This window comes from Scyliorhinus canicula, chromosome 8 (assembly GCF_902713615.1).
Source record: "Scyliorhinus canicula chromosome 8, sScyCan1.1, whole genome shotgun sequence".
Classification (NCBI taxonomy): Eukaryota; Metazoa; Chordata; class Chondrichthyes; order Carcharhiniformes; family Scyliorhinidae; genus Scyliorhinus; species Scyliorhinus canicula.
The window spans coordinates 5,441,698-5,573,057 of NC_052153.1; the positions used below are offsets into that span (position 1 = coordinate 5,441,698).

Consider the following 131,360-nt stretch of genomic DNA (forward strand, 5'->3'; position numbering starts at 1 on the left):
CAGTGACAGTGAAGGACGACAGTGAATGGACCAAAGCACGTCCATTAGCATTTTCCCCGATTTTTATTCAATGCTGATTTTTTGCCAAAATTTTTATAAGTATAACTGGTAATTATCAGACACATAAATTACAAACTGAACCGCATAATAATAATCTTTATCAATGTCACAAGTAGGCTTACATTAACACCGCAATGAAGTTACTGTGAAAAGCCCCTCGTCGCCACATTCCGGCGCCTGTTCAGGTACACAGAGGGAGAATTCAGAATGTCCAATTCACCTGCTCCCCAGGCCGGGTGGGAGAATCACAGGAGGGCCGCTCTGGCCCCCCCCCCCGGCGATTCTCCCCCCCCCCCCCCCCAAATGGTGTGTCGCGTTTTGCGACACGCCGCTCGGAGAATCGCGGGTTGCCGTTTTTCACGAAGACCTGTGATTCTCCGGCCCGGATGGGCCGAGCAGCCTGCCGTTCCCGACCTGTTTACGCCGGCGTCAACCACACCTGGTCGCTGCTGGCATGAACATAGCGCGAAAGGTAAGTTTGGGGCCTGTGGGGGGCGGAGAGGGGATCGAGCACCACGGCCGTGCTCGGGAGGGGACTGGCCCGCAATCGGTGCCCACCGATCATCGGGCCGGCGTCTCCAAGAGACTCACTCTTTCCCCTCCGCCGCTCAGCAAAATCAAGCCGCCACGTCTTGCGGGGCAGCGGAGGGGAAGACAGCAACCGCGCATGCGTGGGTTGGCGCCGGCCAAACTGCGCATGCGCGGTTGACGTCATTTTGCGCCGCCGGCCGCGTCATTATCAACGCGCTGCCTTGACGCCAGCGTCAAGGCCCGCCGGCTGCGTTTCTCTGTAACCTCCTCCAGCCCCGACCACCCTCCCTATCTCTGTAACCTCCTCCAGCCCCTACAACCCTCCCTTTCTCTGTAACCTCCTCCAGCCCCGACCACCCTCCCTTTCTCTGTAACCTCCTCCAGCCCCTACAACCCTCCCTATCTCTGTAACCTCCTCCAGCCCCGACCACCCTCCCTTTCTCTGTAACCTCCTCCAGCCCCTACAATCCTCCCTATCTCTGTAACCTCCAGCCCCTACAGCCCTCCCTATCGCTGTAACCTCCTCCAGCCCCTACTACCCTCCCTTTCTCTGTAACCTCCTCCAGCCCCGACCACCCTCCCTATCTCTGTAACCTCCTCCAGCCCCTACAACCCACCCTATCTCTGTAACCTCCTCCAGCCCCTACACCCCCTCCCTATCTCTGTAACCTCCTCCAGTCCCTACAACCCTCCCTATCTCTGTAACCTCCTCCAGCCCCTACACCCCCTCCCTATCTCTGTAACCTCCTCCAGTCCCTACAACCCTCCATATCTCTGTAACCTCCTCCAGCCCCTACACCCCCTCCCTATCGCTGTAACCTCCTCCAGCCCCTACTACCCTCCCTTTCTCTGTAACCTCCTCCAGCCCCGACCACCCTCCCTATCTCTGTAACCTCCTCCAGCCCCTACAACCCTCCCTATCTCTGTAACCTCCTCCAGCCCCTACACCCCCTCCCTATCTCTGTAACCTCCTCCAGTCCCTACAACCCTCCCTATCTCTGTAACCTCCTCCAGCCCCTACACCCCCTCCCTATCTCTGTAACCTCCTCCAGTCCCTACAACCCTCCATATCTCTGTAACCTCCTCCAGCCCCTACACCCCCTCCCTATCTCTGTAACCTCCTCCAGTCCCTACAACCCTCCCTATCTCTGTAACCTCCTCCAGCCCCGACCACCCTCCCTTTCTCTGTAACCTCCTCCAGCCCCTACAACCCTCCCTATCTCTGTAACCTCCTCCAGCCCCTACAACCCTCCCTATCTCTGTAACCTCCTCCAGCCCCTACAACCCTCCCTATCTCTGTAACCTCCTCCAGCCCCTACACCCCCTCCCTATCTCTGTAACCTCCTCCAGCCCCAACAGCCCTCCCTATCTCTGTAACCTCCTCCAGCCCCTACACCCCCCTCCCTATCTCTGTAACCTCCTCCAGCCCCTACAACCCTCCCTATCTCTGTAACCTCCTCCAGCCCCGACCACCCTCCCTATCTCTGTAACCTACTCCAGCCCCTACAACCCTCCCTATCTCTGTAACCTCCTCCAGCCCCTACAACCCTCCCTATCTCTGTAACCTCCTCCAGCCCCTACCATCCACCCTATCTCTGTAACCTCCTCCAGCCCCTACACCCCCCTCCCTATCTCTGTAACTTCCTCCAGCCCCTACAACCCTCCCTATCTCTGTAACTTCCTCCAGCCCCTACACCCCCTCCCTATCTCTGTAACCTCCTCCAGCCCCTACAACCCCTCTCTATCTCTGTAACCTCCTCCAGTCCCTACAACCCTCCCTATCTCTGTCACCTCCTCCAGTCCCTACAACCCTTCCTATCTCTGTAACCCCCTCCAGCCCCTACAACACTCCCTATCTCTGTAACCTCCTCCCACCCCCCGACAACCCTCCGTATCTCTGTAACCTCCTCCAGCCCCTACCACCTTCCCCATCTCTGTAACCTCCTCCAGTCCCAACAACCCTCCCTATCTCTGTAACCTCCTCCAGCCCCTACACCCCTCCCTATCTCTGTAAGATCCTCCAGCCCCTACCATCCTCCCTATCTCTGTAACCTCTTCCAGGCCAAACAACCCTCCCTATCTCTGTAACCTCCTCCAGCCCCTACACCCCTCCCTACCTCTGTAACCTCCTCCAGCCCCTACAACGCTCCCTATCTCTGTAACCTCCTCCAGCCCCTACCACCCTCCCTATCTCTGTAACCTCCTCCAGCCCCTACAACCCTCCCTATCTCTGAAACCTCCTCCAGCCCCTACCACCCTCCCTATCTCTGTAACCTCCTCCAGCCCCTAAACTCTCCCTATCTCTGAAACCTCCTCCAGCCCCTACACCCCTCCCTATCTCTGTAACCTCCTCCAGCCCCTACACCCCTCCCTATCTCTGTAACCTCCTCCAGCCCCTACAACGCTCCCTATCTCTGAAACCTCCTCCAGCCCCACCACCCTCCCTATCTCTGTAACCTCCTCCTGCCCCTACCATCCACCCTATCTCTGTAACCTCCTCCAGCCCCTACCATCCTCCCTATCTCTGTAACCACCTCCAGCCCCTAAGATTTTTTCAAATAAATTTAGAGTACCCAATTATTTTTTCCAATTAAGGGCCAATTTAGCATGGCCAATCCACCTACCCTGCACATCGTTGGATTGTGGGGGTGAGACCCACACTGACACGGGGAGAACGTGCGAACTCCAGGATCGAACCGGGGTTGGCGGCGTGAGGCAGCAGTGCCATTGTGCTGTCCAGGGATGTGGGTTAAGATAACAGCAAAGCACCACCAACGTTACCCCCCCCCCCCCCCCCTCCCCTGCCCCACCCCAACCCTGCCTACTCACCAAGGCAGTTCCCCTTAAAGATAAGGGCAATAAAACAGTCTCAGCTCCCAAGAATGTTCCTTGTGGTGGAGGACGACAACTGTTCAGGTCTCAGTGCCAGGAAATTTGTAAGCGAGGAGCAGTTTGGCTTCCTGGCCAAGATCTCTGCTTCACCCTCAGCGATGATAAATGCTGTGCCAGCACGGTGCCGAATCAGCTCGTCTCTGCATTCCTGGACATGTCGGGTTCGGAGAATCTGCAATCAGCTCACTGTCCAGCTTTGCGGTAATCACACTCAGTAATACCGGAACCCAAAGCGAGGATTGGGGGACTGGAATCACGTGCGGAATTCTGGCTCCCCTGGATGTCAGTAATCAGAGGACACGGATTTAAGATATTTAGCAAATGAATCAGGGGAGACAAGGCGAACGGGTTGTTATTTACGCAACGAGTTGTTGTGAGTTGGAATGCGCTGCCTGAACTGGCGGTGCAAGCAGATGTGGTAACTTCAAAGGGGTATTGGATAAATACTTAGCCAGGGGCTGGTTTAGCACAGTGGGCTAAATAGCTGGCCTGTAAAGCAGACCAAGGCAGGCCAGCAGCGCGGGTTCAATTCCCGTTACGGCCTCCCCGAGCGGGCGCCGGAATGTGGCGACTAGGGGCTTTTCACAGTAACTTCATTTGAAGCCTACTTGTGACAGTAAGCGATTTTCATGTCATAATAAAGGAATAAATTCAGGGCTGTGAGGAAAGAACAGGGAGAGAGAGTGGGGACTAACTGGATCGCTCTTTCAAAGAGCCGGCATAGGTGAAATGGAATGGGCCAAATGGCCTCCCTCGCTGCTGTGACATTCTACAACTCCAAGATGCTTGCTTTGCCACCAAAGAAAATGTCTTGAAAGAGTTAAGTAACAAACAATTCAGATCACAAGGGGGAGAGGTGAGCAGAGAAGGATCGGCCTGGAGTTTCCATTGTAAAAGGTTACGGGCCGCTGCTTCACTCAAACGCCAGACTGCAGGGTGCAAATCCTGGCAAATTGGTGGCAATTCAATAACTGCGGCTCCGACACACGTACAGAGTTAGTTACCAGTTTGGGCCGTGAGGTGAAGGAAATTTCCTCACAGGTGAGAAGGGAAAATCAGAGGCCTATCCAGCATTCCTGAAGCCTGCTCGCATACTTGCTGAGGCCCAAGAACCTCTTCCCGCTGTCTACCTAACAACAAGCCGCACTTACACCACACCTTTAACCGAGTAAGCATCCTCAGCTTTTTAACGGGAGGGATTACCAAACAAAACTTAGAGTTGGCGGCGAACTGCTCGGTCAAAAAAACGGCAGGTTTAAGGAGTTTCTTAAAGGAGGAGAGAGGGGAGTAGCCAGGTAGGGTGGTCGAGGGATGGAATCCCAGAGCTCGGGCCCGGGAAGCTGAGGGCCTGGCTACGAAAGGTTGAGCAATGGAAATGGGAGGCGGGATTCTCCGTTGCCCGTCGCCGATATCGTAATCAGTGATCGGGCAGAGAATCCATTCCGATGCCACAATCGGGGCTGGCACCAGTTTGGCGCCGGTTTGCGAGTGTCCGCCCCCTCCAAACCGGCATCACTGTGACCTGCACCAAGCGCAGTCGCAATTCCAGTGACATGCATCACTGTAAATGCACAAGGGGTTAATGTAAATACACTACAACTAAGTAAACACTAGAGGGAGCACCAGAGACATTATGACATGCAGACATACAGCTAATGAACACATAGAATAGGACACGACCAACAGGCAGTCAAGACACCCAGAGGTGACACTACCACAAGGGGGCTACCCATATAAAAGGATAGGGCACACATGCTCTTTCTCTTTCCACAAACGGCACTCAGAGAGAAGGACAGGGGCAGATCAGAAGCATCACACCCACCACGTGGCTTAGAGCAGACTGGTTAGTTAGACTGAGTTACTATAGTTAGATTAGCAGGAGAGTTGAACTCAAGTAGGAGAATTGTTAAATGTTCAATAAATGTGTTAAACCTATCTCCAAGTCTGAACCTTCCTTTGTCAGTGCGTACATCAAGGAAGCAGCTTATGCTCCATAAAGAAGCATAACACAACAGCAATGTCGTTGGCACCACATGGTCCGGCCCACTTGCGATGCTCCGCCCCTGATGTACTGAGTTCCCAACAGAGTCTCAGCATCAGGATGGGGTCCAGCTGGGATCTGGAATCCTGCAAACCTCCGATTGTCGTTATCGCCTGGGCGTTTTCTGACTCCATCTGATGGTCTCATGGGAGGCAGATGAGGGGGCCACCCGGATGGGCCGGCTCCGTCAGCTGGAGAACCTGTGGGAGAGTGGTCAGCGGGAGGGATGGGTCAGGCTATATGGCAATAACAACTCACGTGCGACAGTCTAGCCGGCCGGAGCTCGGTGGATGCACACCTCTGCGGTGTGCCGCCCCCCCCCCCCACCCCCCAACCGCTCCCCCCATTGATGGCCGCTCTGTCTTCAGCCACCCCCGTAGCCTCCAGAGCCCGTTCCTCGAAGTCAGTGAGGATTCCTGGGTCCGGCACCCCTCCGCCAGTCTGGGCCCTGTGCCGAAGATTATGGGAGAGCTTCTCCTGAGGAGACACAGAGAGGACGTCGTTAGCCACACGTATGGTTCACGGTGGTGGAGGGGGCGGGGGGGGTGTGGCTGGTGGTGAAGGGAGGGTTGGGGTGAAGGGTGGGCTGGGGTACAGACAGAGGGTTGTGGGGGGGCTGGTTGCGTTGGGGGCGGTGAGGGGTTTCGGGATGGGGGGGAAGTGGTTGTCAACTCACCCATGCTGCCTGGTGCATGTGGTTGACCTACTTGTGGCACTGGAAGCCAATCCTCCTGGTCACGCTGCCCGAGCGTCCCTGTGACTCACCCCCGGGACCCTCGGGAGTGGGGGGGGGGGGGGAGACAGGACATCCCTCCAGGCCTCTACCACATCTAGGAGCCTCCCCGGGTCCGCGTCTCCAAACCTTGGGGCTGGTCGTCTCGGCACCATGGCTTCGGGTCGAGTGGGGTTGGCTGAGCAAGTGCTGCGTAAGTGCTGCTCGACCTTGTTAGCGGGGAGCTGACGAGCGCGGGCTTGATGAATCCGCTGGCGAGCTTTGCAGCATGAAGCCCGTGGGGCCTCGTTAAGTGGCACAATTGACGTTGAATAGCGTTGCTGGCCTCGCTGGGCCGAAATCCTTGCAGAGAATCGTGCCCCCAAGCTCCTTACCTGACACAAATCTCCATTTTGAAATTTTGAATAGACCCCCAGCCGGGGGAGAGAGTTCCAGGTATTGATTACCCTTTACGTTTTTTCAAACATTACCCCTGAATTGCCACAATCTGATTTTAAGGTTATTATTTACTAATTTCTAGCGAACAGAACTCTTGTTAATCAAGCTCTTGTTAATTTGGTGTAGTTAATTTTGTGCAACATTTGCAACTAACCTTTGACTCCCTCTTAAGGATGGGGGGGGGGGGGAGAGGTCATCCAAGGATGCTCCCTCTAATTACTGCTCAGCCAACCTGCTAGTAGCTTGTGCCTTCCATAGTCAAATAGCTAACATTCAATGTACGGGCTCGCACATATGGAAAGCCACTGGGGTAGGGTTTCAGACTCTGCCGTGTCTGTGGAAGGTATTTGGAGGAAAGGAGGAACTTCGGGAATAGCACTCGAAGGATACTTTCACAATGTTTCAGTTGCATGTGTTCTGCGGGTGAGAAAGGTGTCTGACCTTAAGTTGCTGATTGATTGCTGCGCATACACTTGTCCTGCCACAAGGAGGCGACGCTGACGCACGATCCAGAATATTTCTAAATTTACTTCCACAACTTGGTAATTATTTTGCAAATGTCAACAGTGGGTTAGACAAGTTCCTGTTCGTGACATCAGCACCATCCAGAGGGAATCAGCCAACACAGCCTTAAAAGATCAGGGAATGTTAAAGTGCAAGCTCCATAACCATCTGCGCCCATGTGTTTTGTGATGCTTTATTCCGAGCCAGGGTTCAATTCCTTTGGATTAGGCCAAACCCACAACAAGGAAAATGTAAATGACTTTATAGCCTTCAATCATTATCATAGAATTTACAGTGCAGAAGGAGGCCATTCGGCCCATCGAGCCTGCACCAGCCCCTGGAAAGAGCACCCTACTTAAGCCCACGTCTCCACTCTATCCCCATAACCCAGTAACCCTAATCCTTTTGGACACTAAGGGCAATTTATCATGGCCAATCCACCTAACCTGCACATCTTTGAACTGCGGGAGGAAACCGGAGCATCCGGAGGAAACCCACGCACACACGGGGAGAACGTGCAGACTCCGCACCGACAGTGACCCAAGCCGGGAATCGAACCTGGGATCCTGGTGCTATGAAGCAACAGTGCTAACCGCTGCCATAGTGAACAGGGATTAGGAAGTACATTACAAAAGTCTTTGGGCTGGATTCTCCGACCACCCAGAGAATCCCCGGGGGGAGGCGCGAATCCCGCCCCGCTGCCTCGACGCCGGCTGCCGTATTCTCCGGCGCCATTTTTCGGGCGGGGGTGGGATTCCTGCCACACCGGTCCCCGGCGATTCTCCGGGCCCCGATGGGCCGAGCGGCCGTCCATTTTTGCCCAGTCCCACCAGCGTGAATTACCCACGCACAGCGGGACAGGACCTGGCAGGTGAGTATGCGTGGGCGGTCCTCGGGGGGGGGGGGGGGGCGCGGGGGTATCCAACCCCGGGGGGGCCCACGGCGGCCTGGCATGACCGATCGGCGGGCGGGCTTGTTCCATTTCTTTCTTCTACGCCGGGCCCCTGTAGGGCTCCGCCATATTGCCCGGGGCCCGGCGCGGAGGAGAGAACCCCCCCGCGCATCTGCGGAAATACGCCGACCGATCTGCGCATGCGCGGACTTGTGCCGTCCCTTCGCCGCTGGCTGGAGCGGTGCCAACCCCTCTGCCGTCCACCTAGCCCCCAAAAATGCGGAGAATTCCTCACTTTCGGGGGCTGTTGACGCCGGAGTGGTTGGTGCCGGTTTTACCGCCGGCTTGGGGACTTAGTCCCCAGAAGGGAGAATCCCGGCCTTCATGACAGTCAAGAAATTAATTTGCTATGAAGCTGACTACAGAGCACTGCCTGAACTATTATATGTTTCAGTAGAGTTTGTTTTAACTATTTTCAGTGCTTCGCGATTGGATTACAGAGGTAGAGGACTGGACATATTGTTATAAGTGCTCCTTTTTACTGATACACCTATTTTCAATTTATGAATCAACTGCACCAGGTCACCACTCATATATATCGAGGAATAATTTTGCATAGTTAAAGAGAAATGTGACCTCCTGCTGTTTCTTCAAAGATTTTTGGGATTTTAGCACAATTTCAAACACAGCCTGGGCAGAATTCCTTCCTAACAGCATGTTGGGTGTACCTACAAGGACTGCAGCAGCTCAAGAAGGCAGCTCACCACCACCTTCTCAAGGGGCATTTGGGGATGGGTAATAAATACTGGTCTAGCCAGTGAAGTCCAGATCCTGTAAACAAATAAAGAAAAATTATTCCCAAGGTGGAAACTCAAACGTAAAAATATGTTGCCCTCGTGGGGACAGTATTAAAGGTCGCAGCCATCAATGGGAAATGATTGTTGCCTGAGTAATAAAGAGCAGCAGAATGAGAGCTTACGGGCACCATGATGGCGCAGTAGGTTAGCCCTGCTGCCTCACGGCGCCGAGGTCTCAGGTTCAATCCCAGCCCCGGGTCACTGTCCGTGTGGAGTTTGCACATTCTCCCCGTGTCTGCGTGGGTTTCACCCCCACAACCCAAAGATGTGCAGGGTAGGTGGATTGGCCACGCTAAATTGCCCCTTAATTGGGGAAAAAAATAATTGGGTACTCTAAAAAAAAATCAAAGAATGAAAGCTTACTATCTGAGTAATACAGAGTAATACAGAACAGTAATACAGTAATACAAAGCAGCAGAATGAGAGCTTACTATCTGAGTAATACAGAACAGTAATACAGAACAGTAATACAGAGCAGCAGAATGAGAGCTTACTATCTGAGTAATACAGAGCAGTAATACAGTAATACAGAGCAGCAGAATGAGAGCTTACTATCTGAGTAATACAGAACAGTAATACAGAGCAGCAGAATGAGAGCTTACTATCTGACTAATACAGAGTAATACAGAGCAGAATGTGCACAGTAAGATCCCACAAGTGATATGGCAACAACCAAATAATCTGTTTTTTAGTGATGTTAGTGGAGGGATAAACATTGGCCTGGGCACTGAGGCCTGCTCTGCTTCCAAATGGAGTCCTTGACACCTACATTAATGGGCTTTGATTGACCATCTCTTCTAAAGACAGCAGTGCTGACAATGCAGCACTCCATCAGTGCTGTGCTCCGAGAGTCAGAGCTCATTTCTGTGCTCTGGATCGGTGTTTGAACTCACAACCTTCCAACTCAGAAGGGAGTGTGAGCAGCAGCTGATATAACTTCTTATTGACAACTCATGTTTCTGATAGATCTTGCCATACAGGCATTTCTCTCTTCGCGACTAAATGGGAAATAGCATTTACAGGAAGCTTCACTTCCACTTTCCCATTGTTCATTTGAAACTTGTTTGTAGTTCTGCGATCACGCTCCATGTTATTAAGCAGCCTGCTGATATCAGTAATCGGTACCTCCCACAGCGGCTTGAGGGAACCATTCTCAGGGATTCTCAGGGCGAGATTCTCCGCTCTCATTCTGCCCTGTTACTGCTGCCAAAACTCTCAAAGCAGATTGATAGGAGGATTCCGCCGACGTGAAGTGACGCAGAATCCCAGCCCTCCGTATCTCAGTGGGCAGCTTGCTCGCCCCTGATTCAGAAGATTACAGATTATATTCACAAACCAAGACTTGAGCACATGATGCCTGCCGTTCCTGGGTGGGGGGGGGGGGGGGGGGGGGGGGGGGGGGTGCTGCACTGTCGGAGGTGCCATCTTTCAAATGCCACGTTAAAAGATACCATCTTTTAGCACAGTGGGCTAAATAGCCAGGGATTTTCACAGTAACTTCATTGCAGTGTTAGTGTAAGCCTACTTGTGACAATAATAAAGATTATTATTATTAGCTGGCTTGTAAAGCAGACCAAGGCCAGCAGCGCGGGTTCAGTTCCCGTACCAGCCTCCCCGAACAGGCACCAGAATGTGGCGACGAGGGTCTTTTCACAGTAGCTTCATTTGAAGCCTACTTGTGACAGTAAGGGATTTTCATTCACTCATTTGATAGCCTCTATTCAAAGAAGAGCAGGAGAGATCTGAAATGAAAAACGCTTATTGTCACGAGTAGGCTTCAATGAAGTTACTGTGAAAAGCCCCTAGTTGCCACATTGCAGCGTCTGTCCGGGGAGGCTGGTACGGGAATCGAACCGTGCTGCTGGCCTGCTTGGTCTGCTTTAAAAGCCAGCGATTTAGCTCAGTGAGCTAAACCAGCCCCTCGTATTGTGTCACTCCATCAACAAACAGTAAAAGTTGATCTTCTGGTCATTATCACGCTGATGTCTTTGGGAGCTTGCTGTGCACAATTTGGCCGCCGCGTTTCCTACATTACAGCAGTGACCACACTTCAAAAACAAAGCGCTCTATTGGCTGCAACTTGCTTTGAGATGTTGCGAAAGGTGCCATATGAATGTATTTCTTTCTTTCCTTTATTTACTCACTGAGCACATTGTTCACTCTGTGCCCAGGTTTCCGGAGACTCACTGGTGGGTTTGTCGTATGGCAGAGTAGGAGAAAGAGGTGGGTGGCAGTGAACGTTGGGAGGGTAAGCTGTCCCAAACGTCCCTGTTCTCCTCCAGCAGTCTGCGGCCCAGACAGTACCACCACGTAACCCGAGGAAGGCACTGTCGAGACCAACTGTGCTGCCGATTCTATTGCTAATCTGTGTTTTCAAATCTGTGAAAAGCCCACCTCTAATTAATCAAAGTTATTAGTTTGAGCTGTAGAATTCTGAACAAGTGTCGATTCACACACAGCGGTTAGCACTGTTGCTTCACAGTGCCAGGGTCCCAGGTTCGATTCCCGGCTTGGGTCACTGTCTGTGCAGCGTCTGCACGTTCTCCCCGTGTCTGCGTGGGTTTCCTCCGGGTGCTCCGGTTTCCTCCCACATGTCCCGAAAGATGTGCAGTTAGTTGAATTGGACATTCTGAATTCTCCCTCTGTGTACCTGAACAGGCGTCGGAATGTGGCGACTAGGGGCTTTTCACAGTAACTTAATTGTTGTGTTAATGTAAGCCTACTTGTGACAATAATAAAGATTATTATTACAGCAAATGATCATTTGAAGTAATAATAATCTTTGTCACAAGTAGGCTTACATTAACACTGCAATGAAGCTACTGTGAAAAGCCCCTAGTCGCCTCATTCCGGCGTCTGTTCGGGTACACAGAGGGAGAATTCAGAATGTCCAATTCACCTAACAGCACATCTTTCGGGACTTGGGGGAGGAAACCGGAGCACCCGGAGGAAACCCACGCAGACACGGGAAGAACGTGCAGACTCCGCACAGTCAGTGACCCAAGCCGGGAATCGAACCTGAGATCCTGGAGCTATGAGGAGCCCCGTTGAGGTTTACATACCAAATGTCCAAAAAGAATAATTGGCGTTTCGTTAATCAACTCTGCTACCCCATGTCCTAACTCACACCGAGCCCCTTTCACCCATCACCTCTGTACCTACTGACCTGAATTGTCTGTCTCCCAGCCTGACAAACATCAGATTTAAACTTTGAATACCTGTTTTCAAATCTGCCCCCCCCACCCTTGCCCTCTCCCTCTCTCTGTAATCTCCACTGGCCCCAGCAATCCACTGAGATCTCTGCGTCCCTCCAATTTCTCCTGGATTCCGCCCTTCCATCGCCCGGCTAGCGGTGGCCATGCCTTCAGCTGCGCTGAGCCCACGCGCTTCAAATCCCTCCCTAAACCATTACTTTCAGATCAGTATTGGAGGCACCCTCTTGGTGTGAACGGGAAGAGGTAATGGCCGAGGATATTGGGTACGTCCACCGGAACAATCCAGGGCTGAGTGTTCAATTATGAGGACTGCTAGCAATAGGCTGGGATGGTATTCCTTTGAGTACAGAGGATTGAGAGGTTTAAATTGTTTCATAGAATAGATGGAGTGGACAAAGAGGGACTAGAGTGGGTGGGACGGGGGGGGGGGGGGGGGGGCAGTGCAGAACAAGGGGGCAGAACCTTAAAATCAGAGCGAAGTCACCCCGGGGGAGAGGAAATCTGGAACTCCCTCCCCCCCTCCCCCCGGAATTATGGATCAAATTCAAGCAACTAGAGTTAAGATGCAGATCAGCCATGATCTAATTGAAAGGCTGGAGGGGCTGAGTAGGCTTGTTCTGTTCCTATGACTAAAGGGGTGGAGGTGCACCTTTTGGGAAGGACCCCATTCAGCTGTGGCTTCTGTCTTCTTTCCTCAGGTGGTGCTGGGTCCACTTATCGCCATTGCCCTGAAGCTATCTCAGATTCACGATCGGACAGGCAGGAGGGGACCCACGGTCATTACCTGAGAGCAACCTGCCGACAATTCCCGAGGGGCCAAGAGAGAGATTCTATTTTTTGTTTTGTTTTATTCATACCGGCTGTTGGCCGCCTGGCAGCCAATCACCAGCACACAAAAGGGAAGAGAGAAATAATGTCTCGCAAAATTATGAAGTTGTCCAGTTCTCTTTTTTTTTTGCTTTTATGTTAACAATATTGATGTATTGCTGAAAAAAAAGATTCTTTTGTAGAAGCTTTTCATCTGGCACCAAGCAGGACATTAGCAAGAAGACAATGTAAGGGAAATTAACAAATAGGCGCTGTCGAGAAGCGATTCTGTATGGGAAGAGAGTGCCAATCAGTTTCCAACCAATCATGCACCCGCTTCTCATTCAGCATGATGTATCGATTTCCCTGACATTGTTGCTCTTGTGAATGCTCTGATGAGTACAAGATGAAAAGCTTCAGCAGAAATGTATTTTTTTTTCAGCAACACGCAGGTTCTGCGCTACCAAATGACTATTACTGTTGATCGACTTGATGTTAACAACAATGATGTATTTTATAAAGAGTCACTGTGTTATCCTTGCATGAAATGTATTGTTTGAGTTAGCATTTACTATGTGAGATGAGTTCCGTGTTAAGCGGAATATTTTAGATTCAATGGTAAAGGTTGTCCATTGGCTGTGTGCAATTATTTTATTGTAAAACCCATGATTTAATAAAACAGATCATCAACTACCCCTTCCCCACCCCACAAATATTATTAAACTGTGTTGCTAACAAACGTGCCACTAGTTTACTACAGCTGTGCCTTCAGCCACACTCTGAGTATTTTCACTGAGTAATATTGTGCTTTCCATTAAACAGGATCGTCAAAAGAGCCAATGGAGGGCAGCACGGTGCGCAGTGGGTTAGCCCTGATGCCTCATGGCGCCGAGGTCCCAGGTAGGATCCCGGCCCTGGGTCACTGTCCGTGTGGAGTTTGCACATTCTCCCCGTGTTTGTGTGGGTTTCGCCCCCACAACCCAAAGATGTGCAGGCTAGGTGGATTGGCCATGCTAAATTGCCCCTTAATTGGAAAAAGAATGAATTGGGTACTCTAAAATGTAAAAAAAAGAGCCAATGGTTGATAGAAATTTAGAATTTTGTTCTGGAAATGGCAATTGATGTGAGATCAACAGTTAATTTTAATACTGAAATTGACGGATTTGGCTACGTTAAATTGCCCCTTAATTGGGAAAAAAGAATTGGATACTCTAAATTTAAAAAAATAAAAATAAAATTAATAATTTAAGGATCACAATGTCTCCTGCCAACGTAAGCCGGCCATCCATATTAGTCCGAACATGCGCTGAAATCCAATGGTCATTCTGCTGTGCCAAGCCTGGCCGAACCCTCTGCACAGTCTCAATGACGTTACCACGCACATCCACCGTCTGCCAACATATTCATAGAACCATAGAACTTAGAGTGCAGAAGGAGGCCATTCAGCCCATCACGTCTGCACTGTCTCTTGGAAAGAGCACCCTACCCAAGCCCACACCTCCACCCTATCCCCATAACCCAGTAACCCCACCCAACACTAAGGGCAGTTTTGGACACTAAGGGCAATTTATCATGGCCAATCCACCTAACCTGCACATCTTTGGACTGCGGGAGGAAACCGGAGCACCCGGAGGAAACCCACGCAGACACGGGGGGAACGTGCAGAGTCCGCAAAGACAGTGACCCAAGCCGGGAATCGAACACGGGACCCTGGAGCAGTGAAGCAACTGTGCTAACCACTGTGCTACCGTGCTGCCCTTACATTGTTTACTGTTTCTGCGCCGTTTCTAGGAGTAAAACGTTTTTTATTTGTTCACAGGACAGGGTTACAAACAAACTCAGTGAGATATAGCAAGCCACTGAGGACGTATCCATGGTGATTTGAGCAGCGCCATCTTTGCTTCTGGCCACTGTTGTGTTAGGTCATTTTGAAAACACAAGCTGCCACTTGATGCAGTTTTGAGTAAAAGATACTCCAGACTTTGAAGTGAGGTCAATGTGTTTTATTGAACTATTAGCTCAGTTCTCAATGAGTTCGACTCTCTGCTAATCTAAATGTAGTAACTCAGTCTAACTGAACCAGCCTTGCTCTAAACCACGTACTGGGGGGGGTGATACTGAGGGTACACCCTGTCTCACTCTGTAGATGTTGGTCTGTGGAAAGAGGCGGGATGTGAGTGCCTCATCCCTTTTATAGTGAGATCCCACCCCTGAGTGTCCCGACTGCTCATTGGTCGTGTCCTATTCTATGTGTTCATTAGCTGCATGTTTGCCTATCATGGCAGCCACGGCCTGGTCTGTTGCTGGCAATGACTTATAACGATGTAAAACAGTACAACTGTACATGCCCAGCACTGGCAGCAAACACAGCCATTACGGATATGAGGCAGAGGTCGGATTATGGAGTTAGGTTGCAGATCAAACGTGATCAGATTGAATGGGGGGATAGGCCCGAGGGGCTGATTGGCCTGCTCCTTGTTGCTATGTCCTCGGAACCAGGGGGGGTGGGCAAGGAGAAATACTTAAAGTTGCACCCACAGATAAAATACTCACACAGAGAAAAACAGCAGTATGAGGAGGACCTATTAGAATGGATGGACGGTAGAAGTCTGTGCTTAATCAGATTCCAGGGTGGTGCCGGAGCATGGTGAATCTCTGCCAGCTCTCTCACCCACACCTTTTCTTTTATCTGTTATATTATTCTTTTTGTCTGCTGTGTACGTACTGTGTATGTTCCCTTGGCCGCAGAAAAATACTCTTCACTGTACTTCGGTACATGTGCCAATAAGTCAATCAATTAATTAAACAATTTCTCAATAAACACTGACGGGACACCGTGATCTCCATGCGGAGCAGCGAGTCATAACGCCTTCAATCTTTGAATCGCTGAGCTGTGTGTAAGGATTGAATGGTGGTCATTTCTGGCCCTGTGTGTAATCTATGTGAGTACCTCTTGATAGCTTCTCTGTAAGATTGTGCAATGGAATTAATGAGTTTATGGTGTCGACTTGGTCTGGAACGTTTGTGTTCCCCCATAACCGATTCGCCTGGGTTTTACTTGAGAAAGATAACTGCACATAGTGTGAGACAGTAACACTAGCAGATACCAGTCAGGCTGAATGGCCTATTTCTCTGCTCTTTATATAGCCAGCGATTGTGAACATACAGCGAGGTCACTTCAAACAAATGAGATTCAACATGGTTTCCACCTTAAGCACTGTCCAAAGGATATAATTGTTCTACTTGAAGTGGCTTTTCCTTGTTTATGTTATTGTGATTTGTTAACACTGCTGGGGCTTCAGTATTATTAGTACCAGGTGCCAGCCCTGTCTCAGTGAGTCACACTCACCTTGAATATAGCACTTAGGAGGGGGCCATTAGCATTTGATAAGGTTCCCCATGGTAAGCTCATTCAGAAAGTCAAGGGACATAGGATACAGGGAAATTTGGCTGTCTGGATACAGAATTGGTTGGCTGAAAGAAGACAGCGAGTAGTACTGCATCGAAGGTATTCCGCCTGGAGGTCAGTGACCAGTGGTGTCCCGCAGGGATCTGTTCTGGGACCTCTGCTTTTTGTGGTTTTTATAAATGACTTGAATGAGGAAGTGAAAGGGTGGGTTAGTAAGTTTGCCAGTGTCACAAAGGTTGGTGGAGTTGTAGATAGTGTTGAGGACTGTTGCAGGTTACAACAGCACATTGACAAGATGCAGAGCTGGGCTGAGAAGTGGCAGATGGAGTTCAACCTTTGAATTTGAATGCTGAATATAGGGTTAATGGGAGGATTCTTGGAAATGTGGAGGAACAGAGGGATCTTGGGGTCCAGGTACATCGATCCATCAAAGCTGCCACCCAGGTTGATAGGGTTGTTAAGAAGACGTATGGTGTGTTGGCTTTCATTAACAGGGGGATTGAGTTTAAGAACTGCGAGGTTTTGCTGCAGCTTTCTAAAACCCTGGTTAGACCACACTTGGAATATTGTGTCCAGTTCTGGTCGCCTCATTACAGGAAGGATGTGGATACTTTGGAGAGGGTACAGAGGAGATTTACCAGGATGCTGCCCGGACTGGAGGGCATGTCTTATGAAGAAAGGTTGAGGGAGCTCGGGCTTTTCTCACTGGAGCGAAGAAGGAAGAGAGGAGACCTGATAGAGGTGTACAAGGTGATGATAGGCATGGATAGAGTGGATAGCCAGAGACTTTTCCCCAGGGAGGAAATGGCTGTCACCAGGGGACATAGTTTTAAGGTGATTGGAGGAAGGTATAGGGGAGATGTCAGAGGTAGGTTCTTTATACAGAGAGTGGTGGGTGTGTGGAATGCACTACCAGCAGAGGTGATGGAGTCAGAGTCATTAGGGACATTTAAGCGACTCTTAGACAGGCACATGGACAGCAGTAAATTGAAGCGGTGTAAGTTAGGTTGATTTTAGATTAGGATAAATGGGCAGCACAACATTGTGGGCCAAAGTACTGTGCTGTATTGTTCGATGTTCTATGTTCTGCCATTCAATAACATCATGGCTGATCAGGTTGTGGTCTCAACACCACTTAGCCGTCTGCCTCCCCGATAAGTCTTGACTCTCTGCTCGACCAAACATCTGTCCAACTCAGCCTTGAATATCTGATCAGTGACCCAGCCTGCACTGCTGTCTGGGGATGAGAATTATATCTTGAGCCCCACTCCAGAGATGTGAGCTCAAAATTTAGGTTGGCCCTCATGGTGTAGTACTGAGGGAGAGCCGCACTGTCAGAGGGTCAGTACTGAGGGAGTGCCGCACTGTCAGAGGGTCAGTACTGAGGGAGTGTCGCACTGTCAGAGGGTCAGTACTGAGAGAGTGCCGCACTGTCAGAGGGTCAGTACTGAGGGAATGCTGCACTGTCAGAGGGTCAGTACTGAGGGAGTGCCGCACTGTCAGAGGGTCAGTACTGAGGGAGTGCCGCACTGTCAGAGGGTCAGTACTGAGGGAGTGCTGCACTGTCAGAGGGTCAGTACTGAGGGAGTGCTGCACTGTCAGAGGGTCAGTACTGAGGGAGTGCCGCACTGTCAGAGGGTCAGTACTGAGGGAGTGCCGCACTGTCAGACGGTCAGTACTGAGGGAGTGCTGCACTGTCAGTAGGTCAGTACTGAGGGAGTGCCGCACTGTCAGAGGGTCAGTACTGAGGGAGTGCCGCACTGTCAGAGGGGCAGTACTGAGGGAGTGCCGCACTGTCAGAGGGTCAGTACTGAGGGAGCGCTGCACTGTCAGTAGGTCAGTACTGAGGGAGTGCCGCACTGTCAGAGGGTCAGTACTGAGGGAGTGCCGCACAGTCAGAGTTGTCATCTTTCACTTGCGAGGTTAAACCCACCTGCTTTCTCAGAGTGTCATGAAGTATCCCATGGCCACTATTTCAAAGAACAGGGGAATTCTCCCCAATGTCCTGGATCAATGTTTATTCATCAAATAACATTATTAAGATATTATGTGTTCATCATCACGTTGCTGTATATGAGAATTTACTGTGAACAATTTAAAATGTTGGCATCTGAAACAGTTACAAATTGTGCTTTAGGCACGAGCGGCAGAGGGATATGAAGAAATGTAAATTTATTAAACCTGGAATGAGAAATCAGAAGCATGTGAGGTAAACATTAGAGCTGAAGGACGGTTTGGTGTTCGTGGTCGAAGTGCTCTTTCTACAAACACACGCAGAATAAGGAACAAATTGAATGAATTGCAGTTGCAAATTTACCTCAGAGGATATGACAAGGTCGACATTACAGCAGCTTGCGCAAGATGGTTACTGTGCCCCCACGCACAATGTTTTGCAGCACAGAAACAGGCCACTCAGCCCAATTGGTCCATGCTCGTGTTTAAGCTCCCCATCAATTTTCCTCGTATCCCATCTTAATTTATCTGGTGAAGATATTTTTCAAATGTTTAAAACATCTCTGATTAAAACACAAAAAGCCATTCGAGATTCCCTGCAGGAAAACACAAATCCGTCAGCGTTGCAACCTATATTTTGCCCCTGATCTCTCTCATTCTCAAGTCCCTCATACTGTTACGTTCCTTAATTTCCGCTCCCCCGACCCCCATCTTCCTTTGCTCTGCCACCTTCAATCTTTCTCATATTTCTCTCTACTTAGTTCAGCACATTTTCTCCCCAATCTTGAGCGTGTCCTGTTCCCTGCTTAGGATTGTCAGTCACAAAAACAATACAGAGAGAGCTGTTGAAAAACGAATGGAATGTTACCTATTGTCGTGAACATGCTCCCAGTGAACAACAATCACAGTTTCCTTGTCAATCACTGAAAGATCCATGACTTAGAGTTATAAGGAAGGGGTGGACGCTTTCTTGATCCGACAAATCCGAGTATTGATCCGACTAATCTTTATTGTGTGCGTTGAGAGCCTTTACATCAATATTCTCCTCACGGCTCACTGTCCGAGCATCCAAAACTTCATTTGAAAGCTGGTGTTGCTGTTGGCAGGATGTTAGAAAGAAAGGGTTGCATTTCTGTAGCACCTTTCTTGACATCAGGATGTTTCAAAGGATCCACAGGCGATTTGGTACTTTTTGAAGTGTGGTCGCTGTTGTGGGAGACACAGGAGCCAATTCATGCACAGCAAGATCTCACAAACAACGATGTAAAAATGACCAGAAACTCCATATTTCTTTGAAGTGATGTGCGTTGAGCAATAAACATTGAACGGAACTCTCCTACTCTCAGAATAATATCGACGTCTTTTAATACTTTTCTCCAGTCTGGAAAACGCACTTTGTTTCCTGTCACTCAACCAGCTGTGATATCGATGTTACTCCCGCATCTTTCATTCTATGAGCTCCAGTCTTGTTCACAAAGTCTGCTGTGCGACACTTTACTCAATGCTTTTGGCAAGTCCATGTGCACCACATCGACAGCATTACCCTCATCGATCCTCCGTTACACCATCAAACGTTGGGTGAGCACCAATTGCCGTGAAGAAACCAGTGAGAGGCCTTTCTTTAATTAACCCACATTTGGCCAAGTGACTGTTAATTTTGCCCCAAATTGTCGTTTCTAAAAGTATCCCCACCACGGAGTTTAAACTGACTGGCCTGTAGTTGCTGGGTTCATCTTTGCAGCCGTTTTTGACCAATGGCGTAACCTTTGCAATTCTCCAGCCTTCTGATATCACCCCTGAGTCTAAGAAAGGCTGGAAAGTTATGGCCAGTGCTCCTGTACTTTCCACTCACATATCGTTCAGTGTTCTTGGATGCACATTCCCAGTCCAGGTACCTTGTCTGCTTCATAACGGACGGATTTAATTTGTTGACTTCAATTTATTTGGCACCTTTCACAAACTCAGAATATCTCCAAGTGTTACTGCCAACTTATTTCTGAGGTGTACTCACTGTTCTGATGCAGGAAACGCAGCAATCAATTTGTGCACAGCAAGCTACCGATGTGATAATGGCCAGATTGACTGTTTTTGAACGAGTTCCACGGCGCACGCCAGCAGGAGCATGCAAATAGTCGCAATGACTCATTCGCATCTATTTATCGGGCCTGGCGCCCTGTGCTCCGCCTTCCCGTGATCCTCCGGGCCTACGGCTGGGAATCCCGTGGCCGAGGTTCTACTATCGTGGCCCTGGGGGTGGTGGACCTCACGGTGTGCCAAGGGGCAACCATTGAGCCTTGGCCCACCACTAGGTCCACCATGCCAAAGCCATGATAGTAGAGACCATCCGAGCCCAAACATCTCTCCCCCCCACCCCCCCACACACACACACCGCACAGCAGCCTCCAAACCCTGTATTGCCTGGATGGCCCTTCTCCCAACAAGTATGGCAGTGACCCACTCCCCCAGGGACTCCTGTGATAGGGACAATTTACAGGGAGCAGGTAAGTTATAAAGTTTAGGGAATGGGGGGGATTGGTTAGATGGGGGGGGGGGGTGAAGGGGGAGGGAAGATAGGGGGGGCTTGGATCCCAAGTGGAGGGTTTAATCGGTCAGTCTGGGGGGGAGTTGGTCCGGGAGGGAGGGGTTCAGTCTGGGAGAGGGGGTCAGTCCAGTTGGGGGGGGGGGCAATGAGGGACTGAGGATGGAGCAGTCCGGGAGGTGGGTGGGCTCGGACCAGGTTGCACTGGGGGGGGGGGGGCGTTGGGGGGGAAGCGGGTTCATTTCAGGTTATATCGGAGGGTGGGGGGAATCGGGGTGGTGTGGTGGTCCCCTGGGGGGTTGTGTGTGTGTGTGTTTGGGGGGGTCCCGTGCGAGGCTGGGTCTAGGTGTTTAAATAGTCACTCTGGAGTACAGTTGTGGTATTACAATTATGGACACGTGGTTTTTAAAACAAAACAATGTTTATTCTATGAACTCAAATTAACCTTTTAAATAAAGATTGGATTTCTTAACACCCCTTACTTCAAAGATAACCCGAAAATAATACAACACTACCCAATCCTGCAAACTGTTCCTTTACACATCCAAAAGACTTAACGAATCCTTCAAACAGAAGCACATCAGATTTATATTCAATACTGAGATCTTTTTACAATTCTGATTTCACCAAAGGATTAAGAGATAGTCCTTCATGGCAGAGATCCCCAGCAATGCAGCTCACAGCCATACCCCAATCTTTCTTCAAACTGAAACTAAACCTCCCAAAAAGCAGAAGTGAGCTCAGCTCCCCCTCACTCCAGTAATATGATCAGCTTCATTTCTTAAAGGTACATTTCTTAAACCTCCAATTCTTAAAGGCACTCTCACATGACATCATGTCTGCGTGGGTTTCTTCTGGTTTCTCTGGTTTTCTCCCACAGTCCAAAGAAGGTTAGGAGGGGTTATTGGGTTATGGGGATAGGGTGGAAGTGAGGGCTTAAGTGGGTCGGTACAGACTTGATGGGCCGAATGGCCTCATTCTGCACTGTATTTTCTATGTTTATGTTTTTTACAAAGTGATTTATCCTCGCACCCTTTCAGGGTAACTATCGGCGTCAATCTGGAAGAACCACCCAAAGTTAGCTATTGAAATCACTTCTGTCGGATAGTTCCCAACGTAATTGTCCAGAGGAAGTTAGCGCTTCTGGGCAATTGCCGAGTAAATCCTTACATGGGATCTTCCTGTAGGAATTTCCAATGCATCACAGGAGTACCCCATAAGTGCGATGCTGGGGGACGCTGGATGATTTGTAATAACCACAGCCACTTCGACAGTTACAGAGAGTAGGAAAGCTCAGAACTAATATTAAATCAATTAACAGGTTGCTAACTTGTTCCAGAGATGCCATTGAAACCTTAAACCTTGATTACTTAATGACATCGATGTTTTGGCAGCCACGCGCATGCTGACTTTCCCGGAGCTGACACTATTTTTGTGTCAGTACTTACTGAATCCCTGAGCTGAACGTGCATTAACACCAAGTTAGGTTGGTGATTACACACAGCTTGGGTGAAAACCATATGGATCCCTTCTTAATGTCACCTTTTGTATTCTGAACTCATCAATGAAATGGAATCCTGATCAATACTTCCATTCTTGTCAACCTGTAGACAGAACAAAGGACTAGGCCACCATGAGAATTCCAATTGCCGATCACAGTGATGATATTAATACTGAAAGGTATTTAAATGGAGTATTCACTTGCAAATCCGATACGAGTGGAATGCACTCAAGCATACGGTTGATAAGATATATCTTTAAGCCACATTCCTTTAACTCTATTCTCTTCTGTTGCCAAGGAGCAGTTAGCAAATAACCACTAACTGCACAGAAACTGGAACCGAGTCATCAATCTTGAAGATTATATAGACTTCCATCGAAATTCATTATCTTGATTCCCCTTTGGTCTCATTAAATACAATGGTTTACTTGGTGATGGTCACCTCTATTGGATTTTGTGGATTTTGTTTATTGTCACGTGTACAGTGAAAAGTATTTTTCTGCGAGCAGCTCAACAGATCATTATGTACATGAAAATAAAATAAAAGATAACACACAACAGGGCTACACAGGGTACACAATGTAACTACATAAACACCGGCTTCGGGTGAAGCATACAGGGTGTAGTGTTAATGAGGTCAGTCCACAAGAAGGTTGTTTAGGAGTCTGGTAACAGCGGGGAAGAAGCTGTTTTTGAATCTGTTCGTGCGTGTTCTCAGACTTCTGTATCTCCTGCCCAATGGAAGAAGTTGGAAGATGAGTAAGCCGGGTGGGAGGGGTCTTTGATTATGCTTCCCGCTTTCCCCAGGCAGCAGGAGGTGTCGATGGAGGCTAGGGGCTAGCAGGCCGGCAGCGTAGAGCACCCAGATCCAGCCACCGATACGGCCCGGAGAATTGCCAGGTCCGTGGCCGTACATTCGCACGGCAGCAGCCTGCAGCGGCTGCGCCGGGCTGCATGGTGGAGGCCGCTCGCGGACCCAGCCCGCAAAACATTCCCCCCCTTTGGCCGGCTCACGCACCCCAGATCATCTCCCCACAATGCCCCCAGCCCCAGATAATGTCCCCCCCCCCCCCCCCCCGCCCACGGATCAGCTCTTCCCCGACTGTGGTGGCGCTGGACTGAGCCTGTCGGGGGCAAAGCATCGGGGGCGGGCCTCAGGCAATGTCCAGAGGCCGTCGATATGTGGCGCGGGATACAGGGTAAAAGGCAGGATTCTTGGAAGTGGGAGGAACAGAAGGATCTTGGGGTCCACGTACATAGATCCCTCAAAGTTGCCACCCAGGTTAATAGGGTTGTTAAGAAGGCGTATGGTGTGTTGGCTTTCATTAACAGGGGGATTGAGTTTAAGAGCCGCGAGATTTTGCTGCAGCTTTTTAAAACCCTAGTTAGACCGTGTCCAGTTCTGGTCGCCTCATTATAGGAAGGATGTGGATGCTTTGGAGAGGGGACAGAGGAGATTTACCAGGATGCTGCCTGGACTGGAGGGCATGTCTTATGAAGAAAGGTTGAGGGAGCCAGGGCTTTTCTCACTGGAGCGAAGAAGGAAGAGAGGAGACTTGATATAGGTGCACAAGGTGATGAGAGGCATGGATAGAGTGGATAACCAGAGACTTTTCCCCAGTGTGGAAATGGCTGTCACAAGGGGACATCATTTTAAGGTGATTGGAGGAAGGTATAGGGGAGATGTCAGAGGTCTTTACACAGAGAGTGGTGGGTGTGTGGAATGCACTGCCAGCAGAGGTGGTGGAGTCAGAGTCATTAGGGACATTTAAGCGACTCTTGGACAGGCACATGGACAGCAGTAAATTGAAGGGTGCAGGTTAGGTTGAGCTGAGATTAGGATGTGGTCAGCACAACATCGTGGGCCAAAGGGCCTGTACTGTGCTGTACTGTTCTGTGTTCTATGTTCTATGAATGTTGCTTCTCACTCTCTGTGAAGGGACAGTATTTTGTAGGTCTGAATGCCCACCAACTGCTTCCTTCTGGGTTGATAGGTCTGGGCTGGTGGTGGAATGGGTAATAAGCCACGATGGAATTAATGAGAACGGGACTAGGATTGGCAATCTTGGTAAACCTGGCTATTCATCTGAGCAGCTCACCTCTTCCATCAGATAACCTCCCCAGAAGGATTGGTCATGCAGAATGGGCCAGTGAGGTTGAATGGCCTGTTCTATACCGGAACATTCTATGTCGATGGTATCAAAATTCAGAAGCTGGTTTCCTTTTACAAAAACCAATGACCTCTTGAGGATATTATGGACAGCATACGGCAGTTCTGCTAGTTTAATAATCCATTTAATACAGAATTGTCTCGAATTTCCTCCATTACTATACATTACCATCTTGCTTAATGCTTCTTCCATTTCTTGTTTGTCTTCCTCTGAGTCTGCTTTCCTACACAGTCTTGGCATTTTCAATACCCAGAAAGATTGAACAGGCTGGACTTTCTCTTTCTAGAATAGAGAAGATGGAGGGGCTGACCTGATAGCAGTCTTTAAAATTATGCAAGGGTTTCAATCGCGTAAATTTAGAGGCAATATTTTCAATCATGGGCAAAACCAAAGCAAGGGGCCATAATTAAGCAATTGCCCTCTGCATCTTAGGCCCAGTGACCCACATTGGCTTCTGGCCCAGCAGTGTCTCAAATTTAGAATGTTTTTTGATGTGTTCCAATTCCTCCAGATGGTCTTGGCTCTATTCCCACAGCATCCTCCAGGTTTGTGACATCGGAGATTTCTGCACTCCTCCAATTCTGCCCTTTTGTCTGCCCCCCGCTCAATGGGCCCCACCATTGGTATCTGTCGTTACTTTGGAACCCAGGGATGTGAAGTGTAAATTCAACCTAGAGAGGCAGAGAAGTTCTCAGAGAGTTACAGAGCATAGGGCTTAGGCAGCCAAAGGCCAAAACTAATCACCACCCATTAATATTGTATCTGAACTTTTCACGTTTTCTTTGATTACCATTTTTAAAATAAATTTAGAGTACCCAATTATTTTTTTTCCAATTAAGGGGCAATTTAGCGTGGCCAATCCACCTACTCTGCACATCTTTGGGTTGTGGGGGTGAAACCCACGCAGACACGGGGAGAATATGCAAACTCCACACAGACAGTGACCCAGAGCCGGGATTCGAACCCGGGTCCTCGGCGCCGCAGTCCCAGTACTAACCTTTTTAATACGTAATTAGGTTAAATTTGCCAGCAGTGTTTTATTTTCAAAAAGGCCCTTGTCTCTATCAACAAACCCAGTTGGCAATAATTATAGAATGCGCTCTAATTACCGGTTTCAATAAAATCAAGGTGGTGATAAAAAGCAGTCCAGTAAAACGAGCCAAGATCTTCGCAAGACATGGAGCGTGGACAATGAGCTATATTGTGAAGTGCTGACAGGCGATATTAGATAGATCAATGAATCAGCAAGAAAGTGAGTCAGCAGATATATGTAATGATAGTGCATTAGAAAGTTGGCTGCAACGGTACTAAAAATGCCCTAGTTGGTTTGTGCTGATAGGAGAGGAGGTCACATATTTTGAGCTAAGGTAGGATTAACCCTTTGAGATGTGACTTATTTTCATTCCTGATTCCACACACGGTATGACGAGCTTCTTTCAGGGCAGGACAACCACATGAGGAAATGTTTACAACAGGAGCAAATAGGGGACATTTTCCTCACATGAATGTATTGGTCTGAACCATACCATTGCGGAGCAGGTATGAGCGGAGATCAGGTGTGCCACCCTCACAAAGGAGGAAAATTCTTGAAGGATGGTCACTCGTGCTTGGCCTTACACTCCTGCTCAGCAGCTGCATATCAGAGAGGAATAAGGTCGCACGGCTGCCCTTTGGAGCCAGAGATAGTAAACAATGTGGTAAGTAGAGAGAAGGGAGATGGGGCAAAGCAATGGTGGACAGAATGAGTTTGCCCCAAATGGACTTTGTCAGAAGTATTGATGGGAACAGCCCAGAGTAACTGCGTAAACGAGCATTTACACCAAGGTTTCTGTGCAAGTTACGATGGGAGATTTAACTGAGTTTACAGCATATTAAAAAAGGCCATTCAGTCCAATATGCATTTAAGGGATATCAGCATGACATCCCTAGAAGGGGCGTGCGTCATGTGATCCAGTCTTAGTTTCACTTTTGCTTTGAGAAAAGCACACACACACAGCTCTGGTGTCTTCAAGCATTATACCCTATGTATCTCTGTTCTCCATGTACCTGGTCATCATAAATGACCCACAATGTGTTTACCCAATCCCTTATGAGCGATTGATGCCTTGTGTCTTGTACAGTAAATAGGTCCAAGTTATTATATCACTATATATGTCAATGTTCCTGCTCCACAAGTCTTTCCCCACCTCTCTTCATCTCACCCTATCAATATGTCCTTATTCCTTTCATTCTCATGTGCTTGTCCAGCTCCACCCGCTTTTCTTTGAAAGAAGGACCTGCATTCACACAGTACTTTTCATCACCTCAGGATATCCAAACGTGCTTTACAGCCAATGAAGTGTTTATTTTTAAATGTAGTCCCTGTTGTAATGTAGGAAACGTAGCAGCCAATTTGCCCTTGGTTGTTCCCACAAACAGCAAAGTAATAATGACCAGGTAACCTGTACCAGTGATGCCGGCTGAGGGACTTATATTGGCCAGGACACCGGGGAGAATTGCCTTCTTCTTCTTCGCAATAAGTGCAGTAACATCTTCCATGTCTACCTGAGAGGAAAGACGGGGCCTGGGCTTGATGCCTCCTCTGAAGGATGATAGATCCACCAGTACCACTCTGTCCCAGGGCAGGAGGGGGGGGCACAGCCTGGATTCAGTGATCAATAGCAGGGTCCGACACTGAACCTCCTTAATTTCCAGTTGCCGCTCTGCAGAATCGCAGTGCAGAAAGGGGCCATTTGGCCCATCGAGTCTCCACTGGCCGTTGGAAAGAGCACCCTACTTAAGCCCATGCCCCCACCACAGACTCCGCACAGACTGACCCGAGCCGGGAATCGAAACTGGGACCCTGGAGCTGTGAAGCAGCAGTGCTAACCACTGTGCTACCGTGCCGCCCACGGTAATGTTCAAGTTGTCTGTGATGTACTATGACAAATCCTTTCTGCCTGTTATTATAATGAATTGCCACAGTAAGAAGGTATAAACCTTAAACTCGAACCAGGTTGTTCAGGGTGTTGTCAGGAAGCACTTCTTCACACAAACAGGAATGGAAATCTGGAATTCTCTCCCTGCACAAAAGATGTTGAAACTCGGGAACAATTGAAACTGAGATTGGTAGATTTTTGATGGGTAAGAATAGTAATGGTGAGGGGACCAAGGTGAGTAGATGGAGTTGAGATACAGATTACTCATTGGTCTACTTAAATGGCAGAGCAGGCTCAAGGGGCTGAATGGCCTTCGCATCTTTCTATCTTCCTGAGGCTGTGGTGATGACCTCCAGCGTCACAGTCCTAATCATCCCAGAAGCATCTGTCTTTCCGGCCTGATGTAACATTGTTGAAACATCACCGCAGCCCAACTCCAAACTCATGTTCACCCGTTCTGAAGACGCTCAAATATCGAGGTTTTAATAAAATCGTACCACCGACAGCCAACACATACATCCAAATAGTTGCTGCTGGAGGACACTGGACGGTGTAACTTGGCAATGATTGGTGTGCTGGCATTCAGTGCAGGAGATTATCCAACATATCAGGGACAGGGAACGGAACAAAGGTGTGTTCCACTTGCCACACATAAATAGCCTTGTCTATTAGAAGTTGCTGGATGTACAGGTGAAGTAACAAAGCATTGTCTTAACAGCAGGCACTAAGTGTAGTTGAATAAGCTCCATGCACAGTACAGGCAAAGTACTTCACACACATGTATTTATTGAGTAAACAACTCCCAGTACTCAGCAATCAAATCTGTCTAGCACTCAGTATTCAAAAAGACACTCAGCATAGACTTTTAAACAAGCAGAAGTCAAAAAGGTTAACCCTCACATGCACACACTGTGCAAATATGAGGATTGAGATGGTGGTGTCTACTAATCAATATGATGATCAATAAACAGATTGCACAGAAACAATACCATGTACTACATGACACCCAGAAGCACAAGGCTTCAATATTAACAAAAGTCAAATATCATGAAGCTGTTGTTACTGATGCTATCAGCCATCATATGATGGAAGGCTGAATGGTCAAGTCCTCTTCCTATGTCTCAGGTTTGTTTTCCATAGTCCTTCTTTCAATGTTCTCATTTATATTGATTTTTAGGTCAGTGAGAATTGAGGAAGATCAAGGGGCAGCACGGTAGCATGGTGGTTAGCATAAATGCTTCACAGCTCCAGGGTCCCAGGTTCGATTCCCGGCTGGGTCACTGTCTGTGTGGAGTCTGCACGTCCTCCCCGTGTGTGCGTGGGTTTCCTCCGGGTGCTCCGGTTTCCTCCCACAGTCCAAAGATGTGCGGGTTAGGTGGATTGGCCATGCTAAATTGCCTGTAGTGTCCTAAAAATGTAAGGTAAGGGGGGGTTGTTGGGTTACGGGTATAGGGTGGATACGTGGGTTTGAGTAGGGTGATCATTGCTCGGCATAACATCGAGGGCCGAAGGGCCTGTTCTGTGCTGTTCTATGTTCTATGTTCTATCTAGCAATCAGTCATGTGACTTATTTTAATACCACTTCCACAATAAGTTTTTTTTTAAATTTAGTGCACCCAATTCATTTTTTCCAATTAAGGGGCAATTTAGCGTGGCCAATCCACCTACCCCGCACATCTTTTGGGTTCTGGGGGTGAAACCCACACAAACACAGGGGGAATGTTCAAACTCCACACGGACAGTGACCCAGAGCCGGGATCGAACCTGGGACCTCGGCGCCGTGAGGCTGCAGGGCTAATCCACTGCGCCACCGTGCTGCCCCTCGCTTCCACAATAAGTTGGCTTAAATTTGGGAAATGTTGGTTACTCCCCAAGTTGCACAAGGCCCATTCTCCCATCACACCCTGTGCTCACTCACCTACATGGGCTCTTAGCCAGGCAACTCCTCAATTTTAAAATTCTCATTCTTGTTTTCAAATGGCTCACCTCTCCTCATTTCCGTAACCTCTTCCAGCTCCCAATTCTAGCCTCTTGAGCATCCCAGAGTTTAATTGCTCCACCATTGGCAGCCGTGGCTTCAGCTGCCTGGTCCTGAGCTCTGGGATTCCCTCCCTAAATCTCGCTGCCTCTCTGATGTCTCCTTTACGATGCCCCTTAACACCTACCCCCTTTGACCAAGTTACTCATTATCTGCCCTGATATCTCCTAATGTGGCTCAGTGTCAAATCATGTTGGATAATCTCTCCTGCGTGCTATCTTCAGAACGTTTACTGTGTTAAATATGCTACATAAATGCAAGTTATTGTTACTGCTCGATTATGAGCACGTGCCAGGAAATAAAAGATATTCAACAGTTTAACGGTAACCTCTTTACTTGCTAAAAGGAAGTTTGGTTCCAGTCATTATTATTCAAGGTGCAACATTAAAACTGCAAATGAGAAATTAAAAACAGCACATTTGCTAATTGTTGATGCTTGTTCTCCAGTTAAAAGTTTGTGGCAATAATGAAGTTAACAACTATTTCGAATAACTTTGACAAATAATTTGTAACGTCCATGTGACATAGTGAAAATGACAATTAGTTGAATAAAAAAACAGTTGTTGTCTGGAGTGATACAGGATTTAAGTAAACAGCCAATTACTTCTCACGGTGTGGTCGAATTATGTAACCATTTTCCTTGGCTCTGCTTTATACTCCAGCCTGGGACGTCGGTTTAATCAGCGAGTAATCCATTGCTTTCACCAAGCATTCACGGGCCGTGTTGATAACGACTTGCCGTTTTACGTTGTTTTCCAGTTTACTGATGACTGTTAGGATTTCCAGTAACTCGCTCTCAATCAGCTTCTTGGCGATTTCCTTGTCCGCCGCCATCAAATTGTAAGTGATGACCAGGCCTCGGTGTTGAACTTCCAGGTTGTCATGGATACAGAGTCGCTGCAGGATTTCCAGCCACTGAACGGACTGCGCAGAAAGACAAGAAGCAAAATCCGATCAAGTTCCCTCCAGAAATCCCACTCCAACCTGTCAACGGCAAACCGTTGTGAGGCGCCACAGTGACAGGAACGGTGAGAGAGTCCGGGAGACACAAACTGGAGTCGCGGCCAGATAAGGGCAATCGAGGTTCCAGACCTGCTGGCTGACTGAGGGGTGGACTACGTCATTAGTGATGTGAATGTTACAGGGCCAAGGAAGGAGAAGGGTGAGCGAAGCAGACTCGATGGACCAAGTGGCCTAATTCAAGACAAAGATAGATATTTCTTTGAAAAATAAAGGGTTATGGTGTTCGGGCGGGAAAGTAGAGCTGAGACCACAAAAGATCAGCCATGACCTCATTGAATGGCGGAGCAGGCTCGAAGGGCCAGACGGCCTAATCCTGCTCCTAGTGCTAATGTTCTTATGTTCTGCTTAAGGCCTTAAGGTGAGGCCATGGAGGGATCTGAAGACAAAGATGCGCTGTGGGATTCTCCGTCGGCAGGATCCTCCGCTTCGCCGGCAATGCGCCCAGGCCCATGGGTTTCCCGTTGGCGCAGGATGGCCACAATGGGAAACCCCATTGGCCGGCTGCCAGAGCGGAGGATCCCGCTGCTGGCGGGGACGCGCCGATCCGGAAAATGGGGCTGGAGAATCCCGCCCGAGAATTTTAAATTTGAGACATTGCTCGTTGCTGGGAGTCAATACAAGTCAACACAGGAGTGACGGGGAATGGAATTTGTGGGAGTCGGGATGTGGGCAGATCTATTCAGGTAGATCAGCCCACAAACATATTGAATGGCAGAGCAGATAGGAGGGGCCAGATGGTCGACCCCTGCTCCTCTTTCTCTTGTTCTTATGTTCTCGTGTAGATGTGGAGAGTAATGTTGTGGTTCTCGAATGATGTCACCGAGGGCCACATGCAGATAAGAAATAGGAAGGGGTTAGAATAGTTCAGTGCGGAACTCCGGAGATAATGATGTGGGAAGAGGAGCAATTGAAGCTGATTCCCTGGCTATGTGTGGATAAGGAGAGAGCCATGCTCTCTGGCTGGATGCTAGTGGAAAGATATCATAAAATCCATACAAGCCTGACAGAGGCCATTCGGCCCATCTAGTCTGCACCTATCCTCTGAAAGAGTACACTACCTAGGCCATCTTCCCTGCTCTATCCCCATAACCAGGGGTTACAAAGGGATGGTGTAGTCTACAGTGTCAAATGCTGCCGGCAGGCTAAGAAGGGTGGAAAGCAATAGTTTACCAACAGCACGCCATAGTGCCTTTTACTGATGACACATCCGATGACATTAATCATATGAAGAAATACTGACTGACTTGCGTTTCTATAGCACCTTGCAGGATGTCCCAAAGTTCTTTACAGCCAATGTGATACTTTGAAATGTAGCCCCTATTGCAATGTCACAAATGAGGCAACTAATTAGTGCACTGTAAGGTCCCAGATATTTTAGTTACATTGATTGAGGAATAAATATTGGACAGTACACTCTGCCTGTTCTTCTTTGAATAGCAGCCATGGGGGGGGGGGGGGGGGGGGGGCTCATTTTCCGACACTGCAACAACATATACGTTTCCGAAGTGCCTCCCCAGCTGTCACGTGTATATGACGTCCTAGAAAAGGTGCTGTACAAACACCAGCTCTTTCTTTCATTCAGAGTTACAGCGCTGAGCTGGTCCTGGCATTTGGCAATCAGTGACACTCACCACACTTGTCATCTTGTGGCAGAGTTCACTCCGGCTGGCGGTCAGCATGGCAACAGCTCCTGCAGCCGCCCGCTGCAGCTTCGCGTCATCTTCCCCGCACAGCAGCACCAGGAGCTTCAACTGGTCGTTCCCTTCGGCCACAAAACGATCTTGAACCTTCGCAGAAACAGAAGGGCTTCAGGATTCTGACAACTGAAGTACTTGACTTGAACGCGAGAGATTCTTTTCACAGATTACTTTGCACTATTAATAATATTCATCGCTTCAATAGCGTATTGGGACAGACCTTGCTGGAATGATAATGGTGTGTTAATGACACACCCTGTTATTAATGAGAAAATTGCCCAGTGAGTTCAGAGAATGAAGAGATACACTGTGAGTTGTAAATCTCCAGAACTTTGCTGCTTCATTTACTCCACTCCCCTGAATATTTCACACTAATAGCATCCTCAGCCACCTGCTATTTCTACCATCTTGCTGGGTGTGCGTTTCAATTTCCCATTAAGTTTGCTGCAGCTGGTGATGAAGTATCATCAGTAGGGGCAGCACGGTACCATAGTGGTTAGCATAAATGCTTCACAGCTCCAGGGTCCCAGGTTCGATTCCCGGCTGGGTCACTGTCTGTGCGGAGTCTGCACGTTCTCCCCGTGTCTGCGTGGGTTTCCTCCGGGTGCTCCGGTTTCCTCCCACAGTCCAAAGATGTGCGGGTTAGGTGGATTGGCCATGCTAAATTGCCTGTAGTGTCCTAAAAATGTAAGGTAAGGGGGGGTTGTTGGGTTACGGGTATAGGGTGGATACGTGGGTTTGAGTAGGGTGATCATTGCTCGGCACAACATCGAGGGCCGAAGGGCCTGTTCTGTGCTGTACTGTTCTATGTTCTATCAGCAGATTCATAGAATCCTGGCAGCGCACAAGGAGGCCATTCAGCCCATCAATTCTGCACTGACTCTCTAAAAGAGCACCTTAACCAAGCCCACTCCTCCGCCCTATTCCAATGACCCCTTAACCTATGCATCTTTGGACACTAAGGAGCAATTTTGTGTGCCCTATCCATCTAACCTGCAGATCTCTGGATTGTAGGAGGAAACCGGAGCACCTGGAGGAAACCCATGAGGGCACGGGGAGAATGTACAAATTCCACACAGTCCCCAGTGGCAGCAGGTAGCTCCTGCCATGGTCACTGTTTTTTTGGCTTTTTTAACCTGGTTCCCGGGGATTTTGGTTATCAAAACTGGCCCATCGTATGTGATAAGGAATTTGTTGGCGAAAATATGTCAAAATCCATGAAGAAGGTTGGTGGCAAGAAGATTACAGGGGGTAATCCTTCGACAGAGCCAGAAAGCCCATGAAGCTCCGCAGGAGGGAAGGTGGAGGACCCGGCCTTGGGTGTGGCTGCTCGTATCACCGTGGAAACGCTGACTGAGGTGATGACGCACGAGTTTGAAAAACAGTTCACAAAGCATTTTGCGGTGCAGGGCAGAGCGATAATGGAAAACCTTAAGCGGTCAATTGAGGAAATACTTGGCCCGATTCTGGAGAAGCTGGAAAAGACCTCGGAGGCGGTGAAGGAGCAGAGGGAGGCGCTGAAGGGTATGGAGGCAGCCTTGTCGTGGTATGGGGATCGATGGACCTCGTTGGAAGCGGAGTTGCTCTGGTGGAGGAGAGGAACAAGACTCTGAGGGCAAAGGTGGATGACTTGGAGAAAAGGGCGAGGAGACAGTACCTCAGAATTGTGGGGTTGCCAGAGGGGGTGGGGGGCCCGAGGTTGACTGAGTATTTTTCTCAGATGTTCACCAAGCTTTTGGGTGGGGGGGGGGGGGGGGGGGGGGGGTTGATTGTCCCCTCCAGAGTTGGATTGGGCCCACCGAGTTCTCCGGCGGACACCTCGGTGAATGAGCCATCGCGGGCGGTGATTAATGGATTCCACAGATTCCTGGAGAGCGAGCGGGCCCTTCAATGAATCAGGACGCGAGGTGGGACGGAAGCATCATCCGGATATACCAAGATGTCGGAGCGGAGTTGGCGAAGCGGCATGAGGCTTTTAATAAGGCGAAGTCAGCACTAATCAGGAGTGGAGTCCGGTTTGGAGTGCTGTACCCAGCGAGGCTGAGAGTTACGTTTTGGTCGAACGATAATTTTTTTCAACATGTTGGAGGAGGCCAAGGCTTTTGCCAAGGAGCATGGACTTGGACCTGATTAAATGGATCCCATTGGGACTTTAACGGGAGGGTTGGGAGGAGTTGGTTTGAGATGTTTTGTAGTTTGTATCTGGTGTATGTTTGGGATTGAGGGAGTTACGGTTGTCGGGGGTAGTGGTCAGGGTTACAGTATGGGGCATACATGGCCCTCAGGGGGAGTTTAAGTATTGTAAGGGGGCTGGGCATTGGTTACTCTTCTGTAGCCGGTGTGAGCTGGGGAGTATCATTTTTCTTTGTCCTTTGAGCGTACACCCTGGCGGGGGGGAGCTCCTTTTTTTGCAATTAAGGGCAATTAAGCATAGCCAGTCCACCTATCCGGCAGATCTTTGGGTTGTAGGGCTGAGTTCCATGCAGACACGAGAAGGTGTGCAAACTCCACATGGACAGTGACCCGGGGCCGGGATTGAACCCTAGTCCTTGGCACCATGAGGGTTAGGGGTTACTTTGCTATCTGTAAAGTTTCAGCTAGTGAATGGGAGTAAAGTGGGGGGAGGGGCTGTGGCTTGATGGACCTGCTTGAGCAAGGATCAGTGAGCCTGGCTTATTTGTTTGGTGGAGGGGAGGGGTGGATCTGTGCTGGGACCCCAACTGTTCACATTAAAGATTTGGACGAGGGTACTAAATGTATTATCTCCAAATTTGCAGATGATACAAACTTAGGTAGGAGGGTGAGCTGTGAGGAGGATGCAGAGATGCTTCAATGGGATTTGACAGGCTGAGTGAGTGGGTACATGCATGGCAGATGCAGTATAATGTGGATAAATGTAAGGTTGTCCCCTTCGGTCGCAAAATAGGAGGGCAGATTATTATTTGAATGGGTGTAAATTGAGAGAGGTGGAAACTCAGCGAGACCTTGGTGTCCTCGTGCATCAGTTGCTGAAAGTAAGTGGGCAGGTATAGCAGACAGTAAAATAGGCAAATCGCATGTTGGCCTTCATAGCGAGAGGATTTGAGTATGGGAATAGGGATAATTTACTGCAATTGTATAGGGCATTGGTGAGGCCACACCTGGAGTATTGTGTACAGTTTTGGTCTCCTTATCTGAGGAAGGATGTTCTTGCTATGGAGGGAGGGCAGCGAAGGTTTACCAGGCTGATTCCTGGGATGGCGGGACTGTCATATGAGGAGAGACTAAGTCGGTTAGGATTATATTCATTGGAGTTTAGAAGAGCGAGAGGGGATCTCATAGAAACTTACAAAATTCTAACAGCATAGATTCAGAAAGAATGTTCCCGATGGTGGGGGAGTCCAGAACCAGGGGGTCATAGTTTGAGGATCAGGGGTACACCTTTTAGGACTGAGGTGAGGAGAAATTTCTTCACCCAGAGAGCGGTGAAACTGTGGAATTTGCTACCACAGAAAGTAGTTGGGGGCCAAATCGTTTTGTAATTTCAAGAAAGAATTAGATATAGCTCTTGGGGCTGAAGGGATCAAGGGATACGGGGGGGGGGGGAGGTGGGATCAGGCTATTGAACTTGATGATCAGCCATGATCATAATGAATGGGCGAGCAGGCTAGAAGGGCCGAATGGCCTCCTCATGCTCCTATTTTTTTATGCATGTGTTTATATATGTATGAATCTCATTCCTGCACGGAGTGAATTGTTGTTGGAATTTTAAAAATGTCAAATTTAAATTTCTTCCAAATTATTTTTCCTGTCTGCCTATCTCTCTCTCTCTTTCCCTCTCTTTCTGTCATCCAACCCCCACCATGCCCCCCCCCCCCCCCCCCCCCACCACGACACTCCCCAACCAAAACCCCCTCAAGAGTCTTCCTCTCTCTTTCTGGAACTGGTTTAACTCTAATTCACCTCATTTCTTTCTCCATCGTTCCTCTGTTTATTTTTTCGTTCATTCACCTTCTTGCTTAAGGAGAGAGACTGTAGGCGCTGTCATTCACGGAGATCCCAGATGACCCCTTGTTCTCACTCTATCACTATCATCTCCCACCCCCAGGGAGAGTTACAATGCAAACAAATTCAAGCTAAACGGTGTGGGGAAAGGTGTGGACAGGCAGTTTGATGCTCCATTGCTGCAAGATCTGGCCCAATGCATCGATCGTGGATAAAGTTAATGTTAATCCCGATATTGATCAGTTTCTATCAGACAGAGGGATTTTACACCCTTCCCATCACACTTCAATTACGAAAATTGTTTACAGTCAACAAACAAAATAATGAGTCTACCCCAACATGTTTAATAAAGATCGTATTAATTCCTCCTGTTGGTTTTTCACTTACTTCCTTGCAGTTGACCATGTTGCACATACACTCAGTGGCTGCTTGCCGAATTTGGTCATGTTCCTCAAACATGTAACATTCAATCTCAGGCATCGCCTTCTCTTTGATTATCTTCAGCCTAAAAAAAGAAAGACCTGCATTTATATAGCACCTTTCACAACTGTAGGCCATCCCAAAGCACTCTACAGCGAATGATGTACTTCTGAGGTGGAGTCGCTGTCGTAAGGCAGCAGCCGATTTGTGCACAGCAAGATCCCACACAAACAGCAATGAGGTAAATGGCTAGGTAGCCCGTTTTTTAGTGATGTTGGTTGAGGGATAAATGTTGGCCAGGACACTCTGACAACTCCCCTGCTCTTCCAAGTAGTACCGTAGGCCAAGGTTTTCCGGCTCCTTCCTACCAGTGTGTTCCCCGGCTGCAGAGGGTACAGGGCACACAAAACACCATAGACATCGGCAGGGCTAAACTATTCACCCTTCGGGGTGGGGGTGGGGGTGGGTGGAAAATTCCACTGGTAGGATCTATCATGCTCAACTGAGGACCCAAAGGCCTTCAGTTTAATGACTTATCTAAAGACAGCGCCCTCAACAGTGCAGGACTGCCTGGGTACTGCACTGCCTGACTAGATTTAGTGCTCAAGTCTCCGGAGTAGGACCTGAACCCACAAATTTTTGACTCAGGCACGACAATGTTACCGGCTGAGCTATGACTGACACACAAAAATGTCAGAAAATGGGACAATGTAAGTAAATTTGCAATGAAAACAAAAATGACACAAAAGGATCGGGATGGGGAGGGGTTCCACTCCCCATCCCACATGGCCACTGGAGCAGTCTAATAACCCTGGGGCATACCCATGTTTCTCTGCCAGAGGAACCGTCTTTTCTTTGTCAGGTTTGCCAGGCTTCCCGCCCCCACCCCTTCTTCTGCCGTAACCATTTATACCTCCTCTGCAGAAAGAAACTTTTGCTCCTTTACTTATCTCATTAGCTCTCCCTCTTGTCACTTAACCTCTCCTGCCTTTCACCCTATTGTGAATCTTCCCTTTTTCTCTCCTTCCCCTCCTCCCCTCTTCCTCTGTCCATGTTTAAAACCTATTGCATTTCTATAATTTTCCTGTTCCTGCTTTAGTTGCATCAGCATCGCAGACTAGTATCCGTGTTCCACCAACATTTATCGGGATAGCGTTTGTTAAACCAGGTGCGAGTTGCTGGGAAGGTCATCCTGATAATGAAATCTTCTAAATGGAAAGATGGGTCCTGAAGGTTTCCAGTGACGGGGCTGTGGCTATATTGTTGGCAGCTTGTTCTATTGTGGGATTGTCCTTGGAAAGACAGATTGTTGACGCACTGTCTTGGAAACAAATGGGTCGGGTTCTCCGTAGCCCGACGCCAAAATCGTGATGGGCGATCAGGCGTAGAATGGATTCGGACTTTGGAATCGGGGCCGGAGCGGGTTTGACACCAGTCCGCCCCCTCCAAACCGGCGTCATTGTGATGCACCTCTCGCGCTGTTTCAATGGTGTTGGTGCGTCATCGGACATGCCACCCAGGAAGCCCCACCCCCAATGGGCCGACTTCCTGTGGGTGCGTGCTACGTGTGGTCCCAGCAGTCGGCAACCCAGCGTGCCGGCTGCGGACAGCGCCCAGCGCCGCCACACACTCGGCCGGGGTCCGTGCCGCTGGCCAGGGGGTGGATTGTGGGGTCACGGTTGCCGGGTTGGGTTCATGCACGACCGACGCCATGTTGTACAGCGCGACCAGTACAGGCCGTCAGCCGTGCGCATGCGCAGCCCGGGACCCGGCTATTCGCCAGCCATTTCTGCCGCCGTCCGCGGGAGTTCCACTTGGCGCCAGTGCTAGCCCCTCACCGGTACCGGAATCGGTCAGGGTTACACGCCGAATTTTCGGGCGTGAAACTCCAAACATGCTCTACTGGCGTCAATACTTAGTCTCTCAAACAGAGAATCCAGCCCTGGGTTTTTGCAGTTTCTGAGGATGAGAACCTGACGAGAGACCTGAAAATGTGAACGTTTCTCTCTCCACAGATGCTGTCCGACCTACATAGAATTTCCAGCATTTTCCGTTCACATTTCGTATTTCCAGCATGTCCTTTCATTCTGCCATTATATAATTAGCTGGTAAATGTGGCAAAGGACAGTCAACGTTCCTTGGAGTCTCTTCTCAACCAGAACAAGACTTTCTGAATAAGTGTACGTTATTTCCATAGTAATCATGCAGTATCCGTAATTGACCCATTGATATCAATGATCGAGTCAATTATTGTTTAGAAAAATACCCTCCACATGTCATAATCCCGAATGCTCGGTCATTCTCCAGTGACTACTCTTGACAATGTCAAGGTGGGCAAATACATTTGGCACTTGAAATCGGTTTTATTTCTTTGCACTCTGAAAGCACATTTGTTAGAACCTCTTTATAATTCATTCCATGGACAGTTTTTACATTCAATAGAAATTTGAAACAAGTGTGGCCCCCATGTTACTAAAAGGATATCGAGGTACAGAGGAAGGTGCAAAAGGTGATACCAGGGACGTGATTCTCCCCGACCCGGCAGGGCGGGGGGGTCCTGGCGTAGCGGAGTGGCGCCAATCACTCCGGCGCGGGCCTCCCAAAGGTGTGGAATTCTCCGCACCTTTGGGGGCTAGGCCCGCACCGCAGTGGTTGGCACCACGCCGACTGGCACCAAAACCAGCTCCAGCGGCCTTTGACGCCCGCCGCCCGGCGCCGGGGCTGGCCGAAAGGCCTTCGCCGGTTCGCGCAGCGCCGGTGCGTCAGCTGCCGCTGACGTCACCTCCGGCGCATGCGCGGTGGGGGATTCTCTTCCGCCTCCGCCATGGTGGAGGCCGTGGCGGCGGCGGAAGAAAAAGAGTGCCCCCATGGCACTGGCCCGCTCGCCGATCGGTGGGCCCCAATCGCGGGCCAGGCCACCGTGGGGGCACCCCCGGGGTCCGATCGCCCTGCGTGCCCCCCAGGACCCCGGGGGCCCGCTCGCGCCGCCGATCCCGCCGCCACCAGAGGAGGTTCAAACCACGGTGGCGGGAGAGGCCTCCCAGCGGCGGGACTTCGGCCCATCGGGGGCCGGAGAATTGCTGCAGGGGGCTCGCCGATCGGCGCGGAGGGGACGCTGATCGGCGGGGCGTGATTCCTGCCCCGCCAATTCCCGGGTGGCGGAGAATTTCTGCCACGGCGGGGGTGGGATTTTCGCCCCGGGCGATTCTCCAACCCTGCAGGGGGGTCGGAGAATTTCGCCCCAGATGTGAGGTGAAAAATATCAGGAAAGACTGAATGAGCAAGGTCGAAAGGGCGCATATGGCTGTGGCCTGAATGAGCAGGTTCATAGAAGGGGTGAAGGAAAGGTGTGGGCGATGTGAAGGTAGGCTTGTGAATCATGTCCATATGTTTTGGGCAAGTCAGAGGCTTAGACGATTTGGGCAGGGATCTGCCAATGTCATGTCAAAGGTATTGAAGGTACGAGTGGTTCCAAGTCCAGAGGTTGGGATTTATGGCGTGTGGGAAGACCCAGGAGTCCAGGGGGTGAGAGAGGCTGATGTTTTGGCCTTTGCCTCCCTGGTAGCCCGATGGCGGATCTTATTGTCATGGAGGGACTCGGAGCCCCCAAAATGGGGGGTATGGGTTAGTGGCATGGCCGGGTTTCTCAGGCTTGAGAAGATCAAGTTCGCCCTAAGGGGATCAATGCTAGAGTTTGCCCGGAGGTGGCAGCTGTTTATTGAATTCTTTGGGGGAAAATAAGCTGTCAGTAGTGGGGGGAGCTGGGGGGAAGGAGGAGAGGGGGATGCAAAAGGAAAGAGGGAGGCATGGAGGGTTGGCTGAGGTGGGAAATAGTTAGTGGGAAAGAGGGATTGGGGAATTGGGTAGATAAGCCATGTTGGCTGGGTTTGGTGGTTAGTTGGGTGGGTTGTTTTTCCTCTTGAAAATTGACACATATATAAAATTATATATGCCTTAATAAAAATATATATTTTAAATGGCTCCAACTTTTTTTCAGTCACATGGCTGACCAGGACTCTCTCCCACTCTCACCGTCCCCCATTGGCTTGTGCTGGGAGGACCCCTAGGTCAATGCTCAACATGTTTGCCACGTCATGAATGCATTTTCCTTGACGACCAAGTCCTGGGTGGCACTTGAATCCAGAGCTTCTGGATCATGCGACAGGGACACCTGCCACCTACCAAACTGTGCCACAAGACTTACTTCAATATAAGAGAGTCACTAAAACGTCCAATAAGGAATTCTGGAGACATGGGGCAGAAATCTCACCTCTCCATGCCAGGTGGGGACGAATTAGGTACGAGGAGCGGCCTCCGAGGCCGTCGTGAAACTCGGCCGAGTTCACAACGGCCTTCCTGATTTATCGCGGGAGCGGAGAAGGCGGATTTCTCCACTCCCGCGATAAATCGGGAAGGCCGTTGTGAACTCGGCCGAGTTTCATGACGGCCTCGGAGGCCACTCCTCGCACCTAATTCACCCCCACCCGGGGGGCAAGGAGAAGCGCTCAGTAAATCTCGGCCACCGGGCCTTGACGCTCTTGCGATGGCGATGGCGGCGCCCAAGTGACCTCAGCTGCGCATGGCCAGGTTGGCCGGCTCCAACCCGCGCATGCGCGGCTGACGTCACGACGGCTGACGGCTCAAACCCGCGCATGCACGGTTGCCGTCTTCCCCTCCGCTGCCCCGCAAGACGTGATCTTGCGGGGCGGCGGAGGGGTAAGAGTGCGTCGCTTTGAGACGCTGGCCCAACGATCGGTGGGCACTGATCGCGGGCCAGTCCCCTCCCGAGCACGGCCGTGGTGCTCACACCCCTCTCCACCCCCCCCCCCCCCCCCCCCCCCCCCCCCCCCCACAAGCTTCAAACTAGCATTCGGCGCCCATGTTCACGACGGCAGCGACCAGGTGTGGTTGCCGCCGTCGTGAACCGGTCGGGAATGGCAGGCCGCTCGGCCCATCCGGGCCGGAGAATCGGCAGTCGCCGTGAAAAACGGCGAATGGCGATTCTTCCGAGCGGGGGTGGGAGAATCGCGGGGGGCGCCAGGGGGGCGTGTCGTGAGTCGCCCGGCCCTCCCGCGATTCTCCCACCCGGCGTGGGGAGCGGAGAATTCCATCCTATATGTCACAAATGTTTACAAAATGGAGAAGGGCTGAGACAGAAAGAAAGTTTCCCTTCACAGAGAGGACAAAGTAATTGGCAGGAAAATTGGAGGGGGTTTGAGGATGAAATTATTTCAGACAGAGGGCTGTGGGGGCTTTGAACGTGGCGAAGGCGTAACATTTCACCGACTGAAATGTTCAGAGAGATACATAGATTTCATAGAATTTACAGTGCAGAAGGAGGCCATTCGGCCCATCGAGTCTGCACCGGCTCTTGGAAAGAGCACCCTACCCAAGGTCAACACCTCCACCCTATCCCCATAACCCAGTAACCCCACCCAACACTAAGGCCAACTTTGGACACTAAGGGCAATTTATCATGGCCAATCCACCTAACCCGCACATCTTTGGACTGTGGGAGGAAACCGGAGCACCCGGAGGAAACCCACGCACACACGGGGAGGATCTGCAGACTCCGCACAGACAGTGACCCAAGCCGGAATCGAACCTGGGACCCTAGAGCTGTGAAGCAATTGTGCTATCCACAATGCTACCGTGCTGCCCTCCAATGGCCATGGAAGTGGATTTTAAGCAACATCATAAGGAGAAGAGAGAGACGTGGGGAGGTCTAGGTCATGTTTCACTGCAGCAGAGTAATTAATATGGTTGTTGCCCTTCGCAGTAATTCTATTTTTATTTTTATTTCCTCTGATTGAATCTGGCTAACGCTTCAGCACTCCTTTGGTATCTTACTCAAGTACCAATTCTTAAAATGCTAGTATGATCATGAGGATATTGACAAGTTCCGCATTCAGAATAGGTGTATATATAAAATTAATTTTTTTTAAATTTAAAAACGCACTAACTCTTTCCCACACCACCTCTCGCACTTGCCAATCCATCCACTCCTCACCTCTTCCCATCACCACCGATTGTACTCCCCGACCCAGTTGGGAGAGAATTTGGAGAGACTAGTGAAGTTGGAATAGTTCTACTTCGAACAGAGAAGGTTAAGAGGGAACTTAGTATGATGTGAAGATGCCGGCGTTGGACTGGGGTGAGCACAGTAAGAAGTCTTATAACACCAGGTTAAAGTCCAACAGGTTTGTTTGGAATCACGAGGTTTCATCAGGTCTTAGTACGGTAAGTCCTCTCTTTAAGTCACTCTGTTTTAAGTTGTTTTGATTTAAAGTCGATCATTTCAAGAGTTTTTCAAAAAAATTTAGAGTACCCAATTTATTTTTTCCAATTGAGGGGCAATTTAGCGTGGCCAATCCACCTACCATTTTTGGGTTGTGGGGACGAAACCCACACAAACACGGGGAGAATCTGCAAACTCCACACGGACAGTGACCCAGAGCCGGGATCGAACCTGGGACCTCGGCGCCGTGAGGCTGCAGGGCTAACCCACTGCGCCACCGTGCTGCCCGATCATTTCAAGAATTGAGGATTTATGTTTTGCGATGGGAGTTTATTTTGAACATTGTTTTAATGTTGCCTGGTGCTTCATGACCCAATTGGAGCCATTATGGAGCGTCCCCTCCTGTCAGCTGAGCTTCACACTGGCCAACACAATTTTATGCAAGGAGTTACTGCAGTCATGTTCAAAATCATGAAGGGTTTTGGTAAAGCAAATAAGGAGAAGGCGTTATCACCAGTGGCTGGATCACTAGAGGACGTGGATTGAAGGTAATTGGCAAATAAACTAGAGGGGCGATTTTTTTTTTCAAAGTAGCCAGTTGTTATGGTCTGGAATGGGCCTGAAAGGGGAGGAGAAGCAGTTTCAATGATAAATGCCAAAAGGGAGTTGGATAAAAACTTCAATAGAGAAAATGTTGTAGAGCTGTGGACTAATGGAAAGTTCTTAACAGTTAGCACCGCATGCTGTGCCAAGCATCCTCCATCTCTGCCGTCAAGTTCAACAAAACACAGATTTCACAGATTTCACCCACACCAATTTCCAGCTACGATTCCAAAACAGCGATTGTCAAAATGTAATAATGTAAGGAACAATAATGAACTTGCCTCAGTTTATCGCTCTTTTCTGAAAGGTTTGTGAGACTCATGAGGGCTTCATAGTTTTGTAGACCATCGCATTCTGTGTTCAACAATCTGACCAGCGGCCTCACAACCTCATAGATCTGAAAGAGCAAAACACATGCATTCTCTAAGACAAAATTTACGCAGTTAAAAATATTTTTTTACATGCCCGAGTTGTACGGTTATTTATTTTTTCAAATACTTACACATAACAGAACAGATGAAGCAGCCTTATGGGGCTCTGCTGTTTCTCTAAGGTTATTTACATGGAATGACTCCTATTCAGAAAATATGCTTTCTGGGCATTTCAGGCCAGATTTTGCTCTCCGTAACTAATGATAATATAATAATAATCTTTATTGGTGTCACAAATAGGCTTACATTAACACTGCAATGAAGTTACTGTGAAAATCCCCTAGTCGCCACATTCCGGCGCCTGTTCGGGTACACAGAGGGAGAATTCAGAATATCCAATTCACCTAACAAGCACGTCTTTCGGGACTTGTGGGAGGAAACCGGAGCACCCGAAAGAAACCCACGCAGACATGGGGAGAACATGGGCAAGTAACATTGTATCTCCCTAATAAGTATGACTGAATAATTCTTAATGAGCAGCACAGTCTAAACCAAGAAGTGACAGTTAAAATATTTAAATCCATCATCAAATCAGGTACAGAAAGCAAAATAAAGAGAGGGAAATAAAGATAGGATTTAAAGAGAGAGAGAAAAAGAAGTTAAAAAAAACACATGAAGAAATTAAAGTTGAAGGAATGTCACTCCACATTTGTTAAACTTCATTTTCAGTGCCAGAGAGTTTGCTTAACTATAATTAAGCCACATAATTCCGTTGGAGACTTCGAATGGACAAGTCTTAATTCTTCGTGATGAGTTTAGTGAGCATCTATCAATCAAGTATAGCACCTCACGTCATTCCACATCTTTGAATGTTGAGTCGCTCAGGGAGTTACTAATATAGTGAAGCTTGTGGAGATGTAAGAAAACTCAGACAGTAACTTCCTGATCTCCACGTGTAATTGCCGATGTGAAACTGTTGAAATACACTCTTCGATTTACTCCTTAATAGAGAGCATTTTTGCCCTTGTGGCTCTGTCTAAATGCTCCAGTAATGTTCCGATTAGGAGGCAGAGAGACACAGAGAGAGACAGAGACAGAGGCACAGAGACAGAGGCACAGAGACAGAGGCACAGAGACAGAGGCACAGAGACAGAGGCACAGAGACAGAGGCACAGAGACAGACAGAAATGGTGCTTTGTTTAGTTTTACCTATCATGGTGCAGTAGCTCATTAACCAGATGCAAACATCTGCTTGAACTGCCTGAAATAACAAGACTATTACGTGGTACAAGTGACACCTGTGTAATCGACAACTATGGTCATGCAAAATGGTCAGTGTCAATGTGGTAGTATGACTAGAGGTACTATGGTACCTGGGAGTGTGAGCTGCTATTGGTGTAGAAGGCTCGCTGCCCATTGGCCCAAGTGTTGTCTTCTCATTGGTCGAGAGGAAGGTAGCTCCGCCTATGAGGCGGAGTATAAGAACCCGTGTTTCCCAGCAGCCATCGTTCTTTCTGTACTCAAGCTGCTGGGCACACTTCTTGTAGATTAAAGCCTTTGATTCGGACTACTCCTTCGTTTCTGTGTTCATTGATCGCTCATCAGTCAATCACCCAATGCACAAAACTGCCCGGAATGGTTGGGAATGGTACATCTGGTGGAGGCTGTATTTAGAGAAATGGTTGGCCTACTTTCTCTCCTGAAGTCCCCTCTCCTTCATGAAGTAAGGCCTCGACCCAAGAACCAACAGATGTGCCGGCCACTTTCCAGAATGATACCCGAGGATATTGACCTAATTATTTTGCGTGTGGAAACTATAGCTTCTCAGAACTGTGCAGCTGTTTATGTGTGCCTCAGGGCTGGAGAACAAACTCATCCTTTTAATTGTATTAATTACATAGCGATCATCTCAAAAAAGAGCCCCTTCTGTGACAGGGAACTCGAGAAAGCAAAGGATTAATTTGCTAAAAACCAGCAACAAGCCGAACCCACTGTGTTAAAAACTAACAACAATCTGTGAACCTACTGTGAGAAAGGATTCACCCTGGGGCTGCCCTCCTTTTCAAAGTTTGTTCAATTTAAAAAGACTTCCATTAATTGCAAACAGCTTCTAGCATTGCCATGTACCAATGAGAATACCTTCTCACCGAGTCAGGCTCTTAATGTGTACGGAAAAAAATTAACATGAACGTAGTTAGAAACTTCACGTTTGAATTTTCAATTGTCTGAGAAACAGAGTCATAGGGCGCGATTTAACCAAAATGTTTCTAACTGTGGTAGTGAGCGGGAACTGCCACGAGCTCCCTGACACTCGACCTGGCAAGATCATTACCGCGATAAAATGTTAATTGGTCCACTTATCGAGGCTCCGTGGGATTCACGCTGCAAATCATGGTTCACCTGCTGATTTGCCGGGACTGCGCTCGCCAGCCCCCGGCTAACAAGTGACAGCAGCACTTAAAGCATTCCTGCACAGACAACCCCGCTCCGCTCACAGCCATGTCACCACGGATACCAGACCCACGCTTTGGCGATGCCGACCTGAGGTGACTGTTTGACACTATGGAGGCCAGGCGGGATACCCTGTTCCCCCAGAGGGTCAGCCACAGGATAGCCAGGCAGCAGGCGTCAGCTTGGGGAGTGTGACTAGGAGGACCGGCACCCAGTGCCACAAGAAGCTCAACCACCTGCACCGGGCCGCTGGGGTGAGTTTGCCCCGGATACCCGACCCCCCACCCCCCCCCCCCATACTCCCCACCTCCCCAATTTGCTCCCGCAACCCCCAAGCCCCTCACACCGTGACGAACAACGCGTGTGGCTAAAATACCCCCTCTGTGTCCCTGCAGCAGATGCTTTTCCCACAACAGGCGGGAGTGGGCAGAGAGGGTGGTGGCGTGCTGGACGTCAGAGGCCACATCCCCTGGAAGTCACGGGGATGGGCGAGGGTCGAGTGGTGACCATCGTGGAGGTGAATGGCGCAGAGGTGAGGATCCAATGGCCCCCACTCAGATGACCTGTCACTCGTGAATTGTTATTGCCATACAAACTGACCCATCCCGCCCACTGACCACCTGTCCATTCTCCAGCACGACCTTCAGCTGATGCGCCGGCCAATCCAGTTTACCCGGAACTGACGCAGCCGTTAGGGTGTGGCCATGGTATTCAGCCAGATGGCAGCGACCCTCCAGCAGGTCCATAGCCAATTGGAGGAGGCCCAGATGCTACGGGCACAGGAGATGTCGCCGGCAATGCGTGGCACACCGAGGCCAACATTGACAGGGTGACGACCGCAGAGGAGAGCCTGATGCACAACGTTGGCAGCATTAGTGGAGGTGACCAAGGTGTGGCGCAGTCGGTGACTGCCATGGTTGAGCTCCTCGACAGCATGGCAGACTCACTGGGGGACGTCACCCAGTACCAGGTGGGCAGAGGAGAGACGCTGCAGAGCATGTCCCAGTCACAGGGGGACGTGTCCCAGTCACAGGGGGACATGTCCCAGTCACTGAGGGACGTGTCCCAGTCACAGGGGGACGTGTCCCAGTCACAGGGGGACGTGTCCCAGTCACTGGGGGACGTGTTCCAGTCACTGGGGGACGTGTCCCAGTCACTGGGGGACGTGTCCCAGTCACTGGGGGACGTGTCCCAGTCACTGGGGGACGTGTCCCAGTCACTGGGGGACATGTCCCAGTCACTGAGGGGTCATCGCCAAGGGCGTCAACACTGTGTTGTGGACATTGGGGAGCCGCCAAAACTGGCAGAGCCAGATGACACTGGGGCAGCTGCCCCTCCATCCCGAGGTGCACCCCAGGGTCCTATGGGCACCAACCATGAGGAGGGAGCACAGGGTGTCAACCCGGAGCTATCCTACGGAGTGGCGACAGTGGCCGCCAGCTCCCCCGAGTTCTACCCCACTGACCACAGCACGTCTTGCAATCAGCACCCAGTACAGTGCCGCATGTCGGGACATGGTCCGCTGGCAAGTACGCCAGAGCCCTCTGGTCCCAGAGACCCCAGAGGATGCCTGCCAAGCGCATCGAAGGCCAAGGGACGGGATAGGCAGCTGGCTGCCTTCACCTCTGATGTGCATTCTGGGGACACACCTAGATGTAGTGGTAGAGCTAGGAGGGCCAAGCACATTGAGGATCACTGAGAGGGCATGGGGGTACGGTGGGAGGGTGGGGGGGGGGGGGGGGGGGGGAGTGGGGTGTAAGTGTCGTAGGGGTAAAGTGGGTTGTGGGGAGAAAGGTGGGAGGGTCTCGGAGGGGTGGGGTGAGTGGGGCAGCTCCATTGGGGGACTGGGGCAGTAGGGGACACTTCTGCTCACCTTCAAATTCTGTTGGCCTCGATTAGTATGACCCTCTGGCACTTAGTTCTGCAATGCGGGCCGAGCACCAATCCAGTGCCCATCTCCCGGGTCATGGGGGTCCTAAGCACCAACCTTACACACCACATGCAGGTGATGGGTGTGAGTGAGCACTCAGCAATGAATGAGGAGTTCCAGCGATCAGCTCTCTGCGAGTTATCATCGTGTGTGCGTGGGTTTCCTCCGGGTGCTCTGGTTTGCTCCCACAGTCCAAAGGTGTGCGGGTTGGGTGGACTGGCCATGATAAATTGCGCCTTAATGTCCAAAGTTTAGGTGGGATTGCTGGGATGCGGGGATAGGGTGGAGGTGTGGGCTTAGGTAGGGTGCTCTTTCCAAGGGCTGGTGTCGACTCGATGGGCCGAATGGCCTCCTTCTGCACTGTAAATTCTATGAAAATAAAATGTATGGACTCCAGATGTTCCTGTCTGTTTCAGAGAATAGCCGCATAAAATACCGATAGTTCCACCATCAAACTCAGGGCCTGTCTCTCCCAGAAGCATCCTAACAGTTGTGTATTCCCAGCACAGTTCAGTCACATTCAAAGTTCTTTTCTTTCAGAAGAACGAACTGTATTTTGAATTGCGTTGGATGCTGCCTTTTAATAATGATGTGGAGATGCCGGCGTTGGACTGGGGTGAGCACAGTAAGAAGTCTTACAACACCAGGTTAAAGTCCAACAGGTTTGTTTCAAACACGAGCTTTCGGAGCACGGCTCCTTCTTCAGGTGAAGAATTCACCTGAAGAAGGAGCCGTGCTCCGAAAGCTCGTGTTTGAAACAAACCTGTTGGACTTTAACCTGGTGTTGTAAGACTTCTTACTGTGCCTTTTAATAACACAGCCAAAAACAATCTATAGACTCTGCTTGTCTCGATTCTATGCAGCGATATAACCAATCAATGGCTTTTTATAAAAGTCCTTTCAGGGTAAAGTATTGAACTACAGTGTGCTACCAATCAAAATCATTGTGAAATAATTCCTCTTCGTGTATTATTGGCTTTATTTTCAATTCCGGCCTTGTATCTGACTGAGAAATGGTAACGGATATTTACATTGATTCAGTGCCTTTAACGTATCCATGCTCATCCGAAACACAAAAGTATAAACTGAATTAAGCTACAGCATGAAATGAAATGAATGAATGAAAGTCGCTTATTGTCACGAGTAGGCTTCAAATTAAGTTACTGTGAAAAGCCCCTAGTTGCCACATTCCGGCGCCCGTTCGTGGAGGCTGGTACGGGAATTGAACCATGCTGCTGGCCTGCCTTGGTGTGCTTTAAAAGCCAGCTGTTCAGCCCTGTGCTAAACCAGCCCCTGGGATTGGATATCAAATCTCCACAATCTGTCCAATTTGACTGGGCCAGATGTTAACCAGGGTTCCTTTAAAATTCCTCACTCAGGTTATCAACAAATCTTAATCAAGGCTGGGGCATTGATCCCTGGCCAACGCCCAACGTTTGCTTCGCTCAGTTACCAGTAGGGGCTGGTTTAGCACAGTGGGCTAAACAGCTGGCTTGTAAAGGGGCAGCAGGGTAGCATGGTGGTTAGCATAAATGCTTCACAGCTCCAGGGTCCCAGGTTCGATTCCCGGCTGGGTCACTGTCTGTGTGGAGTCTGCACGTCCTCCCCCTGTGTGCGTGGGTTTCCTCCGGGTGCTCCGGTTTCCTCCCACAGTCCAAAGATGTGCGGGTTAGGTGGATTGGCCATGCTAAATTGCCCGTAGTGTCCTAATAAAAGTAAGGTTAAGGGGGCGGTTGTTGGGTTACGGGTATAGGGTGGATACGTGGGTTTGAGTAGGGTGATCATGGCTCGGCACAACATTGAGGGCCGAAGGGCCTGTTCTGTGCTGTACTGTTCTATGTTCTAATGCAGAACACGGCCTGCAGCGCGGGTTCAATTCCCGTACCGGCCTCCCCGAACAGGCGCTGGAATGTGGCGACTAGGGGCTTTTCACAGTAACTTCATTGAAGCCGACTTGTGACAATAAGCGATTATTATTATTACTTACTATAAAGTAGATTTTCACTTACCCTTTCGCCAGGGAAGGCTATTTCTGGATTAGAGACGGCGGCAATCTTAGCAAGAGCATGGGAGGCCTTAGTCTTACCAATGTCAGTGCCATGCAGGGCAAGAGGCAGCAGAGTCTGAGTAAGAGAATGGATAGAATGAGAGAAAGTGGTGTGGAGATGGATGATGGAATCTGAGAATTCTACAGCAGAGATGGAGGCCAATCAGCCCATCACATCTATGCTGGCTCGTGGAAGGGCCCACTTTGCCCAAATCCTATTTCCTAACCCTGACCGCAAAACCGTTGAAATGTTTATTTTTCATTGATTTCACAATGTCATCTTTCAATTCAATTCTTGCCGTAGTAATCCTCTAATACAACCTTCATGACCAAAGGCACCTCTCTAAGTAATTTCAGAGCAGTTCGGGACTGTCGCCTTATTTTAGGAAGAATGTGGAAGTTTTGGAAACGGTGCAAAGGAGATTTACCAGGATGTTGCCTGGAATGGAGAGTAGGTCTTACGAGGAAAGGTTGAGGGTGCTAGGCCTTTTTTCATTAGAACGGAGAAGGATGAGAGGCGACTTGATAGAGGTTTATAAGATGATCAGGGGAATAGATAGAGTAGGCAGTCAGAGAAGTTTTCCCCGGGTGGAACAAACCATTACAAGGGGACATAAATGTAAGGTGAATGGTGGAAGATATAGGGGGGATGCCAGAGGTAGGTTCTTTACCCAGAGAGTAGTGGGGGCATGGAATGCACTGCCTGTAGAAGTAGTTGAGTCGGAAACATTAGGGACCTTCAAGTGGCTATTGGATAGGTACATGGATTAGGGTAGAATGATGGGGTGCAGATTAATTTGTTCTTAATCTAGGACAAAAGTTCGGCACAACATCGTGGGCCGAAGGGCCTGTTCTGTGCTGTATTTTTCTATGCTTTCTGTGTAAAGTATTCTATAGATCCACTTACTTTTTTTTAAATGGTTTTGAATTTATTGTGCTTTGCTTATTAAGTCCAGTGTGTAATGATATGTATATTGACTGGGATGTGGAGTTAACAAGTTAATGATAATGCTTCTTACCACTAGAGAGAACCACAGAATAGTCATATATATCATGTGACTTTGGGGATTCTGGGATTAGAAGATGATTAGATGATTGGGAGTTAAGGGTTAGGAGAGAGCTGGAAGAGTGTCAGTCTTAGAGAGCAGTTGTACACTTGAGAGTTCTGTAAATTAAATATATAGCATAGTTTTATACAATAATGTTCTACTTTAGGAATGTGAATGAATCTTAGTTAGTAGTGTAATAAATTTATAGTTTTGTTCATTAACAAAGCTTTGTGTTCTTTATTCAATGCTACGCATCCGAGCCATCCAGATAAAGCAGAATAGAGAACATAACACATTGCACTTTATGCCTCCCACTGTCTCACTTGGTCCCGTAGCTAATGGATGGGGAAGTTCTGCTCTGTGAATTTCACAAGATGGTGAGGATGATTTTCCATTTCATATTTCAGCAGAACTATTCGATTCAGTAATGTGAGGATGGGAGCCGTCCACTCCTCCAAACCCAGGCTGCCCATTAATTACTCAACATCAAATTGTGGGGCATAATCTACCCTTAGGTCTCCCAAAGCAGAACACAAGCCCCACATGGCATGTTCTGTGTGCGCACTGATTATTAAAGTTACTAAGCTGATAATATGGCATTAATGGCACCTATCCATGGTGTGCTGCTTTATGGATTTACCTGTATTGTAATTAGCAATGAGTTAATTAACTACTTATTACTTCGCTAGTTAATTGCCACTGATATACATGAACAACCCAATCTGGTTACCGACTCCGCAGCATCATTGTGAACACGTGCATTGTGAGCTTTGGAGGTGCAGGGGTTTGCCTCTCTGCCTCTGAGTCAGAAGCTGTGGGTTCAATACCCACTCGAGGGCTTGAGGGCCACACAAGGTGTGTGTATAAAACGCGGCCAAACAGGCTGTGTGTCAACCTGCAACTCCTGCTCACACGCACCAATGGCGGGCAGTAAGAGTGGGAGAGATTCCTGGTCAGTCACTGGATGGCATGTAAATTGGAACCTCTACCATCACTATCCACAGCTCCAGATGACAACACGCATGTAAAAGTTACACAGCTACAAGACTCCTCAATGACTCTCCCTCGGACTGATCTGTTCCCTGTAAGAACACTATACACGATGCTCTATGCTGCTCTCCAATCACTATTTGTCGATGTAACATTTGTCAATGCGCTCTGTTGATTATTCTTTTGTCTACTACGTACATTCCCTTGGCCACAGAAAAATACTTTTCACTGTACTTCGGTGCATGTGACAATAAATATCAATCAAATCAAAGTTATGGTGGACAGGAAAGCGGACAGCCTGAGTGAGCAGTAACCCACCAACACCATAGCTATCATTGGTGTAACTATTTTCAGTTTTAGATTTCCGCAATGTAATACACAACTTCAAATATTACAACTGCACTCAACAGAACTGAGAGATTATACATATTGGAAAAGGATTGAGTAAGCTGGGACCCTTTTCTCCAGAAGAGAAAAAAGTACATAGTCCAATAAAGGTCTTTAAGCTAATTGAGGGGTTTAGACCCAGAGAGGGTGTTTCCATTTTGGAATGGGGACCAAAGCCAGGGGCCATCAGTGTAAGAGAGTCATTAATTAACTCTACAGAGAATACAGGAGAGATGTCTTCACTGATCGAGTGCTGAGAGTGTAGAGCTCATTGCCACAAGAATTAGTTGATGTGACACTTTTAAAATAAATTTAGAGTACCCAATTATATATTTTTTTCCAATTAAGGGGCAATTTAGCGTGGCCAATCCACCTAACCCTGCACATCTTTGGGCTGTGGGGGCGAAACCCACACAAACACGGGGAGGATGTGCAAACTCCACACGGACAGTGACCCAGGGCCGGGATCGAAACTGGGACCTGAGAACCGTCGGCAGCAATGCTAACCACTGTGCCACCGTACTGTCCCTGAGGTGAGACGTTTAAGGAGAAACTGGACGAACAGATGAGGGAGGAAGGATAAAATGGCACGCTGCCGGGGCAGGGGGAAGTAGGGCTGCATGGCCTGTTTCGGTGCTGGGAAACTCAATACAATTCTCTGTAATTACCTTTCCTCCACCTTGTGCCACAATGATGCCGCGATCGCGAACATCCTCAACCAAAGCAAGAAACACTCTGAAGAATCAAAGAGAAATTCGATTCAGAAACAGTTCAGGAAAAGGGTTAAAACCCTGAGAGTTTTTTTTTAAAAGTGAAAACTGCATTCCATTAAACAACAATATGATGCAGTTCTTTAAATGAGGCACACTAAATGATCTCACCAATAGGAAATTTATGGGCTCAAGCCCCATCCCAGAGGTTTGAGCAGCAAATCCAGGATGACAGGATACTGAGGGAGTGCCGCACTGTCAGCATGCTGGCCGCGATTCTGCCCCTTTGCTGCGGGTGAAAATCCCGAATGGCCGTCAACTTTCGCGAGAGGCCAAATGGTTTGTTTTTTAAATTTAGAGTACCCAATTAATTTTTTTTCCAATTAAGGGACAATTTAGCACGGTCAATCCACCTAACCTGCATATCTTTGGGTTGTGGGAGTGAAACGCACACAGATATGGGGAGAATGTGCAAACTCCACACGGACGGTGACCCAGAGCCGGGATTCGAACCCGGGTCCTCAGCGCTGCAGTCCCAGTGCTATCCACTGCGCCACATGCCGCCCGTGAGAGGCCAAATGTGCCGGCGATAACTCCAAATGCGATATCACCAGGCCCACCCCGCTGACGTAAACAGGTTCTCGGCCAGTGAGGGCGTAGGCCTGATTACCGTAGATCTAATGATGCTGAAACGGCTTAATGCCATTTCTCCTGGGGTCGTCAGACGCTCCCACCCCCAAAACTGAAATCAGTTATAGTGACCATGCCGGGGGTTCAGGGGTGAGTATAGACCTTGGATGGTGAGGGTCAAGGCTGGGTAGAGCACTGGCACTGTTTCCTGGTATCCTGGCACTGTCCCCTGGCACTGTCCCCTGGCACTGTCCCCTGGTGTCCTGGCACTGTCCCCTGGCACTGTCCCCTGGCACTGTCCCCTGGCACTGTCCCCTGGTGTCCTGGCACTGTCCCCTGGCACTGTCACCTGGCACTGTCCCCTGGTGTCCTGGCACTGTCCCCTGGCACTGTCCCCTGGCACTGTCCCCTGGCACTGTCCCCTGGTGTCCTGGCACTGTCCCCTGGCACTGTCCCCTGGCACTGTCCCCTGGCACTGTCCCCTGGTGTCCTGGCACTGTCCCCTGGCACTGTCACCTGGCACTGTCCCCTGGTGTCCTGGCACTGTCTCCTGGCACTGTCTCCTGGCACTGTCCCCTGGCACTGTCTCCTGGCACTGTCTCGTGGTGCCCTGGCACTAACAGGTTGGCCATTTTGGGGGCAGTGCCAGCGGTGGGGCATCCTGGGAACCCCATTGGATGCTGGCAACGGTGGGGTTTAACACTTAAGCCCCAGTGCCGGCGATGGTGGTGGGGGGGGGGGGGGGGGGGGGGGGGAGAGAGAATTGGTGGCTTTACTTTGAGATTGGAGCACCCTTTAAAAATGGCTTGCCGGCTGTGTTTCTGGGGGTGGCGGGGTTGGGGTGGTGGGGTGGTTTGGGGGGGGGGGGGGGGGGGGGGGGGTTGGGGTAGTTTGGGGGGGGGCGGTTAGAGTGGACATGTCAGTTTTCATTCGGAATCTGACACTTTGCCATTTTGGGGGGATATTCCGCCTGCTGTCTTTCGATTGAGCCGACCCAAGGCTCTGCCCAGCTGCTCAGGCCAATATTAATAATCCCAGGACCACTGGAGAGTTCTTCCTGTTGTCCTGGCTAACATGCATCCTTAACAAAATTATAAAAGTGCTTTGGTATGTCCTGAAATTTTGACAGGCGCTATATAAAGGCATGTCTTTCTTTAAGAGAACGCCCCTGTTAGATAGCCATGGGAATTGGTAACTGTGTCTGTTTGAGGGCTGCATTGATTTATAATGTTAATGTGCCAGCCTGGCACAGCTGGCCTCTGAACCAAGAGGCCCTCTTACTGTTCAGATTTCACAGCAGCATTTGGAAACTTCCTCTATCCTGACACTTCCAGTGCAGTACTGAGGGAGCGCTGTACTACTGGTGATGACGTCTTTCAGGAGGAACACCAAATTGAGATCTGTCGGTTCCGGTTTAACCGTGCATCCGGTTCCCTTTAAAACTGTGGTCAAAGAGACACGTATAACTTACCGAGCCATGAGCTCCTTAGTCTGGTCTGTCAGAATGGCACTATCTGCTTTCAGCATGACAGCAAGTGCGGAGACAACACCAACCTTGATCAAACGCTTGACACGGAGCATCACAAAGTCTTTTTTATCCTGTAAAAACAATGGAGGCCATCATTCACGTTTATCACGTTTACAATAATCTCGCATTTTCAAGTTTCCTTCTATCTTTCAATCCATTATGTGTGTAAAAAAAACAAAGTGTGTCCGTGTGTGTGTGTGTGTGTGTGTATGCGAGGGCTCAGTGCGTCACACTCTCACCTTGGAGTCAGAAGGTTCTAGATTCAACTCTCGCTCCAGAGATCTGAGCAGAGAGATCTGGGCTGACCCACCCAGCACCTGGACAGAGGGAGTGCTGCGCTGGCAGTGGAGCAGTCCTTCGGATAAGATGTCTAACCAAAGGCTCATCTGCCCTCTCAGGGTGAATGCAGCAAATTCCATCAACATCCCATTGAAGAGTTTTCCAGCGGCCTGGGCCGCTCCAGGAATTTTTCACCCGAGGAACACCAGGAAAAGAAAGATTATCCCTTCCTGTTTGTGAGGGTATGCTGGATGAAAATTGGCCGCAATGTTTCCTACACATCAAAAATATTTGATTGGCTGTAAAGTGCTGAATATCTGCGGTAATGAAGGTGCTATATAAACGTAGCTCTTGCCACTCCTTTACCTTCGGGTGGTCTTCAGGTACATGTTGCTTTGACAACTTGGCCAACTCAACCAGCTCTGGGATTTTCTCTTTTACATCATAGCTGTTAGTGCAGTTCACCAGGATGGAGGCAACAGCGTAAAGGATCGTCTTGTCAGCAGACTGTTGGAAAGAAGGAGCAGATAAATGAAGATTAAGAGGAGATTTGACGGAAGTCTTCAAAATCACGAGGGGTCTGGACAGAGTAGCGAGAGAGAAACTGGCAATGGTGGGGGTAGGGGTGGGGGGAACCATTATGCGGCAAGTAGTTAGGATCTGGAAGGCGCTGCCTGAGAATGGGATGGAGGCAGATTCAATCATGGCTCTCAGAAGCAAATTGGACAACTATCTGAAGAGAAATACAAAATTACAGGGCTATGGGGATAAGGCAGGGCCGAGGGAATTTTTTTCATGCAGGAAGCCAGCATGGACTGAATGGCCTCCTTCTGCATCGCAATGATTCCACGATACGAGGGAAAATGCTCTGTCAACCTCAGACCAATTGAAAGGCTGCAAATTTCAACAGGATTTTTTTTTACAGTGAAGAAGATTATTATTAAATTGAAAGTAATTCCCTTGTGATGGAAATCCATTAAGAATGCAACAGAACTGCATCACACGTTGTGTGGGGCTGGACAATATCAAATTGATAGTTCAGTTGCTTTAATCTCTTTTCAATTGTGGTAGTATGACTCGGGGTATTACGGTACCTTGGAAGTGAGCTGCTATTGGTGCAGAGGACTCGCTGCCCATTGGCCCGGGTAAGTCATGTGCCTCTCAGCCGATTGGCTGAGGAAGTCAAGTGCCTCTCAGCCGATTGGCTGAGAGGTAGGTAGCTCCACCTACAAGACAGGATATAAGAACCCGTGCGTCCCGGCAGTCGGCCTTTCTTCTGTACGTCTGCTGCCGGGCACACATCTTGTGCATTAAAGCCTATCATTTGGATCTCATCTACGTTTCGTGTCCATTGATTGTGTATCATCAATCTTAATTCAGAATGAATGTGGAGGACCCAGTTGGAGATCATCTCCACACGGGAGAAGCAAAACTGGTTCTGCCCGCTGAATAAATATCACATCCAAATCAAACCCTGGGATTCATCAGAACGAGATTTTTTAAGAAGCAGAGATTCATAACCAGAAGTGAATACTTTAAAATCCATTCATTCCTGTGAAATTCGTCAAGCTTTATTCCTGCATTTGCTTGCTAAATTGGGATGCAAACAAACTTTGGCAACGTCTCTCTCTCCTTGCAATATTAAAGTTGATCCAATTAACCATTCAGTTTAAATAGATGACTAGCAATAAAACTTTATCTCACTTTTCTCAAACTTTCTTTTTCTCTTTGGTCACTGCATAGCTTTGGCTGCTGAAGGGTACTAATTATTCTTCAGAGCTTTCAAAATACACACTCCACAAAAACCTACATTTAAATAGCAGTTTTAATGTGGTAAAGCATCAAGACAGTTCGCAAAATTTGTGAGAGAAGATTTTAAAATTTACTTTTGGGAGTGGAGTTTGGGGACTCTCATGTGGCAATCATTCTGGAGGCAGTTCTGGGGAGAAATCCACAGAATCTAACTTGGGTTCAGAACGGAGATAGTGGGCGCGATTCTCCGCTCCCACGCCGTTGGGAGAATCGCGGGAGGGCCGCTCTGGCACCCCCCGCGATTTCCCCCCCCCCCCAAATGGCGTGTCGCATTTTGGGACACGCCGCTCAGAGAATCGCAGGCCGCCATTTTTCACGGCGGCCCACGATTCTCCGACTCGGATGGGCCTGCCGTTCCCGACCGGTACATGTGTATATGGTAGCCTCAACTGGACAAAAAGCACAATGTAATTTTCAATACACTACACAGGGTGGGGGAGGGCTATGTCACGGAGGTGGAATTAGGTGGACGCAGCTTGTCTCGAGGCCAAGTAAGACACCAAGGTTGTGAAAGATTTGGTTTAGCCTCAGGCAGTTGCCGGGAGACGACTGGAGCCAGTGGCTAAGGATTTCAGTTTGTGAAGAGGACCGAGGACAATGGCTTCAAAACAGCTCAACAAGATGATACTCTGAAAAATAATGCAATAGAATCAAAGAAAGAATCACCATAAAAATAATGTTTGGTGTTGTGGTGCTGCAGATTGAAAAAGTAATGCTATTTCTCTGAGAGATTCATCTTTCTTTAATGTGGAAGAGAGGTATCGCTGTTAAGTGCAGAAAAATGTTAAAAATGGAGAGCATCTACCTTTGACAACTCAAACATTGCCTGCATTGCTGGCTCATCCTGTACAAAATCATCTTTCACATCTGCGTCCAATGTCAGGTAAGCCATTCCTTCGATCGCCCACTTTCTCGTGCGAGTGTCAATGTTTTGGTTGCATATCCACCTAAGAAAGGAATTCAGTTAATTTAGCTGTAAAAATATTTCATTCTACTCCCAATAATTCATTTAATTTACAATTTGTTTGGTGAAAAACAGGGACATTGTCAGAGGTATTCAAGCTGAGGTCAGAAGTATTACAGGGACTTCTGTAAAAGGGACATTCAAATCAGGCATTAGAAAGTCAGGTGTTGATATTGGTGAAGTGATTCGCTCATGGTTTACAGATACATGTGAGTAACATTAGAACTTTACATCTTTTTAAATCAAGTTTCTATTCCCTTGTCTTCTGCCTGTATAGAAAGAAGGATTTTCATTTTAATGGCGCCTTTTATGGCGTCGGGATGTCCCAGGGCACTTTATAGCTTTCTTTTTATAATGTCACTTTGTGTTCGGATTTACTGTTGCATTGACGAACGATTATTACAGCTTCATTGTTGTCTGCTTGCTTCTAGCCCCGGGATATACCGAATGGCCACCAATTTTATATTTCCTTTTACGAGGAGTTAGGTTTGATTTGCTCCAAGCTTCAGATTGTGGGCAGAATTCAATGTGCACGGGTGTTCAAAGTCATGAGGGGGCTGGACAGAGTAAACGGGGAGAAACTGTTCCCGCTCGTAAAAGGATAGAGAACGAGAGGGAACAGATTGAAAGTGATTTGCAAAAGAAGCAAATGTGTTGTGAGAAAAAACTTTCTTCACCCAGCGAGTGGTTGGGGTCTGGAATGCGTTGCCTGGAAATGTGGTGGAGGCAGGTTCAATGGAGGCATTCAAGAGGGCATCAGATGATGATCATTTGAATAGAAACACCATGCAGACGTACCGGGAAAAGGCTAGGAAATGGCATTTAGTCATGATGCTTGTTTGGAGAGCTGGTGCAGACACAAAGCCAAATGATCTCCTTCAACATCATAACAATACAGTGATTCAGTGTAAAACTTGGTAATGAACCTGTGTCATGAGAATGTCACTTTAAGAAATGTTTGGCTGCTCATGTTACCGCAGTGATGTCAGAGTGGTGGAGCTGTGCTCTGGTTCTGCTTTTTAGTTTCACTTTGAGAAAAGCTTGGGTATGTCTGTGTTTTTTTGGTTTCGTTTCAGTGTTGGAGCTGAAGCCAGACAAAGCAGGTGTACTGTTGTCCTCTCTGCCATGAAAAGACTATCTCTTGATTATTTGGTGAATTTAGAATTATAAATGTTTTCAGTAGTGAATGTAAACTCTGATGTGCTTCTGTTTAAAGGTTTGTTCAGTCTTCTGGGTGTTAAAAGGACACCATACAGATTACTTAGTGTTTTAGTGTTGTATTCTGTGGGGGTTGTATTTGAATTGATGGTTGCTAAGATGTTCACTGTATGTTTTAAAAAGGTTAACTTAAGTTCATAGACTAAACATTGTTTTGCTTTAAAAAATACTTTTCCATTTCTGCTGTACCACACCTGTAGAGTGGGCTGTGTGCTCCCCATACCACAATCTATTAAAAGTTGTGGGTCAGGTGAACTCCATGATACACTTTGGGGTTCTCTAAACCCTGGCCCATAACACCTGTGTGCACCAAACTCCCTCAAACCACCATGTGATAACGACCAGATCATTAGGGATGTTCTTCTGGAGCGGTTGATTGGGAGATAAATACTGGCCAGGATACCGGGGAGAACTCGTCTTCAAAACAGTGCCTGGGACCTTTTACATCCACCTGACAGGGTAGATGGGGCCTTGGTTTAAACGTTCTAGAAGACATTGACGGTGGTGTTCCAGCCCCACGGGATTGGAAATTCACTCCCAAATTCCACAGAACTTTGGCTGGTCCATCGGATTTTCCATCGCGACTGCAACAATTCCTGTCCTGGGAGGAATCGGAATATCTCAGCCAGTATCTCTGACATGGCAGCACTCCCTCCGTTCTGCATTCGGAGGGTCAGCCGGAATTACGCATTCGAGTCTTGAACCCCCAACCGTCTGATTCAGAGGCAAGAATGCAATTCATTGGGCCACACCCATAGATAGATTCATGGATACATAAATATATACATGTATAATATTCTGAAGCATTTTTATTTATCTCAGCCTTTGTATATAGCCTAATTCCTGACAATGTTATTTTTAGCTATTGAATATAAATCGAAAAATTACTCATTTCGGTCCACAAACACGCAGAACACCACATCTCGCAAATTATGGGATGGAGTCTCCGGTTCCCCCCGCAGGGTGTTTCACAGCGGTGCACCATTTGCTGGGAGCAGAAGTCTCTCTTCACGCAACTCAATGGGATTGCACATTGAAGCCCCCCCCCCCCCCCCCCCCCCCCCCCCCCCCCCCCCCCCCCCCCGCCACACCACTGGGAAACCCGTGGGCGGGCGCTGCGCTGTCAGGGGATAAATGAATCCCAATGGCTGGAGAATTGCGGCTGCTGTGTGTAATCTTCAATTCTTCATCTAACAACACAAAGCTTCTCATTTTGGGAAATATTTTCTTTCTTAGTAGTTCAACTGGAAACATCTTGTTGTAAACACCAAGAACTTTAAGAAAGGGCCATGATATTGAGATGCCGGCATTGGACTGGGGTGGGCACAGTAAGAGGTTAAAGTCCAACATGTTTGTTTGGAATCACTAGCTTTCGGAGCGCAGCTCCTTCCTCAGGTGAATGAAGAGGTGGGTTCCACAAACACATATATGGACAAAGTCAATGATGCAAGATGATACTTTGAATCAATTTATAAAGGGGACTGGATAATTTAACAATGTTCTATACAAGTCCTTCAGGTCATTATCAATTTGATATCCAACAAGCCAATATCTCATGGAAAGCTGGAGTTAATAAAACACAATCTTGCAATGTTCCTCCAGAATAAAGATTAAATATGGAAATCTATTCACTGATCTACATTGGCTCAGGGTCCAGCAACATCTCAAATTTAAACTCACTCTTCCTGGAGTTCAAAACCCTCCATTGCCTCACCCCTCCCAACCTCTGTATCTCCTGTAGGACTGCCACACTCCAAGATCTCTAAGCTCCTCCAACTCTAGCCTCTTACAGAATTTTAATCGCCCCACCATTTGGGGCCATGCCTTCAGCTTGATGTGAAATTCCATAGAACCATAGAATTCCGACAGTGCAGACAGAGGCCATTCAGCACATTGAGTCTGCACGGACCCTCTGCAAGAGCACCCTCCCCAAGGCCCACTCCCCTGCCCTGTAACCCCATAAACCCACCTAAACTGCACATCAGGGGCAATTTAGCATGGCCAATGCACCTAACCTACACATCTTTGGACTGTGGGAGGAAACCGGAGCACCCGGAGGAAACCCACGCAGACACGGGGAGGACGTGCAGACTCCGCACAGACAGTGACCCAGAGCCGAAATCAAACCTGGGACCTCGCTGCCGTGAGGCAGAAGAGCTAACCACTGCACCACCGTGCTGTCCTCCTAGAACTCATCCTTTTGACCAAAGTTTAGCCAGTCACCCGTTCTGCTATTTCCTCATGTAGCTTCCTGTCAAACTTTGGGCACAATTTACCGGCCACGTCCTGCCAGAGTCAGGACTTGGCACAGCCGATAGATCCCACAAGAGGCCTCTTCTGGGATTCACGATGGTCATTACACCTCGTGAGATCAAACGAGATCCCACGATCTGGATCCCGCCCACAATGGGTGTGACCCAGACTTGTATAGTGAAGTGAGTTTAACACCATAAGACCATAAGACATAGGAGTAGAGTTAGGCCACTCTGCCCATCGAGTCTGCTCCACCATTCAATCATGGCTGATATTTTTTTCATCTCCATTCTCCTGCCTTCTCCCCTTAACCCCTGATCCCCTTATTAATCAAGAGCCTATCTATCTCTGTCTTAAAGACACTCAGTGATTTGGCCTCCACAGCCTTCTGCGGCAAAGAGTTCCACAGATTCACCACCCTCTGGCTGAAAAAATTCCTCCTCATCTCTGTTTTAAATGATCGTCCCTTTAGTCCGAGATTGTGTCCTCTGCTTCTAGTGGAAACATCCTCTCCACGTCCACTCTATCCAGGCCTCACAATATCCTGTAAGTTTCAATAAGGTCCCCCCCCACCCCCAATCCTTCTAAACTCCAATGAGTACAGATCCAGAGTCCTCAACCGTTCCTCATACGACAAGCTCTTCATTCGAGGGATCATTCGTATGAATCTCCTCTGGACTCTTTCCAAGGCCAGCACATCCTTCCTTAGATACAGGGCCCAAAACTGCTCACAATACTCCAAATGGGGTCTGACCAGAGCCTCATACAACCTCAGAAGTACGTCCCTGGTCTTGTATTCTAGCCCTATTGACATGAATGCTAACATTGCATTTGCCTTCCAACTGCCAACTGAACCTGCATGTTAACCTTAAGAGGATCGTGAATAAGGACTCCCAAGTCCCTTTGTGCTTCTGATTTCCTAAGCATTTCCCTATTTAAAAAATAGTCTATGCCTTAATTCCTCCTTCCAAAGTGCATAACCTCATACTTTTCCACATTGTATTCCATTTCAAAAATCAAGGGCGCCTACCGTTCCATTCCTCGACCACACTTTGGGAAATCAGACCATAAGACTGTGCTCCTTCTCCCGGCTTACAAGCAGAAACTCAAGCGGGAGAATCCAGCTAAGAAGGTTGTGCAGTGCTGGTCCGAGGAGACAGAAGAGCTCTTACGTGACTGCTTCGAGACAGTGGACTGGTCCATATTTAAGAACTCAGCGACTAACTTAAATGAGTATGCCACCACCGTCACAGACTTCATCAGCAAACGTGTGGACGACTGCGTGCCAAACGAAGCTGTACGTACGTTCCCCAACCGGAAACCATGGCTCAACCGCGAGATTGACTCCCTACTGAAGGACAGATCTGAGGCGTTCAAGGCAGACGACCCTGTCCTATACAAGAAATCCAGGTATGACCTCCGCAAAGCCATCCGAGATGCCAAGAGAGAATATCAAACTAAGCTAGAGTCACAGACAGACTCTCGGCGGTTGTGGCAAGGACTAAACAACATAACGGGCTACAAAGTGAAGCCGAGCAGTATCTCTGGCAGCAGCGCACCCCTCCCCGATTAACTTAATGCATTCTATGCTCGGTTTGAGCAGGTAACCAACAATCCGCTATCGAGTGCCCCAGCAACCCATAATTCACCCATACCCACCATCACAGCTTCCGAAGTCAGATCGGCCTTCCTGAAAGTGAACCCATGGAAGGCGATGGGCCCGGACGGGATCCCTGGTCGTGCACTCAGAGCCTGCGCATACCAGCTGGCAGAGGTATTCACAGACATCTTTAACCTATCCCTACTCCACTCCGAGGTCCCCACCTGCTTCAAGAAGACCACCATCATACCGGTATCAAAGAAGAACCAGGCAACGTGCCTCAATGACTACCGCCCAGTGGCCCTGACGTCAGTTGTAATGAAGTGCTTCGAGAGGCTGATCATGAAGCGCATCACCTCCATACTCCCGGAACGCCTTGACCCACTTCAATTCGCATACCGTCGCAACCGGTCCACATCAGACGCCATTTCCCTGGCCCTACACTCATCCCTAGAGCATCTCGAAAACAAGGACTCCTACATCAGACTCCTATTTATTGACTACAGCTCCGCCTTCAACACCATAATCCCAGCCAAGCTCATATCAAAGCTCCAAAACCTAGGACTTGCCTCTCCACTCTGCAACTGGATCCTTGACTTTCTGACCAACAGACCACAGTCAGTAAGAATGAACACCAACACCTCCTCCACAATAGTCCTCAATACCGGTGCCCCACAAGGCTGCGTACTTAGCCCCCTACTCTACTCCCTGTACACACACGACTGCATGGCAAAACTTGGTTCCAACTCCATCTACAAGTTTGTTGACGATACGACCATAGTGGGCCGGATCTCGAATAACGACGAGTCCGAATACAGGAGGGAGATAGAGAACCTAGTGGAGTGGTGCAGCGACAACAATCTCTCCCTCAATACCAGCAAAACTAAAGAGCTGGTCATCGACTTCAGGAAGCAAAGTACTGTACACACCCCTGTCAGCATCAATGGAGCCGAGGTAGAGATGGTGAGCAGTTTCAAATTCCTAGGGGTGCACATCACCAAAAATCTATCCTGGTCCACTCACGTCGACGCTATCACCAAGAAAGCACAACAGTGCCTATACTTCCTCAGGAACCTAAGGAAATTCGGCATGTCCACATTAACCCTTACCAACTTTTACAGATGCACTATAGAGAGCATCCTATCGGGCTGCATCACAGCCTGGTATGGCAACTGCTCGGCCCAGGACCGCAAGGAACTTCAGAGAGTCGTGAATACCGCCCAGTCCATCACACGAACCTGCCTCCCATCCATTGATTCCATCTACACCTCCCACTGCCGGGGGAAAGCAGGCAGCATAACCAAGGATCCCTCCCACCCGGCTTACTCACTTTTCCAACTTCTTCCATCGGGCAGGAGATTCAGAAGTCTGAGAACACGGACGAACAGACTCAAAAACAGCTTCTTCCCCACTGTCACCAGACTCCTAAATTACCCTCTTATGGACTGACCTCATTAACACTACACCCATGTCTGCTTCATCCGATGCCAATGCTTATGTAGTACATTGTATATATTGTGTTGCCCTATTATGTATTCTCATGTATTTTCTTGAATTCTGTTTAATTCCCTTTTCTTCCCATGTACTGAATGATCTGTTGAGCTGCTCGCAGAAAAATACTTTTCACTGTACCTCGGTACACGTGACAATAAACAAATCCAATCCAATCCAATCCATTTGCCACTTCATTGCCAACTCTCCGAGCCTGTCCAAGTCCTTCTGCAGCCCCCTTGCTTCCTCAATACTGCCTGTCCCTCTACAGATCTTTGTATCATCTGCAAAGCTAGCAACAGTGCCTTCAGTACCGTCTTCCAGATCATTAATGTATATTGTGAAAAGTTGTGGTCCCAGCACAGACACCTGAGGCACACCACTAGTCACCGGCTGCCATCCTGAAAAAGACCCCTTTATCCCCACTCTCTGCCTTCTACCAGTCAGAGAAGACTGCACACTTCACTCTGCCGACATCAGATCTGACCAGTGTCCGGGATCGATTGGCCTAGTTGGGTTTTGTTTTGCTACATTAAAAGGTATTACACAATTCTAAGTTGTTATTATAATATGGTACTCGAGCTACTTACTTTCTGCACTGTTTCGCAAGTTTTTCAGTTGATCCTTCGGAGAACTGTCTCAGGCCGTAGTCCGTCCCACCTGCTGATCCAAGCTTGCATAGACCCTACCAGGAATTCACATCAGGACTGTTAATATATTTACACATCAACTCTTCAAATAGGAAAGCAGCAGACAGGTAGCATTAAAAACTGCAATCAGCCCTTTCGTTAATAGATCAAGAAATGGCATAATCTTCGCTCTGAGAAAATCATCTCCCTTTCATTTTATTCCCATTAAAAAATGACAGAAATCGTTCTCAAATTAACTTGGCAGGAAAACAGCAAATAAAGATATTCCTTCATTTGTGAAAATATGGAACTAAAAGCCGCCAATAGTATGTGCAAATAATCTAAATGTTATTCATTTTATTTTAATGTGTTTCATAGATTTTTTTTTGCAGAGAGGCAACAACAATATTGTAAATAATGTTAAATTCAGCACATACCAACTGAGATTACAGAGGTTAAAAGGGGAAGGACTGAATTTGATTTGATTTGATTTATTGTCACATGTACCAAAGTACAGTGAATAGTATTTTTCTGCGGCCGAGGAACGTACACAGTACGTACATAGTAGACACAAGAATAATCAACAGAGAACATTGACAAATGGTACATCGACAAAACAGTGATTGGTTACAGTGCGGAACAAGGGGCCAAACAAAGCAAATACATGAGCAAGAGCAGCATAGGGCATTGTGAATAGTGTTCTTACAGGGAACAGATCAGTCCGAGGGGGAGTCGTTGAGGAGTCTTGTAGCTGTGGGGAAGAAGCTGTTCCTATGTCTGGATGTGCAAATCTTCAGACTTCTGTACCTTCTGCCCGAAGGAAGGGTCTGGAAGAAGGCAATGCCTGGGTGGGAGGGGTCTCTGATAATGCTGTCTGCCTTCCTGAGGCAGCGGGAGGTGTAGCCAGATTTCCTTCCCTCAAGGCCATTAGTGAACCAGATGGGTTTTTATGACAATTGACACGCTTTTATGGCCATTAAACTTTTAATTCCAGATATTTTATTGAGTTTAAATTCCACCACCTGCTGTGGTGGGATTCGAACCTGGGTCCTCAGATCATTATCCTGGATCTCTGGATTACTAGTCCAGCGACAATATTTCATTTTTAAATAGTGTAATAACATTGTAAAATAAAATCTGTTACAGGTGTTGCTCTGTTTATCTGGTTATAAATATGGCGGTCAATATGGTCGGCTTCCTTAATCTTAATTATGTTTACACTTGGAGTCGCCAGGTATCTCTCGATACCGCCACAAGGTTCAACCCGAATACTGATCAAAGAGCCAATACACCAGTTAGATAGTTCAAAGTCAATACTATTTATTTACATACACAGTAAGATCTACTCATGCACAACAGTACTACAAACGAAACTATCTCTAATGCTAATGCCTATACTTAATTTCGGGTGCCCTCTTAGTCAGAGGAAAAATGGCCGTTGTTCGGATCTGAGGCTGTTGGATTCGAAGAGAAACAGGAGAACAGCTAAGGTTGTCCGCCTGGTGGCGAGCGTTGACCTTGAACTTACTTGCTTCTGGTGCAGCTGGTGGACGGGTCTCCCCGTCTGAGAGCCAAGTCCAAGAGAGCGAATCTTTCATGGGGGTTCCTTCTTATACTTGGAGGGGCTTTGCCCGCTTTTAGGCGGGCCTTAAACTTGGGCCCAATTAATTGGGCCGCTTCTCGATCATTGTTATTGATCTTGTCCAATAAAGGGGTGGCTGCCCTGATGGCTGGGCGTGTCTCAGGTGGCCGTTGGCCTTGCTTTGTTTGTGTCTTTCTGGTGCCGGGATGTCTGCAACAGTGTCAACTACCTGAGTGTTAGTCCTTTGTTTCTCGGAGATGGGGCCATCAATATGCTAATCGACCCAAAGTTTCGATTCCGTCTGGGAGCTGTTTCCCAAATATACATTCAGGCTCTGTGCCTGCTTGCTGTCTAGCATTGTCCACATTTCCCGACATTCTTTGTGAGCGTCCATTTTGTGTTGTGGAAGTGACCATCCCAGATGGCTACACAGGCTTATGACATGGGACAAACTTGCTCCGCCATTGCCATGTCAGCTAGACAAAAAAACTCTAATTGCATTTATATTTTTCACCTCAAGGGTGTTGTTGCATCAGGATAACATCAACGTTGTCCTATTTAACAACGTGATGAAGAAAGAGGGAATATTGGAAGTATTTTGATAATAATGGAGTTTCAATTATTTTACAAAACAATTCTTCCACACAGAGCACGAAGGAGTAAAACCGACAGCTTGGCAAGACAGGTGCAAATTACACCAAATCTACAACCACTTTGAGTGCATTTTGTGCCCAAATATCTACTCACCATTGAATGCAAACCCTGCCACATACCAGTGCAATCAGGCATAATTTTAGAATGTATTTGTTTAATTGCTTTAGAAAATAATCCTGGATATATTCAAGGGGTAACTTGGTGCAGTTTGATTAGTGCAGTTGAAAGTGGGTTTATCTCAAAAATAAGCAGCTTAAGTCAGTGTCAATTCACCACTTTGATTCTAAATTACTGGGGGGGGGGGGGGGGGGGGAGAGGGGTTGGAACCCTAGAGAACGTTAAAAAAAACACTACAGAACCATTTGCTAGTTGTGATGTTGAGATGCCAGCATTGGACTGGGGTGGGCACAGTAAGAAGTCTTACAACTCCAGGTTAAAGTCCAACAGGTTTGCTTTGAATCACGAGCTTTCGGAGCGCAGCTCCTTCCTCAGGTGAGTGAAGAGATGGGTTCCACAACCTCATAGATTTGCTCATTCGATTGGGATACAGGAGTCAGTTTCCCCCTAAATTGAAATTACAGTCAGGAGCATTGACAGTATTCCTAAATATGTCCAAAAGAGCCAGCCTAATTTTTGCTATTCTATGAAGTCCTGCTAATGAGCACAATTAGCAGAAACTGTTTTTAATTCCCACCAGAGGCGTGACCTGTTTTGTGAATTTGCTTGGCCCATCGTCCAAAGTTCTTCAAACCAAAAGTTTGCAAAATCTCAATGTGCACCTAATACCTTCCCCCAAGGAGGGCATTGTTAACCATGGACTACAATTGGATTGGCCTGTGATTAATCTTGGCAAAATGCTGCAGTATTTTGCTGTTGCCTTCTGCAATAAGAGTGACCAGGAAACTTTCCAGTTCGTATCACCTGCTATCAGGTGCAATGGGAGGATTTACAGGCTGTCAATCAACCTGTTCTGTCTGCACCTTCTATGGCCAAGAAGTCCTGAAGTGGGACTTGAACCCAGGTCTTCTGGCCCAGAGGTAAGGATACTACCATACTGCGCCACAAGACCTCCCACTGAAAGTTCTGCAATTTGCAGGCACCAGTTTCAAATTAAATCAAAGGTTTATTTATTTGGAATTGACTTCTGTCACGGATTAGGTCGAGGTAATCGATCATTTTCCCAAGTAAAATGTAAAAGTACGAAACAAGTGATACAAAGAGCAAAATAACACATTGATCATTGGATGAGAATCTTCTCAATATTTTTCATCAATTTCGACCATATTGTGCAGAAAACCATTGCCATGGAGCGACAGGAAATTAACAAAAAGACAGCAAAACTCTTCAATGAAACTTACTACCAATGCTCTGATTTTGATCTTCTCATTAGTTGACTTCTTATATATGTCCTTCAGTAAGGTGATTCCATTGGAAATGATGAAAGTTGCTCTGCTGGCTTTGCTTGCTGCGTGTATAATGGCCTCTATTGCCACCATCTGGTCAATCTCCCTCTCTGAGCCACACAATGCGACCATCATCTCCATGACACCCTGCAAGGCCATGACGCTGTTTCCGACATCAAAGGGTCCCTGAAGGAGTGCAGATATACACTGGATGGCGTGCAGGTTCTTTTCCATGTTCTTAGGGTCAAACTTGTTCCTGTGGTGACGGTAGACAGACATATGGATAAACGATGTGTGTTTCCTCTATGAACCTTCCATATAAATGTGAAACCATCCCAAACTCTTCTGTCCATGCCCTAACCTGCATCAATTCCCTTTCACCCATCCCTGACCTGGAAAAACCAGGGGCGGGATTCTCTGTCGACAGACGCCGGAATCGGGAAACGCAATTGGGCGGAGAATCGTTTTTGATGCCGAAATCGCCGGTTTCACGCCACATCGCGATTCTCCGGTGCCGCAACAGCGGCGTCAATGCGTTCCACTCGGCATGTTCCCTAAACGTTGCTGGCATACCATTAATGGGCCCGACCTAATATTCTTCGGGGCCTCCGCGATTCTCTGACGGGTGGAATTGCCGACGGCGAGGTTCACTAGTGCTTTTAACAATCGAGAAACAGGCGCCATGGCTGATGAGGGAGGGAGAGGAGGTAGAATGCGGAGAGGTGCGGCCGTGGGCTACCGGCCCTGACACTGGCTGGGCTGGCTGGGGGTGGGGGCTTTATTCCCCACAGCCCCACATCCACCATAAGGACCCTTTCCAATGTAGGCACAATAAAGTCTGGTTCAAACAGATCAGGCCCACTTACATTTCCGTAAATCATATTGTCCGGAATTCATCAAAGCAGAATTTCATCCTTTTATTAAAATTTAGTTTCTCAATCTGTCCAGTGCAATGTTTATTGCAAAATCTTCAGACATATGTTCCACTTATTGACTTTGTTATTAGTAAACAGGTTGTCTCTCAGTTTTTTTTTTGTTTTTTTTTTATTTTTTTATAAATTTAGAGTACCCAATTATTTTTTCCAATTAAGGGGCAATTTAGTGTGGCCAATCCGCCTACCCTGCACATCTTTGTGTTGTGGGGGGCGAAACCCACGCAAACACGGAGAGAATGTGCAAACTCCACACGGACAGTGACCCAGGGCCGGGATTCGAACCCAGGTCCTCAGCGCCGTAGGCAACAATGCTAACCACTGTGCCACCGTGCTGCCCCAGGTTGTCTCTCAGTTGATTCTCTGCCAAGCACAGTGGTTACCACTAATGCTTCACAGCGTCAGGGACCCGGGTTTGATTCCCGGCTTGGGTCACTGTCTGTGTGGAGTCTGCACGTTCTCCCCGTGTCGGGGAGGGTTTCCTCCGGGTGCTCCGGTTTCCTCCCACAAGTCCCAAAAGACGTGCCTGTCAGGTGAATTGGACTTTCTGAATTCTCCCTCAGTGCACCCAAACAGGTGCCAGAATGTGGCGACTAGGGGCTTTTCACAGTAACCTCATTGCAGTGTTAATGTAAGCCTACTTGTGACAATAATAAAGATTATATATCATATTAATTTCCAGGAAATATGTTGATTAGAAAATAGAAGCAAGAGGAGGCCATTCAGCCCTTCGAACCTGCTCTGTCATTCATTAAGATTAATGCTGATCAAGTTCAATACCCTCATTCCGCCTTCCTCCATATCCCTTTATTCCCAAGAGCTGTATCGAAATCCTTCTTGAAATTACACAACATTTTAGCCTCAACTACTTTCTGTGGTGGTGAATTCCACAGTTTCACCATTCTCTGGATGAAGAAATTTCTCCTCACCTCAGTCCTAAAAGGTTTACCTTTATCCTCAAACTATGACCCCTCGTTCTGGACTCCTCCACCATCGGGAACATTCTTTCTGAATCTACCCTGTCTAAGCCCGTTAGAATTTTGTAAGTTTCTGTGAGATCCCCTCTCACTCTTCTAAACTCCAATGAATATAATCCTGACCGATTTAGTCTCTCCTCATATGACAGTCCCGCCATGCCAGGAATCAGCCTGGTAAACCTTCGCTGCTCTCCCTCCATAGCAAGAACATCCTTCCTCAGATACGGACACCAAAACTGCCCACAATACTCCAGGTGTGGCCTCACCAATGCCCTAGACAATTGCAGTAAAACATCTCTATTCCTACACTCTCATCTCTCGCTATGAAGGCTAACACGGTACAGTAGCATGGTCCGGTACACAGCATGGTAGCATGGTGGATAGCACAATTGCTTCACAGCTCCAGGGTCCCAGGTTCGATTCCCGGCTTGGGCCACTGTCTGTGCGGAGTCTGCACGTTCTCCCCGTGTCTGCGTGGGTTTCCTCCGGGTGCTCCGGTTTCCTCCCACAGTCCAAAGATGTGCAGGTTAGGTGGATTGACCATGCTAAATTGCCCTTAGTGTCCAAAATTGCCCTTAGTGTTGGGTGGGGTTACTGGGTTATAGGGATAGGGTGGAGGTGTGGGCTTGGGTAGGGTGCTCTTTCAAAGAGCCGGTGCAGACTCGATGGGCCGAATGGCCTCCTTCTGCACTGTAAATTCTATGATCTATACTATTTTCCTCCTTTACTGCCTGCTGTACCTGCTTACTTTCAGCGACTGATGAACGAGGACACCAAGGTCTCGCTGAGTTTCCACCTCTCTCAATTTACACCCATTCAAATAATAATCAGCCTTCCTATTTTTGCTACTGAAGGGGATAACTTCATATTTACCCATATTATACTGCATCTGCCAAGCCTGTGTCCACTCACTCAGCCTGTCAAATCCCATTGAAGCATTTCTGCATCCTCCTCACAGCTCACCCTCCCACCCAACTTTGTATCATCTGCAAATTTGAAGATAATACATTTAGTTCCCTCATCCAAATCATTAATATATAATGTATACAGTTGGGGTCCTAGCACAGATCCCCGGGGTACCCCACTAGTCACTGCCTGCCAATCAGAAAAAGATCCATTTATTCTAACCTTTTGCTTCCTATCTGCTAACCAGCTTTCTATCCATCGCAAGATACTACCTGTAATCCCACACGCTTTAACTTTACAGAGAAATCTGCTATGTGAGAACTTGTCGAAATCCTTCTGAAAGTCTAAATAAACCACATCCACCGGTTCTCCCTGGTCAACTCTACTAGTTACGCTGAGGGATAACTATTGGCCAGGACATTAGAGAACTCTATTGCTGTTCTTCGAAACAGTGCCATTTAAGTCCATCTGAGAACAAACAACAACAACACACTCTCAGCACTGCACCGGGAGCGTCAGTCTGGAATCATGTGCTCAAATCTCTGGTGGGGGTCTTGAACTGAGAAACCTTCTGACCCAGAGGTGAAGGTGCAACCCCCAAGACACAACCTACATTCCCCAACGTAGAATGAAATCAAACACATGATTCCTGGCGTCTACTGCCCTTCCTGTTTGACTGGTCATTATCTACCCAGATTTGTGATTTGAGATGTTGTAACTGCCCTCGACACTGCTGACCTGGGCAGTGCAAAAGCTAGCCAGGCTCCAGATCATTAATGGAAGAATAAGATCCAATAAGGTCTCCCCCAGCCAGGTAACCTGTTGGTGCCCACTGCCTTGTGAATGGTTCCCTGGATAATCTACCAGTGGGCTCTTTTTTTACTCTATCACAATATGTGAGCATCTCTGCTTGTTTATTACTAATACGAATTGTCCTAGACATGTTGGTGGCGAGCAGCCTTCTTCAATAGAACTGAGTGGCTTTCTCGGCCAGTTCAGAGGACAGTGAAGAATTGACTATCTTGCTGGTGTCACCTCTAGGCCAGGCTGGGTGAGGATGGCAGATTTCCTCAACTAACAGATTATCATGAAACAGATGGGTTTCAAAAAAAAAAAACCAGCCTGGTTCTTTTTGGGTCTCCCAAATTTTCACTCATGGGTCGGGCGCACAGCGAGGCTGTCCAGGCATCGGTATTTCAGTGCGGCAGGAGCGGCTGGATTAGAGGTCAGGGGCGGGCGACCTGGGAAGAACTGAGAAGGATGGTGAGTTCAGAGGCCGAGCTGGGCAGAAGGCCTGCCTCAGGGATCTGGCACGGTGTCCAATGTTTATGAAATAAAGAGTAAAACATGAAACCTTCCTCCAACCCTCATGCCCCCACACGCTCCCCATACTAACTTATGCCCTCTCACCCTTCCCCATAACACCTTTACCCAGTCATGCCAACCAATGCCCTTCCTCCCACCCCCTCCCCCATGGTCCTTTATCGCCTGTTTGCAAACAGTGCCAATTATGGCAACCTACGCCCTCCCCCCACCACCCTTTGCCCTTACATCTTCTATCCACCAGGGGTAGCGCTCAGGACCCATGCGGCAATTAGATAAAACAAAGTTCGATAAATAAAGTTCCAAATGTCTATCATGGACTTCAGCATATTGAGGGGGACAAATAACACTCATTCATAAAAATCCATTCAATACACTGCCAAGCCTGTGAGGCCGAAGCCCAAACTGAATGACTGACCTGATTCACTATACTACTTACGTGACATATTCCTCGCAGATTTTTCGAAAGGTCGTTCTTTCATCATCGCACCGAAGATCATTGTAAAGATTGTTGAGTAAGATGGAAGCAGTGAGGCAGGTGTTCTCGGTCAGTGGCAAGCAGCTGGGCAGCTCAGGGATCTGGCCTCCCACTTTCAAGATTTTCTTCAAGCCTGAGGGGGAAATGTCCTTCGTGAATTGGACACGGAGGGAAATGAGCAGATTGGGACGGCACAAAGCTCTCTGCTCCACACCGTGCGGCTAAACCACTTGGAAATAATAGCTTGAGTTATCTGGAAGAAAGTTATTTGGCAACACAACACTGACCCACCAGATCTGAAATAGGAACAGAAAATTCTGAAAGTACTCAGCAGCGCATGGGGAGAGAGATATTGTAGATCTACTTGCTCTGGTGCAGTGGAATGCAGAACAAGGGGGCCCAATCTTATAATTTAAAGGTGATATTATCAGGAACATCAATTGGTATCAGAAATCTGGAACTGTCTTCTCCCCAAAATGTTGAGGCTGGGAATAAAATTCCTTCCCTTCCCTCTCTTCTGGTTTAGCACAGGGCTAAATCGCTGCTTTGAAAGCAGACCAAGGCAGGCCAGCAGCGCAGGTTCAATTCCCGTACCAGCCTCCCCGAACAGATGCCGGAATGTGGCGACTAGGGGCTTTTCACAGTAACTTCATTGAAGCCTACTTGTGACAATAAGCGATTTAGGGGTTGGTTTAGCACACTGGGCTAAATCGCTGGCTTGTAAAGCAGACCAAAGAAGGCCAGCAGCACGGTTCAATTCCCTCACCAGCCTCCCCGAACAGGCGTCGGTCGGAATGTGGCGACTAGGGGCTTTTCACAGTAACTTCATTTGAATCCTACTTGTGACAATAAGCGATTTTCATTCCATTTAATTTCATAAAATGAAAGGAAAGTTGCTTTGCTAGACTCAATGTCTTAATTTGGACTGGTGCAGCTCCCCTGGGAGCTTTGTACAAAAAGCATAGAGCGGGATTTTCTGGCCCATCCCGCCAGCGAACCTTCCAATCTCGCCAAAGCCAAACCCCCACTCCATGGCAGGTGTGCCAGCGACGGAATGGGCAAGCAACGCAAGATGGCAAAGACATCAGCGTGACTGGAGGGGTTGGGGGGGCGTTGGCACGGAGTGGAAAATCCCCAAAACACGGAAGCCCAAGTCAGTGAAGAAGAACAAAGTTATGAAGGGTGTACGCACCAATATCAATTGTATCCAAACTCTTGGTGTTGTCTTTAATGCCCAGGTCCTTTCGAGGTACATTTCTGATCAGCAGGTTAAGGGCTTGATCCCGCCCATGCCCCGAGACATCTTTGTGGATCAGCATTTCTAGCAGATGTGTGATGATCATTTTCACATCCTTCGAGGTGGCTGGGGAGGAAAAATTGATTTAAAACAACTTAGGTGTCATCCATCAAAAATATTGCGTTGTCACATGTACATCCAGAAATTCAAAGAATTTTTCCAAAGTAGTTGAGTTGTTCTTATCTGGAACACACTGCTTGAAAAGCTGGTAGAAACAGACTCAAAAAGAAATTGGATAAGTACTTGAAACAGGTTAGGTGGACCGCCATGATCAACGTGCAGAGTGACAGGATCGGGCGGGGGAGTGGGCCTAGGTGGAGTGTTTTTTAGGAGGGTCGGTGCAGACTCGATCGGCCAAATAGCCTCCTCCTGCACTCAGCGCCGGCTCTAGGGTTGCTGGCGCCCCGGGCAAGCTGAACTTCGGCGCCCTTGGGGAGGGGGGGCGGGGCCGAGGGGGGAGGCGGGGCCGAGGGGGGGGGGGCGAGGGGGGGCGGGGCCGAGGGGGGGGCGAGGCCGAGGGGGGGCGGGGGGGCAGACCCGAGGGGGGGCGGACCCGAGGGGGGGCGGACACGCGGGGGGGCGGACGCGGGGGGCGGACCCGAAGGGGGGGCGGAACCGAGGGCGGAGCGGGGGGGCGGACCCAAGAGGGGGGCGGACTCGCGGGGGGGCGGACGCGGGGGGCGGACCCGAAGGGGGGGCGGACCCGAGGGCGGGGGGGGCGGACCCGAGGGCGGGGCGGGGGGGGCGGACCGGAGGGGGGGGCGGACCCGAGGGGGGGCGGGGGGGACTGAGCGGGGGGGCGGACCGAGCTGGGGGGCTGCCCTGGGGGCGGGCGGCCACCGCGCATGCGCTGGTTGGCACCGGCCCAACTGCGCATGCGCGGGTCCCGAGTCTCTGGCGCCTCCGAGCACATGGCGCCCCGGGCGACTGCCCGAGTTGCCGGTGCCTTGAGCCGGCCCTGCCTGCACTGTAGAGATGAATCGCTGATCTCACTGCCTGAAAGGGTGGTGGAGGCAGAGACGCTCATAACAGTTGAGTAGTATTTAGATGTGCACTGGCGATCCCAGGGCAGACAAGGCTATGGGCTAAGTGCTGGAAAATGGGATTAGAATAGTTAGGTGGTTGTTTTTGACCGGCACAGATGTGATGGGCTGAAGGGCCTTTTCTGTGCTGTAGGATTCTATAACTACGAATTGTACAAATCTATTTACAAGATTAGAGTAAAAGAGAAGGAAACTGAGAGGAATCGCTTTTTCAAAGAGCCAGCATATAGACACAATGGACCGAATGGTCTCCTTCATTGTTTCCGTGTTTTCCTGTTCTATGATTCTATGGTTTCCTGTTCAGTGAACCCAAATCTTAAACAAAACGGTTTTAATATTTTCTAGTCACTTAAATATTCAACTTAAACACAAAAATTTAGGCCATGATCTACAGGCCATGCTGGGCCCGAAAAGCTGTGTGCCGCGGTACAATGTGGCCAGTAAATGACAGGAGACCCGCGATGTGGAGCCCGCCCATTGTGGGTGGGATCATTTAGTTGGCAAATCTGCATATTAGAGCGAGACAGCTAGTCTGACTCTAATATACGTTCCCGCGGTCTAACCAAGGCATGTGATCTAACTCCCTCCCCTTGGAGACCTCAGGCGAGTGCCAGAGTGCCAGGGTGGCATTTTTGTTTGTGTGGCGGTGATGGGCCAGGGTGTGCCATGGGGAGTGCGGGGAGGCACGGGGACCTCTTATAGTGAGTTGGGGCTTAGTGGGGGCAGGGGGGTGTTCAGAGGCTTGAGAGATCAGGATGCCATTTTCCAACGCTGCGATGAGGAGTTCCAGTGAGCGGAGGTCCTCAATGCAGAAACGGGGCTAAGTTTGGCCTCATCCGGAAGTTCCCTGTTGAGGGCGCCAATCTACTGGGATAGGCATTAGATAGTGGGGTGTTTCTCAATGGAAATACCCGGCTAATCGCGTGCTACAGGACTCTGTCCCATTGGGGTAGTTTCCGCCCATCGAGTCATTAATAAAGATGATCATTAGAGTGATCATAAATTGTGTTTTGCTGGGTCACTCTCAGTGTGCTTATTCACTCACCCACACCCACTGTGTGATAAGTTTCCTTTTGACGAGTTCACCATAAAAGTCACAAGGTAAACAGTGCAGACCAACAACTCGCCTTCCCGTGCTAAAGGTCAATGAGGTTCAAAAAAAGGGCCTTTTTCGCAAGTGTCCAGTTTTTGGACTTACAGATAAAGGATACTCGAGCTGTAACAATCATTGTAGAGGAGCTTCTTCGAAAGAGTGATCATAATACCATTGAATTCCAGATTGAGAATGCCATCCTCCAGTGTCAAACACAAAACCATAGCTAATTATATCAGTGTGAGGGAGAGAGCTGAGATTGATCGAGTCAACAGACTAAAACATATCAATGGTTAAACAGCGTCAAACGTTTGGAGAGACAATACAATGGGCGGGATTCCCTCAGCCTGGGGCGGGGCTGGAGAATCCCCGCGACCGGTGCGAACCGCGCCACACCGCCCGGATCCCGGGGCGCGATTCTCCGCAGAATGGAGAATCGGCGCTGGCGTGGTCGGCGTGGCGCTGGACGGGGGCCGCTCTACGCACCACCCCGCGCTGATTCTCGGCCTGGGGTGGGCCGAGTGGCCGTTGTAAAATAACTGAGTCCCGCTGGCGCCTTTCACACCTCCTCTCAGCCGGCAGGACCTTAGCATGGAAGGGTCCGGGGGCGGCCTGTGGGGGGAGAGGATGGTCTGGCCACGGGGGAGGGAGCAGAGAGCTCCGATGTGGCCTGGCACGCGATCGGGGCCCACCGATCGGCGGGTCGGCCTCTCAGGCCGGCGGCCTCCGTTCTTCCGCGCTGGCCCCTGTAGCCCTGTGCCATGTTCTGTCCGGGCCGGCGCGGAGAAGGGAGCAACTGCGCATGCATGCATTGCCGCCGGTGACACTGCGCATGCAGCCCTGCGGCGCCCAGATCACACCAGGATCAGCAGCTGGGGCGGCGTGGGTCACTGCAGTGCCATTGTGGCCCCCTGTAGGGCCCTGAATTGCTGATCCTCAGGCCGTGTTGACGCCGTCGAGAAACACGACGGCATGTCCGACAGCGTCAACACTTAGCCTCAGGACACAGAATCCCGCCCTATATGTTTAGCAAAGTTACAAAACAAAACTTTGGAAAATAGAATTAAGGTAGTCTTAACAATGCACTGTGAAATCATGGTATGATCAAACAAAGTCAACATTTCATGAAAGGGAAATTGTATTTGCCAAGTTTATTTTATTTTTTGGTGATGTAATTATAGGGTAGATAAAGGAAACCAATAACTGTGGTATACTTGGATTTCCAAAGGCATTAGGTGAGATGTCCGTCACAAGGTAAAGTTAATATGTAAGATAAGGGCTTGTGGAGTTGGGGGTAATATATTTGCAAGGATAGAGAACTGGTGAAAGGGCAGGAAGCAGAGAATGGGGATAAACACAACATTTTCAGGCTATAATTAGTGGAATTCTACAAGGATCAATGATTGGGCTAGAGCTATTCACAATCTATATTAATGACTTTGACAAAAACAAGTTTGCTGACAATACAAAGCTCGGTGGAAATGGAAGCTGTGAGGAGGACACAAAGAGACAAAGGGAGATACAGACAGGTTAAGTGAGTGGCCAGCAAGATGATGAATGTAATACAATGCGGGATGGTTATTTACTTCGGCAGTAAGAATCAAATGCCGAATATTTTTTTAAAAGGCGTGAACCATCTGAATGTCAATTTTCAGAGAGATATGGCATACAGTATTCATATCAGTCACAAAGAAAATTAGCATGCAGGTATGGCAAGAAAATGGCATTTTGGCCATTATTACAAGGTGACTGGAATACAATTGTCTTGCTACAATTGGACAGGGATTTAGTGATACCAGACCTGAAGTAATCTACTCAGTTTTGGATGGCATATTGAAGCAAGGGTATACTGACCTTGTTCACTAGATTGGTCCCTAGGATGTGAGGGCTTCCCTCGAGTGAGAGGCTGAGTAAATTGGACCTATGTTCCCTCGGATTTAGAAGAAGGAGATGTGTCCTCAATGAAACATACAACATACTGAAGAGGCTTGGTAGGGTAGACACTGAAGGGTTGTTTCCCCCGGCTGGGAAATCTAGAACGCAGGGGCACAGCCTTCGCACAAGGAGGCCGACCTTTTAGGACGGAGGTGAGGTGACATTTCTTCACTCTAATGGCTGTGAATCGTCGGAATTCTCTAACCCAGAAAGTTGCAGGAGCTCCATGGTTGAGCTTGTCAAGGCTGGGATGGATGGATTTTCAATCTCTCAGGGAGAGGGACATGGAGAGACAAAGGGATAATGGAATTGAGGAAGAAGATCTGCCATGATTGTATTTAATTGCGGAGCGATGGGTTGTGAGGTACACTCCTATTTATTTCTTATACGTAAATGAATTCCCCTGGGGGCGTTTGAGGACCCATGGGCGAGGCCGTCACAATACAGCCATGAAGTAAATAAACACATCATGTACGGCAACAATGCTCACACAGTAATTAAATTGTAAGAAGATTACGTGTGGCATGATTGCCCCTCTGCCGATCTGACATACTTTGAAACTGGTAAATGTCTACTGTTGGGCCTAAAATCAGATCTGTGACCACCATTTTATTTACCCAGTACCAGCGCTTCCTCCTTCCCACGATGCTCCTTGCTATCCACTCCCTCAAAGTTATCGAGGATCGTTTGGAAGAAACTGGACGTCGCCAACGCAATCTCCTCATTTTCCAGGGCCATGATGCGGCAGATTTTCTCTAAGCCCACGAAATGCAACACGGCAATCGCCTAGAAATGTAAAATTACAATCAGGTGAGTGCCCAACTCTCCCACACAGAACACACTTAGACATGACTGAAACACAGGAACCGTACGAGGCCATTGAGCCCCTCCAACTGTTCTGCGATCAATGCCGAATCTACCCCACAACTCCACCTTCAGCCTTTCTTTTTTAAGTCCTATTTTTAATATAAATTCAGTGTACCCAATTATTTTTTGTTCCAATTAAGGGGCAATTTAGCTTGGCTAATCCATCTAACATGCACTTGTTTGTGTTGTGGGGGTGAAACCCACGCAGACATGGGAAGAATGTGCAAACTCCACACGGACAGTGACCCGGGGCCGGGATTCGAACCCGGGTCCTCAGCGCCGTAGTCCCAGTGCTAACCACTGTACCACGTGCCACCCTCCATCCTTCAGCCTTGACGAGCAAAACTCTATCCACCTCAGATTTAAAACCAATTACTGATACTGAAACCCTCAATCAAAATCGCCCCCTTAACCCTCTATATCCCAGGGAATACAAAACTAATCTCCACTCAGTTTAATCCTGGTGACGTTCTGGTTATACTACATTTCTTCAAAGGCTGATATATCCTTTTGAAAGTGCAATGCCCAGAACTGTACATAGATCCCCATATATGATCTGAACGGAGCTTGGTATTGCTGTCGCAAAAGATCCTTTTACTTATATTTTCTCCCTCTGGGTATGGTCTAATATTCTGTTGGCCTTTTTGATAATTTTTCTATGGCTGACGACTGCATTTTAGTGATCAGTGTTCATAAACTCCTAAATCTCTTGCGATCTCCACTGTTGCTAGTGTTATGGGCCAGGGTTTAGAGAACCCCAAAGTGTATCATGGAGTTCACCTGACCCACAACCTTTACTAGATTGTGGTATGGGGAGCACACGGCCCACTCTACAGGTGTGGTACAGCAGAAATCGAGAAGTATTTTTTTAAAGCAAAACAATGTTTATTCTATGAACTCAAGTTAACCTTTTTAAAACATACAGTGAACATCTTAGCAACCAGTAATTCAAATACAACCCCCAAAGAATACAACACTAAGTAATCCTTAATAACTTCCCAAACAACATCCAGAAGACAAAAGAAACGCCTTTTACCAGAAGCACATCAGGTTTACATTCACTACTGAGAACATTTATAATTCTGAATTCACCAAATGATCAAGAGATAGTCTTTTCATGACAGAGAGGACAACAGGACACCTGTTTTGTCTGGCTTCAGCTCCAACAGTGAAAACGAAACCAAAAAGTCACAGACACACCCAAGCTTTTCTCAAAGTGAAACTAAAAAGCAGAGCCAGAGCTCAGCTCCACCCACACTCTGACATCACTGCAGTAACCTGAGCAGCCAGACATTTCTTAAAGTGACATTCACATGACACTAGCTTCATAGAATTTACAGTGCAGAAGGAGGCCATTCGGCCCATTGAGTCATCTCCAGCCCTTGGAAAGAGCACCCAACTTAAGCCCACGCCTCCACCCTATCCCTGTAACCCCACCTAACCTTTTGGACACTAAGGAGCAATTTAGCATGGAAATGCAGCTAGCCTGCACATCTTTGGACTGTGGGAGGAAACTGGATCACCCAGAGGAAACCCACGCAGAGACGGGGAGAAACTGCAAACTCCACACAGACAATCACCTGAGGCTGGAATTGAACCCAGGTCCCTGGAGCTGTGAGGCAGCAGTGCTAACCACTGTGCTACCGTGCCGCCCCCATATCACCATTTATATAATAAATGTTTTCCAAAATGGACACTGAGCTGTGTTGAAATCTAGTTGCCTGTCTTTCCTATTCACTTAATGTCCCTTTGTCATTTTATGCTTCCACCTACTCTACTTATTGCATTTTCAGCCTTCTATATCATCAGCCAAATTTGATATTCATCTCTTTATTGTGTTATCTAAGTCATTCAAAAATATAGTGGATAGTTAAGATCCCTGCACAAGACAAGTTTGAGAATATACCCCCTATTGTCAGGGTTGTTTGGTGTCTCACTAAGAGGCACGGTGGCACAGTGGTTAGCATTGCTTCCTCACAGGCCCAGGGATTGGGGTTCAATTCCAACCTCGGGTGACTGTGTGGGGTTTGCACTTTCTCTCTGTGACTGCCTGGGTTTCCTCCGGGGCTCCTGTCTCCCCCTACAATCCAAAGATGTGCAGGCTGGGCGGATTGGCCACCCTAAATTGCTCCTTAGTGTCCAAAGATGGGCAGGTTAGGTGGGGTTATGGAGGGTGGGGAAGTGGGCCGAAGGAGGGTGCTCTTTCGGAGGATCAGTGCAGACTTAATGGGCCAAATGGCCCCCTTCTGCACTGGATTCTAAGAGGCTTGCATGGCTGAACTGTTTATTTTTAACACACACCTACATATATTTACCCAAATCATTGCCCTATCTAAGTGCTATCTTCATACCAACCTCTCTCAGACCCTCTCTACACACAATTCACCATCATGTTACTCTTTTTTTAATATAATCTTTATTAGTATCACAAGTAGGCTTACATTAACACTGCAATGAAGTTACTGTGAAAAGCCCCTAGTCGCCACATACCGGCTCCTGTTCAGGTACACACAGGGAGAATTCAGAATGTTCAATTCACCTAACAGCACGTCTTTCGGGACTTGTGGGAGGAAACCGGAGCACCCGGTGGAAACCCACACAGACACGGGGGGGAACGTGCAGACTCAGCACAGACAGTGACCCAAGCCGGGAATCGAACCCTGGTTCTTGGCGTGTGAAGCAACAGTGCTAACCACTGTGCTACCGTGGCGGCCATGCTCCCCATCATAACGTGGGTGGCACTACTTCCTCAGTCGCACATTAAAACTTACTGCATCCACTGTCCCTACTCACTGTTTTCTACTGACTTAACCAAGCTCCTAGCCAGGTCAATAATCCTATTCCATGGACCTTCATTTAGCCAACCATCTCTTAGTCAAACCCTATGAATTTGAAGTTTGGAGGAACTGCAGAAAAAATTATTATGCTCACAGCAGAGAGTCAAAGCTTTAATAAAGGTATTCAAAAATATAAAGCGTTTTGATGGAGTAGAGCATTTTCCAGTGGCAGGAAGATTGGTAACGAAAGGACACAGATTTAAAGTAATTGGTGACAGCAGAAGAGGCAATATGAGGGACCTTTACTTTTTGAAACGCAGTAAGTCGCTGCGATCTGGAATGCAGGAAGCAAATTCAGGAGTGACTTTCAAAAGGCAATTGGATACATATCTGAGGGAGGAGGTTTTACAGGTTTGTGGGGGAGGAGACAAGGTCTTGAAGGTGTTTGACAGGTAAAATGTAGAGAAGATGATTCTACTTGTGGGGAGTTCAAGGCAAGGGGTTAAAAATAGAAGGCCGGGACAGCACGGTGGCCTAGTGGTTAGCACAGCTGCCTCACGGCGCTGAGGTCCCAGGTTCAATCCCGGCTCTGGGTCACTGTCTGTGTGGAGTTTGCACATTCTCCCCGTGTCTGCGTGGGTTTCGCCCCCACAACCCAAAAATGTGCAGAGTAGGTGGATTGGTCACACTAAATTGCCCCTTAATTGGAAAAAATAATTGGGTAATCTAAATTTATAAAAAAAATTTTAAAAATAAAAAAAATAGACGGCCATCATCAATAAATCCCATTGGGAAATTCAGGAGGAATCTCTTTGCCCAGAGAGCGGTGAGAATGTGGAACTCACTACCATGGGGAGTGGCCAAGGTGAAGAGAATCAAGTGTTTAAGGGGGAAGGCTAGATAAACACATGGGTATTAGAGTGAGCTAAAGAGGGGTGAGGGGAGGCTCAGGCGAAGCGTAAACACCAAGTAGATGGGCCGAATGGCCTGTTTTTCTCTGCTGTACATTCATTGTAAGCTGCCAATTCTCACCCGTGACTTGTGACGACTGCACATGCCTGCCAGTGTTCTTACTGCAGAGACTATCAGCTCTGGTTTTTTGGTTTCGATGAGTTGCATCAGCAGATTAAGACCGTTATTTTGGAAAATCCGTTCTGCTCCTGCATCTTCCCTCGCTAGCACAATCAAATTGTTTGCAGCCTGGTTAAGAAAGAAAACAGTGAAAGGGAGAACATGAGATAATACAGGGAAAAAAATTGTTATCTCAACACAGCTGGCAACATGCGTAATTTGGAATTATGATTGATAGGGAATTTCCCGTGTTGAAGAATTAAGAATCAACATCATTGTTGCCTCTTGGCCTTTTGATAAGAGTCTGGAGTCGGAGAATGGAGGAAGGGGAGAAAGTGGGAAAGGGAAAGTGAGGGAGATGAAGAAAAAAAATGAAGGAAATCGAAAGTGATTGCATTAATGTGGCACCCTCCATCACTTCGGCACATTTGAAGTGCGGTCAGTGTTGTGTTGTCGCTTAGATTTTGTCCCTAAAGCTCTGGAAGATGTGGCTTTAACGGTTCTCTTCTGTTCAGAGTTGTGAGTGGTACCCACTGAGCCACAGCAGAGCAGCCTGGGAATAACCCAAATTGGCCAATGACACCAAAGCACATACTGAGTCATCTGAAAAAAAGGAATTGCAGGAAATTACGTCCGTTGACAATAATAGTGTTTGTTTTTAAACTTAATGAGCGGTGATTTTCTGACTTGTGTTGATTGCAATTGATCAGGATTCGCACTGCAGTTTTAATTCTTTCTTTTTATTACTCTCAGCACATTAAAACTTAAATGTAGAATTATTGGGTAATCCCTGATTCCTTTTTTTCTTTGTCATTTGTTTATGTTAAGATGCGGGCTGATGTCGGGGCACGGAGGGAGGATGGGATCGTTGTTACTGTTATGGGGTTTGAGATATTTGTTGTTGGTTATTGATTGTTGTTGGGTGTAAATTCGGGAGAAAAATTGTGAAAAAGGAGGAGAATAAAAATATTTTTTTTTAAATGTCACAACAATTTATAATGAAATGAAAATCGCTTATTGTCACGAGTAGGCTTCAATGAAGTTACTGTGAAAAGCCCCTAGTCGCCACATTCCGGCACCTGTCCAGGGAGGCTGGTACGGGAATTGAACCGTGCTGCTGGCCTGCCTTGGTCTGCTTTAAAAGCCAGCGATTTATCCCAATGAGCTAAACCAGCTCATTGGGCTGATGCCAGATAATTTGGGTTTAGTTTTAGTTCCACTGGAAGTGGGCTCTGCAGATTCCCATTGATAGGGAGGCACGGTAGCACAGTGGTTAACACTGTGGCTTCACAGCTCCAGGGTCCCAGGTTCGACTCCCGGCTTGGGTCACTGTCTGTGGAGAGTCTGCACATTCTCGCCCTGTCTGCGTGGGTTTCCTCCGGGTGCTCCGGTTTCCTCCCACAGTCCAAAGATGTGCAGGTTAGGTGGATTGGCCAGGTTAAATTGTCCTTGGGTTAGGTGGGGTTACTGGGTTATGGGGATAGGGTGGAGGTGTGGGATTAAGTGGGGTGCTCTTTCCAAGACTCGATGGGCCGAGTGGCTTCCTTCTGCACCGTAAATTCCATGATTCCATCTGAGGTCTTCCCAAATGTGCAGTGTAGGTTTCCATGGCATTTGGATTGCATGGAAAATGGGAAGTTTATCAGCAAACATGAATTAACAGAGGAGTGTGTGGGCCTATCCCACGAGCGGTGGTCGTTGCTGAGACTACAGGCAATCCCATTAGGAGAGTAGTCCGGGGGTTGGGGTCTCATCCAGGCCTCCCAAATTGACCCTGGAAAGGGGGACTGTGGGATCGTCCGGCAGGTTTAAGAGGTCAGAAGGGAGGGTTAGGGGAGGGGGAGAGTGTCACTTTAAAGGTGCCTGGAAAGGGCCCAAGGGACCTCCTAAGGAAGCTTTACACTTGCCCAACACCGACTTGCAAAGTTAAAGTGATGAACCATCAATCGAACGCGAGACGAGTTGCTGTACAAAAGTTAGGCTTTAATAAGCTAGAAATTAGCCCTGCGGTCGACTACAGTAAATGGACGACCGCCGGACGTCTGGCTATTTATACCTCGATCTGGAGGCGTGGTTAATTCAGCCTCTCGACCAATCGGAGAGCCGTCACATGACTGGTCTCAACCAATCGGTCGAGAGGCACATGACCGACCAGGGCCAATGGTAAGCCGGTGTTCTGCACCAATGGCAGACAGCTATGCAAATCATACCACCTCATAAAGCAACTGGGCTTCCCGCGTGGTGGGAGTTTCTTCCTGACGTGGGTGAAATACCAGCAGACATTAAGGGAAAGTATGGAGTTCAAAATCATGTGGGGTTCTGATAATAAGGGGAAAAATATCAATGGCTTTATTTACACTATCCAAAACCTCCATCATTTTGAAAATAATTCTCCCAAACCCCTCTTTGCTCAGAGGAGAATAATCCCAGTTCAAAGAACAAAGAAAAGTACAGCACAGGAACAGGCCCTTCGGCCCTCCAAGCCTGCGCCGACCATGCTGCCCATCTGAACTAAAGTCGTCTACACTTCCGGGGTCCGTATCCCTCTATTCCCGTCCTATTCATGTATAGGGGCTGGTTTAGCACAGTGGGCTAAGACAGCTGGCTTGTAATGCACGAGTTCAATTCCCGTTCCAGCCTCCCCAAACAGGTGCCGGAATGTGATAACTAGGGGCTTTTCACAGTAACTTCATTGAAGCCTACTCGTGACAATAAGCAATTATTCTTTGTCAAGATGCCCCTTAAACGTCACTATCGTCCCTGTTTCCACCACCTCCTCCAGCAGCGAGTTCCAGACACCCACTACCCTCTGTGTAAAAAGCTTGTCTCGTACATCTGCTCTAAACCTTGCCGCTCGCACCTTTGCCTATGCCCCCTAGTAATTGACCCCTCTACCCTGGGAAAAATTCTCTGACTATCCACCCTGTCTATGCCCCTCATAATTTTGTTGACCTCCGTCGTTCCAGTGAGAACAAACAAAGTTTATTCAACCTCTCCTCATAGCTAATGCCCTCCATACCAGGCAACATCCTGGTAAATCTCTTCTGCACCCTCTCTAAAGCCTCCACATCCTTCTGGGAGTGTGGCGACCAGAATTGAATACTATACTCCAAGTGTGGCCTAACTAAGGTTCAACTAAACTTGCCAATTTTTATCCTCAATGCCCCGGCCAATGAAGGCAAGCATGCTGTATGCCTTCTTGACCACCTTCTCCACCGGTGTTGCCCCTTTCAGTGACCTGTGGACCTGTACACCTAGATCTCTCTGACTGTCAATACTCTTGAGGGTTCCACCATTCACTGTATATTCCCTACCTGCATTAGACCTTCCAAAATGCATTGCCTCACATTTGTCTGGATTAAACTCCATCTGCCATCTCTCCGCCCAAGTCTCCAGACGATCTAAATCCTGCTGTATCCTCTGACAGTCCTCATCGCTATCCACAATTCCACCATCCTTTGTGTCGTCCGCAAACTTACTAATCAGACCCGTTACATTTACCTCCAAATCATTTATATATACTAGGAACAGCAAAGGTCCCAGCACTGATCCCTGTGGAACACCACTAGTCACAGCCCTCCAATCAGAAAAGCACCCTTCCATTGTTATTCTCTGCCTTCTATGACCTAGCCAGTTCTGTATCCATCTTGCCAGCTCACCCCTGATCCCGTGTGACTTCACTTTTTGTACCAGTCTACGATAAGGGACCTTATCAAAGGCCTTACTGAAGTCCATGTAGACAACATCCACTGCCCTACCTGCATTAATCATTTTTGTGACCTCCTCCTCAAACTCTATCAAGTTAGTGAGACACGACCTCCCCTTCACAAAACCGTGCTGCCTCTTGCTAATCCTGCTGCCTCTCACTAATACTGCTGCCTCTCGCTAAACCTGCTGTCTCTCGCGAATACTGCAGCCTCTCGCTAATAAGTTCCTCCAGTCTCTCCACATAACTGAGGTCCCTTGTCCCTGTGATGTTATTTGATTATGCTGATGTTGAATCTTAATGTGGTAGCATTAACAAAGAACATTAGACTTTGTTCCACAACAAATTTATTTATTACTAACACTACTCTAAAGGATTACTATAATGTTTAAGATTAATACAGTTGGAAATAATGGTCTAACACTAACTTACACTGAGATAATACAGAGCTACTTTAATATGCGACTGCTATCAACTCCTTACTAACACCTTCCTCTGGACACATGGTGTGTCCGGGTCATGTGCCTGAATACTCGCACCACCTGCTGGGCGGATGATAGAACGACAACAGTAAAGCATATAATTTATGATACGCATACAGATGATGATGATCCACTCATATTATATGTCTGCCTGTCATCACAGTCCCTGGTACCAATGAGTAAATCTACTCCATCACTCTTCAAGAACTTGACATCCTCCATGAAATGTGATGCCCAGAATTGATCACATTACTTCGGCTGGGACCTATAAATGAGTAGCATATCTTCCTTGCTTTCGTACTTTGGACCTCCATCTATAACACTGAGGATCCCATTAAAAACCTTTTCAAATTTTCCTGCTAGCTTCAAAGGAATTTACTCCCAACCCTCTCTATTCCTTCTCCCGCATTAATAATGAATTATTCAGTTTTGCGACAGGAATGTGGGGAGACCAAGAATGAGGAAGAGGTGAGCACCTTAAAAAGAGGAAACCTATCATCAGCCAACGCAAAGAAATTGAAAACTGGACAAACCTTTTCCTTCCTTTCTTTGTCAATGTTCTCATCAAGCAAGACTTCAAACATCCGTTCCACCCTGGAATCAGTGGAGAACTGAATCTTTAACTGTTGGAGGAGAACGATATACATTTATTACACTAAACATTGCAAGGAAAATGTTTATTTGATAGATTGATAAAGAACAGGGAAATCTGATTGCGTGGATGAACTAACTCCCAAGATCCAAAAACGCAGAATGCCATCTCTTTAGGAATTGACTCCCCATTCATTCAGTGAGAGGTCTCAGAGTTTACACTCACGGGAATGTGATTACTGCACCAATATACACACATGGGAATGGGATTACAGCATCAATATACACACACAGGAATGTGATTACTGCATCAATATACACACACGGCAATGGGACTACTGCATTAATATACACACACGGGAATGTGATTACTGCATCAATATACACACACGGGAATGGGATTACTGCATCAATATACACACACGGGAATGGGATTACTGCATCAATATACACACACGGGAATGTGATTACAGCATCAATATACACACACACGGGAATGTGATTACTGCATCAATATACACTCACGGGAATGGGATTACTGCATCAATATACACACACGGGAATGGGATTACTGCATCAATATACACACACGGGAATGGGATTACTGCATCAATATACACACACGGGAATGGGATTACTGCATCAATATACACACACGGGAATGGGATTACTGCATCAATATACACACACGGGAATGGGATTACTGCATCAATATACACACACGGGAATGGGATTACTGCATCAATATACACACACGGGAATGGGATTACTGCATCAATATACACACACGGGAATGGGATTACTGCATCAATATACACACATGGGAATGGGATTACAGCATCAATATACACACACGGCAATGGGACTACTGCATTAATATACACACACGGGAATGTGATTACTGCATCAATATACACACACGGGAATGGGATTACTGCATCAATATACACACACGGGAATGGGATTACTGCATCAATATACACACACGGGAATGTGATTACAGCATCAATATACACACACACGGGAATGTGATTACTGCATCAATATACACACACGGGAATGGGATTACTGCATCAATATACACACACGGGAATGTGATTACAGCATCAATATACACTCACGGGAATGGGATTACTGCATCAATATACACACACGGGAATGGGACTACTGCATCAATATACACACACGGGAATGGGATTACTGCATCAATATACACACACGGGAATGGGATTACTGCATCAATATACACACACGGGAATGGGATTACAGCATCAATATACACACACGGGAATGGGATTACTGCATCAATATACACACACGGGAATGGGATTACTGCATCAATATACACACACGGGAATGGGATTGCAGCATCAATATACACACACGGGAATGGGATTACAGCAACAATAAACACACACGGGAATGGGATTACAGCATCAATATACACACACGGGAATGGGATTACTGCATCAATATACACACACGGGAATGGGATTGCAGCATCAATATACACACACGGGAATGGGATTACTGCATCAATATACACACACGGGAATGGGATTACTGCATCAATATACACACACGGGAATGTGATTACAGCAACAATAAACACACACGGGAATGGGATTACTGCATCAATATACACACACGGGAATGGGATTACAGCATCAATATACACACACGGGAATGGGATTACTGCATCAATATACACACACGGGAATGGGATTACAGCATCAATATACACACACGGGAATGGGATTACAGCATCAATATACACACACGGGAATGGGATTACTGCATCAATATACATACACGGGAATGTGATTACTGCATCAATATACACACACGGGAATGGGATTGCAGCATCAATATACACTCACGGGAATGGGATTGCAGCATCAATATACACACATGGGAATGTGATTACTGCATCAATATACACACACGGGAATGGGATTACTGCATTAATATACACACACGGGAATGGGATTACAGCATCAATATACACACACACGGGAATGTGATTACTGCATCAATATACACACACGGGAATGGGATTACTGCATCAATATACACACACGGGAATGTGATTACTGCATCAATATACACACACGGGAATGGGATTACTGCATCAATATACACACACGGAATGGGATTACAGAATCAATATACACACACGGGAATGTGATTACTGCATCAATATACACATGCGGGAATGGGATTACTACATCAATATACACACACGGGAATGGGATTACTGCATCAATATACACACACGGGAATGGGATTACTGCATCAATATACACACACGGGAATGGGATTACAGTATCAATATACACACACGGGAATGGGATTACAGTATTAATATACACACACGGGAATGGGATTACTGCATCAATATACACACACGGGAATGGGATTACTGCATCAATATACACACACGGGAATGGGATTACTGCATCAATATACACACACGGGAATGTGATTACTGCATCAATATACACACACGGGAATGGGATTACTGCATCAATATACACACACGGGAATGGGATTACTGCATCAATATACACACACGGGAATGTGATTACAGCATCAATATACACACACGGGAATGGGATTACAGCATCAATATACACATGCGGGAATGGGATTGCTGCATCAATATACACTCACGGGAATGGGATTACAGGATCAATACACACACACGGGAATGGGATTGCTGAATCAATATACACACACGGGAATGGGATTACTGCATCAATATACACACACGGGAATGGGATTACTGCATCAATATACGCACATGGGAATGGGATTACAGCATCAATATACACACACGGGAATGGGATTACTGCATCAATATACACACACGGGAATGGGATTGCTGCATCAATATACACACACACGGGAATGGGATTACTGCATCAAAGACATATGTGGGAATGGGATTACTGCATCAATATACACACACGGGAATGGGATTGCTGCATCAATATACACACACGGGAATGGGATTACTGCATCAAAGACATATGTGGGAATGGGATTACTGCATCAATACACACACACGGGAATGGGATTACTGCATCAATATACGCACATGGGAATGGGATTACAGCATCAATATACACACACGGGAATGGGATTACTGCATCAATATACACACACGGGAATGGGATTGCTGCATCAATATACACACACGGGAATGGGATTACTGCATCAATACACACACGGGAATGGGATTACAGCATCAATATATACACACACGGGAATGGGATTAATGCATCAATACACACACGGGAATGGGATTACAGCATCAATATACAAACACGGGAATGGGATTACTGCATCAATACACACACACGGGAATGGGATTACAGTATCAATATACACACATGGGAATGGGATTACTGCATCAATATACACACATGGGAATGGGATTACTGCATCAATATACACACACATGGGAATGGGATTACAGCAACAATATACACACACGGGAATGTGATTACTGCATCAATATACACACACGGGAATGGGATTACTGCATCAATATACACACACGGGAATGGGATTACTGCATCAATATACACACGGGAATGTGATTACTGCATCAATATACACACACGGGAATGGGATTGCTGCATCAATATACACACACGGGAATGGGATTACTGCATCAATATACACACACGGGAATGGGATTACAGCAACAATATACACACACGGGAATTTGATTACAGTATCAATATACAAACACGGGAATGGGATTACTGCATCAATATACACACATAGGAATGGGATTGCAGCATCAATATACACACACGGGAATGGGATTACTGCATCAATATACACACGGGAATGTGATTACTGCATCAATATACACACACGGGAATGGGATTACTGCATCAATATACACACACGGGAATGGGATTACTGCATCAATACACACACGGGAATGGGATTACAGCATCAATATACACACACGGGAATGGGATTGCTGCATCAATATACACACACACGGGAATGGGATTACTGCATCAATATACACACACGGGAATGGGATTACTGCATAAATATACACACACGGGAATGGGATTACAGTATCAATATACACACACGGGAATGGGATTGCTGCATCAATATACACACACGGGAATGGGATTACTGCATCAATATACACACACGGGAATGGGATTGCAGCATCAATATACACACACGGGAATGGGATTGCTGCATCAATATACACACACGGGAATGGGATTACTGCATCAATATACACACACGGGAATGGGATTACTGCATCAATATACACACACGGGAATGGGATTGCAGCATCAATATACACACACGGGAATGGGATTACTGCATCAATATACACACACGGGAATGGGATTGCAGCATCAATATACACACATGGGAATGGGTTTACAGTCGGCTATTTTAGTACAGGGCTAAATCGCTGGCTTTGAAAGCAGACCAAGGCAGGCCAGCAGTGCGGGTTCAATTCCCGTATCAGCCTCCCGGAACAGGCGCCAGAATGTGGCAACTAGGGATTTTCACAGTAACTTCATTTGAAGCCTACTTGTGACAATAAGCGATTTTCATTTCATTTCATATAATCGCAAAAAACCTGACAGTGCAGAATCAGGCAATTGATTCGAAATGGTATGAGCTGCTGTTTATGCTCCAGCTGTGCACCCTTCTACCTCACTTTATCTCAGCCCTTCTCCTTCTTTGATCCCTGACTAATGAGTATGATTATCCACCACGGAAACGCTATGTCACTCGTCCTTGGTTCTTTGGGTCCTTGTGTGCCTGGTGAGCCCGATCCTGGAGCAGCATCTTTTTAAAAAGTATATATATTTAAGGAAAATTTCCATTTACGGCAGAATTGATTAATAGCAGTGAAACAACTTGGAAAGCTGAGGGTATGCTTAGACGCAAAGAATCTAAGTCAGGCCCTGAAGATATCTCACTACCCCCATGCCAACCATCAAAGGAATATTGCCCCAACTTGCCATGGCAAAGATATTTACAGCCTGAGCTGCGAAGGATGGTTACTGTCAAGTGAAGCTGAACGAAAGCAGCAGTTGTCTAATGACCGTCAGGATGTAATTCGGGAGATACAGATGGTTGTGTACTTTGTTGAGCGTTTCCACAGCTCAAGGAGATTCTCCACTCAGACAGTATGAGACAGACAAAAATTATTCCAAAAAAAAAGGGAAGGACAAAAAGCCGCAAGCGACAGTCTGATGGCAAGCTAAGGCCCAAAACCAAATTGTAAATAAATGCCTAGAAACATGTGCCTCGGCCATATTGGGGAATGTAAAATATGTATGCCGGTTAAAGGGGGTGGCCACAGTTGTTATTATGAAGATGCTTACCTGTAAATATACATATTAATTTTTGCGTGTTTTTTTTTCTAATAATTTGTAATTTGTTGGATATAAAATATGAAAACTCAATAAAAAACATTTCCAAAAAAAATAAATAATCCTCCTGGAGTGGAAGCCATGGTGGATGATCCACTTGTTTATGGAAGTGGAGACACAATGGAAGATGCCATAGCTGCCCATGATCAGAATTTAATACGACTGCTGGAGACAGCTCGCCAGATGAATATGAACCTGGACAAGAAAAAATTGCAAGTGTTTGGGAGAGACACAGTAACCATGGAGTCCAACTACACGCACCTTCAAGGCATTTTTCACAAACCTCTACCTCCATTCCAAAGCAACCGCAGGGGATGTTACATTTTCACAAAGCGATCATCTGGACACAACATAAAAGCAAGGGAAAGAGATGGACATTGCAGACATGGTGTCGAGAGCAGCGTTCCACCTGGAAAACGTTGAGGGGTTTAGGACAGAATGCATCACCTTCCAGGTTCAATATGAAGCAGCCGCTCAACCTGATCTCAAAGTCATCAACCTCGCAGAGACAATGGACAGAGTTTACTGCGCAACCCACCGTGTGTTTTGCCCATGTGAAAACTGCATGCACAGTGCGGGGGCATTTTTTTTAATATAGTCACGGCTTTTTTGAAGGCCGCTTGCAGCCGGAATTGTTACGAGTCGGCTGCTGCGGCTGTTACACGTGAATTTGCGCAATCGGAGATGCAGAAGATTTTTTTTTTAATTCTATGTAATCTTCCTGCCTGAAGGGAGGCTGAGAGCAGGTCACGCCTCACGAATGTCAACATCACGCGCTTTGGGCGCGATTGCGATTCCTCCATTTTGTCAGCAGCAAACAAGGTAAGAGAAAACAATGGGTCGCGAAGGTCGGCCGGCGTGGGTCGCGAAGGTCGGCCGGCGTGGGTCCCGAAGGTCGGCCGGCGTGGGTCCCGAAGGTCGGCCGGCGTGGGTGCCGAAGGTCGGCCGGCGTGGGTCCCGAAGGTCGGCCGGCGTGGGTCCCGAAGGTCGGCCGGCGTGGGTCCCGAAGGTCGGCCGGCGTGGGTCCCGAAGGTCGGCCGGCGTGGGTCCCGAAGGTCGGCCGGCGTGGGTGCCGAAGGTCGGCCGGCGTGGGTCCCGAAGGTCGGCCGGCGTGGGTCCCGAAGGTCGGCCGGCGTGGGTCCCGAAGGTCGGCCGGCGTGGGTCCCGAAGGTCGGCCGGCGTGGGTCCCGAAGGTCGGCCCGCGTGGGTCCCGAAGGTCGACCAGCGTGGGTCCCGAAGGTCGACCAGCGTGGGTCCCGAGGGTCGGCCAGCGTGGGTCCCGAAGGTCGACCAGCGTGGGTCCCGAAGGTCGACCAGCGTGGGTCCCGAGGGTCGGCCAGCGTGGGTCCCGAAGGTCGGCCAGCGTGGGTCCCGAAGGTCGGCCGGGGTGGGTGCCGAAGGTCGGCCGGGGTGGGTGCCGAAGGTCGGCCGGGGTGGGTGCCGAAGGTCGGCCGGCGTGGGTCCCGAAGGTCGGCCAGCGTGGGTCCCGAAGGTCGGCCAGCGTGGGTCGTGAAGGTTGGCTGGTTGGTAAAAATGGGTCTCTGGAAAAAATGTTTGAAAAATACTGGCCTAAGGTGGCACTATGATTGGCATTTGAGAGGTGGTGGCATAGTGACATAGTCACTGGACTGGCAAACCAGAGACCCAGGTTAACGGGGACCTGGGTTTGAATTCTGCCACCGCAGGTGGTGAAATTTGAATTCAATAACAAAAAATGATTTTTTAAAAAGAAAATCTGGAATTAAAAGTCTAATGATGACCATGAAACCATTGTCAATTGTCGCAAAAACCCATCTGGTTCACTAATGTCCTTTAGGGAAGGAAATCTGCCGCCCTTACCTGGTCTGGCCTACATGTGACTCCAGACCCACAGCAACACAGTTGACTCTGAACTGCCCCCTCAAGGGCAATTAGGGATGGACAATAAATGCTGGCACAGCCTGCGTCACCCACGTCCCATGAACAAAGTTTGAAAAATGTACACAGGAAATAGAGAGGAGATGAGAGGAGAGATGCTGAAGCAAATCATCAAGAATTGAACCGAGTTTGAGAAGAGAAGTGCTCTATTGGTCAAACATGAGCAATAAAATTCAAGGCCACATTGGCCAGAGTGAAGTCTGTAATGAGTACCAAAGCCAACAAGCTGGAGAGCAGTTGATGAGGCATAACATCTCAGACAGACCAGGATTGAAGTTGGGAATAGGCCATTTCACTTTGCCAGGGTCTGATTATCTTGTCATGGTACACTAATAGTCTGACTACTTGGAGTTAGACCAGCTATCCTAAACGACAATGAGAGATATCGCAGGATGCTTGAAAGTATACTTCAGTCGGTACAACATTCCAGACATCGTGATGAGTAGCAATGGCCCTCAGTTTATGAGTGAAGATTTCAACTGATTCACAAACAATTGGGAATTTCTGCACTACGCACCATCTCCGCACTACCCCAGTCAAATTAAAAGTCTGAGGTGGCAGTAAAAAAAAATCGACAAAGGACTCTTCAAGAAATCAAGCAAGTCTAGCACTGACATACACAAGGCAATCCTTGAGTGGCAAAATACACCAACTGGAGGCATGGAAAATAGTCCTGTCCAGAGACTAGTATCACACGGAATGCAAACTACTCTTCCAATAGTAAAAACACTACTGAAACCAAAAGTAGCAACAGGCATTATTGAAAATATAGTTACAATCTCAGTTGATGTCACTATTGGACGGGAAGGTCCCAGAATAGGACCCTGGCTCTGTAACTTTTACCTTTTTTAGAAAATGTGGATCGACAGAGTCACAGGACTGCCAATTAGATTTTAACAACAGAAAAAAAATTAAACCTAAAGGGAAGTTTGTCTACTCCTTCACTCCTACATATCTTCACAAATGTACGCAGATTTTAAGGATAACATGGGTTACAAAATATATCTTATGCTATGATGCTCTCAGCAAATACACAGTCCCTGTCAACCACCAGACTAACTGTGGTCAGACACACCCCACTCTGAAACCAAGTGGCAGATGCCACCAAATCGAACTCTGTCGATTTCTCCTCAAACCTCCCCAGATATTTATCACAGAAATGTTTTCAGACTTCACTCTTGAAAAGAATCTTCTTCCAAAGAATACTTTCTCTCAGCTGTTTTCAACAAAGATCCATTTCCAGGATTTCCAACTCTCCTGTCAGTACTCCTCTGCTTTGAATTATCACATACATTCAAACTTGCACAAAACTCTCAGGTACCAAGCCTTGCCAATAGGACACTCCCGCCTCAGGCTGTAATAAAATGTTCACAAACTTTGGATATACTTCTGATGTCTAGTTCCTCACTTTAATCGTTTTCTTGCAGCTCTCTCTTTAACCCCAAGCATTTTCTCTGCATTTTACTTGAATTCCAATGAACAGTACATTGTTCAAATTCCAGTTCCTATTTTCTCTTTGATTTACGTTTTCCGGGAACTTCTCTTTTCAATCCCTAGTTTCTAGAACAATAGTTCCTGGGACTTGCTCGCTTCCCATTACTCCATTGTCCTGCTTCTGCTTCTGTCTCTGGCAGACCTGTGAGAGCTGTTTCCTCCCTGGCTGCAAAGCTCTAACTGCCTTGGGTCCGGTAAAAAACTAAACTCGAAAAGGTCATTCTAGCTAAAAGGTGGTCCCTGGTTGCTAAGCAACAGCTCAGTTTTCTTCACACGTGTTTGCTTCTCATGTTGTAAACTCTATTTTTAAAAATAAATTTAGAGTGCAAATTTATTTTTTCCAATTAAGTGGCAGTTTAGCGTGGCCAATCCACAAACCCACGCAAACACGGGGAGAATGTGCAAACTCCACACGGACAGTGACCCAGAGCCGGGATCGGACCTGGGACCTCGGCGCCGTGAGGCAGCCGTGCTAACCACTGCGCCACCGTGCTGCCCATAAACTCTCTTATGCACATGCAGGCACAGATTGAAATTAAATCAAAATCCCCATACATGCAAGCGCCTTTGTTTAACATGAATCTACCCTTTCTTACACTGACACACTAAAATAAACTCATTTAAATCTACACCTTGGGCGGGATTCTCCCGTACCCGGTGGGGCGGGGGGTCCCGGCGGGACGGAACGGCGTGAAGAACCACTCCAGCGTCAGCCTGCCCCAAAGGTGCGGAATCCTCCGCACGTCAGCATCTAGGCCGGCGGCGGAGTGGTTTGCACCCCGCCAGCTGGCGTGGATGGCCTTTGGCGCCACGCCACCCGACGGCACTCAGCCGGCCGGCGAGAGTCCGCGCATGCGTGAGTGCGTCAGCGTCCGCTGACGTCATTCCCACGCATGCGCAGGGTGGGGTTCACCTACGCGTAGGCCGTCGCGGAGGCTGACACGGCCGTGCACAGTAAAAGAGTGCCCCCACGGCACAGGCCCGCCCGCAGATCGGTGGGCCCCGATCGCGGGCCAGGCCACCGTGGGGACACCCCCCAGGGCCTGATCGCCCCACGCACCCCCCCCCCCCCCCAGGACCCCGGAGCCCGGTGGGACCGTCAAAAAACCAGCAGGACTTCGGCCCATCGCGGGCCTGAGAATCCGGTCCCCGTCATTCACTGGGGCGGGCGGCGCGACTTGCGCCTCGCCAACTTTTGGAGGGACGGAGAATTCGGCGGCCAGCGGGAGCGGGATTCACACCGACCCCCGGCGATTCTCCAACCCGGCGGGGGGTCAGAGAATCCCGCCCCTTATTTCCAATACCCAAAACAGTACGGTAGGATTGTGGATAGCACAATGGCTTCACAGCTCCAGGGTCCCAGGTTCGATTCCGGCTTGGGTCACTGTCTGTGTGGAGTCTGCACATCCTCCCCGTGTGTGCGTGGGTTTCCTCCGGGTGCTCCGGTTTCCTCCCACAGTCCAAAGATGTGCAGGTTAGGTGGATTGGCTATGATAAATTGCCCTTAGTGTCCAAAATTGCCCTTAGTGTTGGGTGGGGTTGCTGGGTTATTGGGATAGGGTGGAGATGTTGACCTTGGGTAGGGTGCTCTTTCCAAGAGCCGGTGCAGACTCGATGGGCCGAATGGCCTCCTTCTGCACTGTAAATTCGATGAAAACACAAACATAGATTACATAAAATCACCTTTTTTTCCTGACAATATGGCAGAAAGCCTAATTTAATTTTGACCAGACTGTCAAACCACTCCAAGAGCTGAGAATTGTAGAGCCAGTCAGGGTAGCAAACTTTCAATGCTTTCAACAGGGGTTAGCCCATATGTAAACTTGGTACAGGCATAGAGAAATTGTCACCCACTGTGGAAGTGAGTGACTAAATGTACCGGTGCAAACGCAGGCACATCCCAAAAACTAGCGACGCTGTTCCTTCACAGCGATCAGCCAGTGAGAGAGTGGAAATACCATCAACTCTACTGAGTACAGGACTGCCATCAATCCCAGGGGTCCACGAGTACCCAACAACGGCAATGGAACAACAACAAACACTAAGGTAACAAGGGCCAAGTGAATGATACTCTCTGGACAAGGAACATCATCCAGACAAACGGCCACTATCAACATGCAAAAGTTCCATTGAGAAAGGAGAATGGTTGAAGACTATGGGCTGGATTCTTCCCCCTCGCCCGCCGCAAGAACACAATGGGCGAGCCAAGGACAATGAAGTAGTCCATTGACCTCGGGCAGGATTCTCCGGGCCGGATCCCACCCTATGTGTGCAATGCATGTGCAAAGACCGACTAGTAGACAAGCAATTGTTCATGCGTGTGAATAGTGGGTGTACAGTAGGTAATGCAGCGTCACAATGGATAGTGCATGCAAATTTGTTCACTAGGCAAAAGGGGATGTGTGTATCTTTAGTTCAATAGTTAAGAGATATGTTCGGGTTTTGAAATGGAACCGGTGTGATTGACACATCTGGCTTTCTGTACTTGTGTGACTATGCCATGAGGCTGCCTCTGGGGGCTGACATCTGCAGAGCAATTCAATAAAACAGAGTAGGCTGAAAAAGATTCCTGTTCCTGTACATGAAACATCATCATTGAATTATTATTGCACGCTCATGTTTCAAGATGCAGCACTGAAGGCATACACTGTAAAAAAAAACGATGAACTCTGGGTCTCTCACCTTATCCTGAATGTCATTATTCAGACGCCGCAAGGTTTCTTGAAAGGTTTTGTTGTTGGGCTCCACTGTTGCACATCTCTGAACATCTTTAAAAGCTTGATCCAGCTTCCCCAGTTTCTCCAGTGCCTGACTACGCCTGTAGAGAGCTTTGATGTCCGATGCATCGATATCAATAGCTAACAAAAGGAGCAATGCATTTTTATTTTTACATAAATGTCCTTCTTCGTCACCTATCTTTGCAGCACAAGAACAAATTGTATTTATATAGTGCCTTTAACATAGTGAAACATTCCGTCCCATTTCGCAGTAGGGGTGGCACGGTGGTTAGCACTGCTGCCTTACAGCTCCAGGATCCCAGGTTCGATTCCGACCTCGGGTGACTGGCTGTGTGGAGTCTGCACTTTCTCCCCGTGTCTGCGTGGGTTTCCTCCGGGTGCTCCGGTTTCCACCCACAGTCCAAAGATGTGCAGGTTAGGTGGATTGGCCAGGCTAAATTGTCCCTCGGCGGGGTCACGGGGATAGGGTGGGGGAGTGGGGTGCTCTTTTAGAGGGTCGGTGCAGAGTCGATGGGCTGAATGGCCTCCTTCCGCTCTGTAGGTACTCTATGGTTCAATGAGTTTGACACTGTGTCACATCAGGAGATACAAAGCCAGGTGACCAAAACCTTGGTCAAAGAGATAGGCTTTAAGGAGCTTCTTCAAGGATAAAAAGAAAGGTAGAGAGCCAGAGAGGGTTAGGGGGAGAATTCCTGGGCTTGGGGCCCAGCTGAAGGTACAGCCGCCAATAGTGAAGTGATGGAAAACAGGAACGCACAAAAGGTCAACATTGGCAGGGGACAGAGATCTTGCAGGAGTATGGAGCTGGGGGGGGTTCACAGGGATGGGCTGGGGAACGAGTCAAGGAGAGATATCAAACAAGGATGAGGATTTTCTGATCAAGACTTTGGTGGATTGAAAAACAGAAAGTCAACTTTACCTCTTGAGGCATCGGACGCAGCTGGTACGTAATCATCCTTTAGGGGAGAAGAAAGAAAGAGGTTTTATTATGACCAGCTTTTTACTATATTTCTGAGCCATTCGATTCACTGTAATACAAAAACAGACCAAATAAATGGTGAACAGTTCATGATCCTCGTTTCAGTAGAGACAGGGGGCGAGATTCTCCGTTCCCCCAGTCTCGGGTTTCTCGGCGGCACGCCGTTCGCTGGCGGCGGGATTCTATCATCCCGTCGCTCGTCAATGGAATTCCCCATTGAAGCCACACCACCGGGAAAACCGCTGGTGGGGGTGCGCTGTCGAAACGACCGGAGCATTCCGGCCAGTTTCTCCTGTCATGGGAGTGTCTCTTCAGGAAGGTTTTTGTCTGATCACATGGCTTCAGTGATGTCATTTTATGGGTGGAGCTGAGCTGTGGCTGTGAACTTTCTTTTTAGTTTCATTTTCAGTTTGACTGCTGTGGACTCGGAGGGAGAAAGAAGTGCTTTTTCCTGTCTTTCTATGGTTTCATTTTAAAGTGTTGTTCCAGTAAAAAAAAACATTGCTTATAGCTACCTGCTTTGCTAACTTAAAATATATAGTTTGCTTTCCAGAAGGGTGTAATCCTGCTGGTGAGACGGGGTCAGAATCTCCGGGAAAGACAGTCTCATTCAAGTGAGAATGTAGAGTGCTGGGCCATGCCCTTGAAACGGGGTTTTTGGTTTAGTGGATTTTGTTTTTGAATTGGAACAGTTAAGTAGGAATTCATTAAGAGTTATACATAAATTATTGTAGCTGTGTGGTGTCTTTATGTTTGTAATTGATAAAAAAATTCTTTCTGTGCGTTTATAATTATATATATGTTAACTAAATTCTTAAAATAAAGCTTGTTTTGATTAAAGTGTCAAGGAAGACTGATGAATCAGACCTGAAGGGAAGGCTCTTGTCCTTATCCTAGCCAATTCAACATTCAGGTTATAGGTCAGGTGGACTTCATAATATACTTTGGAGTTTCGAAGCCCTGGTCCATAACACTCCTTATCTACTCAATTGAAGCTCCTCACGATTCTGAACACCTGTCAAATCTCCTCTTAACCTTTTCTGTTGTAAGGAGACCAAACCCAGCCTCTCCCCGAAGTATAAAGACCATTTTTGGGGGGCTCTGGGACATTGTCAGCCACGGTTGTCATTTTAGTTAAAGCATTACAGCATCTATCAACAAAATGTTAAGATATTGGAGATAACTCCTGAAGATTTATTGAATGACAATCTGACATTGATCAATGGAAAGTAATTAATTTATATTACATGTATAATTAATTATGTATAATCAAGAGTGAGTTTACTTGGGAATAAATGTACTCTATTTGCCCCTCATAATGAAATGGTTAACAGGTCCATCAGGACCATTTTATGATTTATCTCCACATAATGGACAGAGAAGATTCCCCACCCATCCTCCAGATCCTGTACTCCTCCAGGAAACTAAAGTTCAGGTGATATATGTGACCTTCAATTTGACCCCGTAATCAGCCATCTCACTCTCAAGTGAGTTTGACCACCCACACGAGTGTCAATTACTCTCTAATTGTTAATGTCAATGGGTAAATGTCACTTCCATTACGTTGAAGTAACCAAAATGCAGAATGAATGAGCATTTGCCAGTAATGCCCGTCGTCATTTTGAAAATTTCAGGCGGGGTCTTTACCTTTTTCAAATGGCATGCCGCTCGGTTTTTGTAAAGCACAGCTAGGACTTTCTTGTCCTTGGCCAGTTGAATAGCTTTTGTGTAGCAGTCAATCGCTTTGTCGTAGTCCTTCCTCTGAAAGCATTCATTGCCGTTCTCCTTTAACTGAAGTGGGTCTTCCATCTGGAAGCAATGTGAAGCAGAAAGGTTACAGGAAGAGATAACTAATTTTTGCACGAGAGAGCAAAACTGAAATAAAGTCCAAGGGCGACCACTCAATTGTTCAATCTTGTTTTGTTCAATCTTGTTTTGTTCTTCAACATGTGATGCATGGAACAGTGTAGACACAAGGGCAGAGTTATCTTGGTCTAAGGCAAGCATTGTCAAACTCAGGGGTGAGACCCACGGGTGGGTCGGGGGCGGGTGTCGGGAGGGTCGTGGAGCCGTCTGTTGCGGCTCTCCCGATCGCGCAAATCCGTGTGCAACAGCCGCAGCAGTCGGTTTTTAATAATGCCAGCTGCTTGCAGCCTTCAAAATGGCCAGGAACAGATTCGAAAAATTTGCCCGCACTGCGCATGCACCAATGATCCGGCACGCATGCGCAGTGCGGCCGCATTTGTTTTTATACGGTCGCAGCCTTTTCTTTTCAAGTTCGGGGGGCCAAAGGGACAAAGGAATCATTGGGACCAAAGGGACCCAAAACCAATTTCCTCCATTTTTGTCAGCAACAAACAAGGTAAGAGAAAATGGTGGGTCGCGCAGATCGGCCGGCGTGGGCCGCAACGGTCGGCTGGTGTGGGTCCCGAAGGTCGGCCGGCGTGGGTCCCGAAGGTTGGCCGGTTGGTAAAAATGTGCCCGGGAAAAACACTGGTCTGAGGATTAAAACATTCCAATTCCGCACAAGCCTCTACTCCCAAAATCCCAAGACAGAGAATGGGAATTTTCCTTTTATGCCTTAAACTAATGATTGGATTCTTTGACCAGTGTGGGTGATAATTACTGTGTACGTTCAGCCTCATTCTTAAATCATAGAAAGACACAGCACAGGGGAAAGCTATTTTCCCCGTGTTAGCTCTTTCGAATAGTCCTGCAATTAGTGTTACGCTCTTTCCCCAAATTCCTGTGAATATTTTTCCCTTCAAATAATCATTAAATTTCCCCTTCGACATTTACAATTGAATCTGTATCTCCCGTGCACTGCACTGGAAGTGTCTGCATGGATTTTATGAGCAAGTCTCTGGAGTGGGACCTGAACCCACAGCCATCCACCCAGGCCTGGAATCGCAAACCACTGAGCCATGATAGCTCTGGCTCACCTGTAGGCTGGTGCCAATGCATTCCTATTCACAAAACCACGTTCTCAAGAACCTCGGGCTGGATTCTCTGATCGCTGACGGTGAAATCACGTTTGGCAATCGGCCGGAGAATCCCCGTTTATGTCGGAATCGGTGGCGCTGCCGTTTTTCCGATGCTCCGCTCCCTCAGAAAGGCCGTGAACGAGGAGTACGCCGCGCACCATCGGGACGGCCTCAGGACATCACATGAGGCCTTCCCCCCAATGCTCCGCCCTCAATGGGCCGAGTTCCCGACGGCGTGGGGCACGTGTGCTCACACCGTGCGGGGAGCTCACCTGGCGGCTACGGGCTGGGTCCAGCGGCGCCACAGTCATGGGGGAGCCGTTCTGCTGGCAGGGGGGGCTTCGGCCGAGGCTGGGGGGGACTGGTGGGGGGTGGTCTGCAGGTGGCAAGGGGGGGGTGTTACAGGGGGGCAGTTTTTGGCAGCCGGGTCCGCGTGTGGCTGGTGCCATGTTGAATGGCGCGGCTGCTGCAGGCCACTGCCGATTTAATTCATTACCACAAGCCCAAAGTTCCTTCTTCAAATAATCTGTTCGCCCGAAAAAGGCTGCCAGTCGTATCTAGCAATGGATTCATCCAAGGACTTTATATCATGTGGCTTTATGGCTTCAAGCTCACAGCGTCAGCAAAACTCAAGAATGACATTGGCAACATTGTAGGTCTGATTGATTCCGATTGCCAATCCTTCAATGGCGGATGCTTTGATTCCATTTAAGTCAACAGAAACCTAACCTGGATTAATCAAAGCTCATCGTTTCCAATGAGCTTTGACCTGCTTTTTAACTTTATTTTCTTTAAAATAAATTTAGAGCACCCAATTCATTTTTTTTTCCAATTAAGGGGCAATTTAGCGTGGCCAATTCACCTACTCTGCACATCTTTGGGTTATGGGGGTGAAACCCACGCAAACACGGGGAGAATGTGCAAACTCCACAGGGACAGTGACCCAGAGCCGGGATCGAAACCTGGGACCTCAGCGCCGTGAGGCAGCAGTGCTAACCATTGCGCCACCGTGCTGCCCTGCTTTTTAACTTTATTACCAGGATGTGAACTTTCACATTGCTTCTTGCAAAGCTAAATTTGCCACACACACACAGTCTGCTTGGGTTTGTTGGCAGTAAGTTGCTTTGTTAGATTAAATACATGATAATATTGCTGCGAGATTACCCCAAATATTCTCCCCGGGTCAGATCCTTTTAAAGTTATTTTTCAGCAAGACTTTCATCGGAAAACGAAGCAAAAACATTTCTCAAACTCTCACCATTCAAGGTCGGGAAGCTGAGCTTGCGCACAGCAGGCAGGAATGTTGTCACGAGTCCTTTTAATTCCAATCACAGTCTGGGTCAGAACCGAACAACTTCACGGAAACAGGAGGAACTAACTTCATCACTGCCATTATAAACACAACAGATTCCAGCAAACTGGAATGGTTTGAAGAATTACTACCACAGTCCGGCTTACCATTTTGGAGCTGGACCACAGTTAAACGCACCAAAGGAAGGCCTCACTTGTAACATTCACACTGGCACATGGCTGATGATATCTTACCAAACGTCAGTACCTCGTAACCTACCATATTTGGGCAGCATTTGCTGAGAGTTTGCCTCACTAACAGTTGCCCAGGCAGATATTTAAGTGTTAGTTCGGTTGCCCGAAATCAAATCTTCCACGTACTTCCGCAATTTAAAATAGAAAAGAACTTGACAAGTCCAAGCCAAGGCCATTAGATCGCACAAAGAGTTAGAAAGAAGTTAATGATGATTCAGGTGGTGATCCTGCACCCAGGACTGTGAAAGGATCTACACGCTAAACAAGAGCCTGTCGGCCAATGCCCCAGTTGCCCTGCTTAGTATTTGTTTTAATTTCAGGATTCCGCCTTTTTTACCTGTACCTTTTCAGGTGTCGCTCTTCGCTGATTGAAGAGAGTACGAAATACCTCAGGCGCGGTTCCAAACGGTTGCTTACGTCTTGCAGTGGGCTTGCTGAAGGGGAAGCACCAACTTGATCGGGATATTGTGTGCTGCGTCACACTTCTAATCTGACCTGTTCAGTCCATATATATCTCAACAAAATAGACCAGGGCCAGAGTAATGATAAAGGCATCAGTAGGGACTCTCGTGCCCACAAAGAGCTACTATTTCAACAACTTCTTTGCCATCGCCAGTGGCAGAAACTAATTGATGCAATCTGAAAATAATAATACCATACGATACTAACCACAAGGCCGTCTGGATTTAAATGTCTCAGGATAGTTTATGTGTAATGTTTGCCAGACCCCCTTCTTAATGAAGTTAGCACTGTCCATTTCTATTTTAGGAGCAGGAGAGACAGCTGAGGGTTGGGAACAAGTGCTCTGACTGACACAGAGACAACTGTCAGCAGCTGCTCAATCCAGAGAGTTCTGGTAACTTCCAGAAAGGTGATTTGCTTTTAAAGAAATACATTCACGAACATCCTTTGTTAGGTTTGATTCCAGCGGCACCTCTCGATTCTACTTAATGTTCCACAGGATGTGCAACTCAACTTGTAAACAGCTAAGGGTTCAATATGGACACAGGTTTATGGGCAGCACGGTAGCAGAGTGGTTAGCACAGTTGCTTCACGGCTCCAGGGTCCCAGGTTCGATTCCCGGCTGGGTCACTGTCTGTGCGGAGTCTGCACGTTCTCCCCGTTTGTGCGTGGGTTACCTCCGGGTGCTCCGGTTTCCTCCCACAGTCCAAAGATGTGCGGGTTAGGTGGATTGGCCATGCTAAATTGCCCCTAGTGTCCAACAAATGTTAAGTGGGGGATTACAGGGTTCGGGTAGATACGTGGGCTTCAGTAGGGCGCTCTTTGTAAGGGCTGGTGCAGACTCGATGGGCCGAATGGCCTCCTTCTGCACTGTAAATTCTATGATTGCAAGTTGTTTCTGTTGATGGGGTGATGGGTTTAAAGGGCCAGTAACTCTTAGAACATAGAAAAATACAGCACAGAACAGGCCCTTCGGCCCACGATGTTGTGCCGAACCTCTGTCCGAGATTAATCATAGATTATCATAGAATTTGCAGTGCAGAAGGAGGCCATTCGGCCCATCGAGTCTGCACCGGCTCTTGGAAAGAGCACCCTACTAAAGGTCAACACCTCCACCCTATCCCCATAACCCAGTAACCCCACCCAACACTAAGGGCAATTTTGGACACTAAAAGCAATTTATCATGGCCAATCCACCTAACCTGCACATCTTTGGACTGTGGGAGGAAACCGGAGCACCCAGAGGAAACCCACACACAGACGGGGAGTATGTGCAGACCCCGCACAGACAGTGACCCAAGCCGGAATCGAACCTGGGACCCTGGAGCTGTGAAGCAATTGTGCTATCCACAATGCTACCATGCTGCCCTTAAGAACTAATTAATCTACAATCCATTATTCTACCGTAATCCATGTACCTATCCAATAGCCGCTTGAAGGTCCTAATGTATCCGACCCAACTACTTGCACAGGCAGTGCATTCCATGCCCCCACTACTCTCTGGGTAAAGAACCTACCTCTTTACCTCTGACATCCCCCCTATATCTTCCACCATTCACCTTAAATTTATGTCCCCTTGTAATAGTTTGTTCCACCCGGGGAAAAAGTTTCTGACTGACTACTCTATCTATTCCCCGATCATCTTATAAACCTCTATCAAGTCGCCCCTCATCCTTCTCCGTTCTAATGAGAAAAGGCCCTCAACCTTTCCTCATAAGACCTACTCTCCATTCCAGGCAACATCCTGGTAAATCTCCTTTGCACCTTATCCAAAGCTTCCACATCCTACCTAAAATGAGGCGACCAGAACTGCACACAGTATTCCAAATGTGGCCTTACCAAGGTTTTGTACAGCTGCATCATCACCTCACAGCTCTTAAATTCAATCCCTCTGCTAATGAACGCTGGCACACCATAGGCCTTCTTCACAGCTCTATCCACTTGAATGGCAACTTTCAAAGATCTATGAACATAGACCCCAAGATCTCTCTGCTCCTCCACATTGCCAAGAACCCTACAGTTAACCCTGTATTCTGCATTCATATCTGTCCTTCCAAAATGGACAACCTCACACTTTTCAGGGTTAAACTCCATCTGCCACTTCTCAGCCCAGCTCTGCATCCTATCTATTTCTCTTTGCAGCCGACAACAGCCCTCCTCACTATCCACAACTCCACCAATCGTCTGCAAATTTACTGACCCACCCTTCAACTCCCTCATCCTAGTCATTAATGAAAATCACAAACAGCAGAGGACCCAGAACTGATCCCTGCGGTATGCCACTGGTAACTGGGCTCCAGGCTGAATATTTGTCATCCACCACCACTCTCTGACTTCTATTGGTTAGCCAGTTCGTTATCCAACTGGCCAAATTTCCCACTATCCCATGCCTCCTTACTTTCTGCATAAGCCTACCATGGGGAACCTTATCAAATTCCTTACCAAAATCCATGTACAATACATCCACTGCTTTACCTTCATCCATATGCTTGGTCACCTCCTCAAAGAATTCAATAAGACTTGTAAGGCAAGACCTACCCCTCACAAATCCGTGCTGACTATCCCTAATCAAGCAGTGTCTTTCCAGATGCTCAGAAATCCTATCCCTCAGTACCTTTTCCATTACTTTGCCTACCACCGAAGTAAGACTAACTGGCCTGTAATTCCCAGGGTTATCCCTATTCCCTTTTTTGAACAGGGGCACGACATTTGCCACTCTCCAATTCCCTGGTACCACCCCTGTTGACAGTGGGGACGAAAAGATCATTGCCAACAGCTCTGCAATTTCATCTCTTGCTTCCCATAGAATCCTTGGATATATCCCGTCAGGCCCGGGGGACTTGGCTATCCTCAAGTTTTTCAAAATGCCCAACACAGCATTTTGCGTGCAATTAGCATTGATAATTGACTAATGTGGGTGGCGTTTCTGTCTGCCAATCAAACTGGATGTGGGCATTGCTGGCGAGGCCAATATTTGTTGCCCATTCCTGATTGCCCTCGAATTGAGTGACTTGCTCGGCCATTTCAGGGGTGTTAAGACTCAACACACATTGCTGCGGGTCTGTAATCACATGTAGGCCAGACCAAGTAAGGCGACAGATTTTCTTCCTCAAAGCACATCAGTGAAGCAGATGGGTTTTTATGACAATCGATGATAGCTTGCTAGTCATAATTATTGAGACTAGTTTTCAATTCCAGATTTATTAATTGAATTTAAATTCCACCAGCTGCCGTGGTGGTTTGAACCCCTGTCCCCCAGGGCATTAATCTGGAAGATGAGTCTATTGACATCACAACAACGTAAGTGTAAGTGAATCCTTGAAAAAGCAAAGCGTGATTTCCCTCCGTATCTTTTTTATGCCCCATCGGTAATTGTTTCCTTGTTAGTTAGAGAGGTCTACAGCACAGAAAGGCCCTTCAGCCCATCGCATCTGCACCAGTCAAGAACAATCACCTAACTATTCTAATCTCATTTTCCAGCACTTGACCCACAGCCTCGTCTGCCCTGGGATCGCCAGTGCACATCTAAATACTTCTTAAATGTTATGAAGGGCCTCTGCCTCCACCACCCTTTCAGGCCGTGAGTTCCAGACTCCCACCTCCCTCTGGGTGAAAAGGTTTTTCCTCCCATCCCCTCTAAACCTCCTGCCCCTCACCTTAAATCCCCTCTAAACCTCCTGTCCCTTACCTCACATCCCCTCTATACCTCCTGCCCCTCACCTTGAATCTATACCCCCTGGTCATTGACCCCTCCACCAAGGGAAAAGGTTTCTTCCTGTCTACTCTATCTATGCCCCTCATAATTTTATACATCTCCATCCTGTCCCCCCCTCAGTCTCCTGTGCTCCAAGGAAAACAACCCCAGTCTATCCAATCTCTCTTCATAACTAAAGCTCTCCAGCCCAGGCACCATCCTGGTAAATCTCCTCTGCGCCCTTTCCAGTGGCTATCACATCCCTCCTATAATGTGGATTCCAGAACTGCACACAATACTCCAGCTGTGGCCTAACCAACATTTTATACAGTTCCAGCACAACCTCCCTGCTCTTAAACTCTATGCCTCGGCTAATAAAGGCAAGTATACCATATGCCTTCTAAACCACTGTATCCGCCTGCTCTGCTACCTTAAGGGACCACTGTACGTGCACACCAAGGTCCCTCTGATCCCTGGTGCTTCCCAGGGTCCTGCCGTTTATCCTGTATTCCCTTGCCTTGTTTGTCCTGCCCAAGTGCATCAGCGCACACTTATCCCGATTGAATTCCATTTACCACTGATCAGCCCATCTGACCAGCCCGTCTGTATCCTCCTGTATTTAAAGGCTATCCTCCTCACTATTTACCACCCACCAATTTTCAATATCATCCGCAAACCTACTGATCAACTTTCCTACATTCATGTCTAAATCATTTATATAAACCCAAACAGCAGGGGCTCCAACATTGATCCCTGCGGGACCCCACTGGACACAGGCTTCCACTCGGAAAAACACCCCCCAACCATCAGCCTCTGCTTCCTGCCACTCGCCAAATTCCGGATCCAAGTTTGCCAAATTTCCTTGGATCGCATGGGCCCTTAGCTTTGCTGCCAGTCAGCCACGTAGGACCTTATCAAAAGCCTTGCTGAAATCCAAATAGGCTACGGCAAATGCATTTCCCACATCTATACACCAAATCACCTCTTCAAAATTTCAATCAAGTCAGTTAGACATGACCTCCCCTTAATAAAACCATGCTGACTGTACTTGATTAATCCCTCCCTCTCCAAATACAGATTAATTCTGTCTCTCAGCATTTCATCCGATAGTTTCCCCACCACTGGGGTTAGACTGACTGGCCTATAGTTTCCTGATTTATCCCTTCCTCCCTTCTTCAATAATGGTACAACACTGGCTATCCTCCAGTCCTCCGGCACCTCTCCTGTGGCCAGAGAGGAATTGAAGATAATTGCCAGCTCCCTTGCTATTTCCTCCCTTGCCTCACTCAGCAGCCTGGGATACATTCCATCTGGCCCAGGATATTTATTATCTACTTTTAAGTCTGCCAGTGCACTCAGAACCTCCTCTCTGTCTGTCTTAATCTCCCTAATTTTATTACAGTCCTCCTCCCTGATTTCTATCCCATCCCTCTCACTAGTGAACACCAACACAAAGTATTCAGTTAGAACTCTACCTCCAATCCCCGGCTCCACACACAAATTACCCTGTTGTCCTTAATAGGCCCTTATCTTTCCCTCGTAATTATTTTACCCTTAATGCACTTGTAAAAAAACGTAGGATTTTCCTTTATTCTACCTGCCAGTATCCGTTCATGTTTCCTTTTTTGTTCTCCCAATTTTCTTTTTAAGTTCTCTCTTCCACATTCTATACTCCTCTAGGGCTTCTGCTGTCTTGAGACTTTGATATCGCCTTATCCAATGCTGTATATCCCTCGATATCCAGGGTTCACTGGATTTGTTGGTCCCATTCTTTTTCTAGACTGGAACATGTTGGCCCTGCACTCTCCCTATTGCCTGCTTGAATGTGCCCCATTGTTGTCACACTCTGGCTCCCAGTCCACTCTGGCCAAATCATTTCTGATTTATTAAAATCAGCCTTCCCCCAGTTTAGAATTTTGATCTCAGGCCCATCCTTGTCCTATTCCACAACAATTTTGAATCTAACGGAGTTATGATCACTGTCTGCAAAATCCTCCCCATTGACACTTTAACCACTTGCCCAGCTTCGCTATCTAAAGTTAAGTCCAGGACCGCCCACCTCAATTGTCGGACCTTCTGCGCACTGCAAGCATTTTAAGAATTCTGCTCTGTCTAAATTTTTCACACTCTGCCTACCCCAGTTAATGGTGGGGAAGTTGAAGTCCCCCACTATACTACCTTATTACTTTTACACTTCTCTGAAATTTGCCGACATATCTGCTCTTCTATTTCTCTCGGACTGTTCGGGAGGCTATAGAACACATCCAGAAATGTGATTGCTCCTTTTTGCTTATTAAGTTCTACCCATGTGGCTTCAGTTGAAGAGCTTTCTTAGATGTCGTCCCCCTTTACTGCTGTAATTGATTCCCTGATCAATATTGCAACACCCTCCCCGCTCTTTTACTTCCTTCCCTATATCGCCCGAAGGTCCTATATCCTGGAATATTGAGCTGTCAATCCTGCCCCTCTCCCAACCATGTCTCCGGGGGATGGTGGAGTTGAGGTGGTGAAGGTGGAGTTGATGTGGGGGTTGGTGGAGTTGAGGTGGGCAATGGTGGAGTTGAGGTGGGGGTGGTGGAGTTGAGATGGGAGATAGTGGAGTTGAGGTGGGGATGGTGGAGTTGAGGTGGGCGATGGTGGAGTTGAGGTGGGGGTGGTGGAGTTGAGATGGGGGATGGTGGATTTGAGATGGGGGATGGTGGAGATGAGGTGGGGGTGGTGGAGTTGAGATGGGAGATGGTGGAGTTGAGGTGGGGGATGGTGGAGTTGAGGTGGGGATGGTGGAGTTGTGGTGGGCGATGGTGGAGTTGAGGTGGGGGTGGTGGAGTTGAGATGGGGATGGTGGAGTTGAGATTGGGGATGGTGGTGTTGAGATGGGGGTTGGTGGAGTTGAGGTGGGGATGGTGGAGTTGAGGTGGGGGTGGTGGAGTTGAGATGGGGGATGGTGGAGTTGAGATGGGGATGGTGGTGTTGAGATGGGGGATGGTGGAGTTGAGGTGGGGGATGGTGGAGCTGAGATGGGGGATGGTGGAGTTGAGATGGAGGATGGTGGAGTTGAGATGGGGATGGTGAGTTGAGGTAGGGATGGTGGAGTTGAGGTGGGGATGGTGGTGTTGAGGTGGGGGATGGTGGAGCTGAGATGGGGGATGGTGGAGTTGAGATGGAGGATGGTGGAGTTGAGATGGGGATGGTGAGTTGAGGTAGGGATGGTGGAGTTGAGGTGGTGAAGGTGGAGTTGAGATGGGGATGGTGGAGTTGAGATGGGATGGTGGAGTTGAGATGGGGGATGGTGGAGATGAGATGGGGATGGTGGAGTTGAGATGGGAGATGGTGGAGTTGAGATGGGGGATGGTGGAGTTGAGATGGGGATGGTGGAGTTGAGATGGGATGGTGGAGTTGAGATGGGGGATGGTGGAGTTGAGATGGGGCTGGTGGAGTTGAGATGGGGATGGTGGAGTTGAGGTGGGGGATGGTGGAGTTGAGATGGGGATGGTGGAGTTGAGATGGGGATGGTGGAGTTGAGATTGGGGATGGTGGAATTGAGGTGGGGGATGGTGGAGTTGAGATGGGGATGGTGGAGTTGAGGTGGGGGATGGTGGAGTTGAGATGGGAGATGGTGGAGTTGAGATTGGGGATGGTGGAGTTGAGGTGGGGGATGGTGGAGTTGAGGTGGGGGATGGTGGAGTTGAGGTGGGGGATGGTGGACTTGAGATGGGAGATGGTGGAGTTGAGATGGGGATGGTGGAGTTGAGGTGGAGGATGGTGGAGTTGAGGTGGAGGATGGTGGAGTTGAGATGGGGATGGTGGAGTTGAGGTGGAGGATGGTGGAGTTGAGATGGGGGATGGTGGTGTTGAGATGGGGGATGGTGGAGTTGAGGTGGGGGATGGTGGAGTTGAGATTGAGATGGTGGAGTTGAGATGGGGGACGGTGGAGTTGAGATGGGGGATGGTGGAGTTGAGGTGGGGGATGGTGGAGCCACATCAATGGAACTTGCAACAACAGAAGCTTCACAAATAGGGGTGGAACGAAGACCCCCAAAGTGGATACCTCAAGGAACAGGGTTGCAAAGGCGGAACCATGTCATCGCTGTCTGCAGATTGGGGAACGTGGAGTAAACTAAATAAAATGAATAAATGAAAATCGCTTATTGTCACAAGTAGGCTTCAAATGAAGTTACTGTGAAAAGCCCCTAGTCGCCACATTCCATCGCCTGTTCGGGGAGGCTTGTAGGGGAATTGAACCGTGCTGCTGGCCTGCCTTGGTCTGTTTTCAAAGCAAGCGAATTAACCCTGTGCTAAACCAGCCCCTAATCGAACACATGCAAGAACTGTGGCAAGAAGGGCCACGTTATCGAGAGGTGTTGGGCTCAGAAAACGTGTTCGACACCAAGAGGGTGTAAGAAGGATCTCGTCATGCCTACAAAGTAGTGAATTAAGTTGATGATCACTCAAGACACGATGTAACTGAGCTACTGCAAGATCTAAAGCTTGATGTCTTGTCAATGCCGGGTGATCAACAATGTTTCTGGGAATATCCAAAACTTGAAGGTCATGAAATTAAAATGGAAGTGGATACGGGCTGTTGCCCTTTTGAATAATGAGGCTCTATTTATAATATGATGATGTGTCTCAACAACGTCGCCAATAATGTGGGTATTTCTAGTTATCTGGGTGAACCACAAGTCTTTCCCTTATATCGGCCAAATGACAACACAGCCAGTTAGTCAGTTCAAAAGTTGGTTTATTTACATACACAAGGATTACTTGATGAAATGAAATGAAAATCGCTTATTGTCACGAGTAGACTTCAACGAAGTTACTGTGAAAAGCCCTAGTCGCCACATTCCGGCGCCTGTCCGGGGAGGCTGGTACGGGAATCGAACCGTGCTGCTGGCCTGCTTGGTCTGCTTTAAAAGCCAGCGATTTAGCCGAGTGAGCTAAACCAGCCTTCAACACGCAAACACAATATCTACTACGAGTTAAACTACACCTATCAACTAGAATAACCTATATACTTAACTTCAGGGCGGCCGGCACTGTGCAGATGGATAAGGCCTTTATCTTGATCTCACGTGGCTGGTTTGAAGAAGTGGCTCTGTCTCTGCTGGGCACATCCGTCAGGTAGCGGTCGTTGTTCTTGAACTTGGCCTTCTGGTCGTTATGCTGCAGTTGGTGTAGGCACAGGTCAATCCCAACAGAGGCTGGCACAGGCCGGGTGCAAAAGAGGCAGAACACATGGCTGCGCCCCCTTTTATCCCTCTGGGATTTTGTCCACTTTGGGGCGGTCCTTGATCTTGGACTCAATAGTTCGACAGGGCTCTGATCACTGCCTTCGATTTCGGCCAATAAAGGGGCGGGTGCCTTGTTGGCTGGGCGGGTCCTTAGCAGTCATTGACCTTGGCAGTTGGGCTCTCTCAGTAAAGGGAGTGGCGCCGATCAGTCTGTGGCTGTACCGGTTTCTTGATTGGACTTCTATTGTCCTGGGAAAATGGGCCATTAAAATGCAAATGAGCGGGGGTTTCAATCAGGTCTGGTTAACTGTGTTTCAAATACACAGAAGCTCTATATCTGTCTGAGTCCTGGGTTGGCCATAATTCCCATGGTCCTTTGCAGGTGGCCATCTCAGATGGCTACCGGGTGCAGCAGCATCACTAATACCGGAGACAATTTAGCATCAAAAGCTGAAGCATCTGCCTTTAAAACTGTCAAATTTTGATCCTAAGGATGTGCACTGAACAGGCCGCACCATTAAAAAGATGCGAATGGACAGACAGCGAAGTTGCCTCTTTATGTGCTCCGTGATAACGTTCCTGCTCTATTTCGAAACAGTCAATCAATTAATAGACTCAAAGAGCTATTTTCAACAACGTCTGATGAAGTATGAGAAGGTGTTCGAAGATTCACTGGGCTCTGTGACTGGAGTTGGGCTACACCTAAAAATCAAGCCAGTCAGCACACCCAAATGTCTCAAAGTCAGAATGTACCATACATCATCAAGCCTAAAGTTGAAGAAGAACTAGAAAGATTAGTAAGAACAGGAGTCATTGAACCTGTTGCTACCAGTGAATGGGCAACACCAATCGTTCCTGTAGATAAACGGGATGGCTCAGTGGGAATTTGTGGAGATTTTAAAACTACCATCAACTACCATTTGTGCGTAGATGCTGCCGCTGATTGAAGACTTGTTTGCTGGACTTTCTGGAGGACAGAAATTCAGTAAAATTGATCTTTCACGTGCATATTTGCAGATGAATGTGACTGTTAAATCACAGCCATTTGTGACACACAAATGTCTGTTTTGTTATAGAAGAAATAACATCTGCTTCTGTTCTTTTTCAAAGATCCATGGTTTAAATTCTAAGTGGGTTGAATGGAGAGCAATGTTATTTAGATGACAAACTCCTCAACGGTTCAAGCGAACAGGAACTTTGGAAGTTACCCTGAAGTGGTTACAGAGCCACAATCTGAGAGTTAAGAAGGAAAAGTGTGACTTTTCCAAGTCATCTATAAATGACCATATCATCGACAAAGCCAGTTGACACAAAGAACCGAAGAAAATGTCAGCAATCTTAGAAATACCACGTCCTCAAATTTTAGGAATGGTTATGGTAAAAAAGAATAATTTTTTCAATTAAGGGGCAATTTAGTATGGCCAACCCACCTACCCTGCACATCTTTGGGTTGTGGGGGTGAAACCCACGCAAACACGGGGAGAATGTGCAAACTCCAGAGGGAGAGTGATTATTTTTTCAAAACCAGGATGTGAGTTAAACCATCTATTTTAGCTGTATGTGGTTGCAGTATGGTGACAGCAGTATGATACTGATTCTGCTGTCAGCAGTCTGCATGTTACTGCATACAGCTAAAATAGATGGTTTAACTCTCATCCTGGTTTTGCAAAAATAATCATTACATGCAATTTCACTGGGAAAATGTGACAAACGACAAGGATCCTACCATAGGTATCATGGGATAGGGGCAAAGGTGGAATTAGGCCACACATCAACCAGAATCTCATTGAATGGTGGAACAATTTGGATGGGTTAAATGTTGCTATGTGCCTGTAACAGAACATTGAGTTTGTAACTATCAGGGAAGTCTGAACAGATGGGGGTCTTTGTGTCAAGAAAAGAGAAGGTTGGAGTGGAGATCGTTTGAAATGATGAAAGGGTTTGATGGGGTTGACGCAGAGAAAATATTCCCACTTGTGGGTCAGAGGTCAGAATTCTGCATATCAGGAACTCACTAATAAATCACATCTGGAGTACTGCACACAATTTTGGTCCCCTTACTTGAGGGAGGATGTAAATGTGTTAGAGGCGATCAGAGAGGGTTCACTAGAGTGATTCCAGGGATGAAGAACTTGTCTTACGAAGAGAGATTGAGCAGTCTAGGTCGACACCAGCTGGAGTTTAGAAGAATGATTAGAGATCTAATTGAGGCATAGAAGATGCTAAAGGGAATTGACAGGCTGGATAGAACGTAGAACATAGAACATAGATCATAGAACAGCACAATACAGGCCCTTCGGCCCACGATGTTGTGCCGACCATTTATCCTAATCTATGATCAATCTAATCTTCACCCCTTCAATTTACTGCCGTCCATGTGTCTGTCCAAGAGTCCCTTAAATGTCTCTAATGACTCTGACTCCACCACCTCCATTGGCAGTGCATTCCACGCACCCACCACTCTGTGTTAAGAACCTACCTCTGACATCTCCCCTCTGCCTTCCTCCAATCACCTTAAATGGAGCGGACGTTGCCCCTTGTTGGACACTCCAGGTCGAGAGACCATAGTTTCAGGCTGAGGGGTGGCAGATTTAAAACAGAAATTAGGAGGAATTACTCCACTCAAAGGGTTGTGAATCTGTGGAATTCTCCATCCGAGAGTTCAGTGGACGGCAGAACATTAAAAATATTTAAGGAAGAGATAGGCAGGTCTCTAATTAGCGGTGGGCGGGATGAAGGGTTATGGAGAGCAGGCAAGAAGGTGGTGATGAGGCCGGGATGAGATCAGCCATGATTGTATTGAATGGCAGAGTAGTCTCAAGGGGCCTTAGTTCTTATGGTGTGTCCAATAGGGAATTCAGGTGATGGGGATGTGCTGAGCCATCACACATCAGGTAGCTCTCCTCCAGAATACAGTAAAATGGGCACTTTTGGCAGAATTTAGCCCCAAAATTCAGACTTATTCCACTCCTGAACAGAAAAGGAAAAGAAGAAGAGCAATATGCCAGCAAGCTGTAGCCAAGGGATGCCAGAAGCAGTGGGAAAGGGCAGGAGCAGCGCGCGAGCGAGACGGCGGACCCACGAGGCAAGGGGTCTCCTGGCCACCCCCGAGAGAGGGAGACTGACAACCCGGACAACGGGTTTCCCACCCCCACCTGGAGAGGGATGGAAGACATTCCTAACCAAGGAATTGACCGGGATGAAGGAAGAGATCAAAATGGAGCATGGAGCAGCCGAGGGCGATAATCGCCAAGTTACACAGGTACCAGGATCGGAGGAGGACCCTGTGTTGGGCTCGGCAGACCAAAGCGAGCAGTTGGGAAGGACACAGAATACGGGTGCAGCAAGTCATTTGAGGCAGGCCTGGCAAAGTGCAGGGCCAAGTTTAACCAAGCAAAGCCGGCCCTGTACAAGGACGGTATAAAATTCGGGATGTTATTCCCAGTCAGGCTCTGGGTGACGTTCCAGAATAAAGAACAGTATTTCACCACCCCGGGCAGTGGCAGAAGGGTTCGTGCGGGTGAATGGCTGAGACAAAAGGCAGGCAAAGCAACTACCAGGAAGCTGCAGAGAGAGAAAAGAAAAAGTTACGGACATAAACAATTTTTGTGTGGGGTGGTACTGCCTCACTTTGAGCAGGAGCACCAGCTCACAGGAAGCAAGGGGCGAGGGCAGCGGAGCGCAGGAATGGGTGAAGAGGAGACAGCAGGGAAGGCAATTGATCCGGCATTCGGAAGGGGAAAAAGAAGGGGGCCACCGGTGGACAGAAACCCCCCAAAAGGATAGTCACCTGGAATGGTAGGGGACTTAACGGCCCAGTGAAAAGATCCAGAGTCTTCGGCCACCAAAAGTACGAAAGCCGACATAGTCTTCCTCCAAGATCACACCTGAGGGAGAAGGACTGACTGGGGGTAAGGAAGGGCTGGGTGGGACAGACCTACCATTCCTACTACAGGATGAGGGCTAGGTTGGTAGCCATACCGATAAGTAAGAGGACGATGTCCACAGTGACTAAGACGGTCACGGATCAAAGGGGACGGGATGTCGTGGTCAGTGGTGTACTGGACCGGGGCACCGGTAGTCCTGGTAAATGTGTACACGCCCAACTGGGACAACATAGAATTGATAAAGAAGACCATGGCGGAAATCCCCAACACATATACGCATCGGCTGATCACGGGGGGGGGGGGGGGGGGGGGGGTACTTTAACTGTGCACATGACCCATTGATGAACAGATCAGGAGAAACTTCTTTACCCAGAGAGTGGTGAGAATGTAGAACCCACGTCCACAGGAATGGTTGAGGTGAATGGTATATCTATTAAAGGAGAAGTTAGGTAAATACGTGAGGGAAAAAGGAATAAAGACTAGGACAGGATGGTAGAATGAGGCAAAGATAGGTGGGAGGAGGCTCATGTAGCGTATAAACTCTAGTATGGACTGGTTGGGCTGAATAGCCTGCCGCTCTGATGCTCTACTGTAATAGTCTATGTAAATGGATGTAAGTTCTAATTTGGTAATGTACCTTTCTTATCATAATTCAAACGTGCTAGCAAATGCCTGAGCAGGATCTCTTGCTTATCACCATATATTGGAACACCATGTTAAATGTTGTATAAAACACTAATTGAATTTTCTGTCTCCTGAATGTTGATTACCTGATTACAACACTATAGAGTTTGTATGTTTAATTAGATCGTCAATTAACTCGTCAGATCCACTTGATTAAAATCTTGCATCATTGGGACATTTTCAGCATTTATGCAAAAATTTGAAATGAGCACAATATCCATTCCTGAATGAGATTTGGTTTTGTTCCTTCATGTGCTGCTTGACCTTAATATTTAGTGCCTAAGGCTGTTGTAAAAATGGGTATTTATCATTTTGGTTTCATTCACAGCGATGTTTCATTACAGTTTAAACAGCTTCATTAGCACAAACCATTCCCTTGAATTTGCTGTTTTCCTGACCACCCTTCCCAACAGCTTGCGAAGAGGAAATGGCGCAGAGATTCGCGTTAATGAAGTAAAAAAATGTAAGAGCGTGTTTTTATTCCATCATTCCATTTCTTGAGAACTCACATAGAATTACATACAAGTTACAGTGCAGAGGTTGGCCAATGTCTGTGTTTATGCTTCACTCGAGCCCCTCTTTTTCTTCTCTACTTCAGTTGACCTTGCCAACAGATCTTCTCGTCCATTCTCTTTTTTTTTCTTTTTTTAAATAAAATTAGATTACCCAATTATTTTTTTCCAATTAAGGAGCAATTTAGCGTGGCCAATCCACTTACCCTGCACATCTTTTGGGATGTGGGGGCGAAACCCACGCAGACACGGGGAGAATGTGCAAACTCCACACCGACAGTGACCCAGGACCGGGATTGAACGCCGGGTCCTCAGCGCCGTAGACCCAGTGCTAACCACTGCACCACATGCTGCCTCCCCCTTCTAGTCCATTCTCGCTCCTAGACTTTTCCATCTTCCCCTTAAATGTCTCAATGCTATTCCCCTCTCCCTACTCCCTATGAGAGAGAGTTCCACATCCTCACCACTCTCTGGATGGAGAAGTTTCTCCTGAATTCCCGATTAGATTTATTATTGACTCTCCTACGTTGATGGTCAAAAGTTCTGGTCTCCCCAACAAGTGGAGAAATCTTCTCTACATTTACCCTATTGAATTAGAACCCTTCATAATCTTCAGGACCTCTATCAGGTCACCCTTCAACCTTCTCATTTCTAGGGAATGGATATCAGCTTGCTTCTTGTAACCTCTCAGTTCTGGCGTCACCCTTGTGAATCTCTTTTGCGCAGTCCCCTCACATGCTCCTTTAATCTTTCTGGGATGTGTCCCGCCTCAATGCAAGTTGCTAGTTTCAGGAATGTCCTGCTTACATTGGAGAAATTCCGACCAGCTATGAACTGCAGTTTTAAAACCAATCTACCCTCCCCGTTTCTCACATTCGATCCCAGTTCTGCAGTCCTTGTCAGTCAGGAATGCCAGATTCTGCCACGATCGCTGTGGTCCTTAAATATCCCAGAAGATGTCACGTTGCCAGTGAGGGTAAGTTATGATGGAACCAGTCTACTTTTTTTTTTCCATTCTTACGTGGCGTGATCCACTTTGAGAAAGCAAGCCAAGAAGTAGCCATGGCAACATCTAATAACACTCCTTGCAGCTGCGATTGTGAAAAGCAGCGTTCACAGTTCATTCCTATCATTATCAGGTTGGTATGCAATGCCACGCAGTCCTAGGCCATCCCTTATCTATTAGCTTGCCCCATGATAATGTGTGGTGTGGAACTCAGAACGTCAGAAGAGGTTTTTTTTTTGTTCCCCCACACAGTTGTCAGCTGAAGGGTTGGGTGGGGGGAGGGTGGTGTTGGTGAAAATAATAAGGGGATTAAGTGCCTGCTTGTTCCCGTTCATTATGTCAGTGTAATCCTGACAGAATCGGATGAAATGGCAATAAAGATCAGGGAATTTTACAATGTAAGTGAATAATGCCCAAATGCTGGCCATGTTCCCCACAGGAACGTAAGAGCAGGAGGTGCCCATTCCCCCTTCAAGCCTGCTCTCTCACTCAATAAGATCATGGTCGACCTCCGACCTTCACATCACCTTCCCACATGTGCGGCATGGTGACACAGTGGTTAGCGCCGCTGCCTCACAGATCCAGGGTCCCCGGGTTCAATTCCGATCTCGGGTGACTGTCTGTGTGGAGTTTGCACTTTCTCCCCGTGTCTGTGTGGGTTTCCTCCGGGTGCCCCGGTTTCCTCCCACAGACCAAAGATGTGCAGGTTAGGTGGATTGGCCATGATAAATTGCCCCTTAGTGTCCAAAGACATTAGGTGGGGTTACTGGGTTACGGGGATAGAATGGAGGCGTGGGCTTAAGTTGGGAGCTCTTTCCAAGGGCCGGTGCAGACTCGATGGGCCGAATGGCACTGTAAATTCTATGACACACAAATCCCAAATCCTTTAATTCCCTTAGCAACCAAAAAACCTATTACTCTCAGTCTTGAACATCCACAAATGTCTGAGCAATCCAGGCCTCTCTGGGGTAGAGGATCCCAAAGATTTGGGGCAGCAGGGTAGCATGGTGGTTAGCATAAATGCTTCACAGCTCCAGGGTCCCAGGTTTGATTCCCGGATGGGTCACTGTCTGTGTGGAGTCTGCACGTCCTCCCCCTGTGTGCGTGGGTTTCCTCCGGGTGCTCCGGTTTCCTCCCACAGTCCAAAGATGTGCAGGTTAGGTGGATTGGCCATGATAAATTGCCCGTAGTGTCCTAATAAAAGTAAGGTTAAGGGGGGGGGTTGTTGGGTTACGGGTGGATACGTGGGTTTGAGTAGGGTGATCATGGCTCGGCACAACATTGAGGGCCGAAGGGCCTGTTCTGTGCTGTACTGTTCTATGTTCTATGTCTATGTTTTATTCACAACCCTTACAAGAGAAGAAATTTCTCCCCATCTCAGTCTTAAATCATTGTTCCCCTTATTTTTTTAAATAAATTAAGAGTACCCAATTCATTTTCTTTACCAAAATAAGGGGCAATTTAGCGTGGCCAATCCACCTACCCTGCACACCTTTTGTGTTGTGGGGGTGAAACCCACGCAGACACGGGGAGAATGTGCAAACTCCACACGGACAGTGACCCAGAGCCGGGATTGAACCTGGGTCCTCGGCGCCGTGAGGCAACAGTGCTAACCGCTAGGCCCCCTTATCCTGAGGCTATTATCCTGTGTTCTAAGTTCCCCAACGAGCTTGACATTGGGAGATTCTGCCAATCGCATTGGTTCAAGGAGACTGTTTAAACTGTGCTTAGGCACAGATGCTAACAGGCATGCTTCAAATGTGTTTTCACATCAAAAAATAGTTAATTCACTCAGAAACTGATTTGTGTGTACTCATTAAACTACTAAATAGTCCAGCATAGTTTTTTTTCAAAGTCAATTTTAGTTATTCTAAATCACTCTGGTGCAAGATTTGGCACCCTCATTGAACCCACCCCACACCACCGGGAAACCAGCGACCAAGGGGCAGGAAGGCACGACCAGCCCCAACAGTCGGAAGATCACGCCCAAAGACTTTGTATCGATGAATTGAGTGTATGTTTTCTATTTTGACTTCCAGCATTAATTTTAAGGACCTGTCATAATTTTTCTGATCGGATCTCATTGAACTCGACCCATCTGAACTGCACCAGGTCATTTATCAAAATCAAATATTTCTCCCACATGTGTTGTTGCCTTTTAATCCACGCAGTCAGCGACCCAACTAAGGGGAGGGGGGTGGGTTCCTGCCCTGACACCGGCAGGCATTATTTTGGGGTGGGAGAATTTGAGAACTGTTAAAAGTCGCCAACTCTCCGAATGTTACCATCCTGCCTGCACAGCGCCCATCAGTGTTTGGGTCTGAAATCCGGGCCTGAGAAACTATAATTTTATTTATTTATTTATTTAATAAATTTAGAGTACCCAATTTGACCAGCATGGTAGCATTGTGGATAGCACAATTGCTTCACAGCTCCACGGTCCCAGGTTCAATTCCCGGCTTGGGTCACTGTCTGTGTGGAGTCTGCACATCCTCCCCGTGTGTGCGTGGGTTTCCTCCGGGTGCTCCGGTTTCCTCCCACAGTCCAAAGATATGCAGGTTAGGTGGATTGGCCATGATAAATTGCCCTTCGTGTCCAAAATTGCCCTTAGTGTTGGGTGGGGTTACTGGGTTATGGGGATAGGGTGGAGGTGTTGACCTTGGGTAGGGTGCTCTTTCCAAGAGCCGGTGCAGACTCGATGGGCCGAATGGCCTCCTTCTGCACTGTAAATTCTATGAATTCTTTTTTTCTAATTAAGGGGCAATTTAGCGTGGCCAATCCACCTAGCCTACACATCTTTTTTGGGTTGTTTGGTGCGAAACCCACGCAGACACGGGGAGAATGTGCAAACTCCACACGGACAGTGACCCAGAGCCGGGATCAAACCTGGGACCTCGGTGCCGTGAGGCAGCAGGGCTAACCCACTGCGCCACCGTGCTGCCCTCCAAGAAACTATAATGACTTACATTTACATAGGACCTTTAATGTGGTGGAATGCACCAAGGCGTTATAACAATAACAATGCTCAACTCATACACAAATTTATAAAATGGTTGAAACTACTGCCTGACTCTGGAATCCAGGATCAAAGTTTATCTATCATCCTCCAAATGTTTAAAACCAGTACAAACAGAGTCTTTGAATATTTTTAAGGCAGAGGTGGATAGATTCTTGGTAAGCAAGGGGGCGATAGGTTATTGGGGAAAGTGGGATGCAGATTTGAGGTTACTATCCTATTAAATGGAGAAGCAGGTTCAAGGCTCAGAATGGCCGCCTCCTGATCCTTATTGGTATGTTTGTAACATGGAAAAGGCCAAACGCACTCACAGTGCAGTACTGAGGAGCCATCGTTCAGATGGGACATTGAACCAGAGCCCATGTCAAATTATCCACTGTGCCTTGGTCAACATTCATCCCTCCACTAATATCACTAAAACAGATTAACTGGTCATTATCAAGTGCTGTAGAACAAACAGCGCAGAAGGAGGCCATTCGGCCCATCGAGTCTGCACCGACCCACTTAAGCCCTCACTTCCACTTTACCTCCGTAACCCAATAATCCCTCCTAACCTTTTTTTTGGTCACCGAGGGCAATTTATCACGGCCAATCCACCTAACCTGCATGTCCTTAGACTGTGGGAGGAAACCGGAGTACCCGGAGGAAACACATGCAACCACGGGGAGAACGTGCAAACTCCGCACAGACAGTGACCCAGCGGGGAATCGAACCTGGGACCCTGGCGCTGTGAAGCCACAGTGCTAGCCGCTTGTGCTACCATCTGTCCGATTATCGATCTACCCATATATAATCTTCACACCTGCGACCTCTATGTGCAAACTGAGAACTTCTCCAGGGGAATCATTGCAGTATAATCTAATCACATGTTTGATCCCAATTATGGGATACAACAACAGGAGCTATCTCACTGGGAAAACTGTAACAGAACTGTATTGGGTTCCACAATTTAATACATGTCCCAGCCACTCCAGAGTAACTGTTGGCATATTATTGTATCTCCTTCGTGATAGTGTAGCTATGTCATATATTTTTACGGTTCGTGCATCATATTTACATAATCTGGTCAGTTGTGAAGACTATTCCTTTTTTATACTCCCATCAATCTCCAATTACTGCAGTCACTGCTCACATGAATGGTTGACAGTTCTTCACAGATCCGGGCAGGTTTTAACATATTAACGATGGCTGTTGGTTCACTGTCTTAATCAGCTGTCCAATGGCCGCTCTTTTATAAGGCCATAATAAAACGAAAATGGACAATATATTGCTATTTAAAACACTCAGTCAATGGCAATCGCTTAAACCTGCCTGAACCGGCAAATAAAAAGCGTGGATATTCACATAGCCAGAATGAAAATGCTCTTATTATCATAACCCCTCCTAAATATTCTCAGCAGCACAATCTGGCATTAAGAAAGAAAGATGTGCATTCTGACAATGCTTTTCACAATCTCAAGGTGTCCCAAAGTACTTTACAGCCAACAAAGTACTTTTAGAAATATGGGGTGGGATTCTCCCCTACACGGCGGGGCAGGGGGTCCCGGTGTAGCGGAGTGGCGCCAACCACTCCGGCATCGGGCCTCCCCAAAGGTTTGGAATTCTCCGCCCTCACATTGAGGGGCTAGGCTCGCGCCGGAGCGGTTGGCACCACACCGACTGGCGCCGAAACCGGCAACAACGGCCTTTGACGCCCACCACCCGGCGCCGGGGCTGGCCGAAAGGCTTTCGCCTGTTCGCGCATGCGCGGTGGGGGATTCTCTTCCGCCTCCAACATGGTGGAGGCCGTGGCGGCGGCGGAATAAAAAGAGTGCCCCCACGGCACTGGCCCGCCCGCCGATCGGTGGGCCTCGATCGCGGGCCTGGCCACCGTGGAGGCACCCCCCTGGGGTCCGATCGCCCCACGCCCCCCCCCAGGACCCCAGGGGCCCGCTCGCGCCGCCGATCCCCCCGCCACCAGAGGTGGTTCAAACCACGGCGGCGGGAGAGGCCTCCCAGCGGCGGGACTTCGGCCCATCGCAGGCCGGAGAATCGCCGCAGGGGGCTCGCTGATTGGCACGGAGGGCACGCACGCCGATCGGTGGGGCATGATTCTCGCCCCACCCAATTCCCGGGTGGCGGAGAATTTCTGCCACGGCGGGGGCGGGATTTTCGGCGGCCCCAGGTGATTCTCCGACCCTGCGGGGGGGTCGGAGAATTTCGCCCATGGTCACTGTTGTAATGTCGGAAATGCAGTGGCCAAATTGTGCACAGCAAGCTCCCACCAACAGCAATGCCATAATTAATTTTACAAAAGCAAAGAAAATAACAGCACACGTAAAGGCCCTTCGGCCCTCCTAGCCTGCACTGACCATGCTGCCCATCTGAACTAAAACCCCCTACCCTTGCGGGAACCATACCCCTCTATTCCTGTCCTATTCATGTATTTATGGGCTGGTTTAGCTCAGTGGGCTAGACAGCTGGTTTGCGATGCAGGACAAGGCTAGCAGCGCGGGTTACCGTACTAGCTTCCCCGAACTGGCAACTAGGGGCTTTTCACAGTAACTTCATACTTGTGACAATGAAAGGTTATTATTATTTGTCAAGACATCCCTTAATAATAATCATCTTTCTTAGTGTCACAAGTAGGCTTACATTAACAGTGCAGTGAAGTTTTTTGTAATAAATCTAGTGTACCCAATTATTTCCAATTAAGGGGCAATTTAGCGTGGCCAATCCACATACCCTGCACATCTTTAGGTTGTGGGGGTGAAACCCACGCAGACACGGGGAGAATGTGCAAACTCCACACGGACAGTGACCCAGGGCCAGGATTCGAACCCGGGTCCTCAGCGCTGCAGTCCCAGTGCTAACCACTGCGCCACATGCTGCCCTACAGTGCGATGAAGTCACTGTGAAAAGCCCCTAGTCGCCACATTCCGGCGCCTGTTCGGGTACACGGAGGGAGAATTCAGAATGTCCAATTCCCCTAACAGCACGTCTTTCGGGACTTGTAGGAGGAAACCGGAGCACCCGGAGGAAACCCACGCAGACGCGGGGAGAACGTGCAGACTCCGCACAGACAGTGACCCAAGCCGGGTATCGAACCTGGGACCCTGGAGCTGTGAAGCAACAGTGCTAACCACTGTGCTACCGTGCCGCCATTACTGAATGAAATGCTACCCATTGTGCCGCCATACCACCTTAAAAGTCACTATTGTAGGGCAGCACGGTGGCCTAGTGGTTAGCACAACCGCCTCACGGCGCTGAGGTCCCAGGTTCGATCCCGGCTCTGGGTCACTGTCCGTGTGGAGTTTGCACATTCTCCCCGTGTTTGCGTGGGTTTCACCCCCACAACCCAAAGATGTGCAGGTTAGGTGGATTGGCCACGCTAAATTGCCCCTTAATTGGAAAAAATAATTGGGTAATCTAAATTTATTTAAAAAAAAGTCACTATTGTAGCTGATTCCACTACCTCCCCCAGGAGCGAGTTTCAGGCTCCCACCACCCTCTGTGTAAAAAACCTGCCTCATACATCTCCTTTAAACCTGGCCCCTCGCACCTTAAACCAATGCCCCCTAGTAATCCACCCTGGGAAAAAGGTTCTGTCCATGCCCCTCATAATCCTGTAGACAATGTTGTTTGAGGGATTGATATAGACCAGGGCAGAATTCCCCCGGCCTTACTTACAGGAAGTCTGGAACTCACTGCCTGGAAGGTTGATAGAGACAGACACTCGCATTGCATTTTTTAAAAAGCATGGGTTATGTGCTTGAAGTGATGTAACTTACAGGGATACAGTCCAAGAGCCCCAACGTAGGATTAAATAGAATAAATCTTTTTCAACCAGCGTAAACAAGATGGGCTGAATGGCCTTCGACGCCATTCATTTTCTACATTTCTAATGATAACATTAAAAAGCATTCATACTTTTACATTAATAGTGAATCTCTCGCTGTTGGGTTGATGTGCTGAAGGTGCATTTGTGCTTTGCAACATCACCCCCCCCCCCCCCCCCCCCCCCCCAATAAAAAGGGTTAATTGCCAGGAACTTTGCAACTTGATAAAGAAGGAGCAAATACCAGAGAAGAATGTGGCTTGAGGGAAGGAACAGAGTCTGCCTGTTGAAGGCATGTTAGAAGGTGCAGGAGTCAGAGGAGGTGTGGGAGCGCAGTGCTGGGATACAAGAGAATCGATGAACAAGTGAGATGTAACCTCAAGTCCAAAGCTTTGCAAAGACTTCCCAATCCCACCAGCATTACCGTAAATGCAATTGCTTGCTTGGGTGAGCAACCTTTCTGCTATTTGATGATTTGGAGATAGACGATAATCCAATCACTTTGAACATTCACAACCTTCACAGCAGCACGAACATCATAAGGATTTTGCAACCTTTGTCTGTGTTTGAGGTTGCGACGCTGGCTGGTGCTCTGAGATTTTGTTTTCCACAGCAGACTGATTGGGTAGAAACAAATTTGGGGGAGTTAAAGCTTTGTGCAATAAGATCGGGGATAACGAAGGAAAATTACAAAGGAGATTGTTATTAAGACTGAAATAAGAAGCAGAAAATTGACAGTCTGAGACAGAAACAAAATGTATCGGGTGGTATTCAGAAGTTGTGCAAAGCTAACTTATTAAAAGTATTTTGTTCCCACTTTAGCTCGCCTCATACCTTTTTAATCTGTTTGGTTGGAGTAAATAAAGAGAATTCTTTCCAAATGACAGGAGGGTTGTTAAACCAGAGGGACACAGATTTAAAGTCATTGGCAAAAGTGCCAGAGGAGGAGATGAGGATTTTTTAATTAAACATAGCAAGTAATGATCTGGAATGTCTGAGAAGGTGGTGGAATCACGTTTAAAAGTAACTTTCTGTCATAATATACATCCAGGTATATGATGGTGTGCAGACAGGCAGTGATTGACACACAGGATGACCAGTGAACACACAGAGCACAGCAGCCAATCACCAGACAGGACACGACCACTATAAAGCCAGAGGGCGCCAGTTTTCCCGCTCCCTCGGGATCCAGCCTCTGAGACAGTCAGAGCCCGTGAGCAGCAACTAGAACAAACACCATGTGGTAGTCAGTTAGTCTGGTCAGGTTAGCCTCAGGTCTCCAATCAAGTCAGCATAGTGTCAACCCACAATTAAAGCATGAATTATAGTTAAGTGTTCAATAAAATCGAGTTGCATTTCTTCAAGTGTTGGAAGCCTGTCTCTCTCACCACTACAGTAAACGCAGTCCTCGCAGACCCAGCTTACCCAACACATCACTTGCCAAACGGAATAACAGCAAAGTACTGAGGATGCTGGAAATCTGGATTAAAAAACCAGAAGTGCTGGAAAAACCCAGCAGGTCTGTGGAGAGAGAAACAGAGTTAGTGTTTCGAGTCCGTGTGGCCCTTCTTCAGAGTTGGAGAGAAATGGAAATGTGATGGATTATACAGCGAGAGAGGGGTGTTGAGGAGGCGGAGCAGAATAGAAGATCGAGGATACTTGGGAGTACAGGAGAGATTGACAAAGATATGGTGGGCACAAGGCAAAAGGAGTGTTAATGGTAGTGTTAAAGACTATAGTAAGTGCTAACAGTGGCATAAAGATAAGCAGGCAGAATGTGTTCATAATTTCCAAGGGGAATTGGATATGTAAGAAAACAAACTTGCATTTATATAGCACCCTTTCAACAACCTTGTGATATCCCAATGCACTCTAGAGCCAATGAAGTACTTATTGAAATAAGTATCCCAGCATCCCAATCACACCTCGATGCCTGGACACTGCGGGAGGCAACACCACACACACAGCAGCCAACATCCAAACACCCCGGGACTGGGACACAGCTCCAGGGACATGTCCACGGCCGGAGGGTGGATGAGTGCCACAGGGAGGTGGGGGGGGGGGAGACCTGGAGAGATGGGTAAAGGGTCCAGGGGTCAGCCCGTATTGCGTATGAAAGTGATAGAGGTATCATAATGGTTTTGCAAAAAAGTGTTTAATGTGTTGTACAAGCCCCACTCCTGATGGTGCACACCCCCCACCCCCCACTCCCGATGGTGCCCCCCCCCCACCCCCTACCGACCCCTCCACCCCCTCCCCCGATGCCCTCAGTGATGCTCAACGTGCCTGGCCCTCCTAGCTCTACCACTATGCCTCGGTATTTCCACAGGATACACATCAGAGGTGGAGGCCGCCAGCTGCTTACCTCGCCCATGGCCTTCGAAGCCACTGGCGGGCATCCTCTGGTGGTTCTGGGGCCGGAGGGCCCCGGCTCACTTGTCGGCAGCCCATGTACAGCCGTGCCGTCCTGTCCCGTGTGCTGACCTCGAGACGCGGCGTCATCATAGGGGTGGAATTTGGGGGAGCTGCCGGCCACCATCGCCCCTCCACTGGACAGGTCCATCTTGGCATCCGGCTCCCCCTCCTCCAGATTGGTTCCCTTAGGACCCTGGGGGTCACCTCGGGACAGCCGGTTCGAGCCCCGGCTGCCCCTGCATCATCTGGCTGTGCCAGCCTGGTGGTTCCCTATGGTCTGCACCATCGTGCCCTCTGCGATGCCCCTCAGTGACTGGGACAAGCTCTGCAGCACCTCGGCCATTCCCACCTCAGAACAGGCCATGTCCCGCAGAACCTCATCAAGGTCGGCCTGGAACTGGGTGACATCCCCCAGCTGAGAGCCTCACCATGGCCGACTGCCCAACGCCTTGGACACCTTCACTAATGCTGCCGACGTCGCGCACCAGGCTCTCCACTGTGGTCACCACCCCAGCAGTGTTGGTCTCGGTGACAGGCGTTTCCGGTGACATCTCCTGCACCCCGAGCCTCTGGAACTCCTCCAATCAGCTATGGATCTATTGGAGTGACGCTGACATCTCCCTC

At 48.1% G+C, this 131,360-nt stretch overlaps 2 protein-coding genes across 6 annotated transcripts in view; one reads left to right on the top strand and one right to left on the bottom strand.

The window, feature by feature from the left end:
• pgm5 (phosphoglucomutase 5) overlaps window positions 1-13,709 on the top strand; it is a 136,456-nt gene extending 122,747 nt beyond the window's left edge. Inside the window, exon 11 of the mRNA XM_038804072.1 lies at window positions 12,862-13,709. Coding sequence (XP_038660000.1) covers window positions 12,862-12,951 — 90 coding nt within the window. The 3' untranslated portion in view covers window positions 12,952-13,709. The remainder of the gene's footprint in view (window positions 1-12,861) is intronic.
• Window positions 13,710-29,815: 16,106 nt separating this feature from the next.
• On the bottom strand, window positions 29,816-106,526 carry unc45b (unc-45 myosin chaperone B). 5 transcript variants are annotated; one of them, XM_038804075.1, is made up of 20 exons: window positions 105,726-105,881; window positions 103,131-103,292; window positions 101,424-101,460; window positions 100,449-100,624; window positions 88,863-88,952; window positions 84,103-84,270; window positions 80,044-80,212; window positions 75,251-75,421; window positions 74,020-74,191; window positions 69,398-69,698; window positions 65,765-65,859; window positions 58,454-58,595; window positions 56,203-56,343; window positions 55,501-55,628; window positions 53,358-53,424; window positions 50,226-50,339; window positions 43,746-43,861; window positions 36,591-36,708; window positions 32,154-32,309; window positions 29,816-30,423 (listed from the first exon to the last, which is right to left on the bottom strand). In XM_038804075.1, the coding sequence occupies exons 1-20, from the start codon at window positions 105,726-105,728 to the stop codon at window positions 30,151-30,153; spliced, it is 2,799 nt and encodes a 932-aa protein (XP_038660003.1). In that variant the 5' UTR covers window positions 105,729-105,881; the 3' UTR covers window positions 29,816-30,150. The 5 variants fall into 5 exon arrangements, with proteins under 5 accessions (XP_038660003.1, XP_038660004.1, XP_038660005.1 ...); XM_038804076.1 differs by lacking the exon at window positions 105,726-105,881 and adding an exon at window positions 106,356-106,526 and having other exon boundaries at window positions 30,151-30,423; XM_038804077.1 differs by lacking the exon at window positions 105,726-105,881 and adding an exon at window positions 106,350-106,520 and having other exon boundaries at window positions 30,151-30,423.
• Between the last annotated feature and the right edge of the window lie 24,834 nt (window positions 106,527-131,360).

Excerpts from the sequence above, each read along its gene's own strand:
- unc45b (XM_038804075.1), bottom strand. Across the intron at positions 36,709-43,745 it reads GAAAAGAGCGATAAACTGAG|GCTGAAGATAATCAAAGAGA; the intron begins GCAAGTTCATTA and ends TTCTTTTTTTAG. Across the intron at positions 30,424-32,153 it reads GCCACAAGATGACAAGTGTG|TCCGTTCAGTGGCTGGAAAT; the intron begins GTGAGTGTCACT and ends CTTTCTGCGCAG.